General features: G+C 37.3%; 4 protein-coding genes and 1 long non-coding RNA gene across 6 annotated transcripts; 2 read left to right on the forward strand and 3 right to left on the reverse strand.

The window, feature by feature from the left end:
• Positions 1-237: 237 nt before the first annotated feature.
• LOC121387733 (perlucin-like protein) lies at positions 238-17,647 on the reverse strand. 2 transcript variants are annotated; one of them, XM_041518929.1, is made up of 5 exons: positions 17,493-17,647; positions 15,195-15,289; positions 5,333-5,423; positions 3,573-3,795; positions 238-336 (listed from the first exon to the last, which is right to left on the reverse strand). In XM_041518929.1, exons 1-5 carry the CDS (start codon positions 17,530-17,532, stop codon positions 312-314), a joined length of 474 nt encoding a protein of 157 aa, XP_041374863.1. In that variant the 5' UTR covers positions 17,533-17,647; the 3' UTR covers positions 238-311. The 2 variants fall into 2 exon arrangements, with proteins under 2 accessions (XP_041374863.1, XP_041374864.1); XM_041518930.1 differs by lacking the exons at positions 15,195-15,289; positions 17,493-17,647 and adding an exon at positions 5,584-5,709.
• A 6,520-nt stretch (positions 17,648-24,167) lies between these two features.
• On the reverse strand, positions 24,168-29,638 carry LOC121387092 (perlucin-like protein). The gene is made up of 5 exons (XM_041518113.1): positions 29,539-29,638; positions 27,793-27,887; positions 26,507-26,597; positions 24,665-24,887; positions 24,168-24,264 (listed from the first exon to the last, which is right to left on the reverse strand). The coding sequence occupies exons 1-5, from the start codon at positions 29,576-29,578 to the stop codon at positions 24,240-24,242; spliced, it is 474 nt and encodes a 157-aa protein (XP_041374047.1). The 5' UTR covers positions 29,579-29,638; the 3' UTR covers positions 24,168-24,239.
• Positions 29,639-49,186: 19,548 nt separating this feature from the next.
• On the forward strand, positions 49,187-80,875 carry LOC121387817 (zinc finger CCCH domain-containing protein 15-like). The gene is made up of 12 exons (XM_041519034.1): positions 49,187-49,318; positions 58,293-58,394; positions 60,310-60,415; positions 66,712-66,852; positions 67,462-67,553; positions 69,065-69,170; positions 70,526-70,602; positions 73,835-73,903; positions 75,545-75,622; positions 77,124-77,225; positions 79,317-79,461; positions 80,064-80,875. Exons 1-12 carry the CDS (start codon positions 49,247-49,249, stop codon positions 80,261-80,263), a joined length of 1,290 nt encoding a protein of 429 aa, XP_041374968.1. The 5' UTR covers positions 49,187-49,246; the 3' UTR covers positions 80,264-80,875.
• An 18,304-nt stretch (positions 80,876-99,179) lies between these two features.
• LOC121387662 (ankyrin repeat and SOCS box protein 8-like) lies at positions 99,180-107,617 on the reverse strand. Its single transcript, XM_041518848.1, has 3 exons — positions 107,470-107,617; positions 105,496-105,739; positions 99,180-103,134 (listed from the first exon to the last, which is right to left on the reverse strand). The coding sequence occupies exons 2-3, from the start codon at positions 105,718-105,720 to the stop codon at positions 102,499-102,501; spliced, it is 861 nt and encodes a 286-aa protein (XP_041374782.1). The 5' UTR covers positions 105,721-105,739; positions 107,470-107,617; the 3' UTR covers positions 99,180-102,498.
• An 11,030-nt stretch (positions 107,618-118,647) lies between these two features.
• Positions 118,648-126,334, forward strand: LOC121387034. Its single transcript, XR_005959770.1, has 3 exons — positions 118,648-119,814; positions 120,243-120,338; positions 124,163-126,334. It is a non-coding gene; the product is annotated as an uncharacterized LOC121387034 (long non-coding RNA).
• The last annotated feature ends 14,725 nt before the right edge of the window (positions 126,335-141,059 follow it).

Raw genomic sequence — 141,059 nt, forward strand, 5'->3', positions numbered from 1 at the left:
TGCTACAACATATCAAATAGTCTTAGAGAGGAAACCCGCTACATTTTTTTATTAGAAGCAAGGGATCTTTTATATGCACTTTTTCTCCCACAGGCAGGGAAGCACATACCACGGCCTTTGACCAGTTGTGGTGCACTGGCTGAAACGAGAAAAGACAAAAACCACAATCAGTTTAATGGATCCACCAAGGTGGTTTAAATAGTGAAAACAATATTGGCGAGAATACCAATCTGTTTGTAAGGTTCGATATTAAATTTTATTTGTCATGACAAGATCACCAAACTGTTGCTCTTTTAATCCACGTTGCAGCTTCAACCAAACTCAGGACCCTGTAGGCTGAAAAGAAAAAAAGCACGTGATCTAGTCTTCGCCCTCAAAATATTTTCAAGCCTTGGAACCCCCCCCCCCCCCCCCCAAAAAAAAAAAAAAAAAAAAAAAAAAAACTTCGTTTTCCGGAACTCAAAACTTCCTTAAAAAAGGTCCGACCCTAATTTTGTTCGATATATTACTGGGGTTTGGGGTCGATTGAGTATTAGTAATGACTCCCACCCACCCCCTTTTTGTTGTCGTTCCCGGAAACACATTCTCCTCCCCCACCTTTTAGGCCTTGGTAATATTTCTGTCAGTTTTGTGCTTGCAATATTATTATTCTACTGTGTATGGCGTCAGCCATCTTTATGTTTTACGGAAGTTATAAAAAGGTTATTGATGTCTGTGCCGCTGTGCACTATAAAGTGGCAGTCCTCTTACTGTCAGAGTTGGAACCATACATCGTGGTCAAGAACAGCTATCGTCTGTAGACAAATCACTTGACAGTGAGTCATGGATGCTTACAGACGGAGTTGGAACCATACATCGTGGTCAAGAACAGCTATCGTCTGTAGACAAATCACTTGACAGTGAGTCATGGATGCTTACAGATGGAGTTGGAACCATACATCGTGGTCAAGAACAGCTATCGTCTGTAGACAAATCACTTGACAGTGAGTCATGGCTGTTTACAGACGGAGTTGGAACCATACATCGTGGTCAGGATCAAATATCCTCTGTAGACAAATCACTTGACAGTGAGTCATGGATGCTTACAGACGGAGTTGGAACCATACATCGTGGTCAGGATCAAATATCCTCTGTAGACAAATCACTTGACAGTGAGTCATGGATGTTTACAGATGGAGTTGGAACCAGACATCGTGGTCAAGAACAGCTATCGTCTGTAGACAAATCACTTGACAGTGAGTCGTGGATGCTTACAGACGGAGTTGGAACCATACATCGTGGTCAAGAACACCTATCGGCTGTAGACAAATCACTTGACAGTGAGTCATGGATGCTTACAGACGGAGTTGGAACCATACATCGTGGTCAAGAACACCTATCGTATGTAGACAAATCACTTGACAGTGAGTCATGGATGCTTACAGACGGAGTTGGAACCATACATCGTGGTCAAGAACAGCTATCGTCTGTAGACAAATCACTTGACAGTGAGTCATGGATGCTTACAGACGGAGTTGGAACCATACATCGTGGTCAAGAACAGCTATCGTCTGTAGACAAATCACTTGACAGTGAGTCATGGCTGTTTACAGACGGAGTTGGAACCATACATCGTGGTCAGGATCAAATATTCTCTGTAGACAAATCACTTGACAGTGAGTCATGGATGCTTACAGACGGAGTTGGAACCATACATCGTGGTCAGGATCAAATATCCTCTGTAGACAAATCACTTGACAGTGAGTCATGGATGTTTACAGACGGAGTTGGAACCAGACATCGTGGTCAAGAACAGCTATCGTCTGTAGACAAATCACTTGACAGTGAGTCGTGGATGCTTACAGACGGAGTTGGAACCATACATCGTGGTCAAGAACACCTATCGTCTGTAGACAAATCACTTGACAGTGAGTCATGGATGCTTACAGACGGAGTTGGAACCATACATCGTGGTCAAGAACAGCTATCGTCTGTAGACAAATCACTTGACAGTGAGTCATGGATGCTTACAGACGGAGTTGGAACCATACATCGTGGTCAAGAACAGCTATCGTCTGTAGACAAATCACTTGACAGTGAGTCATGGATGCTTACAGACGGAGTTGGAACCATACATAGTGGTCAAGAACAGCTATTGTCTGTAGACACATCACTTGACAGTGAGTCATGGATGCTTACCACCGCGACTCTATCGTAACTTCTTTATGGTTCAGTATTGTGTATAGATACTATTTTGAATATGCAAATTGTTTTGAGATATTTTATTGATCAGAAAAAAGAATCAAAAGGATTGCACAACAGCCTATATAAGTGCTCTCCTAAACAAGATGGACATCAGACAATAATCAATATTGATAATCATATATAAAACATAATAACATAATGTCCAATGGCATAAAGTATTTAACATAATTAATATTTATTAAAATATAGTAAAAAAAAAAGGCAGAGAGTAGATAGAATAGAAATGGGATAGTCGAGAAACATTATGATAGTGATGACCCTATTGATGGAACTAGGGGATAGGAAAAATCAATGTACATTTATATTGTTTTGGTGTGAACATATTACTGGTGAGTATATTGATTCAGATTGCTTATTTGTATACATACTTATATAAATGATTAATATGGGCAATTCCAGCCGTTTGAAACAGTCATATTAACATATTCTTAATATATATATATATATATATATATATATATATATATATATATATATATATATCGGTGCCCCCCCCCCCCCCACCCAACCAACCCACCCCGATAACTTTGATATTTTACACCCATTACTATATGGATGTTTTCCATCTTCAGTGAAAATGTTAGGTCGATAGGTAAAATATTATTAAAATAGCAACAGGTTCAAAATTGTAAGTAACAAAATGCGACGCCAAAAGCCAAGTGGTCTGCAAAACAACAACACAAAACAAACAAAAACAAAACAAAAAACCCCATCAAAACCCAACGATAACCCTACTGAATATTTTAATTGTCTAAAAACTATGAGGAATGTAATTTTAATATTTCACACTCAATACTATATGCATATTGAAAACAAGTGTAGGCCCATAGATCAAATGTTGTTAAAATAACAACAGATTCGAAATTTTAAGTCAAAATATGTGACACCAAAAGCTAACAGCTATTTTATTTAGTTTTGTTTACTTGAAAAGGTGGTCAATATGTCCACCGTCTGGCTCGTGGCAAAATCGATTTTCTGATTTCTTCCCATTTCAGTGTTATTTTGTTGTTTAGTTAATTATCCGTGAATACTTCTATGTCGTAAACAAAGATAGATAAAATTTAGCGTTGCATTTTTTAAAAACCTTTTTACATGCAATTTTGAATCTGTTGTTATTTTAACTATTTTTGACCTATGGGCCTACAATTTTCACTGAATGTGGCAAATATCCATATATTAATGAATATTAAAATTAAAATCTTCATACTTTTAAGACAATTCCATATTCAGTACGGATATCGTTTTTTTCTCTCTTTTTCTTCTTCTTCTTCTTTTTTTTTGGGGGGGGGGGGGGGGGGGGGGGGGCACCCGATGTATAATATACTTACTCAGTTTCACACAGGCCGTACAGTTTGGTCTTACAGTCATAATCATTCCATCCCCACGTGCCGGAGCCATACCGGTTGAGATGAATACAGTTTTCTCCATGGAAGTTGTCCGGCTGTCCGGAAACCCACGCGCTGAACGTGATTGGGTCTTTACTATGCATCCAAAACCACGTGCCGTCATGCAGTATGTCCGTGCCGCCCAGCCACACACTCTTCACGGTGGCTAGATCAAAGAATTCAGATAATAAATACACACGAATTAGTAAATAACACTCTTGATATTACCTAGATAAAAAAAACAGAGAGTAAATAGACACTTTATATTACCTAGATCAAAGAACTGAGAGTAAATAACACTCTTGATATTGCATAGATCAAAGAACTGAGAGTAAATAACTCTTGATATTACCTAGATCAAAGAACTGGGAGTAAATAACACTCTTCATATATTACCTATATCAAAGAACTGTGAGTAAATAACACTCTTGATATTACGTATATCAAAGAACTGTGAGTATATAACAATCTTGATATTACCTATATCAAAGAACTGGGAGTACATAACACTCTTGATATATTACCTAGATAAAAAAAAACTGGGAGTAAATAACACTCCTGATATTACCTATATCAGAGAACTGAGAGCGTAAATAACACTCTTGATATTACCTATATCAAAGAACTGCGATAGTATATAACAATCTTGATATTACCTAGATCAAAGAACTGAGATAGTAAATAACACTCTTGATATTGCATAGATCAAAGAACTAAGAGTAAATAACTCTTGATATTACCTATATCAAAGAACTGGGAGTAAATAACACTCTTGATATTATCTGTATCAAAGAACTGAGAGCGTAAATAACACTATTGATATTACCTATATTAAAGAACTGAAAGTAAATAACACTCTTGATATTACCAAGATCAAGGAACTGAGAGCGTAAATAACACTCTTGATATTACCTATATCAAAGAACTGAGAGTAAATAACACTTTTGATTTTACGAGATCAAAGAATTGAGAGAGTAATTAACCCTCTTGATATTGCGTAGATCAAAGAACTGAGAGTAAATAACACTCTTGATATTGCGTAGATCAAAGAATTGAGAGAGTAAATAACACTCTTGATATTGCGTAGATCAAAGAACTGAGAGTAAATACCAATCTTGATATTACCTATATCAAAGAACTGCGATAGTAAATAACGCTCTTGATATTACCTATATTAAAGCACTGAGAGTAAATAACACTCTTGATATTATCTAGATCAAAGAATTGAGAGAGAAAATACAAAATCTTGAAAGCAGTTAGTCAATGAATTCAAAGAATAAATAATGAGAGTAATTAGATTTATGAATTCACCGAAAAAATAGCTAGATCAAAGAATTCAGATAACACACGCAAACGCTTGATAGTAGCTAGATAAAAAAAACAAATTGCAAAAATATATTCATAAATTTTTACACACTTGAAAGCTATATCAAAGAATTCAGACAATAAATAGATCTGATCTGAATTATTGTAACATGTTTATATACCAATAAGGTTTCAAGCATGTCTGTCCCGGATCCTACTCCCAGACAATAAATAAACACACTTCTGAAAGTGGCTTGATCAAAGAATTCAGGTAATAAATACACATACTTGATGGCATCTAGATCAAACATAAAAACAACAACAACAAACAAACAAAAAACAAACAAACAAAAAAAAAAAAAAAAGAAGAAGAGCAGAAGAAAAGAAGATATACTAACGGTTTTTGGCTTCCAAATAATTAATGATTCCCTTGTTCTCATCAACGGAGGTAATTTCAGCCAGATAGCCGCCCAAGTCTTTACAGAATTCCTACAGTACACAAACTTATTAAAGTTGCAATCTCGAGCTATTTAATATATTAAGCACGCAAATAATGAGAAGAAAAACAAGCGTTTATTAAAACGTAGTTGTGGTTTTGTTTTAAAATAGTAAAACGATATTACAGAATCGGGTAAGATAGGCTACATACACGTTCACGGTCTTCTCTGATCTGATGATATAACAATTTCGTAACTAACATTTGAGATAAATCAGTCTGCGCATTGGTTAGAAGGCATTAAGACGTTTCTTCAGAAATAAAGCGGAGCCCGTTCTTATTTCTGAAGAAACGTCTTAAGCCTTCTAACCGATTTAGACGGCATTTCATAGGTTCATTACTTGATATAGGCGGGGCAAGCGTCATTGCGTGTTCGCGCCAGTTTTTGTGACGTCATTGGTACAGCTCTTGGCGATGATGTCTGGCCAATTGACCCCTCCGTACGGCGTGATTGACAACCGCGCTGGACCAATCATGTTTCGCTTGGACGCCATTAGGTTAGACAACATACTTTTTTTCGATGTGTAACGTTTTAGTATAGTTAGCATTAAAATTAGTTAAAATAATTGTCTCCTCCAACTGAATTATAATCATAGTAAACATATACTTCTGCTGACATGTGTTAACAGCGATGACAACTATGCGGAACCAAGAACTGACGTAAAATCATTGTTTTCCTGCGAAACCGTCACATGGTATTGAAAGTGATTTTTTGCCGAAATCCATCAAAATTCAACTGATATATAAATTCTACGAAGGTAAGAGTTTAAGGATCACTTTTCCTCCATTGTAATGGAATTTATTGACTCATTTAATCAGTCTTCGATGTATATATTGTCGTTAAGAATCCGTCGTTAAACTGCAGTCCTACGAATGGCCAAAATAAAGGTTTTGGCAAGACTTCCGATCGTTCCAGCATTCAGTTCGGACAATACATAGCTTTCCATCATGACTATTTACCCACAATTCATATTTCCGGTCCGCCATCTTGTAGGGCAAGCTAATTGTTTTCGAACGCCAGAAAAGAAAGTACTTTTATGCGATTTCCAGACGAATATTCAATATGACGTCCAAGCAGGTTAGTACGACTGCTAGAGTTAAATATCGAGACACACTAGAAGAGACAACAAGGACTAGATATTTAGAGAAATTAAAACAAATTAACGGCAAAGATCCATACGAGTCGGAAGAATGGAAGCCAAGTGACTGGTCGACGGATGTTTCAGCATGGCCGGGAGTTTGTTACCCAGACATCGTTAACTACCTAGTTTGCACACAGAGCGCGTATACATTAGCTGAGCTAAAGGCCTACAAGTCTCTGCAAAGGTACAATTATTTTGTCAGCGGATTTGTTTTGGATATTGTGCACACACTTGAGAACAATAACAGTGTTGTAATAGGAAAAGTAAAACATTCCCAAAGGATGAATGACGCTTGGTTACGACCGTGGCTAATTATAGAACGCGATGGATGTGTTATCTCTGGACACTGTACCTGTATGGCAGGTATTGGTGAGGTTTGTTCACACGTAGGAGCTCTTTTATTTGCTATTGAAGCAGCTGTGAAGTTTAGAAACAGTAAAACTGTCACAGACGAAAAGGCATACTGGTTACTACCATCAGCAGTATCGAAGGTGCAGTATAAGACTATACAAGAAATAGACTTTACATCCGCCAAAACAAAAAGAAACAGTTGGATAAGTCAATTGCTACAGCAAAACCCACTGCTGTTCTCAAACAAAGAAAACTCCCAGCAGTTAGTGAGCCAACAGAGGAAGAACTGTCGAAACTGTTCAAAAATCTTAGTAATACAGGGAAAAAGCCAGTACTTTTGTCACTTATTCCGGGATTTGCTAAACATTATCGACCGAAAGCACTGGACAAGAAGTACCCCAAAGTGCTGTCTGAATTGTTTGACGACTCGTATGCCTCTATTTCAAAGGAAGATTTAGTTGAACACTGTGTGACAAATATTTTTGGAGAAATTACTGTCAGCGAAGAAGAGGCACTCAACTGCCAAACAGATACCCAATTACAGTCCAACAGTAAACAGTGGTTTAGTTTCCGAACTGGCAGGATTACTGCTTCAAAAATCAAAGCTGTATGCAGGACCCCGATTGATAACCCATCAAAAAGTTTGCTAAAGGAAATTTGCTACCCTTCTTCAAAATAATTTTCGGCTAAACAGACAAAATGGGGATGTGACCATGAGAAGGATGCAAAAGAGCAATATATAAAGAATATGATAGGTGACCATGAGAATTTCAGATGGCAAAACAGTGGATTCGTGATAAATCCCAAGTATCCATTTATGGGTGCCACTCCAGATGGTATTGCATCTTGTGACTGCTGTGGAGACATTGTAGTTGAAATTAAATGCCCGTATTGCCACAGAGACTCACAGATAGATGATACTGTCGACTGTTTGGAAATGCGAAATGGCCAGTTGTCTCTAAAGAAGTCGCATACTTACAACTATCAAGTTCAGTGCCAATTACTGCTTACCAACAAGGAATTTTGTGACTTTTTGGTATGGACAGAAGAGGACTTCTTTATGGAGAGAATTGTTTTAGATGAAGAATTCTGTGTGGATATGGTTGAGAAGTCGGAACAGTTCTTCAAGCTTGCCGTCTTACCAGAGTTAGTTGGAAAATTATTTTCCAGACCACCCTTGCCATTGGACATAAGAAGCTGCCTCACCCAGATTGACAGTAGCACTGCATCTACTGACAACACAGTCACTGACAACTTAATTTGTACTTGCCAAACAGTGTACATGGAGTCGGACTCTGATGATGTGATTGGCTGTGACAATGAAAACTGTCCATATGTATGGTTACATTTCAAGTGTGCAGGAATTAAACAAGTACCAAAGGGAAAATGGTTTTGTAAAGAATGTAAAAAAGTACAAACAAGAAAAAAGAAGGCAAAATAAATTAATATCACGACTGGTGTTTATTAATACACGTATGACTTGCATGTGAACCCTGAACATTACCGCGAAAGAAAACCTCATTACCCCACCAAAAAACCCCACTGTCGTCGTCTGCTAGACGGCCTGATGAGCCTTCACAAGGCGAAACAGTGTATTATCAGGGCTGTACTCTGATAAAAAAATTATTATAGACTATAGACTATTACCAGAGTGTGTGACATGCAAATTACATGGAATGAAAAATAGTGAGTTTCTCAGGGACAGTCCCCCCCCCCCCCTCCCAAGGGTACTAGTGTTTTCCCTAACATGGCGCCCCCCCCCATGCCTTAATATTGAAGCACCATTTTGCCCCCAGTTAGTGCCATGCTGCCCTGAGATCAAACATACATTTTTCAGTAATTAATTTTAGTGACCTTTATAAAGCAACCAGAAAATTGCAAGTTTACTACTAAACAGCAATAATTAAACTTCGTTTTCGTTATTTATAGTTTTATTTTTTTCAAAATGAAAAAAATATATGCCCTGAAAATGGTGAAAATTACCAAAATTGTCGAGTCTACCATGCTTTGGTAAATTTCTAGGGAAAACACTAGGTACGTCCCTGATTATAACAATCTTTCATTGATGGTGCACAATTTTTGAAGGAAAAGTTACAGTCAGGTGGAATACTCTTTCACTGAGCTACATCACAGTGTGTCAAAAAAAAAGAGCCTCACACCAAGCTCGGGCCTGGAAATAATTATTTTTGTTCTGCAGGTCAAAATGTAAAATGTCAGTTTATGCAAGACAATAAAGAAAATGTTAGTTACACTTTTTTAAATATGCTTTTTTATTATAAAATTCAGCCCAATTTTTGCAGTTATGCAATGCATATAATCAGTTTTAAATAGAAATGTTGATTTTCTCACATGTTAATAAAATTACTTGAATAATTACATTTTTTTTTGCCAAATCTTCCAAAATTAAAATGTCCTTGACTGTCACCTATTTCCAGGCATACAACCTGCTCAAACAAAACTGTAAAAACTAAAATACTGGCAGAACACAACGTAAAAGGTGTTTAATGATAATAAAAAATCTGTGATGGAATCAATGTTATATTTATTTTAATGCCGATGTTCTGATATGGCATATGTTAAATACTAATGTTAAACTGTGTGTCAGGTCAACATATGTGCATTAATAACCGTTTCGCCCTGTGAGAGCTCATCAGGTTGCCTGGCAGACAACGACGGTGTGTTGGGGTTTTTTTTTTTTTTGTAACCTATTTCAAAATGCTGCACAATTCATTGTTATGTGTAGATTACAATTTTTAAGACAGCACATTAATAGTTATGTTGCTGTGATTTCACTTCTTAGTTACATTCAGTCAAATGGAACTACCGATTCACACATATTTGTTAATGCGCAACAAACTGTTGTTATTTTGTCAATTGTTGGCACTACCTCATTACTGGAATGCAAATAGTCAATTGGAATGGTACGTTGCAAAATTGTATACTTGTTACGAACAAGTCCAATGACTCTATCCACATGAATTCTGGTATGTGCTATTTTTCTGGTGGCTTCCAATTCTAGTGGTGATAACTGTTTCTTCCCCTTGGTAAAAGCTGGAATGTTTACTTCAGCACAGTTAAGTCCAACACTTTCTTTGATATCGAAGCCACGGTCTGCCAACACAATGTCACCAGGTAGTAGTTTTGACAACAGTCCACAGTGTTCGGTTACATGTTTGTCTGATACTTTACCACCCCATCCTTTCGATAAAAATGACACGGCTCCTTGAGGTGTGATTCCAATCAAATATTTGACAGTATTGTGGTGCTTGTAGTTGGACCATGTCTCGGATCGAGCCAGTACATTTGATGGCCTCTCTATAAATACCTCAAAACAGTCTATAGTTACTGACACTTTGGTACCAAAATGCTTCCTAAATTCCATGGGCATCGATAGTTGAAGTTCTTCTCGATCTGGCCAAAATATGAAACATTTCATCCGAACAAACATTATGTGTATGACATCACGAAATGTCTTGGAAACACAACTCTCTGAAATTTTGAAACGATAACCCAAGTCCTGCTGACTTAAATTTAGCCTCAATTTCATCAAAACCAACATCAGTTTCTCAAATTTAGTTAGAGCAGTTTTTGAAGTTTCAGAAATATTTGGTGAAATATATTCAAACAAAGCCATTAATGTTTCAAAACACAGTCCTGTATAATGTCTCACTTTTTCTTCATCATCTTTTAATGCATCCGGAGAAAATGTAGCATCTTTCAGTTGTTTTTTTAGTTCTATGTTTTCTGTTGTTAATCTCTGCAACTCCATGCGCATCATTCCTACGATTTCTGGTTCGTTTCCCACAGACACACTGGAATCTGGTTCAAGTGGCCCTTCCACAATAAAGCTGCAGGTATTTTCTATGTCAACCTCTACAGTTTCTGCACTTGTTGTCTGAAATGGCTCAACACTTGGAATTTCCTCTTGAAGATCCAAAAGTGCTTTGGCAGCTTTGTATTTCATTTCTTTCGCCTTTCGTCCTTTTACTCGATCGTATCGCTTTTTGGCAGAGTTCTGATCTGGATCTGAAGTAGCCGGGATTTCAGGTACTGGCCTCATATGCAGGGAAGGAGCCCAGTCTGGATTGGTCCAATCAAAGAGATCTGCCTTTTTTCCTGTAAATAAATTGTATACAATGTATATAAATGTAAATACGAAAATCGAATATTTCATTACGATATAAAAAGATTTAAATGTTACTAAATCATTTGGTATATACAAAACACTTTCTAAAATAATTATAACCACAAACATTTCAAGACAAGCTATACTTTTAAAGTCACATTCCAAACCTGTATATTTATGAAAACTGGTAAGACCATTCCAATTCAATATATCACTGTTAATGTTTTAAAAGTATTAATTTATGCTACTGTGTTAATAATTAAGCATGAGTGTCCCAGCTATTTTATATTACACATTAAACCAATGTAGTAGACCTATAGAAAACGTTTTGTTTAACCCCTGCTCACCAATTTGTTTTCACTTCATAATTTCTTCTTATGTAACTGGCTACCATCACCCCCCTTTTCCAATGTCATAATTTTATTATTTTTAAAAATATTTTTTCAACCTCGCTTCCTAAATTTCTGTACATGCCCCTGATAATAATTATTTATTAACAAATAAATTTATTTACCTGTTATAAAGTGATCTGAACACACTTTAAAATGACGTTTCTTGGGGTCCGGGTTAAAGTCTGCTCGATTTATTCTTGCTAGCCACAGAATCCTTCTCTTGCTGGAAAGCTTCTCAGTTTGACTTCCTTGGTGGTTAATGACCTTTGGTATGTCATAATAACGTCGATTAGGATCTCCACTACTGGAACGATTTGTACAGCCAAACACTACACATGTATTAACCATGATTGCAGGCAATTAGTATATAACAATGTGATAAAATTTCGATTCTTTACCAACAGCCTCAGATTATACGCTACAACGATCAATAACAATAGCATGCCCTACAACATGGCCGACAGTTGGATTATGGGTAATAATCTTGGAAATTAATAGATATATTTATTAATGTTTAGATAAATGATAGTAAAAGAACTTCTGTTTATAAATGGTCATGTGCTTGAAATGCAATGTCCCAAATCTAATTTCAAAACATTTCAAACCCATAACCACCTAGATGAGGCACTTACATCTGTTTTGTTTTTATTACCTACCCTAAATATGATTTTCTTTTGGAGACAGTAGTTTTGTTTTTCATCATTATTTTTTACACCAAATTTAGCAAAGCATAGACATTTTTCTTCTTCCTCATGTCATCATATATGTAGCTTTGTGCAACTTTCTAATAGAAATCAAATAACATCATCGAAGTTAAATACATTGTTTACTACTTTTCTTAATTTACTGCTATACTTTTTAATTTTATACTTTGTTTAGTCACACTGAGTTTGTTTCCTGTTAAAAAAATGTTTTCCTAAAATTAAATTAAACTTTAAATTAATACAACAATATGTAATTAAGTTACAGACTAATGTACTTCTTCACATGGATGTGAAATACTTAACATGTTTGTTTTTATATATTTCAGCAACTGGACCAATGGATGTGGAGTCATTGATTAGATGTCGAAAATGAGATTCTGAAGACAAACAAATTAAACAAATTACATTGCATCTTAATATTGAGAACATAATGATAGAAATAATAGAACAGTTTCAACTGATATGTGAAAGAAAAACTGGGGCAGGGGTTGAAATTGCTGCTGAAAATGAAACACTTTCAACAATTTCATTTAATACAATATTTCATTGTTTTTTGTGTTTGACATATTGCTGTTAAGGAGTAATTCAGACTTCCAAGACTTGGGATTCAGTTTGACACCACCCATCAAATGGTAATCCTTAATTGCTCAGTTGACTGTACAAGTTTTGAGGATTTGGAGATGGATGTCACAGAAAGATACATTTTTGAATAAATATATTTACCTGTACCAGACTGCATGGGGATTAATATGTAAAGACCCTCTCTTTGAGAAAAAAGAAAATGTTAGGAAGTATTCTCATAATAAATATTAAACAAATTGTGCGAACTGCAATCTGTGGTTTAGTTTCATGTTATATATATATATATAATTTTGCCTCTTTTTTTTTTTTAATATATATACATTTTTTAAATTAAATTTTTATTTTGTATTATTATTATTGTTCTGTAGGCATAGGTTGTCATATAATATTTATTACTATTTTTTATCTGCCTATGCCTCTAGAACAGAAAAAGCTTTGTGAGTACATTTTGTGTGACAGTAGGATAACTAATGGGGGGGGGGGGGGGGGGGTGAGATTGGGTTGTGAGGGCCAGAAGCTTCAAGTTTGATTCCCAACAGTTGTTGCCACAACACATGCGTTTATACTTTATTTAAACACTGTGTTGTACTGGCTTAATTGGCAAATATTTTACAGACTGTCCAACGATTCTACTTTTTCGTAGTTTTTTGTCTTTGTCCTATTTTTCCTACTTTTTCTTCAGAATACTTAGTTTTTCTTACTTTTTTGTTTGAAAATGCCACGAATTGCTGTTAAAGTGTGCATATTCCTTGTGTTATAAAAGTCATCAGTTATGGGAATTATTTTAATTTTTCTTGGCAGCAAGATATATCTCCCAATTTGTGGCACCATATAATCTCAACATATTAAAATTATACCCTCAAAGCCAACATATTTTCCAATGATTAACATGATTATAATGTACAATGTGTATGTATGACTTCAGAATCTATAATACATTATGGAAAACTTAAATGAATCATGTTAACTCTGTTTTACTGTGCATCAGCATTCCTATGCATGTAAATATGTATACCGATTAATATAGGGTACAGTAATTTGAAATAACTGTATAACGTGACCGCTACATAAGATTCACATTATTTTTGATAGAACACAAAATACATATACAAATTGAGCACCACAAAAAAGGTGTTTTCTCAATATGAGCATGAATAATGTCGCTACGTACTGTTTCTGTCCTACTTTTGTTCTACGTTTTCCTACTTTTGTCCTACATTTTCTATATTTTCATTCCTAATTGTGTCCAACTTTTTCAAAAGGGTGTGCTGGACAGCCTAATTTTATAAAGAGGGGGTGGGGCACCCGAACGTAAACAACCCTAATAGGTCTTGTCAGAACGAAGACGGGCTAGTATGTTAGTATACATAACTGGAGGCCCAAAGATGTGGTCCCCACCAACTCACCCTCTGGCTATGCCAGTTGTGATTTATTTATTTTTTTCGTGTATGGCTTTGGTTTCATAAATAGGGCAAGTGCCGTATATCGGTTGGTTCAAGCAGTGCAGTTATGTAAGAATACACCCACATAAACTTCGCAATCCCACAATCTAAACCACTGCTTGCATAATTTTTGCACATGCAACTGTATCCTGCTATAGTTTTGTAACCTTTCGTGCATAAAATTATAATACACTGATAGCATTCACCCACGCGGTGTATTTTAATGTTACTGCTCACGCCCCGCCCCCCTCCCCTTTTAAAACAAAGAAACAAACATTTAACGTAACCCGACCGAAAATAAAGACGTCACGGTTTTAAACAAGTTGAGACCGGGTCGTCGCCGCGCCTTCTATTCACTTGTTCCTCTGCATATCGGGATTCCATAAATATAAAAGTCGAACAACAACAACAACACAAATTAAGATGAAAAAGAAGAAGAAAAACGAAACAAACAAGACATTTTAATTTGTCAGTTCTGACAAAAGTTAGCATACGGTGGGATGTTTTAAATCATCTTTTGCTTGCATTCGACGTTCGTCACTTCCGGGTTCTTGTGCTTCGATATACTGAAGTAAAAATGGTTTCGTCGATTTAAATCACGTTGTCATCGTAAATGTACCCTGTAATGAAACACTTGAATGCCTCCTCTTGTCGGCTTTTTAATTAAACAACGATATTTCTAATACATTAAGGCGAAAACTTAATCGGCAGATCGGTTGATTTTGCTATCGACCTATGCGAATCGGCAGCCATTATTGAAAGTTTGTCTAACCTTGCATCACGTGTGACGGGGGGGGGGGGGGGGGGGGGGGGGGGGGGTGGTGTGGTGTGTGGTTAACTCATCAATTGTGTCGAAGTAATTTTGGTCACGTGACTTGTTTTTAAGACGGCTTTTTGGTGTGTCTTCACGATTAAGACGATCGAAATGCTGATATCCGATTGGTTGAATTGGAGAGACACCGAGGAAATGCCGTCTAAATGAAATATGAGTGTGCACCTTTAATTAACAAAACTGAAACACTTACGTCAGCAGATGCCCACGCCACCTTGTCGTGTAAAAGTGCAAAACAGGAGCCGCTGATTGGAACCCAAAACTGGGGACAGTTGTTCAGACACCAAGCTGAAATAGATATTATAGGTACACAGTCCTTTAAAAAACGATATTCTGGTTGAAGCAAGCCGAGTGCCATAATTTGCTCATGGTATGCATGATATGCACTTTCCGTATACAAGACAGTACATACCCCGGCGTTTAATTTGAAATACAGGACTCTATATCTCAGTATAATTTGGGCACGATCTTATTGTGTCTATTCCGAGCACAGCTAGGTCTTTTATAGCATGATAGGAAGGAAATGTTTTATTTAACGACGCACTCAACACATTTTATTTACGGTCAGACATATGGTTAAGGACCATATTGAAATAGGAAATCCGCTGTCACCACTTCATGGGCTACTCTTTTCGATCAGCAGCAAGGGATCTTTTATATGCACCATCCCATAGACAGGAGAGCACATACCACGGCCTTTTATGTACCAGTCGTGGTGCACTGGCTGGGGCGAGAAATAGCCCAATGGGCCCACCGACGGGGATCGATCCCTTGTAGCATAATAGTGTTTTTATGTCAGCATGTTTGTATTGCATTAAGGCGTAATTATTTTGGATATACTTATTCTGGGCAGAATGCTTATCGTCTTGACTTTTTGTGCAGTCTATAGGTAGTAATGAACTTTTGATAGAGAAGTGAACACCACAAGCCCTGTGATTGGTGATAAATGTGAGTGTGTTGGATTGTAAAAACAAAAACAAAAACAAATTTCATCTGGCCCCAAAAAATGTATGCAATTTTATTTCACCTAGTACTACTGTGTCAAGTAGCTTTGTGCTTGAAACATGTATGGGGGTACCTGTAAAAAAAAGTACTCGAATTTTGTGCGGAACTAGAGTAGTCATAGATGCTACCCGTTATCTCAGAAATGAGCAGCTTGACCCCCAAATTGTTTCTAATTTACTTTAAGGGTGAGGGGTGGTAGTATTTATATCCGTGAAGTTTATGTCGAATCATACGCTGCAGGTAGGAATTTAACCATATGTTACTATTGTCGTCTATGGGATTTGACGGTGGCGTCGTGGTTAGGCCATCGGTCTACAGGCTGGTAGGTACTGGGTTTGGATCCCAGTCGAGGCATGGGATTTTTAATCCAGATACCGACCCCAAACCCTGAGTGAGTGCCCCGCAAGGCTCAATGGGTAGGTGTAAACCACTTGCACCGACCAGTGATCCATAACTGGTTCAACAATGAATGAATGAATGAATGTTTAACGACACCCCAGCACGAAAAATACATCGGCTATTGGGTGTCAAACTATGGTAATGCAAATAAATAAAGTGATGATCAACATCAATATAAAAATTCAAGGTTTAAACAAGGTTTAAACAAAAACAATGTAAAGAACTGTGCAAAAATACAAATACAAATATCACAGAATTTTACGGACACCGAATTTTACTCTAAACTTCAATTTGTGCTGTATTGGCCATTCTCAAAGAGAATGTTACACCCCTGCACCACGGTGAGGTTACAGCACGCGCAGGGGTGGTTCAACAAAGGCCATGGTTTGTGCTATCCTGCCTGTGGGAAGCGCACATAAAAGATCCCTTGCTGCCTGTCGTGAAAGAGTAGCCTATGTGGCAACAACGGGTTTCCTCTAAAAAAAAACAGTGTCAGAATGACCATATGTTTGACGTCCAATAGCCGATGATAAGATAAAAAATCCATTGTGTACCCATTGTGAAGCATGGTTAGCAAGGAAGGAAGGAAATGTTTTATTTAACGACGCACTCAACACATTTTATTTACGGTTATATGGCGTCAGACATATGGTTAAGGACCACACAGACATGGAGAGAGGAAACCCGCTGTCGCCACTTCATGCGCTACTCTTTTTCGATTAGCAACATGGGATCGTTTATATGCACCATCCCACAGACAGGATAGTACTGTACACAGCACGGCCTTTGTTACACCAGTTGTGGAGCAATGGCTGGAACGATAAATAGCCCAATGGGCCCACCGACGGGAATCGATCCTAGATCGATCGTGCATCAGGCGAGCGCTGTACCACTGAGCTATGTTCCGTCCTGTATGTTTAGGACAAGAAAGAATTCGAATCCGTAGCGAGCGATCGATCCTACAGATTATCGTTTGTCAGACTACCAACCTTCATCCCAATCTCGCATATACCATATGTTATCGCAGCTCTGAACGAAATACGAAGTTCTTAAGTGATCCATGATCTTATATTTAGTTTAAACTTACCTTGCTGAAAACAAAACAGAAATAGAGCAAGAATCCGCATCGTTGATATTCCAGCGGGGCTAGGAAAAAGGGAGGAAGTTATTTAATAGATCAAGATCCGTTGAAGAAAGTTCCCTTGAACCAAATCAGTTCCCACGTGACATTAAGAGCGACATGCACTTGCCAGACGTGCATTCCCAAGCTATCTATTAGCGATTAACAGACAGGACCCACCCAAGGCAAAATTTCTTTCTTTTCAGGTCAAAGTTAACGCAGTGGTTCCATCATATATACTGATGGAAAGAAATAAAGGATCACACAGACAACAAAACGAAATAATGACTGCATTAAAAATCAATTGATGTTGTCAGAAGTTGACTGGGAACATATACACAGCACATTTAACACTACAGACATTCAGTGCCACATTACAACTTGGTATGAAATACAGCCATTACTACGCTAGTAGTGAATTAAATTTGGTCTACAATTCGATGTGTTCCCTTATTTCTTTCCATCAGTATATATAACCTATGCCCGTAGAAATTAGCTTCTGGGCCATCCTGAATTTGACCTCAAATCCAAGATGGCCGCCATAATCCAAAATGGCTGCCAAAATAAAGGGATTATAGTTTTACTATCTTTCCCATTCTCTCTCTCCTTCTTTCTGTTTTCTCTGTCTCTTTCCGTCTCTCTTTCTCGTTAAACTGTCGATTATAATAGATTATTGGAACATCACTATACAAATATTATGTTAAGCACTAGCCGCAGCTGATTGAAAGGTGTTGTTAAACTCCTTTTTTTCTTCTTCTGTTTTACTGTTCTGTCTGAACACCTCTCTCTCTCTCTCTCTCTCTCTCTCTCTCTCTCTCTCTCTCTCTCTCTCTCTCTCTCTCTCTCTCTCTCTCTCTCTCTCTCTCTCTCTGCTCTGAAATGTGGATCTGCAAGCAGGCATAAATGATAAACCAGTAAACGTATTATTGGCATTTTACCCGCATATATATATATATACTCTGTCAAAAAAGAAACGCATAGGTGATAGGGAAAGAAGAAAAGTGTTTGATTTTACAATTTGTTTATTAGATTTTTTGTACAGTGTTTCTGAATGACCATGTTTGTTAATGTTCCTGGAATGGGACAGCATGCCCGAATGCACCCTAAAACAAATTTAACGCACGTTGTGCGACAATTGCAGGAAATCGGCGTGAAATGGTCAGATTTTGGCGAATGCACGTGAAACTCGGGAAAAAGATTGGGGTAGTGATGGGTATTTAAAGCCGCCTCCAGTTAGGTGAATCTGATACTCTAATAAGGAACCGGACAAAAGAATACCGGTTCCGAGTACACAATTGCACCCGGGGGAAGCTGAACAAAAGAACATCGGCCTCCCCATCCCAAACCCCCACTACTTGCTGCTGGTAGTCTAACTTGGTACTTGGTGACACTGAAGAGGACACCGCGGACCACTCCAACAACAACACATGGACCAACCCGGAACAGCTGCCTTGCCTATCAGTGTCTACACAACTGCACGAGTCTCCCCTGGGTTGTCATGCCACGACCAGAAGCGGTCAGGCCCTTTCTAAGGGCCCTATGGGCAACCTAGGGAGACACCACAGCATCGTAGAGGTCTAAATTAACGAGCTACTCTCGATTCACTAATATCAAAACCTATACTAGCTCTGCCATTTTCCTTTCGACCGACCGTTCAAAAATTGCGCCAAATTTCCTCAATCAAAATTGCGCACCCTTTCTCTTTGGCATTAATTGCTCCATTCAAAATTCCATAGCACCACCACCACCACCACCCCCACTCGCCTGCTACCGACTTGATCGGGCTGCTGGTGCTCCCTTGCCGGCTCTTGTGCCCACGACAGGCGTGCGCTACAACAGCTTTTTCTGAATGTGCACGTAAAACCCTATGGCATGACATGACATAGGTGAATCGCAGTCAGCAGTCGCACGCCACATGAACGTACACCAGAGCACCATTTTACGTCTCTGGGACAGATACCAGCAGTTTCAATCAGCTGAAGACCGGCCCAGAAGTGGAAGACCTCGTATAACAACTGCAGCACAGAATCGCTACATCCGGGTTCTGCATTTGCGTCACCGAACTGCCACAGCAACGAACACTGCTGGACGCATACCTGGTTTGAGAATGGTGTCTGCACAAACCATTCGGAACCGACTTCGAGAAGCTGGTTTACGGGCTAGGAGACCGTATGTTGGCCCCGTCCTGCGACGTAAACATCGACATTTACGTGTTCGCTGGTGCATGAATGTACAGGGGTGGAACTTGGGAAACCTGCGGCGAGTATGATTCAGCGACGAGTCACGTTTCCTTCTATAGCGACGTGATGAATGACAACGTGTTTACAGACGCCGCAATGAACGCTTTTGCCAACAACTGCGTCGCCCAAGTTGACAGATTCGGTGGAGGGAGTGTCATGATGTGGGGAGCCATCTCATACACCGGCAGAAGTGAATTTGTGTCCGTACAAGGCAACCTGACAGTTGTATGCTACCGGGATGAAATCCTCCGATGTAACAATGGATTTCCTACAGAATGAGAACATTAATGTGCTGCTACGGCCATCAAGATCGCTAGATCTCAACCCCATTGAACATTTATGGGACGAATTGGACAGACGTGTACGCCAGCGTGACCCGAAGCCTCAGACGCTTCTGCAACTGTCACATGCACTGCAGGAAGAATGGGCTAGGATTCAACGTGTCCGCATACAGAGACTCATTCAGTCTATGCCAAGGAGATGTCACGCAGTGATTGCTGCTGCTGGTGGCCACACAAGGTACTAATTTCAGCGCCACTGCCGTCAGTCCATAGCAAGAACATGGTCACATACCCATGTCAAATTTTACTGTGATACGATCATAAATAACGAAATTATGCCACTTTGTATTAAAGAGATAATTCCATGAATATTTCGTCTATGCGTTTCTTTTTTGACAGAGTATATATATATACTGTAGATCCTGAAATTAATGCGATCATAATATTAATGCGAAAACTGCAAGCTCGTGTTATTCGCATTAATAATATGACGCATTTATTTCTATGTTTTGTCTATATGCCCCACGTTGTTAAAACAAAGCAAAGATTAAAATTCTAACATATAACATAACTGGAAAACAATTCATTGTAGGCAAGTCTGACTAATTGTTGACTAGTCCAGCAAGCTATGTGTCACACTCTTTTAAAACAAAGATTAAAATTCTAATACATTTATAAAACAACTGGATCACAATTCATTGCATCTTCATAAATCAAGGCTAATATTCGTTCCTCGTATTCAGCCTTGATACATGTAGTCAAGATTACTGATATCCACTACTAGCGCCCTCTATTGGAAGAAAATTTGTAACACCGATTATGTCCCTTACACGATGACATCGCTGACCAATCACAGCATCGGTAACATGTGACAATCTTGAAAGCAATATCAAAAATTAACCGCCGGACGCTGACATCTTTGTTTACAATAACAAGGGAATCTACAAGGAGCGTTGCGATTCCTTGCAATCAGATCTCATCGCATCCAATGAAATTTAAGCATTTTGTGGTACGATTTCTTGACGACATGTATCAAGGCTGAATACGAGGAACGAATATTAGCCTTGATTTATGAAGATGAATTCATTGTAGACGAGACATACTAATTGTACAATAATCTAACAAGATGCCAGCCACGCGTGATGATTGCAGGGTCTTTGTCTATCCTATCAAAAGCCGACACAATACATCGCGTGTGAATAGGTTTTAACACGCTAATCCTGAGGTCGACCGTTTCTTTGATTTGACTGTTCAAGTTAACTGCAACTTAGTTCGGTGAATTGTTCTTTTGTTATGACTTTGAAATATGGCTACATTCTTAGGAAAATACAGTTGTAATGGTACATATATGCTAATGTTTAACCAGATTTATATAACCATACCCGTTACGTAATAAAATGCTGCAAAATATGCTTGGAGTTGATCTCACCAAAAACACTAAGGACTGAACAGGTTAACGTGTAATATTTCAAAGGGAGGCCACTCGCATTAATTCCATGTCGCATTTTAGTCTGCCCACCGTTACTCGCATTAATTTTGGGACGCGTTAATTTCAAGATCTACAGTATATATATATATATATCTATCTATCTATCTATCTGTCTATATCTATATATCTATCTGTCTATCTATCTATCTATCTATCTATCTATATATATATATATATATATCGTATGTATGTCAGGTACGTTTGACTGTTTGTGACGGTACATGCTCTTAATTTTGTTTTCGCCTGTGGCGATATTAATTGTTTTAGAGGGCCGTGTGCAGTTCCAAATTGCACTTAAGCCCAGATGGGCAACTTGTTACGTGATACCTTTGCGCGACGGTCATCGAGCGTTTCTAATACACACCCAGCGCAGATGTGGAGGCCATGTGGCTAGTAGTTACGTAATATCTCCGGTAGTGCTGTTTATGGCCAGGGGATTGCTCGCGGATGGCGACAGCCAGTCTGACGATCAGAGAAAAATATGCCGGCGTGGTGGTTGTGGAAAATCCACATGATACGTGAGGTACCGCTTTGTACCCCCAGGCGATATTCGCTGTCTCTGAGAGTTTTGAATAAATAGCTAGGATTTTAGATATATCGAGGAGAAACATTTTTGGAAGTATCCAGGGGAACGGCTGTCCGTCCACTGAACGATCTACATTAGTTCAGACGGGACTGTGGTAAATATATATTTTCTGCTCTGTGTATAACCTTGATGTGATTGATGTGACTTTAAATATTTTAATACTGTATTATACCAATATTATTTAGACGGTGCTGCCGGTCATCTGACGCAGTATTCTGTAGGCTCACCGTTCTGATATATATATATATATATATATATATATATATATAAAGCTTAGCCAGTCATCCTAGAGGATCTAGGTAAACTGTAGGTTATTGTCTTTATTGTGATAGGTACCAGTATTAATTCTGTATTACAAGGTTATTGAATGAGTAGTTAGGGTTAATTAAAAATTAACCAGTTAGAAATAGTGTTGTAATTCCTTTATTAATTAAGTTCCCCTGGAAGCGTTTCTCAATTATCACACGTGTGTGTGTTAGCGTTTCTCAATTATCACACGTGTGGGTGTTGTGTCACGGTGAAGTGATTAGCATATTGTGTAAACTAGACACCTAGAGATTAACTAATTAAGTGATCAGTTCTGGGTTGTTATTATTGTTGTTATTAATTAACTACTGCGGCAGTAGGTTAATACAGATTCCAAAGTGTATTGTGTTTTGTTGTGTTTTCTAGTGAACTAAACGTGCTATATTACATATACTTTATATAAGATCGTATCTCTAATCATACCTAGACGAGCCACAGCGGGTATAACTGCTCGATACAGAGAGATCTAATAGATATACAGTTAGGAGAGATATTTGGATAATCGTGTTTCATCCAGTTACGGGCATTGTAGAATCCCCGTGACACTGTTACATACATATTTATTAATGCAACGGCGCAGGAGATAATTAAATGCTTTTTAGCGTCACAGATTGTCTCATGCCGTTGCTGGAACTCGAATCTATGCTACCGAATCGCCCACAACTTGCAGACATGCCACGATACGTTCTGAGCTATCGAGTCACCCTCAAAAACGAATGCTCTTTAACTCAACCATATGACTGGGGCCTACAAGCTACGCGGTGGATCCCGCTTACGTAATGAAACAGTGGGCAAATATGGCATTGGCTAGTATGTACTGATGTTTGAATTTCTATATATTGTATGTGCACAAAATTGTAGTACTCAGTTTTACAGGTACCCCAAACATGTTTCGTGCACATGTCTGTTTGACACAGTAAAAATGTGTTTTGTTTAACAACACCACTAGAGCACATGGCTTTATTAACCATCGGTTATTAGATATCAAACATTTGATAATGTTTTGATATACAGTCTTAGAGAGAAATCCGCTACATATTTCCATTAGTAGCAAGTGATCTTTTATATGCACCATCCCGCAGACAGGAGAGCACATGCCACAACATCTGATATATCAGTCACGGTGAACTGGTTGGAGCGAAAAATATTCCAGTTGGCAGACCGACCACGCATCAAACGAGCGCTATACCACTGGGCTACGTCCTGATCGTACTTGACACAGTGGTAGTAAATTGCATACATTTATTGCCCAGATTAAAAAAACAAAAAAACACCGAACAATTGACAACAAACACTGTCACATTTATAACCAATGGCAAGGCTGATAGTATTAACTGCTCTATCAAACGTTTGGTGCACCTAGAACCTTGACCCAGCCGGATATCACATGGTTTTAGCGCTACCTTACGGACCTGATATTAAATATCGTTTTGAATCAAATGCACGTACGTTGTACTTTTCAATACTGAAAACAATATTCAGTGTGTGTGTGTGTGTGTGTGTGTGTGGGGGGGGGTGTCAATGATATGTGGCAACAAATGTTCCTAAAGGGATTCCTCGGATTCTCCAACGTAAAAAATAAAAAAAGCTTTATTATTATTATTATTATTATTTTTTTTTTTTTTTTTTTTTTTTTTTTTTTGTGTGTGTGGGGGGGGGGGGGGGGGTGTCGGTGGGAGCGTACCACTGGGGGCCCCTTTAGATCCGCCACTGATATTTGAGAGAAAACCAGTCTGTTGATAAGCATTCATATTTTATTTGCCATGACAACAAGATCACCAACGTGTCATTCTTTTAATCCATGTTTCCGCTTCATCCAAACTCAGGACCCAGAAGGCTGAAAAGAAGAGAAGCACGTGATACATTTATCTCGGTCTGTCTGTCTGTCTGTCTGTCTGTATAGCTATATATATGTCTATCTGTCTGTCTATCTATACATCTATCTATCTATCGACGGGGAAGGATATAGCCCAGTAATAAGACTCTCGCTCGATGCGCAGCCGCTGTGGGATTGATCCCCGTCGGGGGGCCCACTGGGCTATTTCTCGTTCCATTCAGTGCACCACGACTGGTATATCAAAGGCCGTGGTGTGTACTATCCTGTCTGTGGGATGGTGCATATAAACCATATTATTAACCATATGTCTAACGCCATACAACCGTAAATAAAATGTGTTGAGTGCGTCGTTAAATGAAACATTTTTTTGTTTTTTTATGTATCTATCGAATGTACTTACTCAGTTTCACACAGGCCGTACAGTATGGTCTTACAGTCATAATCATTCCAACCCCACCTAACGGATCCGTATTTGTTGAGATGAATACAGTTTTCTCCGTGGGAGTTATCCGGCTGTCCGGGAACCCACGCGGTGAACGTCACCGGGTCTTTACTGTGCATCCAGAACCACGTGCTCTCGTGAAGTATGTCCGTACCTCCCAGCCACACACTCTTCACGTTAGCTAGATAAAATCATAATAAAATCCGAGAATAAACGGGCACATTTGTGATAGTAGCTAGATCAAAGAATTCCGAGAATAAACAGACACGCTTGTGATAGTAGCTAGATCAAAGAATTCCGAGAATAAACGGACACGCTTGTGATAGTAGCTAGATCAAAGAATTCAGAGAATAAACGGACACGCTTGTGATAGTAGTTAGATCAAAGAGTTCAGAAAATAAACGGACACACTTGAGATAGTAGCTAGATCAAAGAATTCCGAGAATAAACGGACACACTTGTGATAGTAGCTAGATAAAAGAATTCAGAAAATAAACAGACACGCTTATGATAGTAGCTAGATCAAAGTATTCAGAACATAAACGGACACGCTTGTGATAGTAGCCAGATCAAAGAATTCAGAGAATAAACGCACACGCTTGTGATAGTAACTAGATCAAAGAATTCAGAGAATAAACAAACACATTTGTGAGAGTAGCTAGATCAGAGAATAAACGGACACACTTGTGATAGTAGCTAGATCAAAGAATTCAGAGAATAAACGGACACATCTGTGATAGTAGCTAGATCAAAGAATTCAGAGAATAAACGGACACATCTGTGATAGTAGCTAGATCAAAGAATTCCGAGAATAACCGGACACACGTGTGATAGTAGCTAGATCAAAAAATTCAGAGAATAAACGGATACTCTTGTGATAGTAGCTAGATCAAAGAATTCCGAGAATAAACGGACACGCTTATGATAGTAGCTAGATACAAAAATTTCAGAGAATAAAAGGATACGCTTGTGATAGTAACTAGATCAAAGAATTCAGAGAATAAACGGACACTTTTGTGATGGTAGCTAGATCAAAGAATTCAGAGAATAAACGGACACTCTAGTGATAGTAGCTAGAACAAAGAATCCAGGGAATAGACAGACTTTGATAGTAGCTAGATAAACGTATTTGGAGAAACAATGGACAAGCTTGATAGTAGCTATACTCTTGATAGTAGCTAGATCAAAGATTTCAGACAATAAACAGACACATTTGATTAAACAATTTTGCGGAATAAATGGAGACCCTTAATAATTACTAGATCAAAAAATTCAGAAAATACACGGATACTCTTAATAGTTACTAGTTCAATAAAAGAATACAAAAAGTAAACTCTCTTGATGATAGTTAGATCACAGAATTCTGAGAATAAATATGTAACAGGAAATACACTCTAAATAATAGACACATTCTTGATTATCAGATAGTAGATAGATAAAAGAATTCATAAAATCCTAGAGAATTCTCTAAAAGCTAGACAAATCGGTGATAAAGAAATAAAAAAAAACAGAAAAGGAAAAACACTCACACAAACCAACACACAAAAACTCACAAAATATACACACACACACACACACACACACACAACCCAAACAAAAACAAAACAAAACACCCTACCCCCCAAAAACCCCCCCCAAAAAACAAAACAACAACAACAAAAAACAACAAACAACAACACCCCCCCCAAACCCCCCCCCACCCCCAAAAAAACCCAAAACACCCAACAACAACAACAACAACAAAACAACAAACAAACCAGCAATAAAAACAAAAAGAAAACAGACAAATGACGTACTAACGGTTCTTAGCTTCCAAATAATTGATCACGCCCTTGTTCTCATCAGGGGAGGTAATTTCTGCCAGATAGCCACCCAGGTCTTTACACATTTCCTATAATACACCATTTAATTAAATTTGCAATCTCTAATATTAAATATTAGTGTCAAACATGTCCAAGAATTCATTATTAATAGTAAGCTTTTCAATATGTATTATGATCCTTAACCATGCACTGTGTGTGTGTGTGTGTGTGTGTGTGTGTGTGTGTCCATTTTACGGTTAATATTATCTAAACCAATATTAAGTCTTAAACATTTAATAATAAAGCACAGTTTAATTCCATATAAAAATACACTGTAAGGCCTATCCAATATGAAGCATTAAGAACTAGGGCAAATTTTGTATCGCGATATATATCACAATATCGATTTACGATAGGTATCATAATATATTATATGTGTTTTATAATGATAATCGATGGAAGGGAAGACGAGACTGCATCTTCAACATAAAGAATCGTACATGATACATAGACGTTCACAACTTCCTCTAATCTGGTAACATAACAATTTCGAAAATAACATTTGATCTAAATTAGTCTATAGTCTGTCCCACAGGGAACACCTTTTACCATACTATGGAATTTATTACTTAGAGAATAATACATGAGTGACCGTTCTTACAACGAACTTGTTTTAAAATGATACGTTTTTAAACAACGAGTTGTAAGATAAATGGTATCTAACGGACACGAATATATCATTATATTTCTTACATATCATCAAATTCCTGTTTTAAAGCAAATTTTAACATTTTTTAGACTAAAGGTTATTTACAGCCCTTGCACTTACGCGTCACAGACACATGATTGTCAGGTTAACTATACGTCACAGTGTAGTCGATTTCGGTCGTGCTGTTTTTTCTTTGGATGTATGGCATTGGTGACCTGGTCATCACCTAGGAGCAGCCAGTCGTATGTCTTGAAATTGTTAACACACGTACATGTGTTAACAAGTATGTGTTATCAAAAATAACACATGGTGTTCTCACCAACCGATGTGTAAGGACAGGTATTTATTTCTGAGCCGATTTATTTGTAACTTGCACACAAAAATAGCTTGTTTTTTTTTTTAATTTCCAAAACACTTTTACTTTTCTTCTTACATCAAACCAAACTTAAATTATTTACACAAAAACACACACACACCCCCCCCCCCCCCCCCCCATTTTTGTAGGAGAATGAGACGGACTATAGGCCTTACACGAAATATGATTGTGCTCCTTTAATACAATTTAAAACGCTTACGTCAGCCGATGCCCACGCCACTTTGTCGTGTAAAAGTGCAAAACAGGAGCCGTTGATTGGAACCCAAAACTGGGGACAGCTGTTCAAACACCAAGCTGAAATAGATACACTGCTACTTCTGGTTAAAAACTTAACTTGGTTTCCATAAAATCTTTAACGGCCGCAGATCGACGCAGACTGACACAGACGCACTGCGACAGATACTAGTATATAAAAGTGAACTGACTTCTGATTTAATGAAGGCAGTAAAACTCCCAATCTGAATTTTACGGAGCATTTTAAAGCAACAAAATGCTGAAGGAGAATAAGAAGGGAGGAACGAGAGAAGACGACGACGAAGAAGAATAAGAAGTAGGAGGAGAAGGAGGAAGAGAACAAGAAGCACAAGAAGAAGAAGAAGAAGAAGAAGAAGAAGAAGAAGAAGAAGAAGAGGAAAAAGAAGGAGCAGGAAGAAGAAGAAGGAGAAGAAGAAGAAGAAAAAGAAGAAGAAGAAGAAGAAGTAGAATAAAAGAAAAAAGAAGGAGGGAGATGAATAGGAGGAGCAGAAGTAGAAGTAGAAGAAGAAGAAGAAGAAGAAGAAGAAGAAGAAGAAGAAGAAGAAGAAGAAGAAACAAAAGAAGAAAACGAAGTAGATTAGGTTTCAGTTTCCCCGATCCGTCGCAGATTTCAAATCTGATAAAAATTCCGGATATTTGGAATTAATTCCGGAATTCTGGATATGGGTTAAAAATTCCAGATTTTTTCCGAAAATTCGGGAAAGTTGGTCGCCCAGGATTTGACCACAGAGATTACAGCTACCCAAAAGCAGTAATTGATCTTTTAAAATATATGCACTTTTCATAGGCAATTAAGAGCTATCGCACCTCATTTCAAGAGCTAGCGCATTTTGTGTTGGAATTTCATCATCGATCATCGGTTGAAATCAATTTGCACCAACCGATCAACTTGCGATTATACGATCGGTTAGAATGAGATCAGTTCGAGAAAGATTTGAATTAGATACATGGACTTACGTCGTGTAAACGGGGATAAACATTATAAATTACTCTTTCAGTTCTTTGTTTATTGACTGCATGGAAGTGACAGCAGGGTCCCCAAATCTGACACTACCATATTTGTTTCTGGTGTTAATTTTTTAAAGAGAGATTGAGAGAGAGAGAGAGAGAGAGAGAGAGAGAGAGAGAGAGAGAGAGAGAGAGAGAGAGAGAGAGAGAGAGAGAGAGAATAATTTTACCTTAAATACCTATTCTGTATGAGTTATCTTTAAATACGTACATATATGGGCTACATTTTTCCATTAGTAGCAAGGGATCTTTTATATGCACCATCCCACAGACAGAATAGCACATACCACGGCCTTGATATACCAGTCGTGGTGCACTGGCTGGAACGAGAAATAGCCCAGTGGGCCCACCGACGGGCATCGATCGCTTTACCATTGGGTTACGTCCTGCCCCATATATGTAACAATTCCATCACATAAGCGGTAGGGACATTTGCAGTTAACATGTCCAGCGATAATCGATTTTAGATTTATTTTCAATCGATCATCACATTGGTAGGGATCAACCGATTAACTGTCGATTATAATCGATTATTGGAACATCACTATACAAATATTATGTTAAGCACTAGCCGCAGCTGATTGAAAGGTGTCGTTAAACTCTTTCTTCCTGTTCTGTCTGAACACTTCTCACAAAACGGTGTTTTTTAGCGATCTATGTACTCCTGTCTATGTAAACTTACCTTGCTGGAAACATAACAGAAATAGAGCCGAAATCCACATCTTGATTAACAAAAGGGAGGAAGTTACTTAACACATCAAGAATATTTCGCTGAATAAAGAAAAGTCCATTATGTCATATCAGAAGCGAGATTTACAGGCTTGCCAGATGTGCATTCCCAAGACTATCTAGAACCGATTAAAAGAGCAAATTTGTCATAAAATCGGGTTACAGTCTCTCTCTCTCTCTCTCTCTCTCTCTCTCTCTCTCTCTCTCTCTCTCTCTCTCTCTCTCTCTCTCTGTGTGTCTGTCCGTCTGTCTGTCTCTCTTTCTCTCTCCCCCTCTCTCTCTTTATATGTATCTATGTCTTTCTCTCTGTATGTATGTACCTCTGTCTCTCACTCTCTCTCTCTTTCTCTCTCTCTCTCTCTCTCTCTCTCTCTCTCTCTCTCTCTCTCTCTCTCTCTCTCGTTTTCTTTCTATCTGTACCTCTATGTCTCTCTCTCTCAATCTCTGCCCTGTCTCCCAATATATCTTTCCCGTTCTCTCTCTCTGTCTCTGTCTCTCTCTGTCTCTGTCTCTCTGTCTCTCTGTCTCTCTCTCTCTCTCTCTCTCTCTCTCTGTATGTCTCTCTGTCTCTGTGTCTATATCTCTCTCATTATGTGTGTCTCTCTGTATGTCTCTGTCTCTCTCTGTCTGTCTGTCTGTCTGTCTCTCTCTCTCACACACGCACACACACACACGCGCACACACACACACACACACACACACACACACACTGCTTCTGTCCCTCTGTATCTGACTCTCTCGTACTCCGTCTTTCTGTGTGTCTATATCTCTATCATTCTGTCTGTCTGTCTGTCAGTCTCTCTGTCTTTTGTCTGTCTTCCTTACTATCCGTCTGCCAGGCAACTTGTGTACTCGTCTGTCTGTCTATCTCTTTGTCAATAATATGGTAGTTCTAAATGATGTTTGAGGTCGCGGATTACATTGTTATTAATTATCGTAAATAAATATAAAAGTAGTGGAATGTAGCAGTTCCGACTATTATAATGGACCTTGAACACGTGTTTACACGGTCTTATCAGAAACCGAAAATACGTACAGTTCGGACAAAATACCTTATCTAATCATTAGCGAACGAGGCGGGGGGCGGGGGGCGGGGGGCAGGAAGGAGTGTATTGTGGTCAGCTTGAGGGCAAAATTTCTACAGAACTTTTTACCATGTATTTCCATCATTCTACCCTCAAAATTAGTTGTAATTCATGTAAAAATGCGTAGAAGATTCGTTTGCAACCCTATATATTGCTGTTTGGTAGTAATGCTAATATGAATAAATGTTGTTATGCAGATGCTGGCATGTTCGTTTAATTCGGGGAAAAGCCAGCCTGCTCAGCTGTTAAAATGGGAGCCCGTACGCCTATGTATCTAATCAGTATAGAATGGAAACATGTGCACGCACACTATATAGGGCTTTATTAGAGTGCCGTTATGTGAACTATTTTAAATCTCACATGCGTTGTCCTTTATGCACTAATAGCAAAAAAAAAAAAAAAGAAGACAAAAAGATTGTCTTGTACTTTAAAGATGCATTCACATAGGTGCAAATGTCTTATTTCTTTATTTTTACATGCATTTGTGATAAATAACAACAAATTAATCGATCGTACATACAATATTTTCAAATGTTACTAATTAATTAATTAATTCATTCATTCATTCATTTCAACTTATTTTCGTTGTTAGTGGTTAGTGAGAGAGAAGTCGATATAATGGTCTTACACCTACTCATTGAGTTGTTAAAACTCGCTCTTGGGTGGCAGTCGGTACCAGGTTGCGAACCCAGTACCTACAAATGTAAATTATATCCGATAGTTTAACGATGACATCACCGAGGCCGGTGACTATTCATTATGTTAAAATCAAAATTGTAATGTGATGCCACATGTCGTAAATGGTGGTTGCCTCAATAAACATTGGTAAAAAAAAAAATATATATATATATAATACAATAGAAAATCATCCATCGCGTCTCCTTCATTTATAATCCGACGCCATATAACCGTAAATAAAATGTGTTGAGTGCGTCGTTAAATTCATTCATGCTTCCATTCATTCATTCATTCATTCATTCATTCATTCATTCATTCTATCAGTGGTAAAGTGCTCACTCGATGCGCGGTCTGTCTGGGATCGATCCCCGTCGGTGGGCCCATTGACCTATTTCTCATTCCAACCAGTGCACCACGACTGGCATATCAAAGGCCGTGGTATGTACTACCCTGTCTGTGTGATGATGCATATGAGAGATCCCTGCTGCTAATCGAAAAGAGTTATGCAAACATGGTTTCTGCCAGAAGATAACACGGGTATGGTGCCATACCCAAATTTGTTTGCAAATTTTGACAGAATTAATTACTCTTATCATTACTGTAGCCTATGATTGCATTAACCCTAACCCTAACCCATTTTCTTTCTGGAGGAGGTCCCCATACCCCCCGTTGACTGTGGTTGCATTCAGCACACACATTGTAAATATTCATTTCCATAGCGCCATACCAAAAAATTCTTTTTGGCAGAAACCCTAGCAACGGAGAAGGGAAAATGGCCAAGTAAGAAAAAACCGTTACCGGTAGTGAATGTCCTTTTTTCATGGGGCTCCGAGAACGATCAACAATGTTTATTTTTTTACTGGTTTCTCTCTCTTGTTGTTTCCCCTCTTTTTAAGTGGCTTTATTTTTTTTTTATTCAATTTGTCACGGGGATCCTATAATACCCGTAACTGAATGAAACACGATTATCCAAATATCTCTCCTAACTGTATATCTATTAGATCTCTCTGTAACGGGCAGTTCAAAACCCGCGTGGCTCGTCTAGGTATGATCAGAGATAAGATCTTATATAAAGTATGTATTATTATAGCACGTTTAGTTCACTAGAAAACACAACAAAGACACAATACTCTTTTGAATCTGTATTAATCTACGCTGACAAATGTACTGCCGCAGTAGTTAATTAACAACAACAAATAGTAACAACCCAGAACTGATCACTTAATTAGTTAATCACTAGGTGTCTAGTTTATACAATATTCTAATCACTTCATCGTGACACAACACCCACACGTGTGATAATTGAGAAACGCTTCCAGGGGAACTTAATTAATAAAGGAATTACAACTCTATTCCTAACTGGTTAATTTTTAATTAACCCTTATCTACTCATTCTGTAACCTTGTAATACAGAATTAATACTGGTACCTATCACAATAAAGACAATAACCTACAGTTTACCTAGGTCCTCTAGGATGACTGGTTAAGCTTTATATATATTAGAACAGTGAGCCTACAGTTTACTGCGTCAGATTACCGGCAGCACCGTCTAAATAATATTGGTATAATACAGTATTAAAATATTTAAAGTCACATCAATCACATTAAGGTTATACAACAGAGCAGAAATAATATTTACCAAGTCCAAACGGACGCGTTCCCTGGAAGCCTTCCAATATGTTTCTCCCGATATCTCTAAAACCCTAGCTATTTATTATAAAAGCTGAATATCGCCTGGGGCACAAGGCGGCACCGAGTGATATTTCCACAGCGACCAAGACGGCATCTCTTTCTTAGAAGCCTAGACTGGTCATCGCCTAGTTCGCCAGCAATACCCCGATCGTACCGAACTAGCCGAGGTATTACGTAACTACTGGCCACATGGCCTCCGCACCTAGTCTGGGTGTGTATTGAAAACAGCTAGACCACCGTCGCGCAGAGGTATTACGTAACAAAGTGCCCACCTGGGCTTAAGTGCATATTGGAACTGCACACGGCCCTCTAAAACAATTAATATCGTCACAAGCGAAAACAAAATTAAGAGCATGTGCCGTCACACAATTATTTGTTTGTTTGTTTATTTATTTATTTATTTATTTATTGGAATATAGAACGCAACGACTGAACAAGTTTTATGCAATTAGCCCAATGAGTCACGTGAAGAATCAATCTTAGACCGACTGCATATTACGCGAGTGTTTTTACCACCAGTCTATGTTCCGCCCCAGAGAGAGAGAGAGGGGGGGGGGGGGGGGGGAGGAGGGGCAGAGACAGACAGACACAGAGGCGGAGACTGAGAAATATATAGTTACACGCGCGCGCGCACGCACACGCACAGGTTACTTTGTTTTGTTTAACAACACCATTAGAGCACAATGATTAATTAATCATCGGCCATTGGATGTCAAACGTTTGGTAATTTTAACACGTAGTCATCAGAGGAAACCCGCTACATTTTTCCTAATGCAGGAAGGGATCTATATGCACTTTCCCACACACCGGAAAGCACATTTGTGGTGCAAGAACGAGAGAGAGAGAGAGAGAGAGAGAGAGAGAGAGAGAGAGAGAGAGAGAGAGAGAGAGAGAGAGAGAGAGAGAGAGAGAGAGAGAGAGAGAGAGAGAGAGAGGTATATATATATATATATATATATATATATATATATATATATAGATAGATAGATAGATAGATAGATAGATAGATGCATAGATAGATTGATAGATGGATAGATATATAGATAGATAGATAGATAGATAGACAGACAGTTAGATATTAATATATGGTTGTTACCTTTATTGATGCGTCAGTGGGCTTATTGGGCTATTTCTCGCTCCAGCCAGTGCACCGCGACTGGTACATCAGAGGCCGTGGCGTGTGCCATCCTGTGTGTGGGATGGTGCATATAAACGATCCCTTGCTGCTAATCGAAAAGAGTAGTCCATGAAGTGGCGGCAGCGGGTTTCCTCCCTGAATATCTGTGTGGTCCTTAACGATATGTCTGACGCCATATAACCGCAAATAAAATGTGTTGAGTGCGTCGTTAAATAAAACATTTCCTTCCTTCCTTTATTGATGATAAGTTATTGCAACATAATATACTGACGTGATCAGTGATGTTAGGACGGGCTTTTTTTAATTTTGAGAATAAATGTTTGTTCTGGAAAATTAACAGGAAAACCCCCACAAAAAACCCTCAAAAACCCCCACACTAGACTAGGATTTAAAAAAAAAAAATTAAATTACTCTCAACTAAAATATATAAACGAATATTATCCTCAATCCGCTAGTATGTCTGTATGTCTGTCTGTCTGTCTATCTCTTTGTCTTCACGTTTTGTTTTTGACTCTCTCTTCCTTTTCTGACTCTTCTGACTCTCACTTGTATTTTTCTGTCTCCCTTGTTTGGTTCTCATCCTCTATTTCATTGTTACATTCGACTGTACGTAAATAAATTGTAGACACACTAAATGATTTAACAAAACCGTATTACGTGATCAAAAGTGTATCTCTGCACAAGGCAGAGTCGAAAATATGTTTTAGACAAAGCATACGCAGCATAAATTATGTAGACACTGCATATATATCAAATGCACATCATGTATTGAAATTAATTATAGTATATCAAATGCACACTAAACACGTCATATATACACAACGTATGTCAAGTACAAACTACTAACGTACATTATAGACTGTCAATATACAGTATACGCTAAACAAGAGCTGAACATTAGCTACATGCCATATGTAATACGTACTCAAGATATACAGTATACGCTAAACAAGAGCTGACCATTAGCTACATGCCATATGTAATACGTACTCAAGATATACAGTATACGCTAAACAAGAGCTGAACATTAGCTACATGCCGTATGTAACACGTACTCAAGATATACAGTATACGCTAAACAAGAGCTGACCATTAGCTACATGCCGTCTGTAACACGTACTCAAGATATACAGTATACGCTAAACAAGAGCTGACCATTAGCTACATGCCATATGTAACACGTACTCAAGATATACAGTATACGCTAAACAAAAGCTGAACATTAGCTACATGCCGTATGTAATACGTACTCAAGATATACAGTATACGCTAAACAAGAGCTGAACATTAGCTACATGCCGTATGTAACACGTACTCAAGATATACAGTATACGCTAAACAAGAGCTGACCATTAGCTACATGCCGTATGTAACACGTACTCAAGATATACAGTATACGCTAAACAAGAGCTGACCATTAGCTACATGCCATATGTAACACGTACTCAAGATATACAGTATACGCTAAACAAGAGCTGACCATTAGCTACATGCCATATGTAACACGTACTCAAGATATACAGTATACGCTAAACAAGAGCTGACCATTAGCTACATGCCATATGTAATACGTACTCAAGATATACAGTATACGCTAAACAAGAGCTGACCATTAGCTACATGCCATATGTAATACGTACTCAAGATATACAGTATACGCTAAACAAGAGCTGAACATTAGCTACATGCCATATGTAATACGTACTCAAGATATACAGTATACGCTAAACAAGAGCTGACCATTAGCTACATGCCATATGTAACACGTACTCAAGATATACAGTATACGCTAAACAAGAGCTGACCATTAGCTACATGCCATATGTAACACGTACTCAAGATATACAGTATACGCTAAACAAGAGCTGACCATTAGCTACATGCCGTATGTAACACGTACTAAAGATATACAGTATACGCTAAACAAGAGCTGACCATTAGCTACATGCCGTATGTAACACAATGAATGAATGAATGAATGAATGTTTAACGACACCCCAGCACAAAAAATACATCGGCTATTGGGTGTCAAACTATGGTAATGCAAACAAATAAATAAAGTGATGACCAACACCAATATAAAAATTCAAGGTTTAAACAAAAAACAGTGTAAAGAACTGTGCAAAAATACAAATACAAATATCACAGAATTTTACGGACACCGAATTTTACTCCAAACTTCAATTTGTGCTGTATTGGCCATTCTCAAAGAGAATGTTACACCCCTGCACCACGGTGAGGTTACAGCACACGCAGGGGTATGTAACACGTACTCAAGATATACAGTATACGCTAAACAAGAGCTGACCATTAGCTACATGCCATATGTAACACGTACTCAAGATATACAATATACGCTAAACAAAAGCTGAACATTAGCTACATGCCGTATGTAATACGTACTCAAGATATACAGTATACGCTAAACAAGAGCTGAACATTAGCTACATGCCGTATGTAATACGTACTCAAGATATACAGTATACGCTAAACAAGAGCTGAACATTAGCTACATGCCGTATGTAACACGTACTCAAGATATACAGTATACGCTAAACAAGAGCTGACCATTAGCTACATGCCATATGTAACACGTACTCAAGATATACAGTATACGCTAAACAAGAGCTGAACATTAGCTACATGCCATATGTAACACGTACTCAAGATATACAGTATACGCTAAACAAGAGCTGACCATTAGCTACATGCCATATGTAATACGTACTCAAGATATACAGTATACGCTAAACAAGAGCTGACCATTAGCTACATGCCATATGTAATACGTACTCAAGATATACAGTATACGCTAAACAAGAGCTGACCATTAGCTACATGCCATATGTAATACGTACTCAAGATATACAGTATACGCTAAACAAGAGCTGACCATTAGCTACATGCCATATGTAATACGTACTCAAGATATACAGTATACGCTAAACAAGAGCTGAACATTAGCTACATGCCGTATGTAACACGTACTCAAGATATACAGTATACGCTAAACAAGAGCTGACCATTAGCTACATGCCATATGTAATACGTACTCAAGATATACAGTATACGCTAAACAAGAGCTGACCATTAGCTACATGCCATATGTAACACGTACTCAAGATATACAGTATACGCTAAACAAGAGCTGACCATTAGCTACATGCCATATGTAACACGTACTCAAGATATACAGTATACGCTAAACAAGAGCTGACCATTAGCTACATGCCATATGTAATACGTACTCAAGATATACAGTATACGCTAAACAAGAGCTGACCATTAGCTACATGCCATATGTAATACGTACTCAAGATATACAGTATACGCTAAACAAGAGCTGAACATTAGCTACATGCCATATGTAATACGTACTCAAGATATACAGTATACGCTAAACAAGAGCTGACCATTAGCTACATGCCATATGTAATACGTACTCAAGATATACAGTATACGCTAAACAAGAGCTGACCATTAGCTACATGCCATATGTAATACGTACTCAAGATATACAGTATACGCTAAACAAGAGCTGACCATTAGCTACATGCCATATGTAATACGTACTCAAGATATACAGTATACGCTAAACAAGAGCTGAACATTAGCTACATGCCGTATGTAACACGTACTCAAGATATACAGTATACGCTAAACAAGAGCTGACCATTAGCTACATGCCGTATGTAACACGTACTAAAGATATACAGTATACGCTAAACAAGAGCTGACCATTAGCTACATGCCGTATGTAACACAATGAATGAATGAATGAATGAATGATTAACGACACCCCAGCACAAAAAATACATCGGCTATTGGGTGTCAAACTATGGTAATGCAAACAAATAAATAAAGTGATGACCAACACCAATATAAAAATTCAAGGTTTAAACAAAAAACAGTGTAAAGAACTGTGCAAAAATACAAATACAAATATCACAGAATTTTACGGACACCGAATTTTACTCCAAACTTCAATTTGTGCTGTATTGGCCATTCTCAAAGAGAATGTTACACCCCTGCACCACGGTGAGGTTACAGCACACGCAGGGGTATGTAACACGTACTCAAGATATACAGTATACGCTAAACAAGAGCTGACCATTAGCTACATGCCATATGTAACACGTACTCAAGATATACAGTATACGCTAAACAAAAGCTGAACATTAGCTACATGCCGTATGTAATACGTACTCAAGATATACAGTATACGCTAAACAAGAGCTGAACATTAGCTACATGCCGTATGTAATACGTACTCAAGATATACAGTATACGCTAAACAAGAGCTGAACATTAGCTACATGCCGTATGTAACACGTACTCAAGATATACAGTATACGCTAAACAAGAGCTGACCATTAGCTACATGCCATATGTAACACGTACTCAAGATATACAGTATACGCTAAACAAGAGCTGACCATTAGCTACATGCCATATGTAACACGTACTCAAGATATACAGTATACGCTAAACAAGAGCTGACCATTAACTACATGCCATATGTAATACGTACTCAAGATATACAGTATACGCTAAACAAGAGCTGACCATTAGCTACATGCCATATGTAATACGTACTCAAGATATACAGTATACGCTAAACAAGAGCTGAACATTAGCTACATGCCATATGTAATACGTACTCAAGATATACAGTATACGCTAAACAAGAGCTGAACATTAGCTACATGCCGTATGTAACACGTACTAAAGATATACAGTATACGCTAAACAAGAGCTGACCATTAGCTACATGCCATATGTAAGACGTACTCAAGATATACAGTATACGCTAAACAAGAGCTGACCATTAGCTACATGCCGTATGTAGCACGTACTCAAGATATACAGTATACGCTAAACAAGAGCTGACCATTAGCTACATGCCGTATGTAACACGTACTCAAGATATACAGTATACGCTAAACAAGAGCTGACCATTAGCTACATGCCGTATGTAACACGTACTCAAGATATACAGTATACGCTAAACAAGAGCTGACCATTAGCTACATGCCGTATGTAACACGTACTCAAGATATACAGTATACGCTAAACAAGAGCTGACCATTAGCTACATGCCGTATGCGCTAAACAAGAGCTGACCATTAGCTACATGCCGTATGTAATACGTACTAAAGATATACAGTATACGCTAAACAAGAGCTGACTATTAGCTACATGCCATATTTAATACGTACTAAAGATATACAGTATACGCTATAAGCAGCGTTTCAACACACTCAGGAAGTTCAGCAATAAAAAGTGTGGCACCTCACATCTAATCTACCTGCAAGAAAATGGGGGGGGGGGGGGGGGGGGGGTGTGTCTCGTATCATTTAAGAGATTTAATTAATGTTTTTAATAGCAACCGTCATTTTTGCTGAAAATTGCAGTTCTATTTTGGGGGGTACCGCGCATTAGTTTCAACCTCTGGTATATACTGCATAACAACTGTATAACAAATAAAAGTGTATTTATTTATTGTCAATGGATAAAAGTATTTGCACAAATAATTAATGTCACACATTACTACCAATCACAATCACAGCTGCTTTTACTCCGTAAATATTTGACGGTGCACGTCGAACTTTGACATGGAACTCTCTTCTTTGGTACTATGCAACCTGCAACGCATTTGGATAACGGTGAAATATCGTTAAAAGTAGACTAAAACTCGACTCCATAACTGTTATTTCTCAGACGCACGTGCGTTTTTTAAAATATGAAAAATGCATTTTGTGGTATTAGAAACACCAGGATGACAGAAATATTTCGGTTGAACGAAAATGGATTATCTAATCAATAAAATATAAGTGATGTTTGATTTCAGTGATCATAAACGGCTCTAATAGTGAAAAATATGCTGTATTTCAGGTATACATTGCGTACGTAGTGTATATACTTGGTGTACGTAGTGAATACTTGATGCACATAGTGTATACTTAATGTACATACAGTGCATTCTGTGTACATAGGTTATCCTTCATTTAAGTTGTGCACACTTGACCTACTTAGTAAATACGTAATACGTGTGGTATAACCTTTATACACGTATTACATGTGCGTAATGTGTAGTATATGTATTTCAGGTATATCTTATACACGTAGTGTGTCCCGTATTTGCGTAGTGTTTACTTGATGTATGTATAGCATACTCTATACATGTTTACTTCGTATACTTAGTGTATACTTGTACGTGGTATATATGTATGTGTGTAGTGTATGTGTATAGTATATAATAAGCGTATGTAGTGTATGCTTGATACAAGTGTGTAAACAGTATGCTAAACATTCTATGATAAACATTCTATGTTTGCTTTCAGAATTTTGGTTTGATTGGTTTTGTACTGTGTACCTATATGTATGGGGCGTTAAGTGGAAAGTTGCCCCTTAGCCACTCTCTGTTTGATATTTATGGGTTGGGTGTGCACTGCTGAACACGTGTTTATCATATCATAAACATTATATACTGATGGAAAGAAATAAAGGATCACACAGATAGCAACAAGAAATAATGACTGCATCAAACATGAATTCATATTGTCAGAAGTTGACTGGGAACATATCGGCAGCACATTCAACACTACAGACATTCAATCCCATATTACAACTTGGTATGAAATACAGACATTACTACGCTAGTTGCGAATTACATTTGGTCTACAATTCCATGTATTCCCTTATTTCTTTCCATCAGTATATGTTCAGTTTCAGAATTGTGGGTATATTGATTTTACACTGTGTACCTTATATATGCATGGGGCGTTACGTGAGCCCCCGAGCCAACCTGTGTTTGTTATTATTGGGTTGAATGTGCACCAATGAACACTTGTTTATCATATGATAAACATTGTATATTTAGTAACAGATTTGTGGGTCTAATTTCAATATTGAGCTGATATCCGAATTGTCGAACTTTAAGGGGCGTCACGTTCAGATAGAGCCTTGGTCTACCCTAGGTTCTCCTCATTTCCACAGAACAGGCACTAACAGGTTAATCTGTAGAATTTCATAAACTTTCTATTTTCAGTTCCAGAATTGTGTGTCTTGTAAACGAGTGTGTTGTAGTTCTACTATGAACCATACACTTTGACCTGCAAGAAAATAAGATGTTACATGACATTTATGATTTAAAAAGAGTATTTATGAATTGAAGAGTATTTTGGTTAGTAACCTTCATTTTAGCAGAAAATCGCAGTCCATTTAAGAAAAAAATATTTTACCCTGTGCTGGTTTCAACCTCAAGTGTACACCGCATATCAAATGTAGACATTGGGGGGGGGGGGGGGGGGGGGGGGGGATTGAGTAGACCCCCTGCTCCCTCCCTCCTGCTCCGCCGTGCCTGATACTACATAAAAGTATATTATTAACTTAGTGGGAATAGATAATAGTACAAATAATCAGTGTCGCCCTGCATTTTTATAACAAGACAATATTTTTGTCTCTGTGTTAAATGTTTGTGGCGTTTTATTTTTGTTTTGTTGATTTTTCTGTCACAAATATAGGAATCTACACAATAGAAACAAACAAACAAACGAACAAAAAACCCAACAAAAAACCAAAAAAACCCTAGAAAACAATACAACCGCAATTTAGAGTACAAAAAAAATTGATTCAATGAAACAGTAAATATTTCATACCATCAGATTCAATTACATTTTTGTTTTTACTCCAAAGATGTATTCTAAATATACTTAGTTGGATAAAATAAAATAATGTGTGTGTGTGTGTGTGTGTGTGTGTGTGTGTGTGTGTGTGTGTGTGTGTGTGTGTGTGCTCGTGCGTTTGTGTATAATAGGTATACACCAATGAAGTGTGAATAATATTTAATTTATAACTTCTCTTAAAGATATTATGCTAATTATAATAAACATAATATTTGGCTTGATAGGTTTGTTTTTGAAGTGATATTGGCCAATTCGTTTACACCTTTGAAATATTATAACAGTACACAATTACATACACTATTTTTTAAAGTGCTAAACGAAGCAACTAACGGGTTATTTGTTATTTAAAATGTTCAAACCAATATAACTATCAACAATAAAGTTTATTATTGCGCGCCTTATTATTATTCTTAGATCACAATATTTGTGTGGTCGTTAACCTTAACCGCGTCAAATGATTGGTGGTTTTTCGTGTGCTGCTGGACTTTTATAATAGCAATGACCGTAAGTGGTCATCCGTATAGGTGGCCCATCCAAAGATGGTAAGCTCACGAATGCTCTTGGAACTTTATGGATCACCTCGGAAGTTCAATAACAACATCTTCAATATAACAAAATGACATGTTTTATTTAACGACGCACTCAACACATTTTATTTACGTTTATATGGCGTCAGACATATTGTTAAGGACCACACAGATATTGAGAGAGAAAACCCGCTGTCGCCACTTCATGGGCTACTCTTTCCGATTAGCTGCAAGGGATCTTTTATAAGCACCATCCCACAGACAGGATAGTACATACCACGGCCTTTGATATACCAGTTGTGGTGCACTGACTGGAACGAATAATAGCCCAATGGGCCCACCGACGGGGATCGATCACACACCGACCGCGCATCGAGCGAACACTGTGCCACCGGGCTACGTGAACAACTTCAACATATGGAGATCATCACGCTTCTCGCCCACGGACTGTTCCTAAGCATCATCATTCCTCTCCTTCCTCATCCCATCATTCCTTCCCATACCTATCCCAACAACCTTCCTTCATATGGGGGCGGGCGGGATGGAGAAGTGTGTGTGTGTGTGTGTGTGTGTGTGTGTGTGTGTGTGTGTGTGTGTGTGTGTGTGTGTGACGCCGTGTCAGGATGCGTCAGGGCGTAGGCACCACTAATATTCATACTCCATTTGAATATCGAGTAATGGCCGACTGGAATTGAAGTTGTGTATGCAGTTTACAAAGACACATTGTATTAACTTTAAGATTATATAATAAAGATATTACACTTCTGTGTTTCCATATCATCAATATTATATATTAGAGAGCGAGCGAGAGAGAGAGCAAGAGAGAGAGAGAGAGAGAGAGAGAGAGAGAGAGAGAGAGAGAGAGAGAGAGAGAGAGAGAGAGAGAGATGAAGAAGGGAGATATCACACAAATAAACCACTGATTAAAATATATTTTTGTGAAAGAAGAAGCGGGATATCATCATGTGGGTTGTTAGATAAGTACGACTTATTAATATTAAGAGAAAGTCAACATTAATTTATCGCCATAACTGGGACATAGCTAAATATGCACACGCAAACACATTTACATAACCAGATACACATACAGGCATGCATGGACACACAAACATACAGTCATCCATCCATCCATCCATCCGAGGCAGGACGTAGCCCAGTGGAAAATACTTCGCCTGATTCGAGGTTTGTCTAGGATCGATTCCCGTCGGTGGACCCATTGGACTATTTATCGTTCCTGCCAGTGCGTCACGAGTGATATATCAAATACCGTGGTATGTGCTATCCAGTCTATGAGATGGTGCATACAGAAGATCCCTTGTTACTAACGGGGAGAGAATGTAGCGGGTTTGCCTACATCCATTTATCCATAAACACATGCATACATACATATATATGTAAATACTAGATACACGTACACACATACATGTACATGCAAAGAATATACATATTTACACATTTCAAACGAACGAATTACAATCGAGCGAAAACCCCACTCGTTTGAGCAGGCACAGTTTCAAAATGTCCACATGCCTTTAAATGGTGTAACCAGCGCCCCAAGACTGGTATATCAAAATATTTTGTATGTGCCGTCCTTTCTGTGATAAAGTTCATATAAAAGACCCTTTGCTGCTTATGGAATAATGTGACAGATTTTCTCTCAAGAATATGTGTCAGAATTACCAATTGTTTGACATCCAATAGCCGATTATTAATTCATTAATGTGCTCTAAAGGTGTCGTTAAGCAAAAAAAAAAAAAAAAAAAAAAAAAAAACAATTTGAACGAATTAAGCAAATGTAACAAAGTATATATACATAAATGCCCCTCCATATTCGATGCATATCAGCAAAGCTACACATAGCTCATGCTATCTGCTACAGACACAGATGTAGTTGCCTTAGCTATTGCAACAGTGGGTGTACTTGGAGAGGTGAACAGTGGGTGCCTTTTAATATATGCAAACAATCAGAAATCTTCATTATTTCCATGCAACAACGGTGTCCGTCAGGGTGAAAATTTATCCCGTCTTATTTTCCTTATATCTAAATGACCTAGAAAAATATTTAATAAATCTTGGGTGTAAAGGAGTTTCCCCCATCGATGAAAACCAACAAAACCCGCTCGACATCGGCATTCACTTACTTTGTTTACTTTACGCAGATGATACTGCAAAATTAGCTACCAATGCCGCTGATTCACAACATACACTAAACGTATTCGATCAGTACTGTAACAAATGGAAACTAAAGATAAATATCTCAAAAACTAAAGTTTTAATTTTCAATGGAAATACCAGAGATTATAAATATACTTTCAAAATTGGAAAATATGTTCTTGAAAATGCAAATTAAATAATTTCAAAACGACTTAGGCCCGATTAAAACAACAAGCAACTAAAGCTATGTATTTTGTATTGGCGAAATCCAAAGACAATAATCTATCGATTGAGTGTAAACTTAAAATGTTTGAATCAATGGTTCTCCCAATCTTGTTATACGGTTGCGAAATTTGGGGATATGGAAAAAACGATATATGTGATTCTGTTCAAATAAAAAAATTCCGATACATCTTGCCAACAAAACAATCCACCCCATTATTTATGTTATACGGAGAATTGGGGAAGGTACCCGTGGAATTAAATATTCAAAGAAGAATGGTTTGTTATTGGGCTCGCATTATTTCAGGGAAACAATCAAAACTAGCATTCCTTCTATACAGATTTATGTTGACAGATCATGTCACAAATAGAATAAATTATAATTGGCTCACTAGTATTAACATTATTTTGGAGCATTTAGGAATGAGCGATGTTTGAATATCACATACTTTTCTATCGTTAACCTGGCTCTCACAACAAATTAAAGTTAGACAAAATGATCAATATTTACAAACATGGAATAATAGTATATCAACTTTTTAAAGAAGAACTCATTTCCGAAAGGTTGTGGAGATTAATTATAAAATTTAGAACGTCAAATCACTATTTACCTGTCGAAACTGGAAGGTGGAATAACATATTATTTGAAGACAGATTGTGTACTTTATGTGATGAAAGTGACATCGGTGATGAATTCCATTATTTATTTGTATGTACATTTTTTCATAATTCCCGAGTAATGTTTCTACATCCCTATTATTATACAAGACCAAACACCTACAAATTCAAAGAACTAATGAGCAGTAAGAAAATAAGTGTATTAAAGAAGTTGGCGAAATTTATAAATGTAATTTGCCAGGTTTTTAAACGCCCTGGTAACTGAATAACTCATGTCACAAGCAAAACTGTTTCACAGCTATATTACAATTATTATTGTTATTAATATTATTATTATTATTACTGAACCAGATACTACCATTACCACTGTTATTATTATTATTATTATTATTATTATTATTATTATACTACGACTACTATTACTGCTAGCACAATTATTATTTTTATTACTATTATTACTATTATTATTAACTATTATTAACTATTATTATCAGTAGTACTACTACTGTTACAGTTACTGTCAATTAATACCATGCACAGGTAAATGCATGTACATTATGTAATACTATATGTTATTATTTCATCCTCCTGTAAACCATTTTGTCATGTTTATTATATTTATTATGTATGTTCCTCTAATGCCGTTGTGGAACGGCCTGAGTGAAATAAAGTTCTGTTCTGTTTAGTACAGTGTATACAACCTGCTCACATCATCCCGACCAAATTGATTGGTCAAAGGGAATGGGGATTAGTTTTTCTCCAATTTGAGAAAAGAAAAAATGACCTGTACATGTGGTGGCCTATATTTATGTGTTGGCTGATTACCTAGATGAATGTCATAGTTTGGTTGATAAATTGCATATAGTGTTTTTAACCACAAACGTTAACATTGTTTCCTACGGGATTTGATTTGGTATAGTATAACCTATAACGTTATCCCATTCGCCTATCTTGACGGAAAGCCTCGATTTCGAAAGTCGGTTGATCGAGATAGTAAGTCGATCGATCGAGAAAAATAATTTGATGTGATGTCCTTTCCCAGCCACAGTATAATACACCTATGAAGTCTTTATGATAATAATTATTATTTCGAGATCTCCATTTATTATCTCGAGATCTCGACTTATTATCTCGAGATCTTGACTTACTATCTCGAGATCTCGAGATATAAAACTACTTTTTTTTAGTACGGATTGGCCCTAATGCTATTTCGTACAACACAAATGAGTATATCATTATTTATATGTGAATTAGAACTTCCTCATAAAAAAGACACCCCCCCCCCCCCCCCCCCCCTTTTCACACAAACCAAACATCATCATCACTTTATCAGCAAATATTGTATTACAGTTTAAGATCGTTTTAGCAATAAAGTGACAAACAAACTTGGGACCAATGTTATTTTTATGTAGGTACATTGCCGCATATGCACTATTTCATCATATGCATGTAGTGGGGTCGAACTGATTTGTGGCGAACTGGTTCGGAGACGAAACGTCTGCTACCCACATTAAGACTGGCTGCCGTTTTGCATTAGGCTTACATTACTATTTGGGGAGCCAGTGTACAAAAAAAAGAAGAAGTTATTATTTAACTTACTTGAATAAAATAATATCGGTAGGTATATTAAAGTCATGGGTGCGTCATATAATAGGGTAGTGGTGGCCAAATATTATTTAGTCAAATGTTGCATGTAAAAGCCAATTGAAAGACAATTTTTGTTTTTATACAATCTTCTGTTATATATTCATGCTTTCATCCACAGTGGCAAAATTCCACACGTCGTTCGTCTATGGTCTGTCGTCATAATGAAAACTGGCAGAAAGCACATACTCGTGTATATGCAATGCATTTACAGTCATTTATACCCCATGGACCGGGCAAGGCTAGGTGTTAAAATGTTCACACGTTCTAAGTACACATCTAATGAAGTGGGGTGGTAGTCCATTGCGTCTAACCCATCGTCGCGACGTCGTTCGTCTATAGCCTGTCGCCATAATGAAAATTGGCAAAAAACGCCTACTCGTATATATGCAATGCATTTACATGCACTTATACCCCATGGACCGGGCAAGGCTAGGCGTCAAAATGTTCAGACATGTCCTAAGTACATATCTAATGCAGCAGGGTGGTGGTCCATACCGTCTAACCCATCGTCACGACGTCGTTCGTCTATGGCCTGTCGCCGTAATGACAATTGTCAGAAAGCGCATACTCGTATATATGCAATGTATTTACATGCACTTATACCCCATGGACCGGGCAAGACTAAAACGCGCCGATCCGCGGACGGTAACGGCGGCATTCTCGGAGTGGAAGTAAGAGGGGGGCTCGAAGAAAAGGGTATTTTGTAACCGTGTCGAACGACCGACAGAACCCAGGGGTCGAGACCAGGCAGCTTGCACCAATTTCGAAGGAAATGGCGGAGCCTGCCCCCCACGGGTATGGTTGCTAACAGTAGGCTACCTCCGAAAGCAACTGCCGATCGTTCACGTACCCTCACCCCAACCGCTTACCACCCGTAGGCGCAACGCCTTTGGTGGACTGAGAACGGAACGCAGTACGACGTTTACGTCCTCGCTTAGCGGAAGACGGGTTGTTACCTGGTTGCCTCCTAGTGTCAGGAACCCTAGGGATCTGAGCCGACTGTAAAAAAACAGCCTTTTTCACAGGAGGAGGCTTGAACCCCGAAAACGTGGACCGACATTTACCAGAGGTTGAGGGTCGAGTGTTCGGGACTGGTCGCGACAAATCCTTGTCTAGGACAATATTAAAATCGGGACCGAAAAGTAAATTTTCCCGTATCGAACGTGTACGAAGAAAGGTCTTCGCAACGTTTGACGCACTCAAACCCGCCAAGTAATGGTCACGCTGTAACAAAAGACTGTTCGCAAACAATCGGCCAGATAACTGAGCGATATGCTTAGAGGCTTTTGACGCAGCCTCCAAACAGCCTTTCGCTATCGCGGGAAGGCTCTCGTATACCCTCATGGACCGGGCAAGGCTAGGTGTCAAAATGTTCAGACATATTCTACGTACATATCTAATGCAGCGGGGTGGTGGTCCATGCCGTCTAACCCATCGTCGCGACGTCGTTCGTCTATGGCCTGTCGCCGTAATGACAATTGTCAGAAAGCGCATAATCATGTTATAGGGGCCTATAGGCCTATACAATATATTTTGATGCACTGATACCCCATGGACCGGGCAAGTGTATGTGTAAAAATGTTCACATATTCTTAGTACATATCTAATGCAGCGGGGTGGTTGTCCATGCCGTAACCATCGCAGGGGCGTGCGCAGGAAAGTTTGCAGGGGGGGGGGGTTCGACCCCCAAAACTCCCCGCCTGCATCATCACGACGTCGTTCGTCTATGGCATGTAGCTATGATGAACATTGGCAGAAAACGCATACTCGTATATAGTAGTAGTAGCAGTAATACTAATAGTCGTTGTTGTTGCTGCTGCTGCAACTCATTTAGGCCCTATTTGTAAAATATTTTTGATAATTATGATAATACCGAATTTTCACTTCTTTTTTTTGACAATATTGCAAGGTCTCAGACAGATCTTACCAGTCGATAAATTTAAACATGTAATACGCGCAAAGCGAATTTGAAACAGAATTTCCAGTTACTTATTCGATATTGAATAAGGAACGAAGGTCAATTCAATTTCATGGGACATAACTCTTACTACTAATATCGAAATACGAAACTATAATTCTCCAATGAAAATATGTACGAAACTGAAAACACCGGTTCAGCTGACTCTGCTTAACTCGACAGACTGTGTCGTAACACAACGTGTGTCAAGAAGTTTCTAAAAAATTGAACATAATTATTTTTAAAAGTGGCAGAATGCCGCCAAAAGCAAAGAAAAATGAACCTAGTAAAAAAACTGAACAGAAGAAAAAAGATAAAGTTGTTGAGGTAAATGTATTGATTATGCAATCAACGGATCAGTCATCAACGCCGTGACAACGGCGCATACGGAATACAATTTTAAAGCCTTCGCTTCGGCCAGTTCAGGAACCACATTGTTAATAACTAGTCTACAATAAATTACAGTCCTGTATTTAATTACCATTAAATTGACCCCCCCCCCCACCCATTTTGCCCAAACATAAAACATGAAAAGAAAATGATTACAGTGACACACATTCCACCAACCAGATTGTAACCATGTCACTAGCCCGAGTACTCTGACTGTAAGAGAGCTAGACGGACATTTGGACATAAACACGCTCTCATTACAGTCAGAGACCAACCTATGTCTTTTTTTGGCAATTCCTGACTACCAAACGGTAGGCAACGAGTCCCGCTCTAATACCACAACAATCCTATGTTTGACGTCAAATACCTTTACATCAATCATTTTCGAGTTAAGTGATACAAAAAAATCCACATATTAATCACTAATACACTTACTACAGAAAGAAACCCGACAGCACCCACATTCAGCTACGCGTCGTGACACTCCGTCGCAACAATTGCAAAGCTCGGCGATCTATTTCGAGACGTAGACCACGTGATCGCGCACTGGGCGATTCCGCCTTGTTCAGCAGTTACATATCAAGCGAAGTTACAACATGGAAGAGTTGGCTAATGCCGTTTTGGATGAATTTGGATTTCATTACGTCATTAAACCAAAACAATTACACATTATTGATTCCATTTTGAATTTGAAGGATACATTTGGGTGTTATCGACAGGATACGGCAAAAGTATGTGCTACGTACTGCCTCCTCTTATGAAAGATAAAGTAAGTAGTAATTTAATTTGATTATTTTATGTTTTATGAATTAGTCATTAGTACAGTAGTAGAGTGTGTGTGTGGTTTTTTTTTTTTTCTCAACAATTACGTAACGCTCTTGAGGGGATGGGGTATCATAAGATGTATTCCGAGGGCGTTAAGGGGAAGGATGGCAATGCTTGTTACTGCAAAATCAAAATTGAATCGGTGCATAGCTCATTCGATCTTTAAAACTTATCTTATAGTTGTTTTGCTATTCAGATCAAACTAAAAAATATTGAAATTGTTTTGTTCAACGACACCACTAGAGCACATTGATTAATTAATCACTAGCTATTGGATGTCAAACATTTGGTAACTCTGATATGAGTATTGGAGAAGAAACCCGCTACATTAGCAATGGATCTTTTATATGTACTTTCCCACAGGCCACTGACCAGTTCTGGTGCATTAGTTGGAACGACAAAGAAATCAATTGGTTGAATGGATCCATCGAGGTTGTTCGATCCTGCGACGCGAACACTCAAACGACTGAGCTGAAACCCACTCCCTAAGAAATATGCGGAAATTACTCAAATGTGAAACTGTGGTGTAATATCTCATTAAAAAGCAAAAAGAAAATATAAGAAGAAAAAAACAGCGGTAGGATACTAGTAAATTAAGTAATAAAAATAGTTCAAATTTTGTTTTGGGTTGGTTGTAAGTATTCTGTTTGCTTAATAACTAATTTCATATGAACGATCGTTTTATCCAAGCAAATGTAAAATCACATATATGTATGGTAGTTAATAATTATTGACAATGAATTAACCTACGTAGAACACACAGCCTAATTGTTTTTCAACAACTGAACAAAGACCGATTCTGTAACACAATACTCAATGATCAGTTGTAGACAGGAGTTCCGTCATAGTAGACAAGCTGACGCCTAGGGACCGATGGCGATGAGTTTCGCCGTATGCATGTATGGCCACAATGACTGCAGGTCCGATGTCGGGAATTAACTGCTTATATCAGTTTGAGGTTCAAGTACGCTACCACGATTTCTGATCAGGGCCCACAAACTGTACTCAGAACGAGAGGGTGTGTGGGAGTTTTAAAAAAGGTTTAGAACTTTTTTTCAGCGTAGAATGTAGCCACAATTAATGAGAGTTACCCATCGATACACATTGGCAGTTAACAGTACGACAATGATATTTGTCGCTGATTTACAAGTTCTTTTTTGACTGACGATTTGTTTATGAAAATAATAACCGCTTGATATGAGACGGCCCCTGTAACTGCTGCACAAGGCGGAATCGCCCAGTGCGCGATCACGTGGTCTACGTCTCGAAATAGATCGCCGAGCTTTGCAATTGTTGCGACGGAGTGTCACGAAGCGTAGCTGAATGTGGGTGCTGTCGGGTTTCTTTCTGTAGTAAGTGTATTAGTGATTAATATGTGGATTTTTTTGTATCACTTAACTCGAAAATGATTGATGTAAAGGTATTTGACGTCAAACATAGGATTGTTGTGGTATTAGAGCGGGACTCGTTGCCTACCGTCTGGTAGTCAGGAATTGCCAAAAAAAGACATAGGTTGGTCTCTGACTGTAATGAGAGCGTGTTTATGTCCAAATGTCCGTCTAGCTCTCTTACAGTCAGAGTACTCGGGCTACCATGTCACCTACACAGGTACCCCCAAACAGAAACCCGTAATTCTCAGAACCGAACATACGGGTACTTCGACCCCTGGCCGCCATTGTTTATCACGTGACGCGGTGAAGCTTCTCCTTAGTTACGTATGGTTTGATAGTGAAATGAGGCAACTTTGGTCGATCATTTACAACAGTTAACGGTCACGATGCCTAACACATGTTGTGCAGTTGGCTGCATAAACCATAACATGATGTTAAAAAAAATTCGTTTTACAAATTTCCAAAAGAAGAGACTAGGCGCCGCTTGTGGGTAGGGTCATTAAAACGACAAACCTGATGAAATTCCATGGCTTCCCTCACAAAATGTGACTACGTTGACTTTAATGTTGTTGCTTGTTGACACCAACAGAGATTAATTTAGCAAACAAAATGGTTAACGCATGTGCAGTGATACAAATCCCACATTATACTGCAAATAAAATACACAATTCCATGTCTTCCAATGAAAAACCCCCCAAACAAAACGATGGCATCCAGTTCTTTGAATAAAAGAGTATATTCCTTTATCATTAAATTTGTGTGGTCTTTATTTTTCATTTAATCTTAGTTGCTTGGATATTATCTATACTTGTATTTATTTTGCCATACCGCAGCTACTACATCTTATTTATTTATTTTTTAATTTTAAAATAAAAGTTTATACTGCTAAATTACACACATATAATAATTATAATATAGGTCTAAATTCTTGTTTAAACTTTAATTTTTTTTTTTTTTACAAATGTGTCTGTAGCAGGCCTGCAGTAAGAACATATAGGTCGTCCCCCCTCCCCCCTCCCGTGTGTTTAGTATTTACTTTGGTGCAGAGGGTAAATAATGTGTATGTGCCTTTGTTTCAGTATATATATATATATATGTATATGTGTGTGTGTGTGTGTATATATCTATATATGTATACATATACATACATACTATTATATATATATATATATATATATATATATATATATATATATATATATATATATATATATATACACATACATACATATAATATATATATATATATAATATACACTACATACATACATACATACATACATACTATATATATATATATATATATATATATATATACATACATACATACATACATACATACATACATACATATAATATATATATATATATATATAATACACTACATACATACATACATACATACATACATACATACATACATATATATATATATATACACACATTAGTGATTTCCCTAGAAATTTGTCAAGGCATGGTAGACCAAACACTTTTGGGGCATTTTCATCATTTTTTCATTAAAAATACACAAAAATTAATTGAAATAAACATTAATGTAATTTATGTGCTTGCTTTAATAAATGAATGGCAAAAGATGTAAAAGGCATATTTTATTAATCAATAATACCTTTTTGGCAAAGGCAATTTTAGAATTAATTAGTGAATAAGGCTTATTTAATCTCAGGGCAGCATGGTGCTGATTAAGGCAAGATGGTGCTAGACTATTGAGGCATGGTGCTGCACCGTGCTAAAACAAGCTAGGGAAAACACTACACATACATATACATAAATCTAAAAATACATAAAAAATCTATTCTATTGTGGATCAATTAATTTGGTGGTTGTGGTACATTTGTAAATTTTACTTCGTCAAGTTAGAGGACTTACCTTTTTACATATATAATATGTAGTTTCATGGTATTCTACAGTTCAGTGTGTGTGTGTGTGTTTGTTTTTGTAATCTGCTTTAGAAATTACCTGCAATAAAATGAATGGTCAACTGCCATATCTGATATTTGTTTTCCATTTTGAAAACACTGTTTGACATGCAGAATATAGCATTTAACTATCTCATTGATATATTTCCTTGAATATGCTACATAAGTGCATCTACATGAGGTAATTTAACCCGGGTTAAAAGCAACTTAGGTTAAATATGTGTAGTCTAGTAGAAGGCATACCGATATAGATCAGTTTATTAACAACCATATTTGCCTCCTTTCTCCAGCTGTATACTATTAAAAATTAGTTTTGTCGGTATTACTTAAATTGAACTGCAATAACAATTCCAATTAAGCACAAGACTGAACAAGAAAATATCTGCAATATCCACTGTGACTAGATATAAAACAACACCAATACTATACATATATATATTAACCATTATTTACTCAGGTAAGTTTTTGTGTTTTATTACTAAATATACCAGGTTAAACCCTATTATTAAAACATTTGCATGTTTGTTCGACGAGGTAACACCGGGTATGTTTTATTAGGTTGTAGACCTCGACATGAAAATAACTGAGGGAACTGATTATTTGCTCCCTAATGTAGTTTATGGGGGCAATTTAAAATACTACCATATTGATACTACATGTATATAAATTCACATGCCAAAGGAAACTATATATTATTCTCCTTGAAACTAATCTCAGGTGTGATGGGTAAGTAGAGAGAGATATTGCTCCCCCTAGATGTCAAGGTCTGAGGATGGCTATATTTTATTATTGCTATTTTTTGTTGCCTGCATTCAACCGGTAAGGAAGGGCAACATCATGTGGTAATTTTGCAATCTGTAAAAACAAAAGCATTTCATTATTTCAAGAAACTGTATTTTGTTTTAAGAATAAAAGAATGTATTCAGTGGAACATTATACTGCTGCCAATACATCTATATAATAAGATATGACAATAATACTATTGTATTTTTGAACTTGTAAAGTAACAACTTTGCCATTGTTTAATTATTACATATTATTTGGAAACAAAATAATTATTAAATCATAAAAATAATTAACTCAATCATGCATACAAATTTATTATAAATACAAATTATATATTTTGTAGCCCACATCATAATTATTATATTGCCCTGTCCCCTCGACATTCAAAGTGCACGGAAACACATCGGTACTAAATATAGATTATACTAATTCAGATTCCCGTTGTTCGTTTCTCTTATATATGGCAACCCAAGCTGTTATAATACACATAAGACGTATTGCAACTATGTGTTAGCTACAGAAAATAAATGACAATATGTAAGGCATGTAAAACGTTAATATGATAACTTTATTCTATGTAAACCAGTAATCACTAAGGCTTTGCTTCACCCCCAAAGACCCGGATGATCGGTAACTAGGCCGTGCGACGTCACGCCGGTTCCGAGAATTGCATTTAATGCAAATATGATTTAATTTTCATAAATTAAACCAATGTATTGTACTTACCATCTAAAATTAAGCAGATTTTGAGTTAAATACTTAAAGTTGGTTTTTGTCATGACGGACACTTTTGGTGGGTTTTTTTCTAATGAAGGGCACGTAACTCTTTCAGCATTATATATTCTGGGTAGGAATGCATTGAAACATCCTTAAACCGATCACACATCAAGTGAATGCTTTACCACTGGGCTACGTCCCACCCCCTAAAAGATAAGCAAGCACAAGTACATGCACATAATATATAATAGTGAATTATTTAACTAGTTATTATTTAAAAAAAATTCTGCTAGTACTGAAAGTGAAAACAAAATCTACAAAGATTTATTTTTAAAAGAAGAAAGAAAAAAGGTGCAAAGTAGTTTGCGTACATTGTAGTTATGGAACTGTGGACAAATTCGTTCTGAAAAAAACCTTACGGAAATTAACAATGTTGATTCGTGTTAATATATGATGGAAATTGGGCACCATTTTATAATTCTTGAAGTTAACATGAGTTTACTTTTTTCAATTTGACGACTGGGATGAAATTGAGGTCAGTCCCTATTTTGTGAGGTTACATTTGTTAGGACCCAGCAAAGAAATGCGTGGGTTCTGTACAGGATACGAATGGGACCTAATTAGTCCATCCTATACTCCTACACATTTTTTTTTTTTGTAAATAATTTCAGTTTGGTTTGACATAAGACAAAAAGTAAAAGTGTTTTGTAAATAACAAAAAAACAAACTATTTTTGTGTGCAATTTACAAAACAGTCAGCTCAGAAATAAATAACTTGTAGTAAATTCCATAGTATGAAAACGGCATTCTGTGTGGGAAGGACTATAGGTTTACCATGCAAACATGTCAGGTGTAAAGGAATCGAGCACTATGATTGGCCGAAATACTTTACGGGTCAAACATGATCAATTATAGCTTAACGCAAAAGAAGAAGAAGAAGAAGAATTTACGGGTCATTGGGATCACCAGCAAGGTGCGAAAACGTTTATACATGTACCATTTAAAAAATGTAATTAAAAAATCAAAATGAACCATGGTTCGCAAATTAGAAAACAGTGCACTAAACTGGGGGCCTAAAACCGCGATTTTCAGTAAAATTAATAATCGTCCCATCCCTAGACATGGTTACAATATGGAATCTGTTTGTGTACAAAATGAGGGGAAAATATAATTGTAATTAAAGACAGGAGAGTTAAGTTATTGTAGTTGTTAACTTTGTGGTCAGGACTGGCTCTGGGTGTGCAAAACATTTCGCCAAAATGTCTATTAAACCTAAAAAATTGCAGAAATTGACAGATATTTTCTTTAAGATGTCAATTATTACATGAAATTATTTTGCCAAATTAAAATAAAATTCACCAACTGCTTTCAGAATTCGCTATTGGTGAATTTGGCAAGTGCCAGAGCTAGCCCTGGTGGTTCAGACTTTAGGTAGTTCATTCAGGTAATTTTGTACCAAATTTGATCATAGAATTGATTGTACTAGATATAGCCAGAGTACTCTGCCCTTACAGAGCTAGACAGACATTTGGACAGTTATAATTGCCCTCTACCATCAGAAACAAATATAAAATGAAAATTCCAAATTTCTGCCAACCAATCAGTAGGCAAAGATTCCTGGTCTAGTACAATTTTGAGTTAAATAAATGAAAGGCATACTGTCACGGATTTAGGATCTTATTTCTCTAAAAATTGATAATAAATGAAAAATACATTAATATTTGGAAAGCAAATCTAGCTATCGCATCACCTTAACTGAACCATGATGGGGTGAAATCCAAGTCAACCCTCAATGCAATTTTAGTTTTTTAATTATAGACCATTGCCATAATTAAATTGTTTGTACAAAATATCCGTAAGTGGAATATGATGGTTACATACATGTAGATGGTTGAATAAAGTAGATTTAGGGACACATCCAATATATATTTTTTCAGGTAATACTTTGTTAGGACATTTCATAGGTCAGTGGTCTGTGACAATATGCCTTTAATGACGTCAGCATGTGACAAGGAAATACATTTGTATACAAATGAGAGCACCAGACCCTATTCTAGCCAGCTAAATGTAGTCGAAAGTTGGCTATGTCGCCAAGTTATTAGCAGTACTAGTGATAAGTTGAAGTCCGCATAATATTCTGTACCTAATTCGATTTCAAAAACAAAATCACACAACATGTCAACACACTGACTTATGTACACAGGTTTTCTGCCAGAGGGTAAAACGGGTATGGCGCCATACCCAAATTTTTTTTTTTTTAAAGTTAACATTTTGACAAAATTAATCCTAAATGTAACCCATTTTCTTTGTTGGGGAGGTCCACCTTACCCCCTGTTGACTGTGGCTGCATTCAATTTCATAGCGCCATACCCAAAAATGTCTTTCTGGCAGAAACACTGGTATAGGTGTCACAGCTTACATAACACCTTGTCAGTCCGTGGTTTTACTTTGGTGCCAGCAACTATACATCAACATATGTCAGCCGTTTGCAGTGACGAGTAAAGAGTTGTATAGGCCAAATACATTTCACTAATGCCAGAAAATACTAATTATTACTTTCATTTTAACGTAACAGTAACATTAATTATCATTTATTTAATACTATCACGTTTTAATGAAAATATTTAATTGTTTTGCTTAAATTTTATTACCATTAATACCAGAAGTAGTAGAGTATTTTTCAAACAAAATATTACAATTTGAACAGAGTGTCTAATTCGGAGCTTGTCCGAATGAATGTGGAACATGACGAAACATTACGAAATGTTCATTTCACAAGGCCGTCGTATTTCACGGAAACAATTGTTTTTGATAACCGTGTCGGTAAAATCATGGAACCGAAATTTCGTTTCCCGTGATTATTATATCGAGTCGTATGAATAGTCGTATTGAGCGGAACCTAGAAACAGTTTCCAGTGGGTTCCCATGATCACAAGGCTCAGAGCTGCAAAAGTGTTTCCCGTGAAATTTGAAATCCTATGGCTAGTTTGCCTTTTTTCATTACACTTCACCATTTTCTATTGAGAAGGGAAAAGTCACTTCTACATTTTCCATTCTAGATTATGGCTTGGAGTACTTGCTTGTATAAAATTATGAGGACTTGAAAATAGACTTTAACAAAACATGATCTGCAGTCTTGAAAAATTTGTGCGATATAACCAAGAACTATATAATATTATGTATTTTTGATATAATATTATGTATTATTGTATACCACTGTTTGTCATTTTAAAGTTAACCATTTTGTCGTTTCAGGACAAAACGTTTGGCTTAAAGAACAAAAAAGGAGCCAAACAGCAGAAATTCATCCAGCAAGTTGAGAAACAAGTCAAGTTTGGCAACCAGAAAACCAGCAAGGTACATGACCTACAGAAAACCTCGCTATACCTGCTACCCATCACTCCCCTCAGACTAGTTCAACGAGAGTAATCTTTAGCCAACCATACATGTAGCATGTCAATTTATATCAGGGATAGCTCTGGGTGAGCAAAACATTTCGCCAAATTGTCTATTAAACATGAAAAATAGCACAAATCGACAGTTACTTTATATAAAATGTCAATTATTACATGAAATGTTTTTGTCAAATTAAAATAAAATTTGCCAATTACTTTCAAAATTCACAATTGGCGAATTTGTCGAGTGCCAGTGCTAGCCCTGTATATGGTTATAACCTAAGTTAGAGGAGCAATTTATCATAAAGAATGATAGTTGATTTCTTAAAGTGATTACAGCTAGATTGTGTAGTTATTCTTAAAGTCTCAGCTGCTACTTCATCCAACTATATGTACCTGCAGTTTCAGTCATTATTTTTCCCTTACTGGTCCAACCGCAGGGGACTACTATAGGTGTCATCTCCATCCTGTGTGTCTGACAAGTTTGACATTTATGGCGATATACTTATTTTTGACAGAATTATGGCCCTTTAACTTGGGATCGCGATATATATAAAAAAACAAAAACAATCCAGATTTTATTTTGGCAGTGCCTCAAAATATTGAGCTGATATTTTGTATATCTTATTCTGTGACAGAACAAGTTTGTATTTCATGGCAATTTACCCATTTTTCACAGAGTTATGGTCCTCAAAAGATTTGAACATGTGAATATTTGTTGGACATTATCAGTACTCTCAGAATGCTTGCAGGGCTAGATCTGCCACTTGCCAAATTCGCCAATTGCGAATTTTAGCAAACTTTTGGCGAATTTTATTTTAATTTAGCGAAAAAAATGTGTGTAATAATTGTTATTTTGTTGCAAAATACATGTAGCTATAAATTTAGCATTTTTGAGATAATTTGGCAAAATTTTCCGACCGTCCAGAGCTAGCCCTGTCTTCTTTGGTAACAGTATCCGCACAGGGAGTTAGTGGAACTGTCTGAAAACCACCTGGCTGGCCTCCCATGCCTAGTTTACTTTATTATTTTGTTGGTTTGTGTACTATACACTGCCAGTGTCGTGGCTATAGGTCTAACTCTAATGAGCAGAACATTTCGTCGTATTATTTATTAAACTTAAATTGCAGAAACCAAGAGTTATTTTCCAAGAAAATATCGATGATAATATGAATGGATAGATACTCTTTATTTCCTCCATATTATGAAGATTTTTTATACACACACAAGTTAAATGCAGGATTACATTTATGACTGTACTGAAGCTGTACACAATTTCTCACTGGCGAAGTCAGATGCTAAACCCAGGATGGGCGTGTTCAAAACCTTCGCGGTATATGAGCATGTTCAAATAATACCCAGGACCCAGATCGGACTTTAAACATTTAGACTGTCGTTCTAAAATGCTCCAAATTATATAAATATTCGGCCAAGCAGTCAATTCTTTTTATTTTTGGCTTATAACTTTTTATTTAATAAAAAAAAAAAATTCTATTAACTTTTTTAATAATTGCTATTTTAAAAATTCTGCCCATTTTAAAATCTGCACCCCCCCTCCCGAGTCAGGCCATTGATCTTATCGGAGGTCGGACTCTGCATGGGCGTGTTCGAAACCTATCCCTCTTAGCTATCTACATGTATCTCTCTCAGCTATCAATCTCTCTCAGCTATATAATGCAATCCATATAAAGATGATTGATTGATTGATGAATTGATTGATTAATCCATCCATCTATACAACCTTTGTCCTCTATGGTAAATTTATTTAAATTTCATGTTAAAAACAAATTAAATGATGTTTTTTAAAGCAGAATATTAAATGTTTCATAGCTTTAGTCACCGAATGGTCTGCCAGAATTTTGTGTTAAATATTGCAGTTGGCCACGGAGACGGAAAAGGAGAGAACAAAGAAGAAGGATGATAAGCAGAGAGAACTGGACGAGTTGAACGCTTTGTTTAGACCTGTCCAGAGTGTAACGAGAGGTACAGTACATGATTCAACACTAAAGGCAACCAGCAACTCATAGTTGGTTTATTAAAGTTACATTCTCTGGTTACCATATTATAACATCATATACAAATGTGAAATACAAGCTCAAATGCACTTTTTAAAAAGTTGTGTGTGTTCGCTATGAACGGATATCGTCAAACGTATACACTTCATTCGTTGCCTGTGCCGCCATAGCTCGGCAGAGCACAAACGACAGCCTGTTGTCAGTTTCAGTTAACACGTGCATTTGCCGATTTCAAATTGTAGGGTTCGTCTCAAAAAATTAAAAGAGAAATCTTGCGCTGTATGAAGAACGTTTGGTTGAGGATACGGTACTAGAGTCTTTAGTTAAAACCGGTTTGATCTTGACAACGTATTATTGACAGTCGTACCTTCCTATTTCAGAATTGATATTTTATAAAGCGTTAGTAGAACTTTCAAAGTTTAATTTGTATACCAGTAACACATTAATCATGTATATATTTTAAAAATAAAATATACTAAAGTAGACAATGAACGTTTTCACTTCTTAATTTTACGTGTTAAAATCGACAAATTCAAATAAATATTATTTCGTTTAGAAAGGGTAAAGTTGGGGGTGGGGGGTGTTTAACGACATCAAAGATAAAGCATATTGATTTAATAATCATCCTACCCCATACAACCGTAAATAAAATGTGTTGAGTGCCTCGTTAAATAAAACATATTCTATCCTTCCTTCCATCTGCTGTTGGATGTCTAACATTTGGTAATTTTGACATATAATCTTAGAGAGGAATCGGGTGCATGTGCAGTGGGAGGGTATTGGAGGTTGAAACCCTTACCTGCCCAAGCTTAAAAAAAAATGAAATGTATTTTTTGGGGGAGCATTGCTCCATATAAACTTCGCTCAACACAGTCTATAACCCCAACCCAGCTGAAATCCCTGCACACGCGCCTTGGAAACCCGCTATATTTTTTTAGCAAGGGATCGCAGTGCTCAATTTTAAGGATTTTGGTTGCTTGCCCAGAGGGCAAGTATGGGTTCACATTGAGGTTACCTCTCCAAATATTTGGTTGCCCTGATTTCATCCGTGTTTTGAAACTAGAGTTACATTTATATTCCAATAAAACAGTAACCAACAGGTTTGGAATTAATATGTTGTCAATGTAAAATGTAATCTGACAATAAAATACATTACTTTTTAATAATGTTTTTAAATGTTTGTAGTTATACACATGTACACATAGGGCCTAATTGCTTAAGATTGTTGTGATTTGGCGACACATCAGCTATTTTCTAATCGAATGCACTCTTAAGTTCCAATCGAATGCACTGGAATGTTTACTATTCGGAATACTTCAGCTGATTACGATTTTTCCTGATGTCTCACAGAATCGGCCGAGGAGTTCCAAGTGGCAAACAAACACACGTGATTTCAACTGATGCTTTAGTAGAGGGGATGATTTTCCGTTTCAGATTTTGCCACATTCCGTTTCAGATTTTTGCAAATTCCGTGTGGTTTTTTTCCTTTTTGTGTGTTAATTAATGTCATGTTTTATTATAATAAACTATATCCATTTGTGTTTTATTGTTCCAGCTCTGAGCTTGTTGGCTATTGCTATTTTTTAAATACCTGTAAACATTTTTGTTGACACAAACTTAAAAAAAGAAGAAGTTAAGTAATGTTTACTTGCCACTAATAAAGACTTAAAAAGTGATGTACCATATTTTCTGGCCTATTACACGCATTGGTGTATAAACCGCACCACTTGGTTTTAGACAAAGTTTCGACCTTCGTCCTTACTTAAGCTGCAGTTAAAACAAAGTTACAAACTTAATTACTGTTAATTATTGTTTGTATTTAATAATAATAAACAGATCCATGCATTCTCCCTTAAATTCAAACAATACACAATTGTTGATTGTGTGGCTTTCAGTTTCATTTCATTTAATGGATTATGGTTAAGATTCATAAACAAAACACACATTTGACAAACCCCGCTATTTTCATGAAAATATTAACAAGAACTTGGTAATGCATTGTTTGTAATCTTACATTAGTTGCCAAAAATAAATAAATAGATGATAACATTTTATTTGGTCCAGTATGATTACAAAAACGTGAACCAAAAAAAAAAAGTGCACAAGTAAGAATTACTAGTACCCACTTGATTACACATGTATGTTTCTCTGTAAGCTAACTAGCGTGCCATGTGCACAAATTACATATTCAAACGTGGTCGGGTCAAGCTGGATTTAGGCCAGCGGTAGTGAACCGACACTAAGCACTATTCTGTCGATCGTTTACAGTTTCGACATTGTTTTATAACTTTTAAATGAAGGCCTTTAAAAAAAAACCTCTTAATCTTTTAATCTTAAAAGTAAAACTACCAAAAAGATTTATAATGGTGCTTGAACCAGAATTACAATGTTTGAAGGTTATTTTTTTTTAACAATCGCGAATTCCGTTTCAGTTACTAAATTCTGCGATTCCGTCCGTGTTTTTCGTGATCGCGGAAAATCATCCCCTCTACTTTAGATAACGACAGTTTAAAAGCGATTGTGGGCAAGGAAACTGCACATTATTATGCAACACAACTCCTTTTGGTGTTTAAACAAAAGTCAGTCGTCCGACGGGCAACTAGTATCATAGAATTAAGTTGCCCAACTGAATATTAGGTCGTCACAGACGACCGGGCGACCGTACACATTGAGCGCTGGATCGTTTATATGTACCATCCCACAGACAGGATATCACATACCATGGTCTTTTTGTATACCCGCCGATGGGGGATCGATCCTAGTCTGACCGCGCATTTCCAAAAAACACCTTTTTAGGTCTAAGTAATGAATAAAAATAACATATAGTCTTGAAAAATGTTATGTAAATCGAACACAGTACCCTCTTCCTCTACCCCTAAAGCGTTACGTAATTAGTAACACCCCCTTACATGTAACGCGTATGCCAACAGCTGGCCACTGTCAAGATTTCAAGGCAAATCCCCCACTCACCAAACCCCAGGAAAGGCGTTGTACCATACCTCTATGGATATAAATATGTTTTGGAGATATGAGACGACCCCTCAATCAAGACAGTTAAATTTGTTCAAAAATTGCGAAATCTCACGTGATCTCTTGTTGGGGAATTCTATACTTGTGATAAGCCAATGAAAACCGAGATCGGTACGAGCCTGTCAAAAGTGTCCCACTTTCAAAATACTGGCTTTGTTTTTGACCTGGATAAGCCAGCGTAGTGAAATCAATGCGGAATGCGGCGTCATATATGCACCAAACATAATTGGATTTTCTGTTCAATATGCTTAAATAATGAAAATATTCCAGGGAATGTAGTTTTAAAGTTAAAGCATAGGGTGGGACGTAGCCCAGTGGTAAAGCATTCGCTTGTTGTGCGGTCGGTCTAGGATCTATCCCCGGCGGTGGACCCCTTAAGCTATTTCTCGTTCCAGCCAGTGCACCACAACTGGTGTAACAAAGACTGTGGTATGTACTATTCTGTCTGGGATGGTGCATACAAAAGATCCCTTGCTGCTAATTGAAAAGAGTAACCCATGAAGTGGCGACAGTAGGTTTCCTCTCTCAATATCTGTGTGGTCCTTAACCATATCGTTGGCGAAATGACAAAAGGTCGTAACTACGCTTTTGGTGAGAAATCACTTTTTGGAATTTCCAGAGTTAGAATGTTCATATTCTGCTTTTGTCAAAAGATCATAACTATCGGCCTATTAGAAAGTGATTGACTGTCACATGGCAAATAGTCGTATTATAACTGGTCCAAGAAACAAAATGACAAAACGTCGTATCTACAAAGCGGGAAGCTAGAGTGTGGACATGATGCTCAGCATTGCATTATGTTCACACATTACATGGTTTACATGTAAATAAAACCAGTTAATTACACCTGATTGTATGTGTATTTAATCCATGTATAGATCTTGCCTCATTCCTTCAACCTGTGTTAAATTCTAGATCAAAATGTCGTAACTGACACTTTCAACGACATTTCAGGTGTAAAATGTCTTAAGTACATTTGTAGACCTGACACATAGGGTAAAATGTCCTAATTTCGGACGTAGCCGTAACTGTGGTACACCCACTATTAAGTAGTCATCACTATTAACTGTTAATATGTTTGCATAACAACAACTATAACAAAATAACATATTTGTCGAAAAATAATCAGTTTTTTTTTTTGCTCTCCTGTAAAATTTTGAAAAGTGTAGTTACGAGGTTTTGTCATTTTGTCGACGATATGTCTGACGCCACATAACCGTAAATAAAATGTGTTGAGTGCGTCATTAAATAAAATTTCCTTCCTTCCATTAGAGCACATGGACTTATTAATCATTGGCTGTTAGATGTCAAACGTTTGGTAATTATGAAATATAGTCTTAGAGATGTCATGGCTCACCCTGTACATTGCCAAATTAGCCAACTGTTAATTTTTATACAAACTGGCTACAAAGTTTAGTATTTAGCTAATGAAATTTCCTTTAAATTAACCACTTGTGAATATTTAAACATGGAAATACTGTACATATGTGAAAACTGGCTGGAGAAGAAACCTATTCTTTTCATTATTAGCAAGGGATCTTTTATATGCACCATACCACAGGCAGAATAGCACATACCATGGCTTTTGATATACCAGTCATGGTGCACTGGCTGGAACGAGAACTAGCCCAGTGGGTTCAATAGTCTGATGGGGATCAACCTTAGACCGACCGCACATCAGGCCAACATTTTACCACTGGGCTATACATGTAGCTACATCCCGCCACCTTGTTTTCTTAAAGACTGTAATTAAAGGAACGGTCCTGAGTTCACAGCCATGTAGCATGTTCCACACTAATAAATCCCTTGGAATGACTAAAATAAAATAGTAATCATATATATCAGTGTTCGAAATAAGCACTTGTCCGTTTGTCCCGACAAGTGATAATCTATTCGGACAAGCAAAATGTGCCTTGGTGGTTGTCCAGTGGACGGACAAGTAAAAAATTTCAGTGCAGTTCATTTTGAGCAGTCAAAAACATCATCCTTGTACTTGAATAAAACAATCAATTTGTTTGGACAAGTGTAAATATTGTTGGACAAATAGATTTCTAGATGTATTTGTCTGGTGGACTGGTAACATTTTTTGTTTATTTCTATCACTGTATATCTTCTTTTTTAGAAAACCGGTGTCTGTGTCCTAGTCATGCTTGTAGCTGAAAACTGCTTGTACTTCCTCCTCCATATTTGTTTTTCATAATTACAAAATTATTGGAAGTTAAAATTCTATTTGGGCTACTAAACTCATTAAGACACACTGAACATCTTATGGAGACTCGAACTTAATAATGGCACCAACGGTAGTTGCTGATGTCGGAAGTGTCACGGACATCACTTTTTTACCACTGGTTAAAAAGTTCTGTCGTCTGTAAAACTCCTCAACAATGGCAAACTGTATTGACCTGGGCCACGTTCCACGAAACGATCTTAGCCCTAAGATCACTGTAATTGCACAGCTGACATGTGCACATACGGTGATCTTAGAGCTAAGATCGCTTTGTAGAACGGGGCCCAGGTGTATATTATCTGCTAGTATTTAACATTTGTGCTTTTGAAATATGTCTACATATTGCAAAGTAATCTTTCATTTAAGTTGTTTTGCTGCAAAAGTCACTTTGAAAACAAACTGCCGTAGGCAAGCTCAACATTGCTGTCGGTGGGTCGTTTCACCCATGGCAATGTTTTTAAAATATTGCCATAGGTGACAAATTCTTATGTTCAAGCCCTGTTATGGAATGAACAAATGTTTAACCCATCCCAGAAAAGCCCACATCAGCTATTGGGTGTAGTACTAAGTTATTTGAATTTTGATGATCAATACCAATGTAAAATTCAAAAATTACTAACAATCATAGTGTAGACATCAATGAAAGGATCACATTGAATATCATATGGATGCAACTGTCAGTGACACTGAATGTGTTTAATGGGCGAGACATTGAATTCTGCACAATTCTTCTTTTTCATAATAGTCAGCGATTAAATAATGTGTTGAGGGTTTAGTAAAGAAACATCAGTTATTGATGAACAGTTTTGTTGCGGACAAATTACTTCAACAGGCTATGAATTTAGCACAGTGCTTTCAGAATCCCCAATTTTGGGTCAGAAGTGTTAGATTAAGTAACAGAATCCCAAAGTATCTATATTAAATCATGTTTATGATCCTTGAGGAACCTAAAACAAAAACCTCAAATTCAATGGCTGTATAATATCTCTACGTTTCTGTGATTACAGGTGTCGACCCAAAGTCCGTTCTGTGTGCGTTCTACAAACAGGGTCAGTGTACCAAGGGAGATAAGTGCAAGTTCTCTCACGACCTCAACATCAGTCGGAAGGGTGAAAAGAAGAGCGTTTATGATGACGTCAGAAATGAAGGTAAGTAAAAAAAAAAAATTGAATATTTTCAACAAACATTCACAATAAATCCATGCGATGACTGTGGGACTCTGTCTTAGCCAGAAAAGGTGAGTTATCACTCTTGCTCTCCTCCACACTCTCCTGGAAAGTTTTAGGAGTGTGGCAAATTAATCACCTTGCCTGTAAAATGTTAAACTTCATCTGACTGCTAACCTAGTAGCATTTCAAGAACATGATCTTCATCTTGCCTTCATTTTGCTCACAAATGGCAAAGACGGGGGCTGATTATCCAGTTTTGTGTAATAACATATTTAACAGAAAATTTATGTCATACATAATATGCTGATGAGGTGACATTAAATAGATTTTCTTTTCTTCCTTTTGGTTTAAAATGTACTGGAGTGCTGTTAATTTTGTAGAAACTGTAGTCCACAATAGTAACCTGCAGTCTAGTATGCTGACTCTTCCTTTCTTTGAGTAGGCCATGAAGTGACGGCAGCGGGTTTCCTCTCTCAATATCTGTGTGGTCCGTAACCATATATCTGATGCCATATAACCATAAATAAAATGTGTTGAATGTGACATTAAATGAAACATTTCCTTCCTTCCTTTCTTTGTTTCTTGTAGACACTATGGAGAACTGGGATGAAGCGAAACTGGAAGACGTCATCAATAAAAAACACGGCGAAGCAGAGTTATCAAAACCCAAAACAGCCATTGTAAGTATATGTGCAACAGCCACAGTCTTAAAAACAGAATATTACAGCAAGAGATGGTATTAAAAATAGAATACTACAGCAAGAGATGGTATTAAAAATAGAATACTACAGCAAGAGATGGTATTAAAAACAGAATACTACAGCAAGAGATGGTATTAAAAACAGAATACTACAGCAAGAGATGTTATTAAAAATAGAATACTACAGCAAGAGATGTTATTAAAAATAGAGATGGTATTAAAAACAGAATACTACAGCAAGAGATGTTATTAAAAACAGAATACTACAGCAAGAGATGGTATTAAAAACAGAATACTACAGCAAGAGATGGTATTAAAAACAGAATACTACAGCAAGAGATGGTATTAAAAATAGAATACTACAGCAAGAGATGTTATTAAAAATAGAATACTACAGCAAGAGATGGTATTAAAAACAGAATACTACAGCAAGAGATGTTATTAAAAATAGAATACTACAGCAAGAGATGGTATTAAAAATAGAATACTACAGCAAGAGATGGTATTAAAAATAGAATACTACAGCAAGAGATGGTATTAAAAACAGAATACTACAGCAAGAGATGTTATTAAAAATAGAGATGGTATTAAAAATAGAATACTACAGCAAGAGATGTTATTAAAAACAGAATACTACAGCAAGAGATGTTATTAAAAACAGAATACTACAGCAAGAGATGGTATTAAAAACAGAATACTACAGCAAGAGATGTTATTAAAAATAGAATACTACAGCAAGAGATGGTATTAAAAACAGAATACTACAGCAAGAGATGGTATTAAAAATAGAATACTACAGCAAGAGATGGTATTAAAAATAGAATACTACAGCAAGAGATGATACTAAAAATAGAATACTACAGCAAGAGATGATACTAAAAATAGAGTACAACAGCACAGGTGACAGAATTTGCAATATTATCATTTTTGTATACCTACTATTGTTAGGCTTAAATTTCCTTATCGGGTGACCGCTAGATACAGGTTATCCATCCCAGTGAGTGGTTACACCATCAGAATTTACACTGATAGGTCCTGTACTGTTTCCAGATCAAGTTTATTGACTCAGTGGTTAGGCCACCACACTGATTCTCTCTCTCAATGGCCACTACTAACTAACAAAGAACTCACTGCCCTAGACAGACAGCAATAGTTTTTGCATTTACCATAGTTTGACACCCAATAGCCGATGTATTTTTCGTGCTGGGGTGTCGTTAAACATTCATTCATTCATTCATTAGACAAAGCACAGAAATAAGTATAAAGCAAACGATCAATAATGGTCAGATGTAACTGGTTTGAAATTTCCTCTGAAGGCTGTGTGTCGAATGACCAGATATTTGACATCCAATGGTTGATGATGAAGTAATCAGTTTGCTTTTGTGATGTTGTTAAACAAACTTTTAACTAGATATACAGGTCAGTTGATTAAAGAATGAAAAAGGAAGAAAAGAAATACTTGTCAGACTAACGTTCTGTTTGATTTCACAGATATGTAAGTTTTTTCTGGAGGCTGTGGAAAACAACAAATATGGTTGGTTCTGGTCGTGTCCCAATGGCGGAAACAAGTGTATGTACCGGCACGCCCTCCCAGCAGGTCAGTTTATAGTTGTTGTGGGTTTTTTTCATAGATTATGTATATACATATAACCGTGAGTAGTTAGGATGGGCTATATACCTATCTCAATGTCCTCCACGGGTACAGTCTCTGTGTACTTGCCTGCACCCACCTGGCATCCTCGTCCTCTGTCCCTAATAAAGCTGGTCTGACCCATGGCACTAACGACTGCCGGTAGTAGGGGAGTATAGTAGGTGGTTACAAATGCCTCTTTAGACCACAATGTAGGACTGCAGAATCTAAAACGAGGATATATGGTCTGCCCATGCACAGGTGTATGTTATACATCCGGCAAGGGGAGATAATTCTGCAGTGTTTGTTATGACTCGGGGTCGTGAAGCATTGTTGTTACTAGGTAAGTATGAATAATAATGAAAATTAGAAACACATTTTCTAATTCAATGCCAGAAGTAACTATTGTACACTCTAAGAAGTGGTCAGACTGAGCACGTAGTTAAAAGCTGAAGGGAAATGACAGGTGTGTGGCACAGATAGCCACAAGAGACAAGCACATGTCGCGGTTGGAGAGACAAGGACTGGGATGTGGAGGTGGACAGTGAAAGAAGTTGAAAGATAGGTGGAGCTACCAGATCGGAAAGAAATGAGATGGAATTCAAAGGGAGGGGATGAAAGGGGACAGCAGGATAATAACACAAAATGAAGACGGGCTATTTACACGGCAGTCATATTTTTTTGGGGGGGTGTAGGGGAAGCCCAGTCAGGACTCACTGGAAAAAAACACTGGAAAAAAACATTCTTTTAGCCAGTTTTCACATACGTAGAGTATTTCTTTCAAAATTATTCAAAAGCGACTAATTAAAAAACACTTTTATTAGCTACATACCGTACTAAATGTTGTGTGCACTTTGTATAAAAATTAACAGTTGCCTAAGTCGGCAATGGACAGGGTGAGCCCTACCCAGTGTATGGCAACAACACCCTAACTAAAATTTACCATCTGGAAGTGTTATAGAACTATTTATTACACATATGGGCAGAGAGAAGTGCAGAAAGGAATGATAAATATTGAAAATGAGTAATAAATAGAATACCGAAATCGCTACTCGGCAATACTGTTTATCTTGCACTCATGAATTGATCAGTTCACTTGTGCAAGATAAACAGTATTGCCTCATAGTTCGTTGAGTATTCTCTAATTGATTGGCTGTTAGGAGGAATTTAATATAAATCTAGACAGGCACAGCATTCTGTGTTTTTATAAATTTGTGTTATATTTGTGTTGAAAACTTCAAAATTGTGGAGAAAAAAATTGTCTGTGTTGGAGCAGATCATTGGAATGAATAACATGAATTAAAATGTTCATTCTCTTTCAGGATTTGTATTGAAAAAAGACCAGAAAAAGGAGGACAAGAAAGATGAAATATCACTGGAAGAGTTGATAGAAAAAGAGGTAACCAGTTCTACTTTGTCGTTTCCTAGGAGACGGGCAGTAGTCCTGTGGTAGAGTGCTCGTCTGATGTGCGTTTGGTTTAGGATTGATTCCTGTTGGTGGGCCCAGTGGGCTGTTTATTGTTCCAGCCAGTGTTCCGCAACTGGTATAACAAAGATCATTGTGTGTACTGTCCTGTCTGTGAGATGATGCATTTAATTGATCCCTTGCTGCTAATTAATTGAAAAGAGTAACTCATGGAATTGTGTTAGCAAATTTTTTCTTTAATTATCCCTGTGGTCCTTCACCATATGCCCAATGCCATATGACTGTAAATATAATGTGCTAAGTGCATCATTAAATAAGGACCGGCCTCGGTGGCATTGTGGTTAGGCCATGGGTCTACAGGCTGGTAGGTACTGGGTTTGGATCCCAGTCGAGGCATGGGATTTTTAATCCAGATACACGCCAAACCCTGAGTGAGTGCTACGCAAGGCTCAATGGGTAGGTGTAAACCACTTGCACTGACCAGTGATCCATAACTGGTTCAACAAAGGCCATGGTTTGTGCTATCCTGCCTGTGGGAATCACAAATAAAAGATCCCTTGCTGCCTGTCATAAAAGAGTAGCCTATGTGCAGGGCACAATATTTCACGCGAATCGCCGTTCTGTTCGCGTGTCGGTTACGCAAAATTAAATTTACGCAAACCGCAAATCAGTTACGTTGTGACCTGTAAACGTTCAGAACTTAAAACTTGCAGACTTCACGATTACAGGACGTTTATTCACACAGACATGTATACTAATAGTGTTCCAACAAATGTTTTAGACTGATTTTTAGATACTTGATGTGCAACAAACAAGTAGACAACGGTATATTGCAATGGTTGTAACTTGCGACCAGTCTAAACTAAATATTCAGTATAGAGTCGAGCCAAACGTTTTGAAGAAATTTGCACGGACCACCAGGGGCGGCTAAATTATCTGCTGCTATTTTATTACTAAAGGAATATATGTAGACATAATATTGGATTGCCTATAATTTTATAAATGTTGAAAACGGTTTTAAAGTAAAAGAATCCAAAAGTGTCACAAAAGTTGAAAAATACTAACATCGCATAATGAGCTTTAAATAAAAAATATTTGGAACGTCACTGTAGTATAGAAGTACCATCGATAAAGTGAAAGTAGCATCGCCACCGCAAAATATTGTCAGATTGTGATATTTCTTTTTATGTTATTGTAAGATTTATTTGTATTAATCTAATCATGCACCAATGAGTAGCTAGTTTTATAGTTCAGAGGAATTGGACATTTGTTGCTTGGTTTAAAAAAAAAAAAATTAATAGTTTTTTATTTGCTGTATAGATCTACCAAATTTTACATATTATCAGTGGCAAATGGCGCGGTAACCTTTATTTGTTGTTAATAATATATACTTGTATTAGTCAAATCGTGCACCAGTGAGTGTTGTGCGTTATTCTTCAGAGGAACTAGGGAATGGGCATTTTAATTTGCTGTATAAATCTACCATATTTTATATATTATCAGTAACAAATGGCACGCTAGCCTTTATTTGTTGTTATTAATATATATTTTGTATTAGTCTAATCATGCACCAGTGAGTGTTGTGCGTTATTCTTCAGAGGAACCAGGGAATTGGCATTTTCCCTCCAAATGTATCTGTTTTGTTTCAGTACTGAGACTGATATTTAGTCCTTTTACAATAGTGTTAACTTTAGCATGCATAGAGGTTCTAGAATACGGTGGCCCGATGCCTGAGCACAGTGGTTTTTAGATTCGGGCAACTAAAAATTATTTTCTGCGATCCCGATGACAAGTGATGAATAATAATTCTACTACTACTACTACTACAACTACTACTACTACTACTACTACTACTACTACTACTACTACTACTAATACTAATACTACTACTACTACTACTACTGCTGCTGCTACTAATACTACTACTACTAATAATAATAAATCTACAATGCTATGATCGTACGATAACAAAAGAAACATCTACAAGTCTCCAAGCATTAAAGAAACTGTTTTATAAAATGTTTACTTTTGTATTTTGTTTTAAATTTATGTTTGAGCTAAAAAATTATGTACTTTAAATATAATTTCAGCATAACTTTAAGGAAACCGATCAGGTAACCCACAGGTTATGCAAATATAATTCATGTAACCGAACAATTGGTTACCTAGGTAAAAACCACGTGAACCGACTTCTGGTTACCTCAGATTTTGAAATATTGTCCACTGATGTGGCGACAGCGGGTTTCCTCTAAAAAAAAAACCAGTGTCAGAATGACCATATGTTGAACGTCCAATAGCCGATGATACGGTAAAAAATCAATGTGCTCTAGTGGCGTCGTTAAATAAAACAAACATTACTTTATTTTCATTAAACCGGTCGTGGCAGCTGTCGGTCTACAGGCTGGTAGGTACTGGGTTCGGATCCCAGTCAAGGCATGGGATTTTTAATCCAGATACCGACTCCAAACCCTGAGTGAGTGCTCCGCAAGACTCAATGGGTAGGTGTAAACCACTTGCACCGACCAGTGATCCATAACTGGTTCAACAAAGGCCATGGTTTATGCTATCCTGCCTGTGGGAAGCGCAAATAAAAGATCCCTTGCTGCCTGTCGTAAAAAGAGTAGCCTATGTGGCGACAGCGGGTTTCCTCTGAAAATAGTGTCAGAATCACCATATGTTTGACGTCCAATAGCCGATGATAAAATAAAAAATCAATGTGCTCTAGTGACGTCATTAAATAAAACAAACTTTACTTTACTTTTTATTTTTATTAAATAAAGTACTTCTTTCTTTTTTTGGTTGTTCCCTAATAACAGTTTGAAAGGCTATACTAGATTTATATACACTTGAGAAGTGCATTTTGTAGTACGTCAAACATGCTAAATTTGGTTCACCACTGTTTTGCTGCTAGCTAGCAAAAGAATGTTCTTAATTTTGTTTTCACCCCATCACCTTCTTTTCCTATCTTTCCTATCTACCACCACTTCCTGTCCTTGTCCTCCCATATGTAACAGTTTCCACAGTCCTTTTGAGTTACAGTTTATAAACTGGACACCCCCCAAATTAGTGGCCGAAACTTGTTTTTACCTAAGGTTGGTTTGATCCCCGAAATGGTGTCAGTTTTTTTTTTTCAATTCCCTGGCTGTGTCACTGGTTAAACAAGGGTACTGATGACATATTTAAACATTCCTTTCTTCTCTAACAGAGAGCAGCCCTGGGCTTTGAAACGACGAGAGTGACACTGGAAAGTTTTTTAAAATGGAAGGCGAGAAAGGTAGGTGCTAATATATCTTTTATGATTCAGCAGTCAGCGAACATCATTTGTTAAGATTATTTTTATTAATAAAATATTTATTAAAATTTTGTAATGAAATTTTTCTGTACACATTTCCAGGCCCCTGAGAATTGAAAATTTGTGCAAACAATTTATGAGTTACACAAAACCAAATTCAAATAGAATTTACCGAGTTCTGTTCAGATGACATCGCATAAAAAACCATGATCATATTCTTTGATAAACGTAAAATGTGATCAGGTTGTGGAAAAGACATTAGAAACTGATTTATGTGTATTTTAAGTAAATAAGTTGTTTTGTTTGTAAATATAGGAATTGTTTGTAATTTTTTGGTGAATATATTGATGTATAACAGTCACAAAAGTTTATGTACTATAGAATTGCCATGCTAAGCGGTTTTATTCAGTTTGTCAGGCATCGAAATGATCAATGTGTCTGGGAACCATGTTTTATCCACTGTATTTTAAGAAAGAAATATTTCCTCTGAATATATTGAGGTATAACAGTCACAAATGTAATATACCATGCGATTTTATACAACTTGTCAGGCATCGAAATAATCATTGTGTCTGGAAACCATGTTTTATCCACTGTATTTTAAGAAAGAAATATTTCCTCGGAATATATTGAGGTATAACAGTCACAAATGTAATATACCATGCGATTTTATACAACTTGTCAGGCATCGAAATAATCATTGTGTCTGGAAACCATGTTTTATCCACTGTATTTTAAGAAAGAAATATTTCCTCGGAATATATTGAGGTATAACAGTCACAAATGTAATATACCATGCGATTTTATACAACTTGTCAGGCATCGAAATAATCATTGTGTCTGGAAACCATGTTTTATCCACTGTATTTTAAGAAAGAAATATTTCCTCTGAATATATTGAGGTATAACAGTCACAAATGTAATATACCATGCGATTTTATACAACTTGTCAGGCATCGAAATGATCATTGTGTCTGGAAACCATGTTTTATCCACTGTATTTTAAGAAAGAAATATTTCCTCTGAATATATTGAGGTATAACAGTCACAAATGTAATATACCATGCGATTTTATACAACTTGTCAGGCATCGAAATAATCAATGTGTCTGGAAACCATGTTTTATCCACTGTATTTTAAGAAAGAAATATTTCCTCGGAATATATTGAGGTATAACAGTCACAAATGTAATATACCATGCGATTTTATACAACTTGTCATGCATCGAAATAATCAATGTGTCTGGGATGGGACGTAGCCCAGTGGTAAAGTGCACACAGTTGGTTTGGGATCGATCCCCGTCAGTGGGCCCATTGGGCTATTTCTCGCTCCAGCCAGTGCACCACGACTGGTACATCAAAGGCCGTGGTATGTGCTATCCTGTCTATGGGAAGGTGCATATAAAAGGTCCCTTGCTGCTAATCAAAAAGAGTAGCCCATGAAGTGGCGACAGAAGGTTTCCTCTCTCAATATCTGTGTGGTCCTTAATCATATGTCCGACGCCATATAGCTGTAAATAAAATGTGTTGAGGGCGTCATTAAATAAACTATTTCCTTTTTAATTAACGTGTCTGAAAACTGTTCTATCCTCTATATTTTAATAAATAAATATTTTGTTTACAGAAACAAGAGAAGATCGCAACAATGGTGGAAGAGAATGAGAAAAAGAAAAACGACTTTAAACAAGGGAAACTGTTGGGTGTAAGTATGGCTATGTACACATGTGTAACAGTTTAATTTATATTAATAAAAGTTTTGATGTAAATATTTAGAAATATTAAAGGGACATACCCTAGTTTTTAAACACTACAGCATATTTTTCACTATTAGAGCCGTTTATGATAACTGAAATCAAACATTACTTATATTTTATTGTTTAGATTATCCATTTCCGTAGAACCGAAGTGTTTCTGGTCATTCTGGTGTTTCTAATATCACAAAATGCATTTTTCATATTTTTAAAAACGTACATGCGTCTCAGAAGTAATGGAAATTGATTCGAATTCTAGTCAATTTTTTAAAGGATTTTTTCCAGTTTTTATGTCACAGACTCTTCTTTCACTCTGTTGTAACTTTATCTAAATGTGTTACAGGTTTGTAGCTTAACTAAACTTAGTGTTCATTTTATACGAGTTGAATCTAGGTTCTGCGCCTTTAATTGTAATAAAATATTGTATAATTATATTTTAATCAAATGCATGTAAATATTTAATAGTAGATGATTAATAAAATATGGTTGTAAGCAATATAATATTTTAACAAAATGCCAGGTGTACGTTTTTAAATGTATTGATAATATGATTTTAATAAAATGGTGGGGTAAGTGTTTAAATACCTAGTGGTTTATCAAATGTTTTGTTTTGTTGGTAATTAAAGGTAGGAGAGTAATTTTTGTTCTGTATACCTTGTACCGGTATATCTCTTCCTCTGCCACCTCGTACACTAGAGGTTTCTGTGAATAACATTAGATGAAGGTGATATGATAGAAGAAGATGTGATACCTGTCAAATAGTCTGCAGTCAACCACTTAAAAATGTCTCTGGTTTATCTACCAATTTTGTTCTTTTCTGTAATCCACAGAGCTTGAACTTAAGAATTTGTCTCCCATGGCAAATAAAAAAAATATTGTCATATGAAATCACCCACCAACGGCTATTTTAACCCTGCCTACGCCAATGTTTTAAAAAGTGACTTTTGCAGCAAATAAACATGACTGAAAGGTTATTTTGCTGTGTGTAGAAATATTTTAAATATACAAATATTATACACTGACAGATAATGTACACCAGGTGTATACATTTTGACATCGTTGAGGATCTTTACCGACAGCACTTTTTTCTGTCAGTAATGCTCCCGACCTACAGCAATTTATATATCAACGAAGACAGTTGCTGTCGGTGCCGTTGTTAAGTTCGAACCCTGACCGGTGTTCTTACCTAAGGTTGACAGGGCTCTGGGTCAGCATAAATGTTCTCCAAATTATCTATTTAACTTTAAAAAATGCAGGAATCCAGTTATTTTGTAACAAAATATCAGTTATTACATTAAATTATTTTGCCAAATTAAAATAAAATTCGTCAGTTCTTTTTGAAATTCGTAATTGGCAAATTTGGCGAGTGCCAGAGCTAGTCCTGGTTGATATGAGCCATTGACAGACACTGAAATGCAGTTCTATTAAACTGCTGGTGACTTGTGTTTTCAGATAAGTGGCAGACAGATGTTCGAGTTCAACCCAGACTTGATGAACGAAGATGATGAGGAAGCCGAAGCCTTTGATATCGAGAGAGAGTTGGAAGATGAAGAGGTAAGGTCATCCATGTTGATTTCAGTGGTCAAGGGGCGGGACCGAGCCCAGTGGTAAGGTCATCCAGTTTAATTTCAGTCGTTAAGGGGCCGGACCGAGCCCAGTGGTAAGGTCATCCAGTTTAATTTCAGTCGTTAAGGGGCCGGACCGAGCCCAGTGGTAAAGTGCTTACTCGATGCGTGGTCAGACTGGAATCGATCCCCGTCGGTGGGCCCATTGGTCTATTTCTCGATCCAGCCAGTTCACCACGACTGGTATATCAAAGGCCATGGTATGTACTGTCTGTGAGATGGTGCATATAAAAGATGCCATACTACAGATTACCTCTTCAAGACTATGTCAGAATTATCAATTGATCCCCCTTGGTGGGCCCTTTAGTCTGTTTCTCATTCGAGGCAGTTCACCACGACTGGTATATCAACGGCCGTGGTATGTGTTATACTGTTTGTGGGATGATGCATATAAAAGATCCCTTGCTATTAATGGAAAAATGTAGCAGGTTTCCTCTTCAAAACTATGTCAGAATTACCAATTGATCCCCATTGGTGGGCACTTTGGTCTGTTTCTCATTCCAGTCAGTGCACCATGACTGGTATATCAAAGGCTGTGGTATGTTCTATTCTGTCTGTGGGATGATACATATAAAAGATCCCTTGTTACTGATGGAAGAATGTAGTGGGTTTCCTCTTTAAGACTGTATGTCAAAATTACCAAATGTTTAACATCCAGTAGCCTATGATTAATAAATCAGTGTGCTTGTTAACTTTTTGTCAGTCTTTAAATGTAGTGTTGGGAATCGGTCAAAATTCATCTTTGATGATTAATTATACTCTTTCGATTATACAGATAGTTAAAAAAGTAATCTATGATTTTCGGAGGAGTGGTGTTTTCCCTTTCAAACGACTGGTATGTCAAAGGCTGTCCTTTCTGTTGGAAAGTGTGTATAAAAGATCCCTTCCTGTCCATGGAAGAAAGTAGCAAGTTCTTTTTCTGAAGACTTGTGTTTCACATGCAACGGCCGTGATATGTTCTATCCTGTCTGTGGGATGGCACTTACAAAAAGATCCCTTGCTACTAATGGAAAACATGTAGCAGATTTCCTATCTAAGACTGTATATGTTGAAATTACCAAATGTTTGACATCCAATAGCCGATGATTAATAAATCAGTTTTGCTCTAGTGGTGTCATTAAACAAAACAAAACTTTAGCAGTTGTGCAGTTTTATCTGACATAAGCAATTTATCGTTTGTATATCACTCACTGAATGGTCACTTCTAGAAAATCATTTTTTATTTTGTTTTAAAAAAAGATTATGCAAATGAAAATAGGTTATGCAAAATTTTCAGCATATTGAATCATTTTCAGGTTATGAAAATTTTAAAATAGTGGATGTCTGCATGGAAATAAAGCAGTGATATTTAAAGTTTACTAACTGGCATTTTAATCTTCAAATAGCGTGGTTCATGATCTAACCAGTATTCTGTTAACGGATATATTTAAAAGTGTGTGGTGTGGATAATATATACTCTTCAAAAACAGTAAGGGAACTCTAATATGAATTTACAATTGCCAAAATTGTAAGGTATATTAGCTGTGGAGATTGGTTATATGATAATAGTGAATTATTTGGGCAGACATTACAAACAGTAGTTCAGTGTTACAGTCGGTCTTATGACCACCAAAGATCTTGAAGGACAATTGTGGTCAGAGGTGAAATTTGAAAGTTGACGAGTTTTTTATCAGTAAATCGCAAATTCAAACCATAAAAATTACTAAAAACAAAACAATAACAACTGTATGATCAACAGAATGAAAAAGATTGACAGAAATAATGTTCCACAGTGATTAATCTACCATCATGGAAATGTTCAAAATCGAGAATGACACCCCACGCACGTGTACGGGGCAACTGCGTGATGCATGTGCAAACTATAGAATGTGTTGATAAACAGACCTGAACGTTCTTTACTAGGATGTCTGTGGTCAAAACATATGTTCGGTCTAATAGTTGATATTAACATTAATATTTCAGGTTCCCCTATTTTTTTAAAGAGTATATATATATATATATATTTGTTTTGTTTAATCAGGATGACACCAGAGTCGTTGATATTAACCTGGAAATGCTGTCGGCAGGAGCAAAGGAAGTGGATGGAACGGGAACCCAGATGACAATAGAAGCAAGAAAACAATTGGCTGAAAGATTAAAATCCAATGACGTCGTTAAAAATGATGGTAAAATTAAGATTAACGTTTCGAGTGAGGCACATTTAAAAGGCACAACATAGTTTACTGCAGTGTAGTAATGTACACAGTTGAATAGAGTGGATAGTTCAGCGGATAGAGTGTCTGCGCAGGTTTCTGAAAATTGTAAGAACACGCTCACGTGTGTTTGTGTGTAGGGGGAGGGTTCTGGGGGTCAAACCTGGCTGATGTAGAACCCTACGGGTTAAGTATTTGTGAAAAGAAGGACCGATCGATTATCTTCATTTGGATTATTTTGAATGCTGATTACCCAATAGCTGCTAATTTATATTGTGCCAAGCTACCATGAACTAAAAATCTTTTTCTTTTGTTTCAATAATTCAGTAACAAAAATTACATTTACTTTTCAGTTTTGATGATTCATTAACAAAAATTACGTTTACTTTTTTGTTTTCGATGATTAAATAACCAAAAAATTATATTTACTTTTCTGTTATTTCAATGATTGAGTAAAAAAAATTGTATTTACTTTTCGTTTGTTTCGATGATTAGGTAACAGAAATTGTATTTACTTTTTTGTTATTTAGATAATTCAGTATAAAATTAAAAAAATTAATTTCAATTTGTTTTAGATGAGGCAGAAAAACTGGACATGGCTGGAGCTTTACCAACTATGGAGAATAATACAGCAAAAGATGGAACGAATACGACAAGCACGGCAGCTGTGAATGGCGACGTTGTGGCCGACGTCCCCATTGATGAGGATTTGTTCGCTGGAGATGATATAGACTTCTTAGATGATGATTTGGACAATTTGGATGTGGAAGATTGATGTTAAACCAAGAATTTTTTTTTTTTTTTTTTTTTTTAAAAGAAGCAATTGTGAAAAAAAAACTAGTTCAGTTTCCGCAATGAATACCTGTTTCAGTGATAAAGTATTGGCTATAATGAAGAAACTGACTTGATGAAACCTACAAAATATTGTGAGGGCTGTTCCAGATTGGTCACATGGGAGGAGTGGAAGGTTGTGGTCACAAGATCCTTCCTGTTATATCTGAAAATATAGCAGCTTAACCTACAATTTTATCTGATTTACTTAATGGGTGAGGGGTAGTAGTATTCATATCCATGGTGTATATGTTGATTAAAATGCTATATGTAACAGTTTTATCTGCATATGTTATTATTGTTGCCTTTGGGATTTGATTTGGTGGCATACACCCTGCAGCAGACACACCAAGCATAAATTTAATTTAATGATTGTGCCTCCTGCCTCCCCCTATGATCATTTGTGGAACAACCTGAAAGAGAAGAACAAAAGAGATACAGATTTTATTTCAGCAGGAATTAGAAGTTGTCATGGATTCATGGAATATTATTTTATTTAAAGTTAAAACATTATTGAAAATGTTTGTGTAACTGAGTGAATTAATTTTTGTTTCTTTTGTTTCGTTGATTAATTATTGTGAAAGAAAAGAAAAAACTTTGCTGAAGAGAAAGATAAAAGTTGCGTAGACCAGCAGGTATTTTCATCAGAAAGGTTCTATGGAGTACTTGGATATTATTTCACTTTTTTCATCCATAGGTGTATGTTAAAATGAAGATGCTAAGAATGTACCTAGCCTGAAAGAAAGGTATCTTGGTGAGCATTAAAGTGACGGATCCTAGTTTTTAAACACTATGATGTTTGTTTCAATGTTAGAGCGGTTTCTGATAATTAAAATCAAACTTGAATTCTCTTGTTTAGACCACCCATTTCCGTACTTGCGAAGAGTGTTTCTGGTCATCCGAGTGATTCTAATACCACAAAATGCATTTTTCATGTTTTTTTTAAAACTCTCCTACCTCCGAGAAGTAACCGTTATGAAGACGAGCTTTAGTCCAATAAGTGAGAATGAACGAGGAAGAGTAGATCCGTGAAAAATTATTCACGAGCCCCATTGCGGCGAGTTAATTATTTTTCATGAATCTACACTTCCGAGTGCATTCTCCAACTTAATCCATTATTCATTTTATAAAATATGTGACGGCCAAATTAACTTCTATTTGATCTTTTTTAATGAAAATATTGGTTAAAATGGCAAAGAATATTTTCAAAACTAATAACCCGAAATGGTAGGATCCTTTCGGACCTAACCTGAATGATTCGGTCGAGAAAACCTTAGCAGTGGATAGCTGGCATTAAGCGTGATGCATGTGCTAAATGTGTGACTTCTGATTTCCAATTTAGTTTCGGACAATCTTCGCTGTGTTCCGCCAGAATATATTACTATCATTAGTATCCGGTTTATAAGGCTTAAATGACATGTTCATTTGATGATGCAGATTCTCGACCTCGTGGGCTAATGCGTTGTACTGTTTACAATGTGCAAGTTCTGTCGGTAGTAGGGTCAAATACCTGTCCTGAACTCGTAAAAAGTTCAAATTGCATTGTTTCACAGGTGTTGATTCTTGAAAAATAATCTACATCTTGAGCAATATTGTGTCGTCTCAGTTATGGATTAATTAAGGGTATATTAAGGATGATGGAAATGAGCTCTTAAATCCATTTTTTTAAAAATATTTTTCCATTTCAATGTCACAGATTCTAGTTTCACTCTGTTTTAACTTTATACAAATGTGTTACAGGTTTGTGGACTTGCCATACTTAATACACTCATGTCACCTTAGTCTGCGCGGAACAAAAGTCTGCGCACGTTAATGACGTTACATTACTTCTCGAAACAAGTGTCGGGGTATGTTTGTAAACAAACAAACAACGTTAATTTAATTCACAAAACCGTTGTTAAAACAACACATCTTGATTGTGAATATATGTATAAAACTGGTCGATAACACTTTTATTGAAAAAAAAAAATTAATGCACTAAAAGTATACTGTTGCCAGCCTCGATCAACGTGTTTTTCTATCACCTGTCAACACGTGTCTGTCAACGTTGTAATGATCAACCTTCAACCTTGCATATCAACTTACATAAATTTACATAGAAGCTTCAATACATACCTTATTGTAATTTATGAATCCATAAATCAAATGAATGTCTTATTTAATCTGTTAACGTAAACATCCAAGCATACTTTGAATTTCCCTCCGAGTGACACAATGCAAAATAGCTGCACACAGACTTTGAAGATTGCACTGACAGCATGGCCTATTTTAGCTATAGTCTGTTTCAAAATTATCATTGATTGTCCTATGTCTAACGAACACTATTTGTGCTCATTTACACAGTTAATAACAGACAATTTTTGTTGAATAATGATCAAATATTTTTACATTGGCTTTTTTTAATATTGTCATTTTGTGTTGTCCAAACTAAGGAGCATGGAACACCATTTATATTTATCTCATTTGCACAATCTAAATGTTTCTGAAACAGACTATAACAGGAAGTGTTTGTTATTTAGAACTTGTAAAAAGTCGGATACATTGTTTGTTGCTGTTTTATGTAAACATTAGCCACAGAAGTGGTTGTTTTAATGTTTGCTGCGCAGACTTATGTGCCGTCATGCAGGCCAGTAAATGCAGGGGGTCCCACTAAAAATGCGCTCATTACTTGAGTTTAAAAAACATTAAAATTAAAATAACTTTAGTTGTAACACGTTTATTGTTCCATTGTACTGTGGCAGTGAAATAAATATTTTTAAAGAAATATTTTAACTTTAAAATATAACACAAATGCTTAGGTGCGCAGACTTAGGTGCCACCAGTGTACCCAATTTCACTGGTTGAAATTAGGGTCTGTGACTTTTTGAAAAAAGAACCAGGATATATTGTTATAGGGGTCTAAGATCTTCTCCAACTAAACAAAAAGGCCATTTCTAAACTGAAAAGGTCACAATTTTTCTCTCTTTTAATGGTGGAAGGGAGTGTGTGTGTGTGTGTGAGAATTACAGTGATGAAGGCTTCACGTACAAAACCAAAAGTTTCCAGGAAACAAACTAGCCTACTGATTAAATAAGATGCTGGGGTATCATTTTAGAAAACGTTCCTTTCCTGTAAATGACACCATTGTTATGTTTACAATTCACATCTGAAAGTTTGGGGAAGTAATTTTTTTATTATTATTATTTATTTTTTTATAAAATGAGCCATCTGAAAATCAACTTTAGTTTTAATTGAAAAGGAAGGCATCACAAAACTGAGACATGCAGGGCTGTCATTCACATAATATGAATTGGAATTAAATGTAGCATGTATCTTTTATAATTTTATTATTTAAAAAGCAAATCTAACCACTAAAGGGACATAGCCTAGTTTTTAAACACTAAGGCATATTTTCGACTATAAGAGCAGTTTTTGATAACTGAAATCATACTTTACATGTACTTAGATTTTAGGGTTTAGATTATCAATTTCCATACATTCGATGTGTTTTTTGGTCATCCTGGTGTTTTTAATACCACAAAATGCATTTCTGTTATTTTTAAAAATGCACGTGCGTCTGAGAAGTAACAGTTATGGAGTCGAGTTTTAGTCTATTTTTAGAGGGTATTTAACCATTTCAAAGTCACAGATTCATGTTTCACTCAAGATTATTTCTTTAAAAAGCTTTTGTCTGTCTTAATACTAAATGTAAATAAAGCAAGAATCTGTTATGAATGTATGTGTATCCCTGTGAATAGATTAAGTGTTCTTTTGTTACTTTTATTATCCGATGGTTCAACATAACTGTGTTCTTAATTTTGAACACACGTTAATAACAAGTGTTATTATCCGCATGGTTCAACATAACTGAGTTAATAATAATCATATGAAGCACACGTGTAATAACAAGTGTTATTATCCATATGGTTCAACATAACTGAGTTAATAATAATCATACGAAGCACACGTGTAATAACAAGTGTTATTATCCATATGGTTCAACATAACTGAGTTAATAATAATCATACGAAGCACACGTGTAATAATAAGTGTTATTATCCACATGGTTCAACATAACAAGTGTAATAACAAGTGTTGTTATCCATATCCAACATAACCAAGTTAATAATAATCATACGAAGCACACATGTAATAACAAGTGTTATTATCCACATGGTTCAACATAACGAGTTATTAATAATCATACGAAGCACACGTGTAATAACAAGTGTTATTATCTATATGGTTCAACATAACCGAGTTAATAATAATCATACGAAGCATGTGTGTAATAACAAGTGTTATTATCCATATGGTTCAACATAACCGAGTTAATAATAAACATACGAAGCACATGTGTAATAGCAAGTGTTATTATCCACATGGTTCAACATAACTGAGTTAATAATAATCATACGAAGCACACATGTAATAACAAGTTTTATATCCACATGGTTTAACATAACCGAGTTAATAATAATCATACGAAGCATGTGTGTAATAACAAGTGTAATGATGTAATTTTTGGAATGATGTCATAACACGACATTGCTTCCCTAGTCATAACTCGGACTGCATGTGGAATATGTAATTTCGTCGTCCCATTCTAGTTGTGATTGAACCATTTTGAGACTGTCCTTGTTATTCATAAAAAAATAAAAATAAAAAATGCATAATAAATTATTACACGCGTGTGAATCATATTGATTTTACAAAACTCGTGTTAGGATTCATATACAGGGCTTCTAGATTATGGTAGCCCCACTTCCATAGCTAGTGATATTCTATGTTAGGCTAGTAAATAACTACTACTGCCATGCCCGACGGCTAGTTACTTTTTTCACTCAAATGTTGCAGTTAAGTATGTTTTGTAAATATGAATATCCTGCCCCATATCCCATCGCCTAATGTTAGTGTTTTTAAGCTCTATTCTCCTCTTTAGGTGACATATCCGATTATTACTATTATTTAGTAAAATTGTATTAACTTAAAGTAAAGTAGGGCTAATGAATTTTTAATTGTGGCTAGTAAATGTTTTAAATCACTGATCCCATGGCTAGTGGATTTTGTAAAAATTCTACAAGCCCTGATATATTACCCTCGCTCTCGCTCTGGCAATACAAAAATCCTGACACTCGTTTCGTAATATCAGTACGACTCACAAACTGGTATAATAATCTCTATATATCATACTTAATTCTGTCACCCTCTGTACACCCCCACCGAATGGTGAAGGGGCAAAGAGCAGTAGACCACTGTATATTCAATTAAACGTGTAATTGCAGAAAATTTAAGACTGATGTGTGATGGATTTATTAGCTTTTTGACATTTTACTTGACAATGTGAATAATACGAAAGATGATACAAAAAAAAAAAAATTCTCGAGCTAGGAAGGGACTGTGTGCATGACGTGATTATGCAAGACCACCGGATAATAACACAGTACGCAGCCTTTGAAGTAAGCATCTCACAGGAAAAAGTGCTGTCCATGAACGAAGGTTTCACCATTATGATAATAGACCTGCACACATCGTTGGTCGACATGGAGGCACTGCATGACTGTGGCTTCCAACTTGATGATCATCCAGTGTATTCCCCAGATCTAACACCAGTTGACTTCTGCTTGGGGGTGGGATGTATATGTAGCCCAGCATTTAGTGGGATCGATCGCTGCCAGTGGGCCCATTGGGCTGTTTCTTATTCCAGCCAGTGCACCACAATTGTTATATCAAATGCCTTGGTATGTGCTATCCTGTGTGTGGGGATGGTGCATATAAAAGATCTTTTGCTACTAATAGAGAAATGTAGCAGGCTTCCTCTAAGGCTACATGTCATAACAATAAAATGTTTTACATCAAATAGCCGATGATTAATAAATTGATGTGCTTTAGTGGTGGTGTTAATCAAAACAAACTTTTAACTTTATGCAAAACCGGCGGCTAACCATCTGTTACATAGCCTTTGAAGTAAGAATCTTGCCAATAAGAATTCAGGACATCCTGACAAATGTCCATGACGAAGGTTTCACGAAATGTGTGCTGCTCCATCACGATAATACCTGCACACATCGGTGGTGGACATGGCAGCACTGCATGACGGTGTCTTCCAACTTGATGATCATCCAGTGTATTCATCAGATCTAGCACCATCTGACTTCCCTCTATTTCCTTACCTGTCTGCTTGACTGTGGCTTTCAACTTGATGATTATCCAGTGTATTCATCAGATCTAGCACCATCTGACTTCCATCTATTTCTTTACCTGTCTGCATAACTGGCTTCCAAGTTAATTACAATCCACTGTATTCCCCAGATGTAGCAAATAGCAGGCATACCTTTTGTTGGTCCTAGTATGGCCGAAAACATTTTGATCACCCCTCAGTATTTTGATATCCTGACTGCATCAGTTTTGATATCTAGTGCCTAAAACACACACACACACTCACACTGGGTGATTACTCCCCGCCCCCAGCATCACACTTTTTTGAAGTAGAACAGCAGAAAAAGTTTAGGATGCAGACCATTGAAATTTTGATACATGGCTTTTAAATAGCTCATATTACAAAATATTCAGCAATCACTGTATACATGGGCAAAAATATGATGACTAGATAAATCTCTATATTTTCGGTCACTGATCAAAAATATAGGTCATGTGACATAAGCCCGACTAGACTAGAGAGTATTTCAGAGTAGATTTTCAATAAACGTACTCTTTAAATCATTGGTTGAAGTACAGTAAATACAAATAACTTTTAGTTTTGTGATAACAATACCAAACTTGTATATTTATTTATGAATTAGAGTTTAGAAACGCTTTTTTAATGTGACAGAATGTAGCTAGCGTCTTACAAATAATGACGTCATGTATCTTGTATGAAGTCGTACGGCAAAAAGCCTTGCTAGGTTGACAATACTCTATTTGCGTACACAAGACTGGAATAAATAATGATTTTCTGAATATTCCTGTAGGATTGCAGGATAAAAGAAATAACTGGTTGCTGTCTTAAGATATCGGCTTTATCCTGCTCAGGTCGAATGTCGAATGCAATTGCCATTCTAACCTTCGCAAGATAAAGCTGATATCTTAAGACAGTAACCAGTTATTCCCTATGTATAATGTGAAAAACGTCTGCCAGTATACCAGTGAGAACATACTTAACATCTATTGTACATAATTGAAAACTATAAATAAAATGTATGAGAATATTGGAAACCGACAGTTTTTCTCTCAGGAATGGGTTTAGTTGGTTATTACTTGGAACCTCAGTATCAAGATTTACTGAGGTTTTTTTTAAAGATTAAATATATACAGTTATATATATAAACCGGACACCATTGGGACCAAGACAAAAGTCCGGTATTAAGAGGGATCCAGTTTAGAGGGGTTAAGTGCTGTCCTGGTTTTTAGAAAGGGATTCTGTAAAACGTCTGGTTTTGAGGGAATTCCAGTTTACAGAGGATCCGGTCTTAGGAGGTTTCACTGTAGAGCAATTAAATCTTACTGACTCAAACAAAACTATCGTACAAAAGTGCTTCTTTGTTAAATGATTTTATTGTACATTAAATCTGTGGAGGGTTTTTTTTCTTGTACATATTATAAGTGTAAATATATACCAGTATACATAACATATAATGAGATTTCAGTTTTAAACCCATTAGTAAAGGAACACTTTTGGATAACACCTTAAAGTGTGGCAGATCTATTTGTTCATTTTTTTTATGTTGGAGAATCCAAGGAATCCCTTGGAGAATGTTTGTGGTCTACAGCCATATGTCATTGCGGCCTCTCCTAAAAGGATTTTCTGAATCTGCCACTGTTAAAGGTACTTGATCTTAAACACTGTATGTATGATGCATGTATTTGTGTGTAAAAGTCTTGGTCACATAGAAATGCTGTCTTGAGCTGCTGTTGGCAACCAGAAAAAATCTGATGTACACAAATGTTTTATTCTAAATAAGAAGCTGTGAATTTCAATGAGAAATACATGTATACCATACAATGTTTTAAACAGAACCATACACCTTTATATACACACACCGGATTTTATTATTTTTATTTTGTGTTTTTTTCTTTCCCATAACAGATTTGACCGTGTTATGTTCTGTTCTGTTTAATCAGTTTATTTTATGAAATTTCAGCTTTTTTGTGATGGAAAGAAATAAGGAAAGACATAAATATTAGTGACAGCAAATATTAACTACAACCAGAATCCTCGCCCACTGTATGAGGAAGTTAACTGTGTTACTGGCGGTCAATCTCACAGGTTTGACATTCAGTCCCATATTACATCTCTGTACTTATACATGTGTACATGTGTAACTATTTTAGTCGGGGTTAGCTTTGGGTGAGCAAAACATTCGCAGAGTTATTTATTAAACACATTTTTTGGGGTTTTTTGCAGAAAAGGTTATTTTCTAACACAATGTCAATTATTACATGCAATTATTTCGCCAAATTAAAATAAAATTTGTCACCTATGGTACTTTTAAATTTGGCAGTTGGTTAATTTGATGAGTGACACAGCTAGCCCTGCTAGTAGTGAAATACAATTGGTCTCGGATGCCATGTCAGGGGCGGCGCAGATGGTGCGGCATAGACACCACTTTTTTTGTGTGGGTTATACATGTACATGTATTTGTTGTGTCTGTGAAAATGTCCTTAACTGGTGAATTTGAAAGGAGAGTGGCAACCTCAAGCTGTATCACTGGGTTTTTTTTTTACACTGTGCCTCCCTGTGTGTGTTCTCTTATTTCTTTCCATCAGTGTATTAAAAGATATATATATCTAAAAGATTTCTGTTTGTTAATGATTAGGTTAATTTGTTGTCAGTATTGACAGTCTTTCTAGGTTTTTGTTTTGTTACTCAAAATATTTGTTTCCCTATCCTTGGTACTGTTCCAGAATTGAACATATGGGGAAGGAATGTGAGTTAATTTCTTTGTCTTGCCTCAGTGAAGTCATAAGGGGAGATAGATGTATTACATTTCACTTTTCCAATGCATATAACTTTTACATTTAGCTGCCATTAAAATTTCGTGTTTCCATCCATTTTTTTCAACATATACATAAATAAACATTAATTTTTAAATTTTCAGCCAAATGGCCTTCCTAAAAAAATTAATGGAGTTAGCAAATCTAGAAATTAGTGGTTTATTTGATTTGCTACATATAACAAAAACTCTAGAAAGCTAATTTTTTCCACAAAAAAAATAAATTACTGTATAGTGTTTATTTGTAACTAGTCTGTTTCCCTGTAAAAGATTTATGTCATGCTTCCTAGATCAATTTAAATTGGTTTATAGTTTGTTATATTTTAGATTAAATTTCAATTTGTTTTTAAGAACCTGGGGCCCTATTTTCGAAGCCATCTTAGCGCTACGAAATCGTAAAACCGTCGTAGGTTGTGACGTCACTACAGCGAACGCCATAGTGACGTCATAGCTTACGATAATTTCACGATTTCGTAGGCTAAGATAGCTTCGAAAATATGGGCCCAGGGCCCTAATTTCCGAAGCAGTCTTAGCCTATGAAATCGTAAAATCATCATAAACTATGACATCACTATGGCTTATGCTGTAGTGACGTCACAACCTACAATCCTAAATATTACATCCCACATTTCTTTATTCACAGAATCAGTTTATGATAACGGTCTTTAATTCTGTGGTAGTCCGTTATCTCCCCATAACTTACAGAATACAGTTTTATTTAAATCTCTTAAGAATACTTGTAGCATATGAAATTTAGCAGAACCACTAGGTATAAAATAATAATTACATTTACTCCTGCTCCCCTCGCCTCCCTTGTGATCAATACTGGAACTACCCTTGGTTGCTTTCTGTCTCAACAAATATTCATTATCAGTTCTCTCCCTTGCTTGTGTTTGTTGTTCGAAAATGGGTTTATGTAAAAGTTTCAAGTTCCTTGTGACAGCATTGCTTTTGAAACAAAATACCATACTGATTAATAAATGATGTAAATTATTTAACCTGTTGTTGTATTTTGTTTGTCTTGCTTTTTTTTTTTTTTTTAATTATACTGTTATTACTGGTGATTGTGTGCTGAATTCAACTTGGCCTCACATAACACCGATAAATTACTATTGATTACTGGTGATTGTGTGCTGAATTCGAATTGGCCCAACTCGACACAAATAAATTACTATTGATTACTTGTGATTATGTGCTGAATTCAAATTGGCCCCACTCAACACAAATAAATTACTATTGATTACTGGTGATTGTGTGCTGAATTCGAATTGGCCCAACTCGACACAAATAAATTACTATTGATTACTTGTGATTGTGTGCTGAATTCAAATTGGCCCAACTCGACACAAATAAATTACTATTGATTACTTGTGATTGTGCTGAATTCAAATTGGCCCCACTAAACACAAATAAATTACTATTGATTACTGGTGATTGTGTGCTGAATTCGAATTGGCCCAACTCGACACAAATAAATTACTATTGATTACCGGCGATTGTGTGCTGAATTCAAATTGGCCCCACTAAACACAAATAAATTACTATTGATTACTAGTGATTGTGCTGAATTCAAATTGGTCCCACTAAACACAAATAAAATAAATTACTATGGATTACTGGTTATTTGTGTGCTGAATTCAGTTGGCCCCACTAAACACAAATTATGGGCCCCATTAAACACAAATATGAATATGAACCAAGTGTACCCTTTTTCTATTTTGTTTTTGCACCACCAAAAACTCCATATGTACATTGTATAAACCTGTATGCTTTAACTCTGAAAGCGGACCATTTGCTTCAGCAGTGGGTTTTTTCTTTTTTCGTCCGAACACCTGCCCCCCCCCCCCTCCCCCCAGCCTACGCCCCTGGTTTATAGATTCATCTATGAATTTTTATCTTCGTGCTTGCAAAATTTATTTTTGTTTTATTTATTAAATTGAAATTATTATAATTAACAGTATTCGAAGAAAAATCCCTCCAAGTGTTCCTAACTTTGTTCTTTGATGAAGAAGCTTACAGAAAACCCATACCTAACATTTTGATACCCAATGTAAATGTTCCAGCCAGTACTCCACAATTGGCTGTGGTATGTACTATCCTGTCTGTAGGTTGGTGCATATAAAAGATCCCTTGCTGCCAATTGAAAAGAGTAGCCCATGAAACAGGTTTCCTCCCTCAATATCTGTGTGGTCCTTGACCATGTTTGACACCATATAACTATAAATAAAATGTGTTAAGTGCGTTGTTAAATAAAACATTTCCATCCTTCCTTCCTAGTGTAAATTCAAATTTTTTTCTCTGTACTTGAAAAAAATAAAAATATGTGTCAAAAACCTGCAGATGAAAAGCAATGTTTGGGGTGGGATCTAGCTCAGTTGGTAGAGCACTCGCTGGAGGTGCTTGCATCTAGGATCAAACCACGTCGGTGGACCCATTCTCTGAATGGATTCCCCCCTCCCACCTCCGACCCGTCCCAACCAGTGCACCATATGAGAAAGTGCATATAAACATCCCTTGCCATTAATGGAAAAATGTAGCAGGTTTCTATATATGTCAGAATTACCAACTGTTTCACATCCAATAGCTGATGATTAGACTAATTAATCAATGTGTTCTTGTGGTGCTGTTAAATACAAACATTTACTTTTTAAAGAATTAACTGTAGTGTTATAATGCAATAGTTAAATAGTACACATTTTAAACAATAATGAATCCTATTCTAAGACTGGAATGCAAATAAATATGTATTAAAAGCTCCCCGCTTCCATTGTTGAACTCTTCTGTGGCATATGAGTACATCTTTGATTCATAACAACTAGCATGTGTATTAATATTACTTTATTAAATTTAAAATAGGAAGAAAATACATTAAAATCAACCAAAAATACATTAAAACAAATATGCATACATACATGTATATATGTAATTTTCTATTAGAAAAAGAAAAGAAGAAAAAAATCAACCAAAAATGCATTAAAAACAATAATGCATAAAATGTCATATACTCTTACATGAATTTTCTCTATGAGTAAAGAGAAAAAAAAAATCAACCAAAAATATATTAAAAATGCACATACATGTATCAACATATACATACACATATTCTTCTATTACCCAACCTTCCCTCACATCATTTCAACTTGATACAAGCATAAGTTGTGACATCTTGTAACGATGTTTATAAAATACTGTGATCAAACAATAAAATAAATAAATATGACTTGATAAATACATCTAGAACATGATTTTCAGATGTGGACTGACGTGCCATTCTTGGGAGGGTGAAATCTGGGCATCTTCACAAGCCAAGGTTTGTTAAAGTTTGTTTTATTTAACAACGCCACTAGAGCACATTGATTTATTAATCATCGGCTATTGGATGTCAAACATTTGATAATTTTGACAGTCTTAGAAACCCACTACATTTTTCCATGAATAGCAACACATCTTTTATAAACACCATCCCACAGACAGGATAGCACATACCATGTCCATTGATATACCAGTCGTAGTGCACTGGCTAAAGTGAGAAATAGTCCAATGGGTCCGCCGATGGGGATCGATCCAAGACCAAAAGCACATTAGGTGAGCATTTTACCACAGAGATGAAACGGGGTTATGAAAAACAAAATCTGGAAATTTTAATATTTGTGGTTGGGTGCATACATTCCGCCTAATATATACTAGCAAGTGAGTGGATGATGTACCACAGCAAAGTGCATAAGTAATTGGATGCACCAACAATCAAAGGTTCTAGGTAATTACACCTATGCTGGTATGTTCCACTGGGGGTAATTGTCAACTTTAAAAAACCATCTATGGGTGGTTGGTTGACTTTAATGGTGTGTTGTGTACTGTATAGTATAAATACATATATATATATATATATATATATATATATATATATATAATGGAATACATTATTTCAAAATACTGATCTGTCACTAATTTTTTTAATTTTTTTTAACTTTAATGAAAAATAAATACTAGTAATACAAATTAGCTGTTGGTAACTCTACCTCTTAACCCCCCCCCCCCCCCCCCCCATGGCGATTTAAACAAAAAAGAGAAAGAATCAGAGTGGAGGTAGTGGTGTTTTACCTGCCTTGACATGCTCATACAGTATACAAACCAACTACAAAGTCAACTATGCATAAGTAGTCAGGTTGATGGTTTTGAGTCTGTTTCATTGATTGCCAAGGAGATGGACCAAAGTAATTTAAAAAAAAGAGAAAGAAGTTCAACCACACCACTAGAGCACTTTGATATATTAATCATCGGTTATTGGATGTCAAACATTTGGTAATTTTGACATATAGTCTTAGAGGAAACCTGCTGTATTTTTCATTAGTAGCAATTTTTTTTTTTTTACATGCACCATCACAGACAGGATAGCACATACCACGGCCTTTGATATACCAGTTGTGGTGCACTGGCTGGAACGAGAAATAGCCCAATGAGCCCACCGATGCAGTTTGATCCTAGACTGACCGCACATCAGGCGAGCACTTTACCACTGGGTTATTGGATTAAAGTGGAAACCTGCTGTATTTTCCATTAGTAGCAAGGGATCTTTTATATGCACCATCCCACAGACAGGATAACACATACCACGGCATTTGATATACCAGTCGTGGTGCACTGGCTGGAACGAGAAATAGTCCAATGAGCCCACCGATCCTAGACTGACTGCACATCGGGCGAGCGCTTTACTATACTGGTTTACGTTCCACCCCTAAAGTAATTTAATGACTGCACAGGGATAATTACAGACTTTGGGAAACCAAATATGTCTGCTTAGTTCACTTTGTCATGGTCCTGTGTACTATATACATTCTCTACTAGAGAAATACAATTTAACAGCCACTATGACAATGCCTGTAAGTATATATTTTACACATGAATTTTCACCGTTACAACTAAACGACATAACAGCATTTAAACGGGCAACGGGCAACTATATTTACGTGCCCCTATCCACAAGGGTTCAGGCACGCCCACCCCGGACTCAGCCTCTGACATCGCCAGTTGTCGATTCCGGGGCGGGCATTTAAACTGGACGAACCAGGTACACACACATATATATATATAGCAAGTTGGTGAAGTAGGTTGGCTTGTTAATTAGGTAATACAGGCCCATAGTAACCAGGGTGGAGAGTAAGGGGCCTGGGCCACCGCACTTGTGTACAAAACATTTATGTATTTTGTCCTACTCTATATAAAAATGAAAATCTGGCTTGTCTCTCTCCAGTCCTGAACGAAGGATACCTGTGCCCATGACAGACATGAACTACAACACCTTGCTCTGAACATGCTCGTTATGCCCTATTACCTGACCTGACTATGCCCCCCTCCCTATGCTCCAGATGTTGTTCCTACGGGCCTGTAACATGTACCGGTATTCACATTGAATTTTTCTCTGAACCAGACATCCAAATAGGGTACATTATATAGATCAGCTTTTTTCGATGGTCCGACCATTTTAATATTTATTTTATTACACACATTCAACATGGTTTTGTAATTTAAGATTTGGAAACAACATCTTGCACTGTTCCATTATATACCACAGGTATTACATGAGCTCTTCACAGAAAGCATATTCAGTTTTTTAGAACTACCATTTGGAAACATTTACCCAGTAGTTGTAGTAGATTAGAACTATTTAACATATGATTGCTTATTGGATCGAGTTTGGAATGTTTTCCTCAAAATACTCTGAAAACATTTACCCAGTAATTATAGTAGATTAGTACTATTTAACATTTAATATTTGATTTCTCATTGGATTTAAGTTTGAAATGTTTTCCTCAAAATACTCTGAAAACATTTACCCTGAAAATATAGTAGATTAGTACTATTTAACATTTAATATTTGATTTCTCATTGGATCTAAGTTTGAAATGTTCCCCAAAAATAATGTGACAAGAGTCAAGTTAGTTTCCTCTACATCTATAATTAGAAAGGGTAGTGGTTTCCAAAACAATATGGCAGGTACATGTAGTAAGGGAAACTGCATTATAGTATAAACCAATTTAACATAATATGCAAACATCAGGCATATATGCAGGGGAGGGTTTCGGGGTGGGGCTCCCCCCATCAACATCAATGCTCAAACCAAATTGTAGGTTTTCTTTATTTTTATTATGTATATATGTATAAAGTTTCTTGTGGGCAGATGTCTTGTTATACATTATTGATGCCCGTCACAATCTAATCCTCTTCCCCCAATAGTTCTGCACATGCCTGATCAAGCAGTTATTTCACCTTGCATCTCAATATAGAGTATTCTCAACTATGATTAAAGACAAGCTAGGTTATTTCCCTTTGCATCTAAATACAGAATACTTTCAAAACAGCAGCCATATATCAATGATCTGTTATTTGATCATTTCACAATGATCAACCTGATTTTTATGTTCCTGTAAATTTGATGAAATAAATAAATGGTCTTTATATCACAGCATTGTGGTGTACTGGTCCGTAAGGTTAATCATTTTTTAGATTTGTCGACTCCCAACAAATCCATTTACAAGAATTCACAATACAGTTCACAAGCAGACAGTAAAGTCAACTACACATACACATAAATGGTCAACTTTTCCTTTCATTTCATTTTAATTTCAACTTATTTCTTGCGCTTATATCCAATTAAGGTTCAAGCAATGTCCTGGACACACACCTCAGATAGCTGGGCTGTCTGTTCAGGACAGTAAGTTACTTGTTAGTGGTTAGTGAGAGAGAAGAGGATGTAGTGGTCTTACACCTACCCACCGAGCCATTAAAACTTGCCCTGAGTGGGAGCCGGTACCGGGCTGCGAACCCTGTACCTACCAGCCTTATGTCCGATGTCTTAACCACGACACCACCTAGGCCGGTCCAGCTATTCCAACTTATTTTACCGATTGCCCATGTGTCTGGTGTGACCAAAATAATGTGATTTTTTTTTTTTTAAATTGGACCCAACCATCAATTTTAAAAAGTTTAAAAAGTTAAAGTTTGTCTTGTTCAACACCACCACTAGAGCACATTGATTTATTAACAATCAGCTATTGATCATGTCAAACATTTGGTAATTGTGACGTATAGTCTTAGAGAGGAAACCCGCTACATTTGCCATTAATAACAAATGATCTTTTATATGCACCATCCCAGACAGGATAGCACAAACCACAGCCTTTGATATATCAGTCTTGGTGCACTGGCTGGAACAAGATATAGGGCAATGGATGTCAAACATTTGGTAATTCTGACATATACATGTAGTCTCAGAAAGGAAACCTGCCACATTTTCTATTTGTAGCAAATTATCTTTCATATGCACCATCCCATAGACAGGATAACACATTACCATGACCTACCAGTCATGGTGCACTGGTTGGAACAAGAAACAGCCCAATGGGCCACTGTCGGGGATCGATCCTAGATTGACCACACATCAGGCTATGTCCCGTCCCACCACATGAATGGAGAGGTCATAATGAATTAATTATACTGAAGAGTTTATCTGTGTAATAACATGCAGTTGAAAACCACCTATGGGTTGTAGTTTGATTTTACTGTTGTGTCACATACTGTATTTATTGTATTTTGAAACAACAGCTGGTTTTACAAATTGAAATAAAAGTGAATAACAACAAACTGCATACATGTATATATATATATATATATATAGATAGATGGTCTTGAATTTTTTTCTGTACAGATACTGCAATATATATATATATATATATATATATATACACATACATACACACACACACACGTGTATATATATATATATATATATAGACTAGTATATTTGATTATATTTTAATTTTTAATCAAAACATATGACACCTGGATACAATAACTTCAAGATGGTCTTAGATTTTACTATAAAGTGCATCTACATAAATATACATGAAGTTGGTTTCGAGTTTTTCTGTATAGACTGTACTATGACTATCTAGGACCTTGACCTTTTCTGTGCATATACTATATTATATGCATTAACATAGACGGTATTGTGTTTATACACATGTAACTGTACTTACTGTATGATGTATCTATGGCCGTGAGGTTTTTTGTACAGAACTGCATATATATATATATATATATATATATATATATATATATATATATATATATATATATATATATATATATATATATATATATATATATATATATATATATATATATATATATATATATATATATCTATATCTATATAAAAATTATATATATGATGTTAAGATTGCATATGAAGAGTTCAGGCACAAAACATGATATAAACCATTTTCTTTCTAGTTTTTAGTTAAAGCCATTATTGTATGTCAATAATGGCTAATCATAGGCCCACTGATTTGCTGCAAACGTGATTGATCCTTATGAATTTGTATTGGGTAAATCCCGTTTTTTGTGGGTTTTTTTTTTATCAAAACGCGATATACACCAATTAAAAAAATCACTTTTACTGAAAATGAAAAATGGATATATCGCTTTTTGCGCCTAAACTCTTCATATACAGACTGTACTATGCATATATGGTCTTAAGAGTATTTCTGTACATACATGTATAACACAGAACCTGAGTTTTTCCGTACAGATGTACTATGTATATATATATATGGTCTTTCAGGGCGAGCTCTAACACTCGCCAAATTCACTAATTGCGAATTTCAAACACATATGGCGAATATTCTTTTAATTTGGCGAAATAATTGAAATTTTGTTGGAAAATAACAGGGTTTCAGCAATTGTTTTAATTTAATAGATAATTTGGCGAAAATTTCTTCTAACCTAGAGTTCTATCTTGAATAGTTCTGTATGGATACTGCACCATGTACATTAACATATAGTTGATCTCAATGGCGTAGCCAGGATTTTATACTGGGGTGGGGACAACCTACTACTGGTGGGGGGGCACAAACCATACTATGCATGTACATTATAAAAATTAATAGTTCCATCCTCTCGCTACACCACTGGTTGATCCAGAGTATTTATGTACAAACTGTAATAAGTTTCTACATGTACAGTGTATGTATGGTCTTGCATTTTTTTTTTACAGACACTGCACTATATTCGGTACATTAAAATATACACTGCAGATGGTCTTGAGTTTGTACAAAGAGCACTATGTAACTACATGTATGGTATACATTTTTTTTCTGTACATACACCATAAAATGTACATTAACATGTACAATGTACAGTGATACCTCTCAAAACCAGACCCTCTGTAAACCAGAATTATCTCAAACTGGACGTTTTTCCACGGTCCCTTTTTAAATATCAGTACAAAAGAGAACCTCTCTAAATCGGATACCTCTCTAAATCGGATACCTCTCTAAATCGGACATTTTACTTGGTCCTGAATGTGTCCGGTTTAGCAGGGGTTCACTGTATATGCATGGCTCACCCTGGACATGACCTCTACCGGCCTCGGTGGCGTTGTGGCAGGCCATCAGTCTACAGGCTGGTAGGTACTGGGTTCGGATCCCAGTCGAGGCATGGGATTTTTAATCCAGATACAGACTCCAAACCCTGAGTGAGTGCCCCGCAAGGCTCAATGGGTAGGTGTAAACCACTTGCACCGACCAGTGATCCACAACTGGTTCAACAAAGGCCATGGTTTGTGCTATCCTGCCTATGGGAAGCGCAAATAAAAGATCCCTTGCTGCCTGTCGTAAAAGAATAGCCTATGTGGCGACAGCGGTTTCCTCTAAACAAATCTGTGTGGTCCTTAACCATATGTCTGATGCCATATAACCGTAAATAAAATGTGTTGAGTGCGTCATTAAATAAAACACTTCTTTCTTTCTGTACATGACCAAATTAGCCAACTGCAAATTTTTATTTAAAGTGGCCACAACATTTAGTTTTGGACTAATAAAATATTCCTTAAATTAACCACCTTTTAATAATTTTCAAAGAAATACTTGACATACATGTACATATATCTAAAAATCGTGCTAAATCAAAATGTTTTTTTTTTTCCAGTGTGAGCCCTGCAATATGGTGTTGAGTGTTTTTCTATGCACACTGTACTAGATATCTATGGTCTTGTGTTTTTCTGTACAAACTGTACTACGTCAGGCCTTCTAGATTATGTAGCCCCACTCCTATGGCTAGTGCTATTCAATGTTGGGCTAGTAAATAACTATTATTGCCATGCCAGATGGCTAGTGAAAAATAATTTGTGAAATGTTGCAGTTCAGTCTTATTTTGTAAATATGAATATCCTGACCCCACCCAACCCCCAATGTTAGTGCTTTTAAGCTCGGTCTTCCTCTTTAGGGCTAGTGAATTTTGAATCGTGGTTGATAAATTTTAAAAATCACTGATCCCATAGCTAGTGGATTTAAAAAAAAAAGAATTAATTTTATAATTATTAAAAAAAATTAATAAAGGAAGTCCTTAGTCTGGGGGGCCCGGGGCAATTGGCCCCTTTGCCCCCTTATAAATCCGGCACTGAGGTGTACATTTTTTCTATTCGTACACTGCACTATGTACATTAATTAACAAACATGTATACATGTACACTGGTAGATGGTTTCGAGTCTTTGTCTACATTTTAACATGTGAACACTACAAATAAACAGGAAACATGGTTTTATTATAACTGGAGGGTGATAGAATTTAAAACTCCTATCTGGTATTGTGTAAAGGGGAAGTAGGCAAGGAAAGGAATGCTTGATTTAAAGACACCACTAGAGCACATCTGTTGATCAGCCATCAACTATTGTATCTGGTTTTGTGTGAAGAAGAAAAGCAAGGAAAGGAATGTTTGATTTAAAGTTTGTTTTGTTTAAAGACACCACTAGAGCACATCCGGTAATTAGCCATCGACTACTGTTGTCAAACATTTTGTAATTTTGACAATCTTGGGAGAAAACCTGCTACATTTTCCCCATTTGGCAACAGATTTTTACTGTGCACTTTCCATAGACAGAACAGTACATACAACATACTTTGACACATCGTTCATGGGGAACTGGTTTAGGTGGGGGAAAAACAGTATCCGAGGAGTTTAAATCCTTTAACCCAAGGACCTCAGGCGAGCGTTCTACTGAGTGAGCTAGATCCCACCTATGATCGTTCAACACGACATCACATTTCAAACTACAACAATAAAAGTAATTTTTCCCAAACTCAAGTGGTCTAGTTAAAGTTTGTTTTGCTTAACACCACCGTTAGAGCACACTGATTAATTAATCGTTGGCTAATGGATGCCGAACAAAAGCAAAAATTAACCGAATAATGAAACAAATTCATTCTCATATCAAGTTTTTGAAAAATAAATTTCAATTCATAATTTTGCAAGCAACTAACTTAAGTCTTATAAGGGATGAATATAGATATCAGAAAATTGTTGTACCAAGTTAGTAAATTAATTTCTAAATTACATGTACACCCTTGGTGAATCCAGAGAACAAAGTTTCAAAATTGGTTTACATTATTTTCACCCAGGCAACCAGTTATATGGTTATGTGGATTGTATTCATGTAACCAAATCAGTTTCCTAAAATTTGCATTGAAATTAGTCATCCTGTGAAGTTTGCAACTTTTAATTCCAGAAAGTGACACACTAACAGTTCACTACTTAACAGGTTAACAGTGAACATATATTTAAATTTGTGTAAATCAACATGTGAACATAATGAGAGTTTGTGTGAAATGCTGGGCCCTGAAATCTACTTCACAATATATTCTTTACACAAACTTAATTTTATGATCTGGACAATTATCGCTTAAAGGGACACCCTAGTTTGAACCCGTGAAAATTAACACTAAGTTTAGTTAATCTACAAACCTGTAACACATTTGGATAAAGTTACAATTGAGTGAAATATGAGTCTGTGACTTTGAAATGATGAAATACACCATAAAAATAGACTAAAACTCGACTCCCAAAACTGTTACTTCCCAGAAACATGTGTGTTTAAAAAAAATATGAAAAATGCATTTTGTGATATTAAAAACACTAGGAAGACCAAAAACACTTCGAATGTATGGAAACTGATAATCTAAACCATAAAATCTAAGTAAAGTATGATTTTTGTTATCAAAAAATGGCTATATAATAGTCTAAAAATATGCCTTAGTGTTTAAAAACTAGGGTGTGTCCCTTTAAAGGCTTTTCATGATGACCACTCAGGAAATATTTTGTTTTCAAAATCTTGATTAGCAATATTTCTAGTCAGTTGAAAATTGATTAGCAAATACGGTTTAATGTTTTAAAATTGTATAGTGATCACTAAAACTTGCTTAGCGAATCGCGACATGATACCGAACAAAATGTTCCCTGCCACTCAAATTCAAACACTGTTGAAACCGTTTCCGTAAACATGTATTGTAAAAAAAATGGAAAGATATTGTACTCGGGCCCGAACTTAGAGTTTGTCTTCCACAGCAATTTTGTAAAGACGACAAATTTGAGCCTGCCTATGATAATGTTTTTTAAAACAGTGCTCAAACTTAAGAATTTGTCTCCAACTGCAATTTTTAAAAGAATTGCCATGGGTGAAACAGTCCACCGACGGCAATTTTGAGCCTGCCTATGGCAATTTTAAAAAAGTGATATTTGCAGCAAATAACTCCGACTGAAATCCTATCTTGTTATATGTAGACATCTTTTAAAGGTGCAAATATTGGCAGATAATATACACCAGAGCCTAATTCACAATAGTCTCTTAAGCTCTGTTAGACAACAAAGCATCCTCTTTGCAAGTGTTTTCGCATTGCAATGGCGGCAATTGCCGTTGGTGCGTTCGAGCCCTGTTATACTAAATACAAAAAGAAAGCACCAGGGCTTCTAGATTATGGTAGCCCCACTCCCATGGCTAGTAATATTCAATATTGGGCTAGTAAATAACTACTATTGCCTTGCCCAATGGCTAGTGAATTTTGTTTTGCCAAATGTTGCAGTTAAATCTATTTTGTAAATATGAATATACTGCATCCACCCCAACCCCCCAATGTTAGTATTTCAAAACTCTATCTTGCTCTTTAGGTGACACATCTGATTATTACTATTATTTAGTAAAATTGTATTAATTTAAAGTAAAGTATGGCTAGTGAATTTTTAATTGTGGCTAGTAAAACATTTTAATCACTGATCCCATGGCTAGTGGATTTTGTAAAATTTCTAGAAGCCCTGATTACTAAATAGAAAAAGAAAACACTAAACACAACCACAAAACAAAAGATAAGACAGTGTTCATCTCTGTAACAGAATATGCTCTCTTAAACTCAGCGGAAGTGGCAGTTTCGGTATGACGTTTGGCAGGTACCGATGCCCTAGACAGGTCCGTATTTTACAACGGCAGATATCCTTCAGCTTCCTCGGATTTCGACACAGCGGCATCAGCAGTTCATTCATCTTGTTATCCTGCCCGATGCCGCGAACCAGCTCGCCATCGTTGTCCCTCAACTCAAACTGTCCCGCAGCTCGTATCAACAACTCGAGACACGCATCGTCGGCCGCCATTCCCAACCCCATCGCCTGAATGGTCGCGGCCCGAATTAAAGGCGTGTCGCCGCGTAAATTCTTCCAGTGCACGCTGGCGTTGTATTCGAGCAGAATTTTGATGACCTCTAGATGACCGCGTTTTGCCGCCCAGCCGAGGGGCGTGTCGAGGTTGTAGTCCTGAATATCGACCTCCGCACCGTGCTGGAGCAGCAGTTTGACGCACGCGACGTTGTCCTTGTACGCAGCCCAGTGTAACGGCGAGTCGCGGTTTCCGTCGCCGCAGTTAATGTCGGCGCCATATTGAAGGAGGATTTCGACACAGAACACGTCCCTCTCAGCAGCATAGTGCAGAGCCATGCGGCCATAGCCGTCCACCTGGTTTACCTGAAATTTAATACAGAAAGAAATATAACTCTAATAAATGATTAACTGTTAGAGGTGTAATGATGTCATAGGCATACAGGCTCCCATTTTTGTAAGGGGGCAACCTGATTTCTGGCCAAATTTATCTAAAATGTCCGATTCTGAATAACATTTAGTCATATTAGCATAAGTACATGGATTATAACTAATTTTGAGGGTAGAATGATGGAAATACATGGTAAAAATGTCCCAGGTTAGCACAGTTTGCTTGAATATCTTTATACTTTTTGCTCAAATTTGAAGTTTAGACCACTAACCCCCCCCGCCCGTCTCGTATGCTTATGAATGATGTCGATGGGTCACAGTATGATAGGTATCCTGGTGGGTTGTGATACAAAACATATCACGATACATAAGAACATTGACTTTAGATAAACTTACCCACTGTTTAATGTTAAGAATGAAATATATATAATTTGAGAGGAAGTAATAAAAACAAACCAGACCATAAATGTCCCTACTATAGGTGGTTATGGGTTTGAAATGTTTCAAATTGGACACCGCATCTCATGCATTTTGACTAATTTTAAATAAGAGTTCTCTAAATCATCTAAAATGTATCTAAGACAATGATCCGTTAATTTCCAAGATTTTAGGTTACATGCAGTTTTACCCTCGGTACCCTCTGGCAGAAACCCTGCACATACATGGAGAATAACCAGTTAATCACATAGGATATTGGCTTTATTCTGTCACGGTAAGAATGGGACATTTTTCATTCAACCTGAACAGGATAAAGCCAGTATCCTACATCATTATCTTCATCCTGCAGACCATAAAAAGTAAGGATAAAAGCTATTATTTCTGTTATTTCAGCTACATTTAAGAACTGAATGTTATATTTTTAACGCTCATGCGATGATAAACACCAAAACTGTTTTACACACTTATGTATGAATGGCTTCACGCTAATGTGCTATGCCATTCATACAGTGTGTAAAATGATTTGGGTGTTTATCATTGCATGAACGTCAAAAATATAACGTTCAATTCTTATAATTCTAAATGCATTAATATTGCCATTATACAAAACTATATTAAAAAATCCAATCGCGCTCTATTCCACAATGATTTACAACTGTATCAATACACAAATAAGGGAATTCACTTAGAAAGTTACATTAGTTTTTTTCCGTCAAATCTCCGATTCATTATATTGATTTACATAAGGTTTTATAAATTTTTATTTTCTGAATCAAATGTGGATAAAACGTTATAAAATTTTAAATAACAGAACATTAACTGATAAAGCAAATAATTTTTTTGATGAATTTTGAACTAATTAACAAGAGAAATTATTTAGAAGATTTATCTACTACCTGTATTAAAATTGCAGTTGTCAAAAGTTGAATTAGTGAAAATTAATGTGAAGACTGACTTGAAAGGGATAAAGTGGTTTCAGTGTTACTGACAGTCTGTATGTGTGGATTTCAGAGGAAGTTTGTGATTGTGTAATATTATTCTTGGAAAGGACAGGTCGCGGAATTGTGCACGAAGGTGTATGCGCTCATGTCTCTCTTTTGATTTGTTGAGCATTCTCTGCTATAACTTCTAATAGAAGCTTCGTTTTTGTGGCCTGTCATATACATTGTGTGTCTCAGTTCAAAACTGGAGTCATTTAAAGCCTGAATTGTCACCGTCACTTAAGTGCAGACGAACTTGGGATAAAAATAGAAACGAGGATTCTGTTGTTTACCGTGCAGTTTTCACATTCATGAAAGAATTTTAGATCATGTGATAGCATTTTAACTAATCAAGATGCTACTACAAAACAGTAATTATAAAATGGAATTATTGTACTATGACCTAGAGTTCAAACGAGCTATTTTGTAATGTAGCTACATGTACAGGTATGCAGGTCACGTCACATGAGTGATGTCCAAACAAGCTATTTTGTGATGTAGCTACATGTACAGATATGCGTGTCACGTCACATGAGTGATGTCCAAACGAGCTATTTTGTAATGTAGCTACATGTACAGGTATGCGTGTCACGTCACGAGTGATTTCAAAAATGAGCTATTTTGTAATGTAGCTACATGTACAGGTATGCAGGTCACGTCACATGAGTGATGTCCAAACGAGCTATTTTGTAATGTAGCTACATGTACAGGTATGTGTGACACGTCACATGAGTGATGTTCAAACGAGCTATTTTGTAATGTAGCTACATGTACAGGTATGCATGTCACGTCACATGAGTGATGTCAAAGGTCATATCCTGCTACTATACATTTATGTCTTTGCTTTAAATCCATCATCATAATTAATCTGTCAATAGAAACAGTGGTTACTGGATAAATATATACGACATATACCAACCCGAGCTCCTTTTTCGAGGAGCAAGCGTAATGCATAGTTGTCGCTGACCATGCAGGCGCAATGTAGAGGTAGCAGCGTGCCGTGTTGTTGGTTTACGTCGGCCCCGGACTCAATCAGCTCCTCGATGTTGTCCGGGCCAGAAAATGTGTGCCAGTTGCTAATGGCGCGGATGAGTCTTTCCGACAGTTGGTATGTTTCTTGTACATTTTCCATCAAATACCACATGTCATCCAACACTGAGCATCTAAAACAAAAAAATTCAAATTAAAAGAAAAAAATGTTAGTTACTTTATCTACTGTGGTGCTTAATGTTTCTGAAGTAAAAATACAATAAAATAAATGAAAGACAATGTTAGCTACTTTATATATACTGTAGTGCCTGGGTGAAACAGCCCACCGACAGCAATTTTGAGCCTACCTATGTCAATGTTTAAAAAAACAATTGACATTTGCAGAAAATAAAAATGATTGAAGTCTTGATAATTTTGCTGTATGTAGACATATTTCAAATGTGCAAATCTTAAATCTTGGCAGATAATGTACACCAGGTGTACATACTGTTACATTTTGCCATTGTTGAGGAGCGGTTGGTGATAGCTGCTCTCTCCCCTACGGCAATTTATATCTCAACAATGGCAATTGCCATCTATGCCATCACTAAATTCAAGCCCTGGTTTAACAAATGTTTGAGAAAGTCACTAGCCCTCACAGAAGCTATGGCTAGAGCCTTATGTATTATAGCAATAAAGTTGACATTTCCACTAGCCCAGACTAAAAATCTACTAGCTGGGACCAAGGGCTAGTGGATATGTCGAACCCCTGTCGTCTGTAAAAATAACTACTTTGCTCAACACAAACTAAACAGAAACAAGTATGTCAGTAATTTTTAAAGGGACATACCCTAGGTTTTAAGCACTATGGCATATTGTTTTACTATTAGAGCCATTTTTGAAAACTGAAATCATACTTTACTTATATTTTATTATTTAGATTATCCATGTCTGTACATTAGAAGTGTTTTTGGTCTTCCTGGTGTTTTTAATATCACAAAATGCATTTCTCATATTTTTAAAAACGCATACATGCATGTGCGTCTGAGAAGTAACAGTTATGGAGTCGAGATTTTGTCTATTTTAGAGGGCATTTCACCATTTAAAAGTCACAGACTCATGTTTCACTCAATTGTAACTTTATCCAAATGTGTTACAGGCTTGTAGATTAACTAAACGTAGTGTTAATTTTCACGGGTTGAAACTAGGGTCTGTCCCTTTAACTCTATCAAGATTATGACAATTAGTTACCGGTACTTATTTTAGATTCCTATTTTTGATATCATTTAACATGAGGTCATGGTACATTACAAAAAAACACACAAACACCTTCAAAATTAAATACAAGCTTTGTATTTTTAATAAAACAATTTCTGCATTTTTCACCCATGCTTTTTTCATAATAGGTCGAGGCTTCTTTTGTAAACAAAATGTAATGTAATCAAAGAATGAGGAAGTGAAATGGGATAGTTTTTAACGGGTAACAATTTTTTTATAGTTTAGGATGAACAGGATATTATATGATCATAGAGTAATCAATAGTTGCACACACCACTACCCGAGCATGTCACATTTTCTCTACAGCTTGGGAGCTTGCATGAACCAGTATCATCACATTCATAAAGTTTAAACAAATGAAAAAACCCACAAAAAAACCCCTTCCTGATTCATTAACAGAATCATGAGAATGTCTAAAATGAAGAACATTTTGCAAATGAAACTTTAGCTATAGATTTTTTGACAACATTCACATTGCTGCTATTTAAATTGTGATCCCCTATCTTGCCCACTCATGTATGAACCCAATAACCAGATAACTGTGATACTAATACTATGGTTTGAGACCATCTGCTGATCTGGCATTCTATGATTCCATCTCTATGCTAGCCGTCTTTCTGCATTTACTTCGCTTTTGTCAACTTACATAACATTCTACACCAATATCCCGTCGCATTTCACGGGGAAAATACTTATCAACTATTTGTGCCACATGGTTTTACGTTTTAATTACGCATAACAGTGACAAATAAACGATAAAATGTAAACAAAATATTTATGCTGATCTGTCAGAACTTTTGACCTCGAACCGGAAGTAAAAAGTACAATGTACTATTATCGTGAGCTATATTAACAATATTAACATATTAACAATATGATTTTAACATTTTATTTGTAGAATTTAATATTAAAAAAAAGAGAATATCATGGGGAAATGAATATTGCTGTTATATTTATTTTATATATATGATATGTAATTATCATTTTAATTTTTCAAATATAATTTGAAAAACGCTGATAGTTATAAGGACTAAATCGTCCATTATCGTGAATGTACGGTAGCCTACACATTTAAAAAAAAATTTTTTTTACACTTTTAATGAATAACTACAAATTACTTTTTTTTTTGCCATAATTGACTAAAAAAATATATACTATTTAATGATTCATTATTTTGCGTAACCCCCTCACAGTCCTTGCCTAAAATATTTGTTTATTTATTTATTTATTTAATATATTTATTCGTTTTATATTTTAAGTTAGTTTGTTTTTGTTTAACGACACCAGTAGGACACATTGATTAATTAATCATCGGTTATTGGATGTCAAATATTTGGTAATTCTGACTCGTAGTCATCAGAGGTAGCTACCTTTTTCCATTAGCAGCATGGGATCTTTTGTATTGACTTTTCCACAGACAGGAAAGCACATACCACGGCCTTTGATCAGTTGGGTATAGGTGCGAGGCGTAGCCCAGTGGTACAGCGCTCGCTTGATACGCGGTCGGGTTGGGATCGATCCCTGTCTTTGGACCTATTGGGCTATTTCTCACTCCAGCCAGTGCACTACGACTGGTATATCAAAGGCCGTGGTATGTGCTATCTTGTCTATAGGATGGTGCATATAAAAGATCCCTTGCTGCTAATCGAAAAGAGTAGCCCATGAAGTGGCGACAGCGGGTTTCCTCCCTTTACTTTTACTTTCGAAATTAATGTGTTTTATACATGAACCTAAATTGGCCAACAGCACACTATCTGTATGTTCATTAAAACTGTAGTTTTAATATTTTATAACTATCAAACCATAAACATATGGCAAAGTGTCATATGTATATGCTTGTTAATATTTACATGCTAGTGAGTAATATCAGTGAAACTGTAAAATTACACGCCGATCATTTTATGGAAGCAGATAAGAGCTGTAAAAATTAGAACCGTAATATAGAAAGTAGATCAGTAATGAACTTCACATCAAAACACTGTCTATTAATACAGTATATAATTTCAGTGTTTTATTTAAATAAATATTAGATGGTTAATTAGATTTTAAAATATGAATAATAATAAAAATCATCAAAGCTATGGAAAAACAAATGAAGTTTCTACCACCTATATCTTGGAGGTAGTATTTAAACACCTTGCAGAAATCTGTAGACTGCTAAATTTATAGGAATAACTGATGAAACGGTTCCTTTTTTTATCATTTGCTTTATAAGATACATTCAACTGTTCGAAGGTCAGCTATTTGTTTAATTGATATGATGTCATCATGCTTCCATACTTGAAAATATAAATAACGTGAAGCAATAGAGTTGCCATTTTTCATTCAGTGAGCCGCCATCGGCCAATTCTCGGGATGTCTTTTGACCTTCTTAGTCCATTTGCGAATTTAGAAAGTATTTTTAATTAATTAATAATAATACATTTGCCAGTCATTTTTTATATTAGTGCTGCAACCATAAACCGGTATACCGCGATGCTTCAACTCGATACAAATCGCGGTACAGTTTGGCATATTGCGATTTTTATACGTTGTTGTTTCCAAGTTGTAATAAGTTTTACCAGAATTAGCTGGTATCTTTGAATAAACCTCTCATTTTCTAAAATGGCATCCTTCCCAATAAAACTAAATAACTACATGTAGTATACACACATAATCCAGAAACGGTAAAGAAAAGTATGTACTGAATGATTTGGCATATCCGCTGTAGCTAATAAACAAAGTTCATAAAAATATTTATTCCTTCTGCTTTTATTTGAATATATACAGGGCTTCTAGATTATGGTAACCCCACTCCCGTGGCTAGTGATATTCGGTGTTGGGCTAGTAAATAACTACTATTGCCATGCCCGACGGCTAGTAAATTATTTTGTTTCAAATGCTGCATTTAAGTCTATTTTGTAAATATGAATATCCTGGCCCCACTCTGTCTCCCCAATCTTAAAGTGTTGTTAAGCTCTATCTCCTTCTTTAGGTGACATATCTGATTATTACTAGTATTAACACTGGTAAATTTACTTTAAAGTAAAGAGGGGCTAGTGGAGTTTGTATCGTGGCTAGTAAATTTTTTAAATTACTGAACCCATGGCTAGTGGATTTGATAAACATTCTAGAAGCCCTGATATATATATATATATATATATATATATATATATATATATATTAAATAATATCACATGTATATCGCAATACAGTTTTACAATTCTGTGGCACCTTATTGAATATATAGTAATACAATCATTAAGAATCATGATCCAAAGAAGTTTCATGCTACTGTGTATTATTATTATTTTCAATTATTGTTATAAATGTGTGTGAGAGAAAACAAAATCTGCAAGTTTGTACTATACCCTATAGAAGTAGTTTGACGTACCACAGTTCAGTCGAAAATATGACAATCAATAAACTAAAGTGTGCCTCTCAAGAAACACGGCAAGACTTTGGTATCAAATTAACACATCATATTTCGATCATTGTTCTTCTTGTTTTCGGTTACTGCACTTCTTTCAATTCAAAAAAGGTAGATTGTCTACCTTTACCCATAGCCACCGAATTGAATGGCTTCTGTTTTAACATATTGAAGGTTGACACAACTCCACAAAAACTTTATCCCTGCTATTGGCAATGCTTCACAATATTATTTTAGTAACATCTGTTATTATTCTAAAAGATAGGAATTTAGAAGTATTATTTGAAATGTGGAAACTGGTACAGCGAAGTTTACTTACTGCTTATGAAAACTATCCAGCAAGTTTATCATTCCTGTCAATAGTTAATTATCCACTGCTGTCTAATTTCCTTAGGTCACCACTGCAAAGACAAGCAATCACGCATTTCACATTAGCCTTTGTTCATGTACAGCTTCGCAGATCCTAGCTTATACATTGCATTGACAGTACTTGGGACATCTTGCAGTGATCAGACTCCTTCAGCATCACTGTTACACATCTGATTAAAATGCAGTCTTGTCAGGAGAATGCAAAGCAAATTTTCCTTGGTGATAAATTAATACATTGAGGTTGTCATCAGTAATTCGTCCATATAGACCCTTGAACAGGTGTCTTTTTACCCAAGAAACATTCACCAAACCAGATTACGGGTACATTGCCAGTGTTTTCAACATTCTTTCCTCACGTGTAGGAACAGGTCAAAGGATCACACCCAGTTAGGATGTATTGAGAAGAGATGGCAACCATGTTAATACTTTGCTTCATTCTGCCATAGCTACTGTCTAGTTATGGTCCAGATTGTAGACATAGCATTCACAGTTCGCATAATAGTATGACTGCTATAGCCATCATATTGGAGTATATAATTATATGAGTCACCGTTGAGCTGGAGTTGGCGACGACTCTAAGCTGGCTTGAGGTAGGGGTATCTAACACAATCGGCATGGTATATCAAACACCATGGTTAGTGCTGCCTTGTCTATGGGAAAGTGCATATTATGAAATATCCTTTGCTGCTAAAGGAAAATACAACGGGTTTCCATCAGAATTAAAATCATGTTAGAATGATTAAATATTTGGTATTAGCCGATAATTAATAAATCAATGTGTTCCAATGGTGTTGTTAAATAAAACAAAGTATGCGTGACCTGGCTAGCAGCTCGATGTGTAGACATGAGTACCAGCTAGTATCGCAGGGCGAGAGAGCGACTACATTGTAGAAAGGCCAGCCACTGGTACAAATGGCTGTCGTCTCCCTGTGCTGATCCTGGTTACGTCTTCCTCTTAAGGCATCTCCTCTTAGGTTGTGGACTATCTCCATATACTAAACAAATACTGTGGCGGTGGATTCAATTTTACACACAATATCTTTTAAAACGAGTATTAACCTTCGTAAGGCCACATTGCAACTGGACTTTCTTGAAATTTATAATCAAACTGGATGAATTACAAATACCAAATTTAATTTATTCAAAGAACGCATTCCTAACTTGCATTTTCCTTTTGGTTTATGGCTTGATGCCTGTACTCCTGGTTGCATAAAATAATATATTTACAGGCAATATTTTAACTGTGGCCACATAATGCAGGAACATGTATACCTTTTTTTTTTTTTTTCTGGGTTTTTTTAGTATCGGACATTTTTAATGATGACTGCATACAAAAATGTGCACATTTTTCATTACTCAAAATATGACCAGCATTGCACATTGGCACATGAATTATTATCACAATTTAAACAATAAAATCTGTAAAAGGTGCGGACGGATGGAACTATTTGGCTCCTGACATATTTTATTTTATTTTATTTTATTTTATATATATATATATTTTTATGTATACTGATTTAGGATTCATTTGAGGATGTCATAGGCGTACGGGTTCCTATTTTTGTAGGGGGTTGGGGACAGGCTGGCTTTTGCCCAAATTAAAGGAAATGCCCGAATCTGGATAACAACATTTATTCATCTCAGCATTACTACCAAACAGCTATATAGGATTGTAGACGAATCACTACAAATTTGTACATTGTTTACAACTAATTTTAAGGGTAGAATGTGGAAATACATGGAAAAAAGGTCTCAGGTTAGCACATTTTCCCGGAATATCTGTATCATTTCTGCCTGAATTTGATGTCTAGCTCGAGCACTAGGGCAGTTACCCCCCCCCCCCCCCCACCCCTATCTCCTAAGCTAATGTAGGCTGTTGCTACCAACGCTAGACAGGTAACATGTTAATAGTAGTCTCTTATTGATAATTATCAATCAAGAATTCGGTGAAATTAAATGTCTACCATAACCTTATTCAATATTCAGTGTAGCTGATGGTTGCATCCATAGATGTTTTTTCTCAATGTACTTGTATGTTAAAAAACAAAGCTTACCAAAAATACCATCCATTAATACTTTATTTAATAAATTTGATTTTCTTTTTAACAGTCATTGAGATGAAGTTTCATAGATGGAACTATAAACCAAGTGTCAATAATGTAAGACTTATAGTTTGTGAGAAATGGGGCTAAACGCAAAACTTTAAAGTTGAGCTACATATAAAACATGATGCCATTACCACTGATACCGCCGCCGTTGTAAAGGTAATACCTATATCTCGTCTTTTTACTTCGTAAAATCAATACAAATCATCCAGGAGGGACAAAACAAGCAACTAAGAGAGGGGGCTGCTGACTATGGCTGGCGACATGTTTAGGTTTCACTGTACTTCCGTTTCTCATTGCATAGCCATTGTTACTTCTAATAGGTGTTTAAACATTACTTTCCTGTCTTCGTAGATCCAAAGTAGTGAGGGGAACACACAAGGTTGGTCAAAATATCCAAACACATATACTCGCACCGATACAGATTTGTGTTTAGTTCAGGTAGAAAGTGATCATTCAAGCTTAGATAGTTGCCGTTGGTATGGAATTGATCAGCATCATTAATAACAGTTTAACATTGGGATTGGGAGTGGGTGTGGGTGTGTGTGTGTGTGTGGGGGGGGGGGGGGGGGGGGGGTGGTAGATTGACCATGTGCGGGCCACATGGTTGTTCACAATCTTCCTGGTACATGTATTTATAACACGTCTATGAATCCATGCATCAGAACGCATAGCATCTGTTGAACTGATTTTTTGTTTCTTTTCCTTACTTTTAATTTAATTTTCGTGCATATGTCCAATTAATGTTCAAGCACGCAATCCTGGGCACTTAATTCAGTTATCTGGGCTGTATGTCCAGGTCAGTGGGTTAATGGTTAATTGTTTGCCATTATTAGAATACATTTAATGAGCTACAGTAACAAGAGGTTTTGTAGAGAAGAACATAATCATTTTGTTTTATATTATTTTTTATTTTTGTTCCTACAAAAATATTGCATAGTATATGTATAAATGTAGCCATAATTTGTGTTTGCAAGTTTTTTGGCAAAGCAGACCACCCAATTCTATCACAAGAAGGCCTATTCAAACAAATAAAACACAAAATAAAAGTGTGTTAGGTGAAGTCAGGTTCAACCCATTTCTGAGGGCTTTGAGACCTGTGGATCCAGGACTAGATACGTTCAAAACTGCGTGGGTCTCACTACACATTGAAACCCATGTTAAATTGCCCAACTTCAAATGAAGATTGCCAACAGAACGGGTACTCGTTGGCACTAACAACATACACCATTGCGAACATACATTATATAAGCATTTATTTTCACTCCAAAATTGAGAACATTTCTGTCTCAGTTTTTTTGCTATATAACCGCATTTGGCTGTAGTGCCTGTCCGATTCACTCTGGCTTTAATTCTTCACCATTTCCCAACATAGGCCTAACATGTGTCACAAATTTCAGTGGCGTTCCGTGGGCGCAAAATCCTGGACTGGGTGGAAGGGACTCGGTGAGTGCGTATTCACTGGGATCAATCAAAATGGCTGCGCCCGTTATATATAACAACCATCACATTAATTCTGATAAAAAAGGCAGAAGCTTGATTTAAGGGAAGCAAACTTTTGGTTATGGCGAATGCCCAGAAAGTACCCCCCTCCCCTTAGAGGTCTCATCGTTACTATACACCCTACAGTCTCACTTTAAAGGGAGGGTAAGCTCAAATAAGAGCCTTATGTGTTGGAAAGATGCATACCCGGACCACTAACACATACTGACATTTTAACAAATGAAAAACGCGTAATTTTAGAGTTAATAAAAAACATGATTATTCCTTCTAACTGGGGGCAGCCATTTTGTTTCGTTTTTGTGACGTCCGGTGGTATAGCTTAGGACGAAGTGACGTCATCCCGTCCAACTCCTCTTAAGCACAATGTAAACACACGCTCTAATTTACGACAAGGCGCTTCGCTTTCATCAACCTGACTTGTAAAACGTCTTGATAGTATAATAAACTATTTAACTAAATATATTTCAATTTGCATCAGTAGAACGAAATGGAGTTACAGTATTCTTCTCTTTAAAATAATCAAAAGAAAAAATGCTTATTATTAGGCCTATTGGTAGGGTAAGTTCCTTTTATGTATGTTATGTGGACATTTGTTTATTTGTGTGTTTTGTTCACTGCTTTTTGTTGAGGGCGAAACTTTTGTTGGGTTCGTCCTACCCACATGGCATTGATCATGTAATTGTCGATTATTAATGAATGAATGAATGAATGAATGAATTTATTTATTTATTTATTTATTTTTAATCAATAATTTCACAAAACTAAAAGAAAAACACACTTTAAAAAATCCCGTGCTGCTTATCGAAAAGAGTAGCCCATGAAGTGGCAACAGCGGGTTTCCTCCCTCAATATCGGTGCTGTCCGTAACCATAATTTTTCCGACGCCATATAACCGTAAATAAAATGTGTTGAGTGTGTCGTTAAATAAACCATTTCCTTCCTTCCTTTTCCTCACCTTGTAATGAAATAAATTGGTTATCAGTAATTTATAACATATAATGTATTTGTATTAATCAAAACTTTGTCAAGGAATATTTATGCAAGGTTTTTAGACTGGTATATTTATTCAACGATATCTAATGCGCATTATTGCTTAATATCAACAAGTATATTGGTATATTTAATTAATAAAACGGTAAACATGTGACGGCTATTACATATAACGGGCGCAGCCATTGGTCCATCCCACTGAATAACAACCACTCATAAAATCACAAGCAAAGAAATAAAGTAACTGTATTCACTTTTTTCTTACCTGTATTTCTACTCCATCAAACACTAAAAATAATTTTTAAAACACACTCATTCATTCATTCATTTTTTTTTCATTTCCCTGCATTTCATCTGTATGTATATGTATATGTATATTGATATGTACGTCAATGATTCAAGGCTCTCCATCCTTGACATTGTCACATTGATCTGGGGCAATAATAAAAAAGAAAGAAAGTATATTATATTAAGCACAATCGTAACTACGTTTTTTTTGTGTGATTTACTGTGCAACATGCAACATAGATGACAAACTACTAAACAATTTAGCACCCGTCTTAACACTGACAGACATGACATCCTAGCAGCACACGTAGCATGTGCTACAGACCCCGCGCTTCAGAGGGCCCCGCGGTGATGTGTACATTTATTTTCCCCAGGTCATTTTCCCCTCTTCCCCAAGGGGGTTGGAAAAAATATATATCCTGGGAAGGGGTCCCGCTGTTATTTGTGCTGCAGTCCGCGCGGATCCACAAACCGGCTCTGATATTAAACCGTCTAAAGCAGCATCTACAGAATGAGTAGACAGGGCCGTAGCTAGGATTTTTTGTTGGGGGGGGGGGGGGGGGGGGGGGGGGGGGGGGGGGGGGGGCAACTGAGTAGTTAATAGTCTAAAACTCCATAAACAGTTAAGAAGATAATTTTCTTTAAGTTTCTAGAATGCTTTCCGGCTTTTATTCGCTAGCTACGGCCCTGGTAGATACAGACTTTGTAACACCAAACAAATCCAGATCGTAGTTAATTAGTCTACAGCCTCCTGTTGCACTATTGGATCAAACAGATGTGCAGTGATTGACAAGAAAACAAACTGTCTACAAAACCTCAAGACAAGGCTCCACCTTTTTATACCTTTAACACATTTTTCAAAATCGTTTTACAAGTATAATTTTGTGGCGAAAAGATCCGAGAAGTCCCGACTTTGTTTCTAATGTTTGATGACGTCTTCGAAATGGTGACGTAAAGTCATTGTACTGTTACATCACCAGGGTAACATATTGCAATTGTTGAACATGACCGCAGCCATGTACATGTACCGTAGGTCGTAATTTATTAAATATAATAATATATAGCAAATATTAGTATTTTTTTTATTTTATTAAATCTATTGTTGCATGTATTAGTGATGTATAACTACAAATTAATCAATGCCATATATATATATATATATATATAATAATAATAATATATATATATATATATATAATAATAATAATAATATATATATATCTGTATAATGAACTCATTCATTCATTCATTCATTCATTCATTCATTCATTCATTCATTCATACTTATTTTTGTACTGTCCTGGGCACTCAACTCCGCTATCTGGGCTGTCTGTCATGGACAGTGGGTTAGTAATTAGTTGTTATTGGTTAGTTTGTTAGTGGATGAGCTGGATTTAACTCAGTCGGCTGAGTGCTCGCTTGAGGGGCTTGCATCGCCGGATCGAACCTCCTCGGTGTATCCATTCAACTGATTGGGTTTTCCCCGTGGTATGTGCTTTCCTGTCTGTGGGAAAGTGCATATAAAAGATCCTTTACTGCATTAGGAAAAATGTAGTGGGTTTCCTCTGAATAACCATATATGTTTGACATCCAGTAGCCGATGATTAATTAATCAATGTGCTCTAGCGGTGTTGTTAAACAAACGAAACTTCTCGTTAGTGGTTAGTGAGAAAGTAGTCAGTGTACAGGTCTTACATCTACCTATTGAGTCGTTAAACTCGCTCTGAGTGGGGGCCGGTACCGGGCTACGAACCCAGTACCTACCAGCTGATACCGAGAAGTCCCGACTTTTGTTTCTAATGTGTGACGACGTCTTCAGATTGGTGACGTAAAGTCATTGTTCTGTTACATCACCAGGGTAACACATTGCAATTGTTGAACATGACGGTCTCTGTATAATGAACTCATCCATTCATGCATTTATTTATACTTAATTCTGTGCTGTCCTGGGCACACAACTCAGCTATCTGGACTATCTGTCATGGACAGTGGGTTAGTAATTAGTTGTAATTGTTAGTTTGTTAGTGGTTAGTGAGAAAAAAGTTAGTGTAATGGTCTTACATCTACCCATTGAGTCGTTAAACTCGCTCTGGGTGGGAGCCGGTGCCGGGCTGCGAACCCAGTACCTACCAGCCTTATGTTCGATGGCTTAACCACGACACCACCTAGACCGTAGCCCCAATTAACTGAAGAATGCTAAAACTGTAATATGTTTCCACTCAGCGCAAACAGTGGTTTCCTCGAGAGTTCAATACGTATGCATTAAAACAAAAACAGTTCTTTGTCACAATGGACATGCATTTCAAATTCAAAATGTGACGTCACTATAATTAGATTTTGAATTAATATGATATAAACAATAGTAATTTAAATTATTTGAATGTAATTTTTTGTAGGCATGTAACTGAAGGTATAATCTTTTTCTTTTCTTCCACAAGAAAACTTAATATAATATATATATATATATATATATATATATATATATATATATATTTGGATGTAGTTTTTTTGTAACTCAAGGCATAATCTTTCATTTTACAAGAAAAATTGATAACTTTTTTTCTTCTATGCATAGAAAGTGTGTGTGTGTGTTTGTGTGTATGTATGTGCGTGTCTGTCTGTCTCTCTCTCTAAACGCTCGCTTGATGCGTGATCGGCCTAGGATCGATCCCCGTCGGTGGGCCATTTTGGTCTATTTCTCGTACATACAATATATCCCTTACTACTAATGAAAACAATGTAGTGGGTTTGCCTACTAAGACTATTATGTCAGAATAACCAACTGTTTGACATCCAATAGTCGAAGAAAGAAAGAAAGAAAGAAGTGTTTTATTTAACGACGCACTCAACACATTTTTATTTACGGTTATATGGCGTCAGACATATGGTTAAGGACCACACAGATTTTGACAGGAAACCCGCTGTCGCCACTACATGGGCTACTCTCTCTCTTTTATTTGCGCTTCCCACAGGCAGGATAGCACAAACCATGGCCTTTGTTGAACCAGTTATGGATCACTGGTCGGTGCAAGTGGTTTACACCTACCCATTGAGCCTTGCGGAGCACTCACTCAGGGTTTGGAGTCCGGTATCTGGATTAAAAATCCCATGCCTCGACTGGGATCCGAACCCAGTACCTACCAGCCTTTAGACCGATGGCCTGCCACGACGCCACCGAGGCCGGTCCAATAGTCGAAGATTAATAAATCAATATGCTCTAGTGATTAGTCGTTAAACGAAACAAACTCTTTTTTCCTCAGCGTTTTACTGTTAGTTACAGTGTTAGTTCTACAACCCTTAGCCGGGCTTAGTGACGAGAAGCCCGTGGATTCCGTGTTGGAGCCCCCAGAACTCCCGGAGCAGAGGCGAGAGTTTGATAGCGAGCACGCAGATCTCGACTATGGTTCCACAAGCGAGTTTTCACAACTTAGTGATGTTCCAATGATCGATTATAATGGAACATTGATTGGTTTGGCTTTACCGATGCGATAATCGATTAAACAAAGCCATAATCGATTGTATGGGAAATATTAACTGTAATTGTACATCCAGTTTAGATGATGGAACTGATGTAAATATCTTCTGTTTGGTGTTTGTTTTCATGTGTCACACTATCTCTGCTTCCTTTGGAAAAGGTAAAAAGGCAGCTTGGAGCTGCGACCCTGATGTGACTTGAGCCTGACGCTATATTTTGTTTCCCGTTCCCCAAATATTGTACACAAATTTAACTTCGATTTATTATGTTTATGGGGTGATATACACGAAACACCAAACAGCTATTCACAAACACCATGAGCATTTTCCCGGCCAAGCAGGTACGGCGGAGCAATGGGGCATGGGGTGGGTTGACTCTATCCCCCTCAAAAATTCTGAATACAAAAAAAAATACTGGTAGTAAATCTTCAGGCAGAGATGAATTTTACTTGCAGAATAGAGTGAACTGCATTTCAGGACATTTATGTTTCTAAATTTTACGAGGAGCATACCCCGAACCTCCTAGAAACTTTGCTTTGAAGCCCTCGATCTCAGTCAGAGCCCTCACCCCCAGTGTGTACTTGCTTCCGCCGTGCCTGCCAAGTGATACCAAAGTACGTCTCTGCCCCATGGACTATTACTGTTTTTCAAAATCTGTTAAATGTAATAAATGTTAATCTCTTGTTATGTGCTTACAGATATGAAGCCTGATTCCAAGAAGAAAACGTATCCCGTAAAACCACCTGCTATGTCTCAAAAAGTCAACAAAGATGATATGTGTCATTTCCGTTTGCGCCGATGTTTGTCTATGGTTGTCAATAACAATATTTCCTGGCTGGAATTTAGGATTAAGGTTAGGGTTGGGGTTATTTTTTTTTTTATATGTTATGATACATTTTCAAATTTGTTGACTTAAGTATATCTTTATATTTACAAAACGCCCCAAAATATACCGTTTTGTCTAAACAAAGAAAATAATTTTCTTTTTAAATTATGTCGTTATGTGGAAGACTTCCTACTTTTAGTCGTGGTAGTGTAGTCATTAAACAATATAATTTTAGCGGGTTTTCTTTCTAAGACTATGTCAAAGTTACGAAATGTTTGAATCCATTAGCCGATGATTAATAAATTCATGTATTCTAGTGATGTCATTAAACAAAACAAGGAATGAAGGAAATGTTTTATTTAAACAAAACAAAGTTTAACTTTTAACTTTTGTACGTGTATGTTTGTGATATTAGTTTGATGGGTCACTGCATGCTGAGGTGTTGTTTGTTACAGAGGCCGTTATCAACAGGCAGTTGACAGGAAATGAAGGGATGCTCATGGAACTGCGTGGCCGCCCAGAACAAGCCAGTAGCCACCAGATTGATCCAGGTGAGTGTGCACCTACCAGCATACAAAACAATACCTGACCCACTGACGTCTAAGTGAACCTCACTTAGTGCCAGAATCAGACTGCCAACTGTTACGACCAAGTGGCCAACTCGATGTTTGCGTTGTAATTTCCCCGACGTCCGACAGGTGCGCTCAGATTAACAACTAATGGGTTATACGACGAAAATCGAGGTGTAAGAGCGCTCAGACTAGCAACTAGACAGTCGTAGAAGTCGAACAGAAAGTTAGCCAACTTTGTCGTGGCAGTTGGCACTTTGAACATAGCTTTAAATAGAAAATTAACTAAGTGACGGGCTTGTCGTCGTAAATATTGTTTAATCCAGACAGCAAATTTCTGTAATTTGATTTGATATAATACCAGTATTAACTAATGATCACTCTTAAGCCCCAGTCACATCGGGCCTGCGACCAACTTAGACCTAGCTGCAACCGAATAATTTTGGAATCGCGGGTAAATCGTAGAAAGAGCACTCGACTGATCGCAGAGGTCGTGGGAAATCAGTCGCAGACAGGTCTTACATGGTCGTACCACCAGTCGTGCATGAACGCACCACCAGTCGTGCATGATCGAGGGTCATGCCACCTGACGATTGGTGGTGCCACCTGTTGTACGACCTCACGATTGGTAGTGCGACCAATCACGGCTTGTCCCGACTGGTTGCACGACCTTACGATTGGTGGTACCACCAGTCTTTAGCTCCCCGACATCAGATTCTGGCTGGGTCCTCTTTTCACGGCCCTTTCCCTTCTTGGGAGGCAAGTCTCAGCTGAAAACTTTGACGTAGTGTACTCCTTGAGAGCTAGGTGACTACTGAAGGGAAGGGAAGGGAACTGTATTAACGTGCCCACATCCTTACGGTTCAGGCACGCCCACCATGCCAAGTTCTAATTATCCTAATAAGGGAGGGGGTACAATTACAATTACTATGTACTACTGATGTTGACGCACGATCGCGAACCTTTATATCTGATCGAGCGATTTTCTTAACCCTAACCCTAAACTTAACCCATTTTCTTTCTGGTGGAGGCCCCCCCCCCCCCCCCCCCCCCCCCCCCCCCCCCCCCTACCTTCTCCTGTTGACGTTGGTTGCATTCAATTCCATAGCGCCATACCCAAAAACAAATTTCTGGCAGAAACACTGCTAAAAACATTCTTTTGAGCACGGAAGTTGTGGAAGTTACTCGTCAAAATTCGAGCAAAATTGGTCGATGACGCAGCAAACATTTTACAAAACAAAATCGAATATAGCATTCAACACGTGTATTTGTTTATATACATGTCTGACACATGACCATCATATTAACATATATTCGTCTTTGTTTTGTAAAAGTTCGTTACATTCGTTACATTCTGTCCGAAATGTTACCCTTAACTATCACAACTTCCGTTTTTTGGTATCGTGTCCATTAATTAATTTGATTGCAGAAAAAATTAAGTGAACGAAAAATGTGTACGTATGCAACATGATCTACTTTGATATTTCACGTCTTCTGATATACAGAGTTATATCTAAAAACTACAGCATAGCCTACTCCCATTTTTTTCTGATTTACTTTAAGGGTGTATACCACCAAATCAAATCCCAAAGACGACAATAGTAGCATGTAGCTAAAACTCCTACCTGCCTATCAATCGACATACACAACACGAATATAAATATTACCACCCATCACCCTTAAGTAAAGCAGAAAAAGGGGAGGGGGTGTGAAGGTGCTAATTTCAGAGATGACGGGTAGCGTCTATGTCTACCCGTCTATGACTACCCTAGTTCAGCACAAAATTCGAGTACTTTCTGTTTTACAGGTACCCCATACATGTTTCAAGCACAAGGCTACTTGACACAGTGGTACTAGATGAAATAAAATTGCATACATTTATGGCCAGTAAACGTATAAACTTTAAAGTTTGTTTTGTTTAACGACACCACTAGATCATATCGATTTATTAATCATCGGCTATTGAAATAAAATGTGTTGAGTGCGTCGTTAAATAAACTATTTTCTCTCTCTCTCTCTCTCTCTCTCTCTCTCTCTCTCTCTCTCTCTCTCTCTCTCTCTCTCTCTCTCTCTCTCTCTCTCTCTCTCTCTCTCTCTCTCGCAAATACTGTTGTGCTAACTTTAACTTTGTCTCTATTACTCTGTTATTCTTGATTCTACATTTTAATGTTACATTTTTAATATTATTTTATGATAATATGATAGGTAGATTGATCTACATAACTTACAGCTGTTCGGTGAACAGGTATTGACGAGTAATGATAGGTAGGTTGATCTACATAACTTACAGCTGTTCGGTGAACAGTTATTGACGAGTAATGATAGGTAGGTTGATCTACATAACTTACAGCTGTTCGGGAACAGGTATTGACGAGTAATGATAGGTAGACTGATCTACATAACTTACAGCTGTTCGGTGAACAGGTATTGACGAGTAATGATAGGTAGATTGATCTACATAATTTACAGCTGTTCGGTGAACAGGTATTGACGAGTAATGATAGGTAGATTGATCTACATAATTTACAGCTGTTCGGTGAACAGGTATTGACGGGTAAAGATAGGCAGATTGATCTACATAACGTACAGCCGTTCGGTGAACAGGTGATGATAGGTAGATTGATCTACATAACTTACAGCTGTTCGGTGAACAGGTATTGACGAGTAATGATAGGTAGGTTGATCCACATAACTTACAGCTGTTCAGTGTTTAGGTATTAACGAGTAATGATAGGTAGATTGATCTACATAACTTACAGCTGTTCGGTGAACAGGTATTGACGAGTAATGATAGGTAGGTTGATCTACATAATTTACAGCTGTTCGGTGAACAGGTATTGACGGGTAATGATAGGCAGATTGATCTACATAACGTACAGCTGTTCGGTGTTTAGGTATTAACGAGTAATGATAGGTAGATTGATCTACATAACTTACAGCTATTCGGTGAAAAGGTATTGTCGAGTAATGATAGGTAGGTTGATCTACATAATTTACAGCTGTTCGGTGAACAGGTATTGACGGGTAATGATAGGCAGATTGATCTACATAACGTACAGCTGTTCGGTGAACAGGTAATGATAGGTAGATTGATCTACATAACTTACAGCTGTTCGGTGAACAGGTATTGACAAGTAATGATAGGTAGGTTGATCCACATAACTTACAGCTGTTCAGTGTTTAGGTATTAACGAGTAATGATAGGTAGATTCATCTACATAACTTACAGCTGTTCGGTGAACAGGTATTGACGGGTAATGATAGGTTTGACGTCCAATAGCTCTAGTGGTGTTGTTCAACAAAACAAACTTTAACTAAACCCAGCTTTATGGCTATGGATAATGCTAAAAGACTGTTAGTGACACCCAAACAATGGAGATGTATATCAAAATGAATAATCCATGGATGTCTAATAACGATGTGTAGCATGAAACTCCAATATCGTCCTTTTAGCCTGTTGGCAGCTATAAACGAAAATAATAGGTGGGTTGTGCAGAGAAAACATACGTAACAGAGAATAATGCTCACCTAAACCTTTAATAAATGACGAAATTTAGAACCACAAAATTTAGGTTGAGACTCTAAAAGTTTGTTTTGAAATTGATATTTGATATTTAGTTCTGTTGTAGTATTATTTTCTAAAAAAAAAGAAAAAAAAAGTCACATGCTAAGGAGAGCGAAAAACCACTCCCCTTGAACTATTCTTAAGAGGAGTGATGGGGAGCGGGAGTGATAGCTCTCCTTAATTGGCGAGGTCTGTTATTGCTACTTTTATTGCTTGGTACAATATCATTTTTGTTTTTCAGTGTTTTCGAGGAAAGAAGCAGAACAAAAAGGAATGTGACCCTGACCCTGACCCTGACCTTGAAAAGCCACGACGTAAATCTGTAACATTCTACCACTTTCTACTAGAAGGTCACTTATGGAATCCTAAGGAAAATATAATGAGGGAAAAGACAATGACACGGCATCAGAAGACACATTAGGCGGATATCATGCAGCTGAGGATGGTGATAATCTTAGGGTAGAAGTGGATACCGAGTCGGAGAGTTCCGAAGAAGAGGTTGAATCTAGTGACGAGACTGAATCCGAAGGAAACGTGTCACATAATTTCAAGGAAGAATCTGCAACTGAACTGCAAAATAGGCAACGATATAAACACAGCCAAAAACACAAACAACAGACACTATACGTTTCTATGGAACAACCCAATATTGGACTGCCAGATAAGCAACGGTATAGTTGCCCACAAGAACCTAATATTAGACTGCCAGATAGGCAACAGTATAGTTACCTACGAGGACCTAATATTGGACTGCAATATAAGCAGCTATATAATTACAAGCAAGAACCCAATATTAGACTATACGCTTGCAGCCAAGAATCTGACAGAAGTAGCCAAGATAAGGTGCTATTCAATAATAGACAACACGCCAATATTAGATTGAAAAATGCATATGCAAAGAAAATACAAAGAGCCCTACATTGCGATCAATGGCAAGATATACAGGTGCAGGGAGGAACTTGACGCCGAGCCACAAGAGAGAAAATTGTCTCGTTACGAAGAGATAAATGAATTTGCACCCAGATCTAAAGGTCGAAAATTAAAAAAAAAATTAAAACATGCTCCATGAAACCTTGTGTGCTGGACTAAAGCGTAGACAGCAGGCGTGTTTGCAGAAGGGAGCATTTTGGGGATCCAACCCCACCCATGCTCAAGCAATTTGTTTTCAATACATTTTCCAGAGGAGCATGTTTCGGCCCCCCTATTAGCTCGCCAGTCTACACGCCCCTGCTAAGATTTCTGCAGACGCGCTTAAACAGGATCAGCCTAGTATCACCATAATTTTACAGCAAAAGGCAAATATTTTACAAGAATGGCTTCCAGTGGCATATAATAGGACTGTATCGTAGGAAGTTTGATTCCTTTTGAAAAGTGACACTACCTCTCACCCACTTCGTGTAGAGAAATTTTAAAGGTTTCTGTTCACTACGTGTTGACAACACGTCCAGAAGACAATACCTTTGCACGTTTCACGTAGAGAAAGCTTCAACTTTTTTTTTTTTAACTACATGTTCACAACACGTCCGCGAGACACTACCTTCCACACATTTCGCGTAGAGAAATCTTCAAAGTTTTTGTGTTCATAACACGTCGGTGAGACACTACCTCTTGTACGTTTCGCATAGAGACATTTTAAATGTGTTTGTGCTCACTACGTGTTCACAACATGTCGAAACACTACGTGTTACATGTTTCGTGTAGAGAAGTCTTCAACGTGTTTTTGTTGTTCACTACGTGTTCACAATAGAACCGCGAGACACTACCTCTCACACGTTTCGCTTAGAGAAATCTTAAATGTTTGTGTGTTCGTTCTATGTTCACAACACGTCTGCGAGACACTACCTCTGACGTTTCGCTTAGAGAAATCTTAAATGTTTGTGTGTTCACTCTATGTTCACAACATGTCTGCGAGACACTACCTCTCGCACGTTTCGCTTAGAGAAATCTTAAATGTTTTTTTTGTTCACTACATGTTCACAACACGTCCGCGAGACACTACCTCTCACACGTTTCGCGTAGAGAAATCTAAAATGTAATTGTGTTCACAACACTACCTCTCACACGTTTCATGTAGAGAAATCTTAAAAGTAATTGTATTCACAACACGTCAGCGAAACATTACCTCTCACATGTTTCGCGCAGAGAAATCTTAATCTCTCTATTTACCACCTGTGTTAGCCTAAGCGGCTATGTACGTATGTATGTATGTGCAGCGCAGGGTATGTCCGCCTTCACACAGTGAAGGTGGCTTTCAATAAGTACATTATGCCCGAGACAAGATATTATGTCGCAAAGCGTTTCACTTCTCAGACAATTGTTTGTGTATTGTATGAAATCGATGTAGATTTAGGAGGCCAAATGTGCGCAACCCTCCACTGTTTTTGTTTTGGTTAATAAAGTATTTAATTTCGTATTTGAGGATTGCTTATCATCGCCACCAAAGTGCAATACATTAATGTTACTCCACCCAACCTCCCCCCCCCCCCCCCATTAGCACTTTACAGTGGTTAAAACATGCCTACTTTGAGTTAATAATTTCACAGAAATGTATGAAGGAACAAAATTACGTTTCGCTGTTAATTGCATGTATATTTCCTACATGCAATTTGACGAGGGAACACATGTATCAAGTTGCGTGTGGATAGTCTCTAAAAGTAAAGTAAAGTTTGTTTTATTTAACGACGCCACTAGAGCACATTGATTTTTTTATCTTATCATCCATCGGCTATTGGACGTCAAACATATGGTCATTCTGACACTGTTTTTTTAAGAGGAAACCCGCTGTCGCCACATAGGCTACTCTTTACGACAAGCAGCAAGGGATCTTTTATTTGCGCTTCCCACAGGCAGGATAGCACAAACCATGGCCTTTGTTGAACCAGTTATGGATCACTGGTCGGTGCAAGTGGTTTAAACCTACCCACTGAGCCTTGCGGAGCACTCACTTAGGGTTTGGAGTCGGTATCTGGATTAAAAATCCCATGCCTCGACTGGGATCCGAAACCAGTATCCTGCCTGTGGGAAGCGCAAATAAAAGATCCCTTGCTGCTAATCGGAAAGAGTAGCCCATGTAGTGGCGACAGCGGGATTCCTTCTAAATCTGTGTGGTCCTTAACCATATGTCTGACGCCATATAACCGTAAATAAAATGTGTTGAGTGCGTCGTTAAATAAAACATTTCTTTCTTTCTTTTTACTGCCACTTTGGTCACTAAACACGAATACTGTCGAATTGTTTTGTCTTTGACCACTATTTATATCTGGACTTTTAATTTATTCAAATTGCGTCCAACTTTCGTGTAATTCTGTGTATTTTGTAGATTTTAGATCCTACACTGTAAGCGCCTTACACCTTCCCAGTCAATCTAATTAAAATTAGCTCCACTATTACATGTGGATCTAACAGCAGCCAGTCGGAGCTCATGTCCACCAATCAAAACCTTACTTGCAGAATCATGTTTCGTGTGAATGACAAATGCCTTAAAACATGTTTTATTTTATAAAATAAATAATTTGTAATGTAAAACTGAAGACTGATTTAGTTTTTAGTTTTTTTAATAAATAAATAGTTTGTAATGTAAAATTGAAGACTGATAACCATCCCGTACGTATTGGTATGGTTCGCTGTACTGCGGCCACTAAAATAGACTCGCCCGATATTTTTAGAATTTGTATGCTCCCAAATAACGTTATAAAAGGCGAAGTGTGATTGGTCAATATTTAAATTATTATTTACAGACGAAATGTTACTTGGACATTGGAGACTACGCAGTGTTGTTAGCAATCTGATTAAAATTAGTTCTACTGGTCTAAATAAGGCATTCGTAATTCATATGAAACATGCCGTATACCCTCAGGATAATTCGGAATGTTCTCAAATTATTTTCAAATCACTGGCATGATTCTGCAAGCAAGGTTTTGATTGGTGGACATGAGGTCCAACTGGCTGCTGTTAGATCCACATGTAATAGTGGAGCTCATTTTAATTAAATTGCTACCCAGTGAGTCTTTAAACTCGATATGGGTGGGAGCCGCTACTGGGATGCGAACCCAGTACCTGTACCAGCCTAAAATCAAGCTCGGACCACGGAGTCTGTGAAGGGGTGGGAGTAGAAGGTGGGGGTGGGGCGCCGAACACGGAAAGAGCTGTTGAACAGGCTTTTTATTTGATGTTTTTGACTTCGGCGAAAAACAAAAAAAAGAAAAAAGTTCGATCTGCGCCTATTAACCACCACACCGGGTATACCACCAAGACCGGTGTCACATATAATTTGCACTCTCCTGGATTTGCTCTCCCTAGTCAACATTATACGTAGAATAAGCACTCCCCAGTGCATATTATACATGTAATATACACTGAGTGCAAATAATTCAAGGGAAGTGCGTATTATACGTATAATAATAACTGGGGGAGTGCAAATTATACGTATAATAATGACTGGGGAGTGCATATTCCCCGGGAGTGCAAATTAAATGCTACACCAGTATTTCCTTTCCTAAACTCCGACTTGCTAACTCATTGTAATCGATCTCGTGGCATGTATATATACATATAAAACATTGTACTCGTCATATGATGAACTGATCGGCTTAAATCACATTAGCTGACCAAGCTGAATAAATAAACCACCTGACACACCTCCTTATGGCTAATTTCAAAACAGACAGTCGACTTTAAATATTGGAGTCCAAGTCACCGGTCAGGTAGGATCTCACAATGATGCAGTCCGTGCTTGGTTCGATTCTTGTCCTCGTCGTCGGGGTTACATTCGCTCAATTTCCATCTCGATGTATGTCTCCGCAAGAAATGCAGGTATGTATTTGAAGATGGAATGGATGAGTGGATGGATGGATGGATGAATGAATGAATGAATTGGTGGATAAATAGGATAGACGGAAGATGAAAAATGAACGAATGGGTGAATGAATGAAAGGATGGATGGATGGATGGATGAATGATTTGATGGATGAATTAGATAAACGAAAGATGAAAAATGAACAGAAGACTGAACGAATAAATGGATGAATAAATGAATGAATGAGCTTTGAATAAACGGAAGATTGAACGAATGGATGAATGAATGAATGAATTGATGGATGGATGGAAGGATGGATGAATGAATGAATGATTTGGTGGATGAATAAGATAAACGAAAGATGAAAAATGAACAGAAGATTGAACGAATGAATGGATGAATAAATAGATGGGTTTCCGCATAAAGGAAAGTTTGAAAAATTGGAAGATTTAACGAATGGGTGAATGAATGAATGAATGAATGAATTAATTAATGGATGGGTGGGTGGGTGGATGGATAAATTAATGAATTGGTGGATGAATATGATAAACGAAAGATGAAAAATGAACAGAAGATTGAATGAATGGATAAATAAATTAACGGGTTGTCGCATAAATGAACGTTTGAATAAACGGAAGATTAAACAAATGAGGTTATGATTGAATGAATGAATGAATGAATGAATGAATGGATATGTGGATACATGAACAAGCATAATGAATATTGGCGTAGCCAGGATTTTATATTGGGGGTGGAGGAGGGGTGTCCATATCGGGTTGGGGGTTGGGCAACAATACTCTCTATGATGTGTATTATTATATGGCGACAGGAAAATATAAAGGTGGTGGGAGAAAAACAGTTGTGATTGGGGTATGGATTGGGGTGGTATGCACCCCCCCCCCCTTACCGTCTGGCTACACCTATGATAGTGAATGAATGGGTGAATGGATGAATGGGTATGTTCGTCATGCACCTATTGCGGTGTGCATTAACATGTGCACTTAAGGTACTCAATTAATGGTCTTAAAGATAAGCAAATTGGCTAAAGTTTTATATAACCCAAGTTACCTTTGGTGCCATATTATTTTTAAAGATCATCCAGTACCTACGACGCACCATTTTCGCTCTGATTTTACTGACTATTCATTCATCCATTCATTCATTTGTTCGTTCGTTCGTTCGTTCGTTCGTTCGTTCGTTATTTCACAATTCAGATATTCATTCATTCATTCATCCATCCATCCATCCATCCATCCATCCATCCATCCATCCGCTCGGGGCGGGATGTAGCCCAGTGGTATAGCGCTCGCTTGATGCACGGTCGGTCTAGGATCGATCCCCGTTGGTGGGCCCATTGGGTTGTTTGTCATTCCAGTCAGTGCACCATGACTAGTATTTCAAAGGCCGTGGTATCTGTTATCCTGTCTGTGGGATGGTGCATATAAAAGATCCCTTGCTGCTAATCCAAAAGAGTAGCCAATGAAGTGGCGATAGCGGGTTTCCTCTCTCAATATCTGTGTGGTCCTTAACCATAATATTATGTCCGACATTATATAACCGTAAATAAAATGTTTTGAGTGCGTCGTTAAATAAAACATTATCTTCCTTCCTCACTTCCTTCCTTCATCCATCCGCTCATTAAACTCATTAATTCATTTCATTAAAAAGAATGAAATTCACAGTTTATAATTTGTTGTAACTGAATGTTTCAGTTTGGAATGACTATAAACGACCATGTGAAGAACACGATAACTTTGTACACGGTGGAATATGATGCACCCAATGAGCGAGTCGCTTTCATGGAGACAGACGTCTTCTCAACCACTCGACAGTGAGTTAACAAGACTGATAGATAATGTTAAAACTGTCTTGTGACGTGCTTATGAAACTAAGTCGAGACTAAAGACAAAGCAAAATCTCCAGTTTAACAATGTGCTACCTGTAGGTCATATTGGCGGAAGTTGCATACTGACCCCAAAAAAAAAAATTCTTTCTTGTAAAATGTAAAGATTTTACTTTAAATTAAATGCCCACAAAGTGTTACATGCAAATAATTTTATTTACTACTACTTTGTAAATTTATATTCTTGCAAAATCCAGTAAGAGTGACCGACAGGAGAACACGTGACTTCAGAGTTTGAATTTGAATTGCATCTCTACATTGACCCCACCCCCACCCTCCAAACCTCACCACAGAAAACAACAACAACAACACCCCCAACCCTCCTCAAAGCAAAAACAAACACAAGGGCTCTGTGTGTTTCTGTTTCTCTCTCTGCCTATCTGTCTCTGTCTCTATCTGTGTCTCCGTTTTTCAGTCTGTGTGTCTGTCAGTGTGTGTGTCTCTCTCTTATTTCTCATTTTTCACTCTCTCTCTCGTCACTATCGCCATTCCACCTCACACTTCATTTTTCTTACCCCCTATCTCACGATGGTCCCCCCCCTTTTCAGAATTCTCTCTATCTTTCATTCCTTTCCTCTCTCTCTCTCTCTCTTCCCCTTCTGTCATTTCCTATTATTCTCCCTTTTCTCCATTTTGTCTGTCTCCCCCCCTTTTTTATATCTAACTTACCCTCACGTCCTCTCTTTTCTTCCTTCTCTGTTTCGTCTTTTTTGTCTACTTTATTTTTTGTTATCCAATTCTGTCTTCTTCACCTTTATCAATACATTTTTTCCCCGTTTTCTTTTTGTTGTTTTTTCTGTGTCTCAGTTTTTCCTGTCTGTTTTTCTGTTAGTTGGTAACATCTTCCTATGGTATGGGGTCCTACAAGTTTCTCTTCATCTTTTTAGTGTGGTTTTGTTTTCCTTTCTTCGCCACACCTCTGTGATTATCTGCCTTTCACTCATTTCCACCTTTATTGCTAACTTACTCTTGTTACAACGTGGTCATCCCTATGCATCTGAACTTTTACGTTACTTTTTGTCATCACTTTCTCCTTTTTCCTTGTGGGGTTTCTCTGACTGTCCTCTCTGTCTGTTGGGGCTGGTTTCTTCCCCCCCCCCATTTCTTCAAGCTCCTTTTGTCATCCCTTTTTCTCTCCACCCCTACTCTTCTCTCTTCCCCTTCTTTCCCCCTTCGTCTCTCCTTTTCTCTCTCCTCCTCTCCACTATATTCTATTCACCTCCCTTTTTTTACTTTCTTTTTGCTCCCTCTTTTCACTCTTTTTTTCTTCTCCTCTCTTTCCTTTTTTCTCTTTACTCCCTTTTTTCCTCCTTCTTCTTTTGGTTCTCTTCTTTTTCTCGCTCTATTCTCTTTTTTTTCTCTTCCTCAAGTCTCTCCCTGTTTTTTTTTCCAACCTTTCTATTCCACCCCTATCTTTTACTTTTTTACTTTTTCTTATTTTCCTCTTCACTCTTCTTTTTTTCTCGTTCCACCGTCATCTCCTTTCGTTCTTTCATTCCTCACTCTTTCATCCCTTTTCTTCATCGCCTTTTTTTTTTATTTTCTTTTTCTTTCTTCTCTCTTTTCCTCTCTTTTCTTTTCTTTCCCTCTCTCTGTCTTCTTGCCTTCTCTTTATCCATCCTCCCTCTCGTCACCTCCCCTAATGATTCCCTCCCTTTTTTCCCCCGTTTCTCTCCTTCCCTCTCTCTTCTTTTCCTTTTTCCCCCCTTCCTTTCTTCTTCTTTCTCCTCCTCTCTCCCTTTTCTCCACTCCGCTTTTTTTTTTTCTTTTTTTCCCCCCCCCCCCCCCTCTCCCCCCGGTCCCTCCTTTTTTTTTCTTTTCCCCCCCCCCTTTTCCTTTCTCCAGTTTTTTCTTTCTTCCCCCCTCTTTTTTTCTTTCCCTTTTTTTTTCTTGTCTTTCTTTTCCTTTCCTTTTTCCCCTCTCTTCCCCTTCTCTATTTTATTTCTTTTTTTCTCCCCCTCCTTTTATTTCACCCCAGGTTTCCCTTTTTTCCACTGTCCCTCCCCTTTCTTCCCAATTATCCAGCCCTTTTTTTTCTTCCTTCCACCCTTTACCTTTTCCCGTTGTTTCCCCATTGAAGACCTCCTTTCCTTCTCTTCTCCCCCTTATTCCGTCCCCCTCTACATTTCCACCTTCCCATTTTTCCCCTCCTTCATCTTTCCGCTCCCTACTATCTTCTTGTTCTCCTCCAGTCCTCTCTTTCTTCCTCTTTGCCCCTTCTCTCTATTTTTCCCCCTCTTTTTCTTTCTACTTTTAGTAATCCGCGACTCCCTTATTTGCTCCCCCCCGGTCACCTTTATCCTATCTTTTTCCTTCCCCTCCCTTTTCTTCTTCCTTCCCCCCTATCCTTCTTCTATTTCCCCCTTCCTTTTCCCTTTCTCTTCCCCCCTCCTTCCCCCCTTCCTTATTTCCTCCTCTTCCTTCCCTTTTTTTCCTTCCCCTCCTCTCCGTTCCTTCCTTCCTTCTTCCTAATTACCCCCATTCCCTTTTCCTTTCCTTCCCCTCCTTCCCCTCTCCCTAGTCCCCCCCCCTTCCCTTCTCTTCCCCCCCTTCTTTCCTTTACATTTCACCTTCCTTCCCCATTCCTTCCCTGCTTTTCCCTTTACCTTTATACTTCCCTCTCCCTACCCTTCCTCCCCCTTAATCTTATTCTCTTTTCCTTCTTCTCATCCCTTCCTTTTGTCCCTCCCTCCCCGTTTTTCTCCCTTTTTTTACTTTTTTCCCCTTCCTTTTTCCTTCACCTTCCTCTTTCCCTCCCCTCCTTTCCCTCCCCCTTTTTTTCCTCCCTTTCCTTCCCCCCTTTCCCCCCTCCTTCCATTTCCCCTTCCATTTTCCCCTTCTTTTCCTTCCTTATCCCCCCTTCCCTGCTCGCTTCTTTCCCATGCCCCTCTCCCCTTTTTCCTCCCCCCCCTTTCCTTCGTAGCCTTCCTTTCCTCCCTCTCCTTTCCTTTTTTTCCTTCCTTTCCTTCCTTCCCCCTTCCTTCCTCCTCCCTTACCCGGTGTCCGTCCCTCCATTCCTCCCCCCTTCCCTTTCCTTTCTCTTCCTTTTTTCCGGCTCCCCTCCCACCCCTCCCCGTTTCCCTTTTCCCCTTTTTTCCTTCTTCCTTTCACCTTTCCCCCTTTCCCCCTTTTCTTCCTCCCTCCCCTTTCCCCCTTCCCCCCCTTTCTCTCCCTTTCTCTTCCCCTTCCTTCTCTTCGTTTTCCGCTTCCCTTTCCCTCCCTCTCCCCTCGTGCTTACCCTTTTTCCCCCTCCCGCCTCCTTAAATGTCCCCCCTTCCTTGCCCTCCCCCCTCTCCTCCCCCCTCCCCCCTCCCTTTTTACCGATCTCTCCCCCCTTTCCTCTTTCCTTCTTCCCCCCTTTCTCCCTTTCCCCCCCCCTTTTCTCTCTCTTCCCCCTTCCTTCCTTCCTCCTCTTCATCTTCTTTCCCTCCCCCCTTCCTTCCTCCCTTTTCTTCTTCCTTCTTCCTTCCTTCCTTATTACTCCCTTTCCTCTCCTTCCCCCTCCCCTTCCCACTTTTCTTTTCCTTCTCCCTTCTTTCCCTTCCCCTTTCCTTTTTTCTTCTTTCTCTTCCTTCCTTCCTCCCTTCCCCCCCTGTCTTTCCCCCTTCCTTCGTTTTCCTTTCCTCCCCGTTCCTTCCTCCCTACCCTTTCCCTTTCTTCCCCCTTCCTCCCTTCCCTTTAACCCCTTGTTTTTCCTCCCTGTCCTTCCTTCCTCCCTTCCCTTCCTCCCCTTCTTTTCTTTCTTTCCCCCCTTCATTCCTCCTTTATATTCCTTTCTCCTCCCGCATTCTTCCTCCCTTCCCTTACCCCCTCTTCCTCTTTGCCCCTTCTTTCCTTTCACTTCCCCTCCCTTCCTCCCTTCTTTTTTGCTCCTTCCTTCAGCCCCCCCCTTTCTTCCCTTCCCTTCTTCTTTTCCCCTCTCTTCCATCCCTTCCTCTCCCCCCTCTTCTCCTTATTCTCTGCACTCTCTCATTTCTCTTCCTTCTTTTTTTCCTCCTGTCCCCTTTCTTTTCCCCAACTCTTTTTTTAGTTATCACCTCGGCTCTATGATCTCCATCCTTATGTTCCTTCCTCCCCTACCCATCATCTCTCTTGACAATTTGCTTTTCTTCCTTATTTTCTCTTCTCCATTCTTCGCTTCGTGTTTTTTTCGCCGGGTGTGTCTCCCCCGCCTCCTTTTCCTCTTCCCAGCTCCTGCCGTCTTTCGTGGTGACTGTCGGTTTATTGGTGCTCTTCTCTCTGCTCCTTCGTACCTTTCGTCTTAGCTTCGCTGCTTCTTCTTCTTCTTCGTTCCTTCGTCGTCTCTTCTTTCTTTCTTTTTCTGTCTTCTTTCACTGTGCCTCCCTTGTTTTCTTTCCACGTTGGCCCCATTATCAGGTGGTTCTGTCCCGCTGCCTTCTCCTCTCCCTCTTCCCGCCGCCTTGTGTTTTCTTGTTTGTTCTGAACCCTCCCCTTCCTTCCTCATCCCCCTTCTCTTCTCCTCTCCCTCTCTTTTCCTCTTCTCTCCCCCTTGCTGCAGTAAAACATCAAATTCGGGCAAAAATGTTGCTAATCCTGCGCTTTGGTGTTTTTTTAACCCATGTATTTCCATCCCATTCTACCTTCTCAAAATTAGTTGTGAATCGCCAGGTCAAAATGCGCAGTGATTCGTTTGCAATCCTGTATAGCTGTTTGGTATTAACGCTAATATGAATAAATGTTGTTATCCAGATTCGGGCACTTTCTTTTAATTCGGGCAAAAGCCAGCCTGCCCCTCCCCCTTACAAAAATGGAAGCGCGTACGCCTATATTCCTATTCCTCTGCTACTTATTCTTCTTGATCTTTTTCTTGTTAGTCTCTTCCTTCTTCGTCAGTCTGCTGGAATGTTGTTAATTTTTTTAATGATTAATTTGCCATAATCAGAATAATCAAGAAGTTTACTGTAATTCATATTTCACTCCAACAACTCTCCCCCCCCCCAAAAAAAAGAAAAAAAAAAAAAGAAAAAAAAAAAAAAAGAAAGAAAGAAAAAAAGAAAGAAAAACAACTAAAAAAAGAAAGCAAAAAACAAACAAACAAATCAAACAGATCAACCGAACCTCTCACCAACCCCTCCCCATCAACACCATCACCACCACACCACCACCACCTAGCACACCACCAACAAAATAAAACAACAACACAACACACACACACACACACGAGAACTGAACAGAACGAGAACAAGCACAAAAAAAACAAAAAACAAAAAACAACACCCCAAAACAAAACGAAACAAAACAGAATAGTAGAATAAAAAAAAATAAAAAAAAAAAAAAAATTCCATTGTTAATTTTTCTTCAGGTGCCCTTTGGATTGGAGTGTTTAGCCGCAAGAATTGTATTCCGATCAGACTACATCATTTTGACGCCAGGACACATATCGAAGGATCGACAATGGACTTCTTTGACGTTGTGACTGGCATCTACAACCCCGGCGCATTCACCCCACCAGCAGAGTGCAACAAATAGATAACTCATCTACAACCCCGGCGCATTCACCCCACCAGCAGAGTGCAACAAATAGATAACTCATCCTAAACTCAATGGCTTGAATCTAGACATAATTATGTCGCTTTCTGTATATCTACATCCCTGTAGAGTACTGGTTTTACTCATGTTAAATAAAAGTTATATATAATACTGCAGAGTTTTATGTTTGTTGAAAGTTCTTTGTATATCGGGTGCTCCCTCCCCTTCCCAGAAAAAACAAAACAAAAATAACCCTAAAAAAACTACAAAACCCCCAACAAAACCGTATTGAAAAGAACCTACGATAACCCTACTCAATATAGAATTATTAAAAACTTGGGGACTGTAACTTTGATATTTCACAACCATTTAAGAATTGAACGTTATATTTTTGACGTTCATGCGATGATAAACACCAAAACCGTTTTACACACTGTATGAATGGCGTACATTTTGGACTAATTAACATAAGGGAGAGCGTCAAATTATTTAGAAGATTTATCGATTACTATATTAAAATTGCGGTTGTCAAAAGTTGAATTAGTGAAAAGTGAATGTGAAAACTGACTTGAAAGGGATAAAGTGGTTTCGGTGTTACTGTATGTGTGGATTTCAGAGGAAGCCTGTGATTGTGTAATATTATTATCGCGTAATTTTGCACGAATGCGTATGTGTTTTCGCGCGTATAAGTTGCCGATTTGGTGTTTTTGTCAAAAGTGACGGAGCTGCGCTCATGTCTCTGTTTTGATTTGTTGAGCATTCTCTGCTATAACTTCTAATAGAAGCTTCGTTTTTGTGGCCCGTCATATACTTATGTGTCTCAGTTCAAAACCGGAGTCGTTTGAAGCCTGAATTGTCACTGTCACTCACAGTGCAGACGATATTGGGATAAACATAGAAACGATGGAATCCTCGGGGATTCCGTTGTTGACGTAACTGATAAAAAGTAGTTCCGGTAATAACATTCTGTTTTTATTTGTTTACCGAAAACGTGCAGTTTTCACGTTCATGGAAGAATGAAGGTTGACTTTTTAGATCACGTGATAGCATTTTAACCAATCCAGACGCCTATTAGAAAACAGTAATTATAAAATGGAATTATTACTATAGGGACATTTGCCACCTTCAGAGAAAACATTTCAAAATTGCAACAGATTCAGAACTGTTTGTCAAACAATGCGACGCCAAAAGCTAAGTCGAATAAAAATAATTGTATTGAGTGTCTGCATATCGACGTTTAAGACTGTGGTATGTGCTATCCTGGCTGTGGGATGGTGCATATAAAAGATCCCTTGCTACTAACAAAAAAGTGTAGCGGGTTTCCTCTCTAAGTCTATATGTCAAATTACCAAATGTTTAACATTCAATAGCCGATGATTAATAAATCAATGTTCTCTAGTGGTGTCGTTAAACAAAACACACTGTATATCTACGTTAATCCCGCAGAGTGTTTACTAATATTAAATAAAGATAATTATAATACATCAGGTCTCGGTACGTTAAATAATTTTATCGAGTCTTTGCATATATACAACTTTGTAGTTTTGATTATCGTAGATACAGATAATTACATCAGGTCTTTAATTATCTACTCTGTCGAATTTCTACTGATGTTCAGTAAAGATAAGTATACTGACACACAATGAAAACGCAAAACAGATATTTTTCAATATTTTGTTGTGATTAATGAAAAATATATTTATTGGACTTAAAATAACAATTTATGAGAGGAAGCCATTGATTGGTACTTTTGTCTGGGTTTTAATCCTGGTTTTGTTCTCGTTACACATACAATAGCAGAAACACACACAATGGTGTGAAATGCGTTCACTACATGCTCAATCATGCTGCATGAAATGCACGTGAAATGGCAGTATGTGGACACATAAAAGTCACGTAACGGTGTCATATACCTCGTCACATTAAGAATGCCACGACTCAGAGAAGAACAAAGGGAGCGAGTGTTGGGCATGGTTGAAGGGGGGACTTCGCAAAGCGAAGTTGCTAGGACCTTCAGAGTCCATCCATCAACTATTGGACGACTTGTTGAACGTCATCAACAGACCGGGAGTGTCTGTGATCGACCTCGACCTGGTCAACGTCCCGTTACGACCCCACGCCAAGATCAGCAGATTCGATGACACCACCTCCGTGACCGGTTCAGAACTGCGACGATGACAGCAAGCAACACGATAGGACGTCATGGAAGGGGGGGTTGAACTTTTCGATTACGAATGCAACTCGATTACTGATGATAACTGGCCATGTTTCCATGTGAATGTATCTCATGAATACCAGTCATTAATGTCATATTACATTATCCATCAATTCATTAATAGTTTGTCGTTATTTGCAATGAAAAGTTGTTTTTGCGTTTTCATTGTGTGTCAGTATATATACGCTTTCCTGGTCATACACCTATCTGGGCTGTGTGTTCAGGACAGTGGATTAGTCGTTGATGAAAGAGAAGTCGATGTAGTTTGGCTTGGGGAAAGATATACTTTTTTGTTTTGTTTTTTACATTAGAGAACTATGCCTCGTGATTTCTATTGTCATTTGGTCACTGAACACGAATACTGTCGCATTGTTTTGTCTTCGACCACTTTTTATATCTGGACCTTTAATTTATTCAAAATTGCGTCCAACTTTCGTGTAATCCTGTGTATTTTGTAGATTTTAGATCCTACACTGTAAGCGCCTTACATCTACCCAGTGAGTCTTTATATTCGATATGGGTGGAAGCCGCTACTGGGATGCGAACCCAGTACCTTTACCAGCCTAAAATCAAGCGCGGATCCAGGAGTTTGTGAAGTGATGGGGGTGGGGGTGGGGCGCCGAACACGGCAAGAGCTGTTGAACAGGAGTTTTATTTGATGTTTTTGACTTCGGCGAAAACAAAAAAAGAGAAAAAAGTTCGGTCCGCGCTTATTAAGCACCACCACCGGCCTCGGTGGGGTCGTGGTTAGGCCATCGGTCTACAGGCTGATAGGTACTGGGTTCGGATCCCAGTCGAGGCATGGGATTTTTAATCCAGATACCGACTCCAAATCCTGAGTGAGTGCCCCGAAAGGCTCAATGGGTAGGTGTAAACCATTTGCACCGACCACTGAACAGGACCGACCACTGATCCATAACTGGTTCAACAAAAGCCATGGTTTGTGCTATCCTGCCTGTGGGAAGCGCAAATAAAAGATCCCTTGCTGCCTGTCGTGAAAGAGTAGCCTATGTGGCGACAGCAGGTTTCCTTTAAAAAACAGTGTCAGAATGACCATATGTTTGACGTCCAATAGCCGATGATAAGATAACAAATCAATGTGCTCTAGTGACGTCGTTAAATAAAACAAACTTTATTTTATTTTATTAACTACCACACCGGGTATACCACCAAGACCGGTGTCACATATAATTTGCACTCTCCTGGATTTGTTCTCCCCAGTCAACATTATACGTAGAATAAGCACTCCCCAGTGCATATTATACATGTAATATACACTGAAAGAAAGAAATGTTTTATTTAACGACGCACTCAACACATTTTATTTACGGTTATATGGCGTGAGACATATGGTTAAGGACCACACAGATTTTGAGAGGAAACCCGCTGTCGCCACTACATGGGCTACTCTTTCCGATTGGCAGCAAGGGATCTTTTATTTGCGCTTCCCACAGGCAGGATAGCACAAACCATGGCCTTTGTTGAACCAGTTATGGATCACTGGTCGGTGCAAGTGGTTTACACCTACCCATTGAGCCTTGCGGAGCACTCACTCAGGGTTTGGAGTCGGTATCTGGATTAAATCCCATGCCTCGACTGGGATCCGAACCCAGTACCTACCAGCATGTAGACGTCGCCACCGAGGCCGGTATAATATACACTGAATGCAAATAATCCAAGGAGAGTGCGTATTATACGTATAATGATAATTGGAGGAGTGCAAATTGTACGTATAATAATGACTGGGGAGTGCATATTCCTGGGGAGTGCAAATTAAATGCTACACCGGTATTTCCTTTCCTAAACTCTGACTTACCAACTCATTGTATTCGATCTCGTGGCATATATATACAATGGCGTAGCCAGCATGAGGCAGAGGAGGTGCTTGCCTCGTATGGAATTTCCCCAGATTAATTTTATTTTTTCCATAACACATATTTATTTTACAGGTCTGGGTTTCCCTCGGCGTTTTTCCTCTCTGGCTACGCCCCCCCCCCCCCCCCCCACCCCCCGTCCAAATATATATATATATATATATATATAATATATATATACACACACACACACATATATATACTCTGTCAAAAAAAGAAACGGATAGATGATAGGGAAAGAAGAAAAGTGTTTAATTTTTACAAAATATAGTTTTTTTGTACAATGTTGCTGAATGACCATGTTTGATAATCTTCCTGGAATGGAACAGCATGCCCAAATGCACCCTAAAACAAATTTAACGCACGTTGTGGCTCATTGTGCGACACTTGCAGGAAATCGGCGTGTAATGGTCCGATTTTGGCGAATGCACGTGAAACTCGGGGAAAAGATTGGGGTAGTGATGGGTATTTAAAGCTGCAATGCTCGCAATGATGCCTCATTTCCATGCCGAATCGAAACATTGCAATAGGCCGCCTCCATTTAAGTAATCGCAGTCAGTAGTCGCACGCCACATGAACGTCCATCAGAGCACCATTTCACGTCTCTGGGACAGGTACAAGACCGGCCCAGAAGTGGAAAACCTCACATAACAACTGCAGCACAAGATCGCTACATCCGTCACCGAACTGCCACAGTAACGAACACTGCTGGACGCATACCTGTTTTGAGAAGGGTGTCTGCAAAAACCATTCGGAACCGACTTCTAGAAGCTGGTTTACGGGCTAGAAGATCGTATGTTGGCCCCGTCCTGTGACGTCAACATCGACATTTACGTGTTCGCTGGTGCACGAATGTACAGG

The sequence above is a fragment of the Gigantopelta aegis genome, chromosome 13 (genome assembly GCF_016097555.1).
Source record: "Gigantopelta aegis isolate Gae_Host chromosome 13, Gae_host_genome, whole genome shotgun sequence".
Lineage (NCBI taxonomy): Eukaryota > Metazoa > Mollusca > Gastropoda > Neomphalida > Peltospiridae > Gigantopelta > Gigantopelta aegis.

What these genes read in the sequence shown, in the direction of transcription:
- LOC121387733 (XM_041518929.1), bottom strand. Translation starts at nt 17,532, where the DNA reads ATGCGGATTCTTGCTCTATTTCTGTTTTGTTTTCAGCAAG. An exon ending in TCTGTTTTGTTTTCAGCAAG is followed by an intron (nt 15,290 to 17,492) that starts GTAAGTTTAAAC and finishes TATCTATTTCAG; the next exon opens with CTTGGTGTCTGAACAACTGT. An exon ending in TACGGCCTGTGTGAAACTGA is followed by an intron (nt 337 to 3,572) that starts GTAAGTATATTA and finishes TTTTCTTTTCAG; the next exon opens with CCTACAGGGTCCTGAGTTTG.
- LOC121387092 (XM_041518113.1), bottom strand. Translation starts at nt 29,578, where the DNA reads ATGTGGATTTCGGCTCTATTTCTGTTATGTTTCCAGCAAG. An exon ending in TCTGTTATGTTTCCAGCAAG is followed by an intron (nt 27,888 to 29,538) that starts GTAAGTTTACAT and finishes TATCTATTTCAG; the next exon opens with CTTGGTGTTTGAACAGCTGT. An exon ending in TTATTTGGAAGCTAAGAACC is followed by an intron (nt 24,888 to 26,506) that starts GTTAGTACGTCA and finishes GATTTTATCTAG; the next exon opens with CTAACGTGAAGAGTGTGTGG.
- LOC121387817 (XM_041519034.1), top strand. Translation starts at nt 49,247, where the DNA reads ATGCCGCCAAAAGCAAAGAAAAATGAACCTAGTAAAAAAACTGAACAG. An exon ending in GCAACCAGAAAACCAGCAAG is followed by an intron (nt 58,395 to 60,309) that starts GTACATGACCTA and finishes TAAATATTGCAG; the next exon opens with TTGGCCACGGAGACGGAAAA. An exon ending in CCGGCACGCCCTCCCAGCAG is followed by an intron (nt 69,171 to 70,525) that starts GTCAGTTTATAG and finishes ATTCTCTTTCAG; the next exon opens with GATTTGTATTGAAAAAAGAC.
- LOC121387662 (XM_041518848.1), bottom strand. Translation starts at nt 105,720, where the DNA reads ATGTGGTATTTGATGGAAAATGTACAAGAAACATACCAACTGTCGGAA. An exon ending in TCCTCGAAAAAGGAGCTCGG is followed by an intron (nt 103,135 to 105,495) that starts GTTGGTATATGT and finishes ATTAAATTTCAG; the next exon opens with GTAAACCAGGTGGACGGCTA.